Source organism: Capricornis sumatraensis, chromosome 1 (genome assembly GCF_032405125.1).
Source record: "Capricornis sumatraensis isolate serow.1 chromosome 1, serow.2, whole genome shotgun sequence".
NCBI lineage: Eukaryota > Metazoa > Chordata > Mammalia > Artiodactyla > Bovidae > Capricornis > Capricornis sumatraensis.
The window spans coordinates 159,947,908-160,092,086 of NC_091069.1; the positions used below are offsets into that span (position 1 = coordinate 159,947,908).

At 37.6% G+C, this 144,179-nt stretch overlaps 1 protein-coding gene across 1 annotated transcript; it reads left to right on the forward strand.

Moving 5' to 3' along the window:
• The first annotated feature begins 8,111 nt into the window (after positions 1–8,111).
• DZIP3 (DAZ interacting zinc finger protein 3) lies at positions 8,112–108,921 on the forward strand. The gene is made up of 31 exons (XM_068975265.1): positions 8,112–8,143; positions 13,286–13,355; positions 17,280–17,435; positions 23,255–23,371; positions 25,874–25,954; positions 27,184–27,308; positions 30,087–30,201; positions 35,759–35,878; positions 37,212–37,313; positions 38,736–38,828; positions 39,504–39,556; positions 61,196–61,272; positions 62,919–63,536; positions 65,414–65,446; positions 66,480–66,646; positions 67,465–67,509; positions 77,939–77,964; positions 81,098–81,263; positions 83,289–83,381; positions 83,505–83,632; positions 86,236–86,304; positions 88,706–88,802; positions 91,017–91,120; positions 93,091–93,178; positions 95,397–95,498; positions 99,376–99,501; positions 101,842–101,981; positions 103,574–103,694; positions 104,454–104,597; positions 104,683–104,778; positions 108,373–108,921. The coding sequence occupies exons 1-31, from the start codon at positions 8,112–8,114 to the stop codon at positions 108,481–108,483; spliced, it is 3,615 nt and encodes a 1,204-aa protein (XP_068831366.1). The 3' UTR covers positions 108,484–108,921.
• Positions 108,922–144,179: the final 35,258 nt, after the last annotated feature.

Genomic DNA, 144,179 nt, shown 5'->3' on the forward strand with positions numbered 1-144,179 from the left:
AACTGATGGATTGTTTAATATTTGGATTTTTTTCAGGTGAATTCTAACCTGTGCATATTTATAATAGATACATTCCACATATTTATAACATATATATATATTCTGCAAATTTGCTTGTGTAAGTTCAGGAGTAAATGACTGAATAGGTCTGAAGAGAATTAAATACTGGCTTCAGACAAGATGCTAATTTTGGCAAGGTTGTTCCCTATATTGGCAGATTTGTAAGGATGGGGCATTGGGTGTGCATTGCTATTTTCTTGTGTCCTGGTGTGATCTGCCAGATAGTACCAATAATGATCTTTGCTAAATAGCTAGAGCTGAGTAGTACCCTGATCTTTTGGGACAGATAATATCTTTGGTTTCTGATAACTTTTGCAAAGATTTTCCAACCATCATCAATCAGTCTTGGAGTTTACTTAAGCAAACTATATATTTTTTCCTTGGGGGAAAATGATATTTTGGCTTCCCTTGTGTAGGTATGTTCATTTTGAGGCCTTGCCAAAGTGAAAGTCGCTGTTGTGTCTTTGTGACCCCATGGACTGTAGCCCCCCAGGCTCCTCTGTCATGGAATTCTCCAGGCCAGAATACTGGAGTGGGTAGCCATTCCCTTCTCTAGACGATCTTCCAAACCCAGGGATTGAACCCAGGTCTCCAACATTGCAATGGATTCTTTGTCTTGCAGATGTTCATTTTGAGTCTTTGCCAAGAATCTAAATAAATACAAAATGGAATAAATAAATGGGAAATTAGAAAATCAAATAATCAGTATATTTTGGCCATTCTTCAGACAGCTAATAACAAATTAATTGTACAATCTGTTATTCTTTGAGTTTAAACTGATGTCTTTAGCCCTTCTTGTTTACTATCTCACATGTGAGAGTGCTGAAGCCACAAAACTCCTGCTTTACTCTTTCCAAAGCCACCAAGAATAACTGTTTCTATTTGACTAGCAGACATAGATTAATAATAGTTAAAATTTTGGTTCAAAGAAACTCCCATAAAAATGTCTTGAGTTATTCCTAAAAAGTGTCCTCTTCATAGTTTTTTCAGCCTTGGAGTGGTTACTGTACTGTATGTGGCCAGAACATCTCACATCTCCACTTACAGGAGTGTTTTAGAATTCTTTTGGTAAAGTCTAGCAGAAGTGATAACTAGCATTGTCAGAATTTGTTTTAGTAACAGACCTGAAATACATTTACTTCAGTGCTGAAATAGAAACCCAGCTTTGTAAAGTAGCTTTCAAAATTTGACCAAGTTGCATGTTGAGGATTCTTTATTGCAGCATTGTTTATAATACAAAAAAAAACAAAAAACAAAAAACAAAACACCCACATACAAACACAAACTGGATACAATTGAAGTATTTATCAGTAGTGGTCTGGTAAATAGATTCATTTATACAATGGCATATCATGCAGTTTAAAGAATATGGCAGGTTCATATGTGTTGATATGAAAACTGCAAGGTGCCAAATATATGCAGATTAAACTGCCAGTTGTTATCATGTAGGATATATTTGAAAGATGTTTTTGACCCATTTTCTTAAGTCTCATTATTACTATTCCTTTTCATATAATAGCTTTTCTCCAAGGTAGAGAATTGGAAGGAAAGTGAACTGATTTTGCCATAAATTTAAATGAAATTAAATGAAGATGATGATAGTAACAAATACAGTCCTTACTATGTTCAGTTACATGCTTTAAAGCATTTACTCTTTGCAACCACCCTGTGAATCATGGATCAACTTTTCCCCTATTTTTCAGATAAGGAAACTAAAGTACAGAGATGTTCATTCCACTTAAGGTTTCATGGTTAATACATGTTGAAGCTGATTTGTATACTCCTGTAAACTGGCTGCAATGTCTCTTGTGCTCTTAGCTACGAATCCTGTGCAACCTCTCAACTTTTCACACTGCTGGAAACTAAATGAGATACTTTATAATTTCTCCTTCTTGTAGACAAATGATTTGTTGTGTTTATACATGATACCTGAGTCCAGAAGATCCCCTGGAGTAGAAAAGGGCAACCCTCTCCAGTATTCTTGCCTGGAGAATTCCATGGACAGAAGAGCCTGGCAGGCTACATTCCATGGGGTGATAAAGAGTCAGACGTGGCTGAGCACACACACACATACATGATACCTAATCACAGGATTTTTTTTTAATTGCTGAGAACAATCTGTGTTCATTTAGTTAGTCTTTTAATTAGATAGTTTCATTAATTCATTTAATTAGATAGTTTCTGAGCTGTGGGCAATTTTGTCCCCGAAAGACATCTGGCAGTGTTTGGTGACGTTTTTGATTGCTACAATGGGGCTGAGAGGTGAGAGAGAGTTGCTACTGTCATATACTGGCTAGCTAGGCATGTTTCTGAACATCCTAAAAATGCATAGGACAACTTCTCATAACCAAGATTTACCCAGCCCAATATTTTTTTTTTTCAAGCTAGTAGCATTAAGAAAAATGAACTTTATTTTTACTGCTTTTTTTACACTGTTCTTATGCACTTTTCCCACCTGGCAATGTGTTATCTGTAAGTGCCACAACTGACAAGGCTAGCAAATTCATGGGACCATAGGACATCCACCCATACATTGAGATGTAAACTTGTTGGCCAGGTGGAGCCTCTAACTTGGTCAAGTAACAGAGTTAAGTGGATTTAAGTGGATATAAAGACAGTGTAAGTATATACAGTTTAAGGAGTTGACAGTGCTTCAAGGTAAATGTTTAAATGAATGATTAAAAGATTATTAACAATAGTTGTACCTACTTTGATGTGAATAGCAAAGCTTTAAAAATAGGGAAAGGAAACTCTTAAATTTAAAAAAGCTTGTTATAATTCCATGAGAGAAAAAGTGGGAACTGGAAGTTCAGAAAGGGGGAACAGTAAAAAAGATATTTTGCTGCCTCAGGATATGGATGGCAATATCTTATTTTCAACCAGTATAGCAACATGCAGATAAAATCATTTTGGTTAGTGGATAAAGGTGTGCTTTAGATCAACACTGAACTTTAGCTTGCCCTGTGGTCAGCCACCCAGAACTGAATAGTTCCTGTTGGAAGGGCAGTTCCTCAATTCCATAAAGGCAGAGTAAATGTTTCATTTCCTGCTGACAAGGAAAGTCTATTGAAATGAATACACATGGGGAAGCTGGATTCACCCTATCCCCTATATTAACCCTGATTTTATAAGTTTCCTTTAGCCCCTTCTAGAATAGTGAGAAGTTTTGATTATTTCAGAAGTACAGTGGTAACTTTACAGGCTGGCTGCTTCCTTTCTGTTGCTAGGCATTTATACCTTCCTTCCCAGGAAAGGCTGTAAAGTGCTGCTGCTACTGGTGTTGCCTATGGGGCTTGCCCACATGGCAGCTCAGCTCCTGGGAAATGATGGGATTAATGATCAATTATCCTGGAAAACCTTTCACCATAGAAATTAAGAAGAGGTGGCAAGAATACACAGAACTATACAAAAAAGGTCTTCATGACCCAGATAACCACAATGGTGTGATCACTTATCAAGAGCCAGACATCCTGGAATGTGAAGTCAAGTGGGCCTTAGGAAGCGTCACTATGAACAAAGCTAGTGGAGGTGATGGCATTCCAGTTGAGCTATTTCAAATCCTGAAAGATGATGCTGTGAAGTGCTTGACTCAATATGCCAGCAAATCTGGAAAACCACAGTGGCCACAGGACTGGAAAAGGTCAGTTTTCATTCCAATCCCAAAGAAAGACAATGCCAAAGAACGTTCAAACTACCGCACAGTTGCACTCATCTCACACATTAGCAAAGTAATGCTAAAAATTCTCCAAGCCAGGCTTCAACAGTACATGAACCGTAAACTTCTAAATGTTCAAACTGGATTTAGAAAAGGCAGAGGAACCAGAGATCAAATTGCCAGCATCCACTGGATCATGGAAAAAGCAAGAGAGTTCCAGAAAAATATCTACTTCTGCTTTATTGACTATGCCAAAGCCTTTGATTGTGTGGATCATAACTAACTGTGGAAAATTCTGAAAGAGATGGGAATACCAGACCACCTGACCTGCCTCCTGAGAAATCTGTATGCAGGTCAAGAAGCCACAGTTAGAACTGGACATGGAACAACGACTGGGTCTTAATCAGAAAAGGAGTACATCAAACATCAAGGCTGTATATTGTCACCCTACTTATTATATGCAGAGTGCATCATGTGAAATGCCAGGCTGGATGAAGCACAAGCTGAAATCAAGATTGCTAGGAGAAATATCAATAACCTCAGATATGCAGATGACACCACCCTTATAGCAGAAAGCAAAGAAGAACTAAAGAGCCTCTTGATGAAAGTGAAAGAGGAGAGTGAAAAAGTTGGCTTAAAACTCGGCATTCAGAAAACTAAGATCATGGCATCTGGTTCCATCACTTCATGGCAAATTGATGGGGAAACAATGGAAACGGTGAGAGACTATCTTTGGGGCTCCAAAATCACTGCAGATGGTGACTGCAGCCATGAAATTAAAAGATGTTTGCTCCTTAGAAGAAAAGCTATGGCCAACCTAGACAGCATATTACAAAGCAGAAACATTACTTTGCTAACAAATGTCCATCTAGTCAAAGCTATGGTTTTTCCAGTGGTCATGTATGGATGTGAGAGTTGGACTATAAAGAAAGCTGAGTGCTGAAGAATTGATACTTTTGAACTGTGGTGTTAGAAATGACTCTTGAGAATCCTTGGACTCCAAGGAGACCCAACCAGTCCATCCTAAAGGAAATCAGTCATGAGTATTCATTGGAAGGATTGATGCTGAAGCTGAAACTCCAACACTTTGGCCACCTGAGATGAAGAACCAACTCATTTGAAAAGATCCTGATGCTGGGAAAGATTGAAGGCGGGAGGAGAATGGGATGACACAGGATGAGATGGTTGGATGGCATCACCGACGTGGTGGACATGAGTTTGAGTAGTTTCCGGGAGTTGGTGAAGGGACAGGGATGCCTGGCGTGCTGCAGTCCATGGGGTCGCGAAGAGTTGGACATGACTGAGCAACTGAACTGAACTGAAAGATCCTGTCTCCTGGAAAACCTTTCACCACAGAGATTGATATCAGGTTGTATTTTAAAGCAGGCTGAAACAGAAAGCCATTAGCCTTTTAAAACTCTTAATTTAGGATCCAAATACATTTTAATTTATTGATTAATTTTATAATGTTTTCTTTTTCAAACTGAACACTGAATAGCTTAGTAGAGGCCGTCTATTCTCTCTGCCTTATTGCCAGAGGATTTTTCTCCTTTTCAGCCTCACTGTGATCTATGCAAACGGCTACTAACTGAAGGAGAGCTTACCAGAAAGGGGAATATCCAGGCCTGAGCTTTTAAATTCAGGAAATGAGAGGATTATTTTTTCTGGGAAAGGTATACTTTGTATGCTCTGGCTATGAAATAATGTCAGTTTTTCCTTTTTTTTTTTTTTGTAATTAAAATAACAGGGAAGTTAAAGAAACCACTGGAGAAGGCAATGGCAACCCACTCCAGTACTCTTCCCTGGAAAATCCCATGGGAGGAGCCAGGTAGGCTGTAGTCCATGGAGTCGCTAAGAGTTGAACACGACTGAGTGGCTTCACTTTCACTTTTCACTTTCATGCATTGGAGAAGGAAATGGCAACCCACTCCAGTGTTCTTGCCTGGAGAATCCCAGAAACGGGAGAGTCTGGTGGGCTGCCATCTATGGCGTCGCACAGAGTTGAACACGACTGAAGCGACTTAGCAGCAGCAGCAGTAAAGAAACCATAAAATCAGTTTGATCACAGTCCTACAATTTTCAAAGCCATGTCCTTTTCTGTACAGCTTTATTAAGAGATAAAGCAGATCTGAGTTTGTGTGAAAGAATAGCAAGTTTTATCTAACCTTTCTCTGCTTCATTATTGGCTTTAGTTTATATCTTTGTATTTGAATAGAGAATGCAAATTTTAATAGGCATATGACTTTGTATACAGAGTTTTTGAAATAAGACTAAAAGTACAAAATAATATATCCAGGAGAACTATGTTGTATAGGCAAGTTATGTAAATACTGACAGCAAGAAGTGTTTTATTAGGTATGTTCAGGAAATGGGTGTTAGAAAGCTCCATTTTAAATGAGGAAGTTTAGTGGAAGTCTGTGTAAATCTTTGCATTTGTAGTTGATTAAGAAATATCAGCATTGAATTGTTAGAGAATTATCCTTGTTTCTCAAGCCTTTTTGTGTAACTGAGAGTTGGTATGTGTTACTCGCTCATTCGTGTCTGACTCTTAGGAGCCCCATGGACTGTATGTAGCCTGCCAGGCTCCTCTGTCCATGGGATTCTCTAGGCAAGAATACTGGAGTGGGTTGCCATTCCCTTCTCTAGACGATCTTCCACATGCAGGGATCGAACCTGGGTTTCCCGCATTGCAGGCAAATTCTTTATCATGTGAGCCAATAGGAGGTAAAGTTGCTCGGTTGTGTCCAACTTTTTACGACCCTGTGGACTGTAGCCTACCAGGCTCCTCCCATGGGATTTTCCAGGCAAGAGTACCTGAGTGGGTTGCCATTTCCTTCTCCAGAGGACCTTCCCTACTCAGGGATCGAACCCAGGTCTCCCACATTGTAGGCAGACGCTTTACCGTCTGAGCCACCAGAGAACAGGGAAGCTAAGTCAAATACAGAATATAGATAGAATCATTTCTTTCTTTGTCCCAGAGCACCATGCTCTGATGCGAAGAACTGACTCATTTGAAAAGACCCTGATGCTGGGAAAAATTGAAGGTGAGAGGAGAAGGGGACGACAGAGGATGAGGTGGTTGGATGGCATCACTGACTCAATGGACATGAGTTTGAGTAATCTCCAGGAGTTGGTGATGGACAGGGAGGCCTGGCGTGCTGCGATTCATGGGGTCGCAAAGAGTCGGACTCGACTGAGGGACTGAACTGAACTGAACTGAACCATGCAATAGTTTTATATACTTTTATTGTAATACTTTTACTCAGCTTGTGTGTAGTGGGACCAGAAAGGGAAGCCAGCATAACAGATGGCAGTATATTTTGGAGAACTGAACCCTCAGTAAAATAGATCAAATGGGACTGATTTTGGAAGAATTGGCTTTGGGATAGTTAAATTAGAGAGCAATAATAAAGGATGTAGATATGCTAATGATACTTTATTCCCCTTTAGTTTTCATTTATTTTGCTGCAGTATTTTTTTATCTTCAGGAAACATCCACAACATCCAATGATATTTGAATCAGAGAATATGCAAGAGTTCTTCACATCTCTCGTCTCCTGTTAATGGAGATTCATGCAGTTGTGAAGAAAAGAAAATCCATCCATGGGATTTTTCAGGCAAGAATACTGGAGTGGGTTGCCATTTCCTTCTCCAAAATGTTATTTTTAGACTAAGAGAAATGTTGAGGGTTGGCAGAAACCAACACGATTCTGTAAAGCAGTTATCCTTCAATTAAAGAAAAAGAAAAGATTGTGTTAAAGAGGTACTTCTTATAACTGGGAAATAAATTATTACAAATCATTTGGGAAGCCATTTAGCAATATGCACCTAGTAGCTTAAAATATTTGTGTCTTTGACCTAGGAAATCTATTTCTGAGGATTTATCATAAGGAACTAATCCCATTACAGGCAATGGAGTTTATCACAGTACTAATTACTTATATTGAAAAAAATGGGAAACACTAAATGTTCGACTATCAGGAAATGACTAAGGAAACCACAGTCAATCAACTGTTATGTAGCCATTGAGAAAGTTTACTAGGAGTATAAAATAACATGAAAGGTGCTTTTGATATAATTCAGTGAAGAAGCTACTATGGTGTATTCCATATTCAATATGATTACGAATTGGTAAAATATGCTTGGAACAAAGTATATTAACACATAGGCAATGATTTATATTATTTATGTTTAGATGATGAAACTATGTGATTTCACTTTATAGCAGTTTTAAAATTTTCTTTAATGATTATATACTATTTAAATAGTGGGGAAAAAGAATGAAATCCTCCTACCCTTCTACTAAAAACATTACTTTCCTTACAGCTTTAAACAGCAGTCATAAAAGTCAGTCTTCAAGCCTTGGAATAAGACTTGCATAAGAATATTATGCAATATGGATTCTCTACCAGAAGAATTTTTTATGAGGTAAGGGATGGGCTGACAAAAACTGACTGTAGGTGTTACATTCTGAAGACACATTTGCCTTTCTCACAAAATTTTGAGAAGCTAGTGTGAATGAGATACCCTTATATTTCAAGACAACTTAACAGTTTTTTAGTAGAGGATGTAAACTGGGTAAAATCTAATTTTAGAAAATTTCTCTGAAGACTTAGACCCTGACTCAATAGCTAAGAGTTGATGTGCTATAGCTTGCCGTACTGGGGACATTCACAACAAAGTAATGTTTTATTTATCACTTAACAAGCTCTTGAATAGATTTGGGGCTTCCTTGGTGGCTCAGATGGTAAAGAATCTGCCTGCAATGTGGGAGACCTGGGTTTGATCCCTGGGTCAGAAAGATCCCCTGGAGAAGAGAATGCATACCCACTCCAGTATTCTCACTTGGAGAATTCCATGAATAGAGGAGTCTTGCTGGGTATAGTCCATGGGGTCACAAAGAGTCGGACACGACTGAGCAAGAAACACTGAAAAGACTGACTTTCTGCCACGCATTGTTTTGAATGCTTTTACAAACCTTAACCCATATAAACCTCATAACAACTCTAAAAGGGACTGCTATTATTTTTTCCATTTTATATAAAGTAGCCTTAGTATAAAACAGAAGACTACTGAGTGGTTCAACTGGGCCTAGGCTAAATGTCAATCTCTCCCCTCCTGTTAGGGAAAGTTCATCCTGCTTAGACCTTTCCCATAAAATAGTAAAGAGCTGGTTAGTATCGGAGATCTCCTTCCCACCTTGCCCTATCTTATATAATAAGCAGTGTGGTGGTTTTCCAACTATTTAATTACCTCCTTGACACTTAGGGAATAAGACTAAAATAAAATATGTGTACTTAGCATCGCTGACTCAGTGGACATGAATTTGGGCAATCTCCTGGAGATAGTGGAGGACAGAGGAGCCTGGTGTACTACAATCCATGGGGTTGCAAAGAGTTGGACATGACTTAGCGATTGAACAACAACTTAGAATTATAATATAGTCAGAAGATATATAAAAAATTGTCTTATCTTTAGGCAAAATGCATGCATAAGTATTATAGTAGAAATGCTGTGGCTGTATATAGAATGAAACACTAATTATTGACTGAGGGGTTCAGTGGGTTTTTACAAAGTGACATTTAGACTGAGCTTTAAAGGATAAAGATGGCTTTTGATGAATGTAGAAGCAGGGCACGTGGGAGGTTGTTTAGCTGAGGAAACAGCAAGAAAAAAATATTTAAGATAAATTCTTGGGGAGGAGTTTGACACCTGATAAGGAGTTAGCTTTATTTTGTGCAGAGTTATGAGAAAAGGGGCAGAGGAGAAGTAGAGATAGGTTGAAGGTTTCTAATGATCACAAGGAAATATGTACTGTTAAGTAACATGGAGATCACAAAAGAACAGTTTTAATGTGTGTTGAGAAAGTAAGAGAGGACAGATAATGAATTCAACTTTAGATATGAGCAGATTGAGGTGTCGCTAAGATGGTCGTACAGAGACTGTTAAATAGGTGGATGGAAATATGTAGCTGTAACATCAAAGAACAATTAAGGTTGCAGATACAGATTTGTGAATCATTGGAATGGGTTACTATTTGAATTCATGGAAGTTTGCTTACTTATTTATTTGTTTGTATATTCATACATTCAGTAAATATTTGAGTGCCTACTTTATATCAGATGTTGAGCTGGAGACTTGAAGGTAAAAATAGTGAATAAGAAGAACCTAATTCCTATTTGAGGGTGTTTATTCATGGGCTTCCCTGATGGCTCCCACGGCAAAGCGTCTGCCTTCGATGCGGGAGACCCGGATTCGATTCCTGGGTGGGGAAGATCCCCTGGAGAAGGAAATGGCAATCCACTCCAGCACTCTTGCCTGGAAAATCCCATGGACAGAGGAGCCTGATAGGCTACAGTGCATGAGGTCGCAAAGAGTCAGACACGACTGAGCGACTTCACTTTCACTTTTCATCCTGGGCATAAATGAGATTGATTTAAACAGAAAATATAGTAAGAAGAAAGAGGGATAAATAATGAATATTACTATATGCTATATATGTATATTTCAGGTTTATTATTATAGCAAAATTTCAGCTTTTCCCAGCAGCAGAATAAAGTACACAGATGGTAGAAGTAGCAGAATAGCAAAAAAAAAAAAAAAGAAAAAAGAAAAAACTAGTCTTACACTTTGTTTTAGTTTGCTGCTTTCTAGTGTATGACTTCTCTGGGCATTAATTTACCCATCAATAAAGTAAAGTAGATGCCATATATGACCACTGGGTACCATCCTGATCTAATACATGGGGAACTTGGTTTGATAGTGTTAACATATGCAGTTCTATGTAAATCTTATTAAAATAATAATAAGGTAAATGGAAGGAAGAGGGATAGCCAGTGGTGCCAACTGATAAGTGGACAGCTGAGGGGCTAGGAGAAGACATAATAGCAGCAAAGGGTGTAGAGGTTTTCAAGGAGGGTTGGAGTCTATGATGTATGATGTTAAATAATGCAGAAAGGGTCACTATTGAGGACCCAAGACAAAGCTACTGGACTAGCAAATAGAATCTCATTAGAAACTTTTATTAGAGCACTTTTAATGTTGTGGAGAAAGTGCAGATTAGTCAAGTTTTTACATCAACATTTGTTGTGGAACCTACGGAACATATAGAAGCTAACGTTCCACACTTTTGTTTAAGAAGTTCTGAAGTAGGGTTTGGACATCTGGATGTTTCCAAAGCTTCACAGATAATTTTAATATGCATGAAATCTGGGACTGAGAACTACTGGGTTAAGAGGTAGATGATCCTAAAGTGGAATCAACAGGTAGAATATACCTTTTGAGAACATTTTGTACTGTCTCAAACCTTAACATGCTTCAGAAGACTGCTTGAGTGAAGTTGCTCAGTCATGTCTGACTCTTTGCGACCCCGTGGACTGTAGCCCACCAGGCTCCTCCATCCATGGGGTTTCCCAGGCAAGAATACTGGAGTGGGTTGCCATTTCCTTTCTTGATAACACAGATGCCTTGTGTTCCTTTTATGAATGGGGCTTAGAAGTGCAGGAAAAAACAGTTAACAGGTTTCTTTTTACCATGACATTTTTAAAGGGCACTGACTCCTGTTGTGAAATATTGTTTGTGTGTATAAATCAGCTTTTGTTGTAACATTCACTGTGTAGACAGTTCTGTACTGTTTATCTGTTCGTTTCCCCTGACAAAATCAGTTAGCACATCAATTCAGTTCAGTCGCTCAGTTGTGTCCGACTCTTTGCGACCCCATGAATTGCAGCACGCCAGGCCTCCCTGTCCATCACCAGCTCCCGGAGTTCACTCAGACTCATGTCCATTGAGACGGTGATGCCATCCAGCCATCTCATCCTCGGTCGTCCCCTTCTCCTCCTGCCCCCAATCCCTCCCAGCATCAGAGTCTTTTCCAATGAGTCAACTCTTCACATGAGGTGGCCAAAGTACTGGAGTTTCAGCTTTAGCATCATTCCTTCCAAAGAAATCCCAGGGCTGATCTCCTTCAGAATGGACTGGTTGGATCTGCTTGCAGTCCAAGGGACTCTCAAGAGTCTTCTCCAACATCACAGTTCAAAAGCATCAATTCTTTGGTGCTCAGCCTTCTTCACAGTCCAACTCTCATATCCATACATGACCACAGGAAAAACCATAGCCTTGACTAGACAGACTTTAGTCAGCAAAGTAATGTCTCTGCTTTTGAATATACTGTCTAGGTTGATCATAACTTTTCTTCCAAGGAGTAAGCGTCTTTTAATTTCATGACTGCAGTCACCATCTACAGTGATTTTGGAGCCCAGAAGAATAAAGTCTGACACTGTTTCCCCATCTATTTCCCATGAAGTGATGGGACCAGATGCCATGATCTTCATTTTCTGAATGTTGTGCTTTACGCCAACTTTTTCACTCTCCTCTTTCACTTTCATCAAGAGTCTTTTTAGTTCCTCTTCACTTTCTGCCATAAGGGTGGTGTCATCTGCATATCTGAGGTTATTGATATTTCTTCCGGCAATCTTGATTCCAGCTTGTGCTTCTTCCAGTCCAGCGTTTCTCATGATGTACTCTGCATAGAAGTTAAATAAGCAGGGTGACAATATACAGCCTTGACATATTCCTTTTCCTATTTGGAACCAGTCTATTGTTCCATGTCCAGTTCTAACTGTTGCTTCTTGACCTGCATACAGATTTCTGAAGGGGCAGGTCAGGTGGTCTGGTATTCCCATCTCTTTCAGAATCTTCCACAGTTTATTGTGATCCACACAGTTAGCATATAGTAGATGATAAATGATTGTCAGTCAAATGAGTATATAAATGTGAAGTGAAATAGGATATTTACAAAGTACAATTCTGAATAAATCAATTGATAGGTTTATCACCTCAGTTTTCTCTCTGCTAGCATATAGAATTAAGGAAATTATATAAATCATATGTGACCCTGTGTTATGGTTCTCAAATCTTGTGTCATGGTTCTGTCTGTAGGCAAAAGCAAAATTATAAATAAATTTTTGGTTCAATAAACAATACTGCATATGTTCACATTTCAAGCATATGACAAAAGCAAAATTTGTTATTCCTTTCTACAGAAATAGTTAAATAATTGCTAAATATGATACTGTTCTACTTCAGTTACAAAAGCCACTTTGGAAAACCAGATAATTTTGATGCTAAGAAGCTGGAAAAAAAGAACTGTGTAAGATAGACACTTCCCAAAGCTTAATTATTTTCTTAAACACATACAGGCATGCACACACAAAATATCAATCTTTTCAGCCTTTTTTTCCTTTACACTGAAACAGTGCTATAATGTTAATTTTTCTCATTATTTTGATCTATTGTGTGTTTGTTTTACATCAGTTTTCTGTTCTCTCTGCCACCATCCAGTAAGGACTTGGAATAATTTCTTTTCTTTATCATGAGTCCCTAAAGAGAGATAGCACCTACCACTGTTGCCAGGCTTTGGTATGTATTGTTTACACTTTTGAAAGTTTCAGGCAAAAATTCATACGTTAGCATCTTTACTAATACAGGCACAAATTCATCAAAGATTTTTAATTGTGTTCTTTGTAAGGGGACGGCTCTGAATATACCTTTCTTTTTCATTTAAAATAGGGATCTTCCTCTGGAAGAGCAGGCTACAGAGGAAACCAAGGAAAAGGTAGAAAAATCAACTGATCAACTGGTAAGAGAAAATTTAGTTAACCAATGTTGTATGAGAATACTAAATCTAATCAGCTTAATTATCTGCTAAAAGTTTTCTTACCTATGTGGTCATCACTAAATCTTTTTTTCATAATTGATGTTTGTGTCTCAAAGTTATCATTATAAGCATCCATCCTCACTGTAAGTTAATTAGTAGATAAGTGAATTAACTTGCCCAGAAACATCACAATAATCAGTTTTAAGATATCTCTTATTTATCCTTTTAAGCAAAAAACAAACAAGATGAACACTATACACATGGTAAGAAAACATACACAAAGAATTTTATTTAGTAAGAAATTTCATTGATTTGTTTTGGAAGTTAATTCTTTTTCCTGTTTTTATTTTTACTGTCAGAACCTCCAGTTCTAAATGAATAACTTAATGATACACTAATATAAAGTGCTTGTTACCAGCAACAATAGACTTTATAGTAGATTAAAGATACAGACACATTTGTGAATGCCATATGTATTTATAATTAGTGAAACCTTGATGAGAGAGATTTGTTTGATAGATTCTTTTTAATGCAATTTTTACCTTCTACATAGCTTTATACAATGAATGATGTCCAGTTGTTAATAAAGTTTATAAAAGTTGTCTGGTAACTTAGAAAAATATATTAACTATAGTATTCACTTGCACAAAAAAGATCTTCACAACTCATATAATCACGATGGTGTGATCACTCACCTAGAGCCAGACATCCTGGAATGTGAAGTCAAGTGGGCCTAGAAAGCATCACTACAAACAAAGCTAGTAGAGGTGATGGAATTCCAGTTGAGCTATTTCAAATCCTGAAAGATGATGCTGTGAAAGTGCTGCACTCAATATGCCAGCAAATTTAGAAAACTCAGCAGTGGCTACAGGACTAGAAAAGGTCAGTTTTCATTCCAATCCCAAAGAAAGGCAATGCCAAAGAATGCTCAAACTACTGCACAATTGCACTCATCTCACATGCTAGTAAAGTAATGCTCAAAATTCTCCAAGCCAGGCTTCAGCAGTATGTGAACTGTGAACTTCCAGATGTTCAAGCTGGTTTTAGAAAAGGCAGAGGAACCAGAGATCAAATTGCCAACAGCCACTGGATCATGGAAAAAGCAAGAGAGTTCCAGAAAAACATTTACTTCTGCTTTATTGACTATGCCAAAGCCTTTGACTGTGTGCATCACAGCAAACTGTGGAAAATTCTTAAAGAGATGGCAATACCAGAGCACCTGACCTGCCTCTTGAGAAACTTATATGCAGGTCAGGAAGCAACAGTTAGAACTGGACATGGAACAATAGACTGGTTCCAAATAGGAAAAGGAGTACGTCAAGGCTGTATATTGTTACCCTGCTTATTTGACTTATATGCAGAATACATCATGAGAAACGCTAGGCTGGAAGAAGCACAAGCTGGAATCAAGATTGCCAGAAGAAATATCAATAACCTCAGATATGCAGATGATACCACCCTTAAGGCAGAAAGTGAAGAGGAACTAAAAAGACTCTTGATGAAAGTGAGAGAGGAGAGTGAAAAAGTTGACTTAAAGCTCAACATTCAGAAAATGAAGATCATGGCATCTGGTCCCATCACTTCACGGGAAATAGATGGGGAAACAGTGGAAACAGTGTCAGAGTTTATTTTTCTGGGCTCCAAAATCTCTGCAGATGGTGACTGCAGCCATGAAATTAAAAGACGCTTACTCCTTGGAAGAAAAGCTATGACAAACCTAGACAGCATATTCAAAAGCAGAGACATTACTTTGCCAACAAAGGTCCGTCTAGTCAAGGCTATGGTTTTTCCAGTAGTCATGTATGGATGTGAGAGTTGTACTGTGAAGAAAGCTGAGCACCAAAGAATTGATGCTTTTGAACTGTGGTGTTGGAGAAGACTCTTGAGAGTCCCTTGGACTGCAAGAAGATCCAACCAGTCCATTCTGAAGGAGATCAGCCCTGGGATTTCTTTGGAAGGAATGGTGCTAAAGCTGAAACTCCAATACTTTGGCCACCTCTTGCGAAGAGTTGACTCATTGGAAAAGACTCTGATGCTGGGAGGGATTGGGGGCAGGAGGAGAAGGGGACGACAGAGGATGAGATGGCTGGATGCGTCACTGACTTGATGGATGTGAGTCTGAGTGAACTCCGGGAGCTGGTGATGGACAGGGAGGCCTGGCGTGCTGCGATTCATCGGGTCGCAAAGAGTCAGACACGAGTGAGCAGCTGAACTGTACTGAAGGTTATTAAAAGAACGTTGCAGAGAAAATACAACATATACAAATATACCAAGAGATGTACACTTGGACTAGGGGGACTTGATCTAGAAAAGCCATTTCTAGATACAGATTTCTGAATACACAGGCAAAGGAGGTAGAAAGTTTAAGTTGAATTTGGCTTAGATGCTAAATCTATTTTGCAAAAATAGATTGAGTCCAACTATTTTGACAACTTAAAAATTATAATTGTGTTAATAATAAGATTGTTAAACATGAAGCTTATAGTATTTCCTGTTGAAAAAATTTTATTCATGCCATGATCTTACTTGTGTACCAATTTGGTAATTAGTCTTAGATGATTCTGCAATGACTTTTGACTGCAGAATTGATCTTTACTTTGAAATACATGTACTGTTGACAATGATCATTCTTTGTAAAGGTTTGTTTGGTTATTTTATAGAAGCTTTTTTAAATTTACTTTTTGAAATATTTCATACCTACCAAGAAATTGTAAGAATACAGTGAAGACATATACTCTTTACTGAGATTTAACAAACTGTTGACAGTTGCTACATTTTTGGATGTAAATATAATGAAATGTACCATAAAATGCAAGATGTATTTGTTTGGTATTGTAGGTGGTGAAGAAATCTCAATTTAAGACTCAAACCCAGAAGGGGAGAGGAGGAGGAGGAGTAGTCCTGCATTGGACCTTATTTTTTTTCTGGGTAGTTCCAGGTGTTAGAAACCTGGCAGTCAGAGTCACCCCATACCAGTGACTGTTTTGCCTTCTCAGTGACTCTACATGGCCTCTGCAGTAAAAATGTTTTTATATACATAGGTCAGTGGCTGCATATTCATAATCCCAAAGTTTCAGCAGGGTGTAAGAACTGTGGTATCTTGTTAAGGTTTGAAGGAAGGCCATCATCCATCCGTTCCAGGACATTTATTCATTTCTGTTGCCCACTCGTTTCTCACAATTAATGTTAATAGAAAATTCAGCAAGACTTGACTGTATAGCTATCAGTTAACCGTTAATTACAGCTTTATTAAGTCTATAAGTATCAGTTCCTGAAATCCCAAGATTATTACTATTTATTTAGCTCTGACTGAATTGATGTTAGGTATAGATTATATTAGTCTAATTATTTATGAAGTATTAAAACTGCATTCATTTTCAAATTGCTGTATGTAGTAGCTGAATCATTAGTCATATAATGTAAAAAGCACTATCATCGGAGATAGTTTTCATATTATTTTGTAGAATAATATATTTGATATTTTAAACAGCATTTTTTATGCCTTTACATGGACAAATTCACTACATGCTGTGTATTTCTCAAGGGCAATCATTTTTTGAGGCTTAACTCACATTTAAGCCTAAAATCATTCATGTTTCCCATCCTGCCACAATAAAAAAAGATATAATTATTCCCATCTTTGAATCTATTCTTTGTTTATAACTTATAAATGTGTTTATAATGGCCTTCCCTAGATTAAAGCTTCTTGAGTTTTGATCTTAAACTTCTGGCTATGTTTTACATTCCTTGAGAACAGAGAGAATGTCTTATGGGGATTTTCTGTAGTCTTTCAAAGTGATCACATATAGCATGGAAAGTTACTTTTAAAAAAATACATCAACTGGTTTTAATACTGAAGTAAATAAGATCATGAATAATTGTGTAAATTTAAAAAATGTTGTCTAGGACAAACAGGAAAAGGACACACCTACTGATCTTGTCCCTGTTAACCTACTATTAGAAGTGAAGAAATTATTGAATGCAATTAACACTCTACCAAAAGGTGTGGTTCCTCACGTCAAGAAGTTCTTACAAGAAGATTTTTCCTTCCAAACTATGCAGGTAAGATAATAATTTGGTATTTGGGGCAGAAGTATAGCTCTCTATATGTGACACACTGTGTTCCTTGACTGTCACACTATGGTCATACTCACACCACTGCTGACACTAAATGTGTGGGTTTAGTCCCACACCCGTCAATTCTCCAGCATCCTCTGGGTGTCTTACAAGTCACTTCAGTTCTGACACTATCGACCTAGAGTTAGCATCCAATCCCACAATTTAAGAGCCCAGTCTAAGACTCCTCCCCTTCAGATGCCAATCACCTGTCTTCGATTTTCCCAGTACTTCTGACTGGCTGGCTATCCATTGGCCAGTCAGTGAACACTTGTATTCTCAGCCATGATCCCTCTTGAGTGCAGTAATTTGCTAGAACAGCTCACAAAACTCAGGGAAACACATTTACCAGTTAATTACATGATAAAGGATGTGATTTATAGAGGATACAGCTGAACAATCACATGAAGAGGTACATAGGGCAAGAAAGGGTCTCAAGTTCAGGAACTTCTCTCCTTTTGGAGTTGGGGTTCACCATTCTCCTGGCATGTACAAACTGGAAGTTCTTCAAACCCCATAGTCTTAGAATTTTTCTAGGGACTTCATCATGTAGGTATGTTGATGTATTAATTATTAATTTACCTTCCAGCCTCCCTCCCCTCTTTAGGGGTATGGTGCTAAAAGTTCCAAATTTCTAATCATGGCTTGATCTATCTGGTGCCCAAGTGTCCGTCCAGAAGCCCACCAAGAGTTACCACTTTAGAACAAAAGGCACTGTCTTCCCTGTCATCCAGGAAACTCCGAGGATTTTAGGAGCTGTGTGCCTAGAACCAGAGTCAAAGACCAAGTATTGGCAGGAACTGGGGACAGATCAATATTTGTATCTCTTATTACTTTACAATGACCCTTCTTCCCTCCCTCCCGTCCTTTCTCATTCTCTCTCTCCCTTTCCTCTTTCCGTCCTCTTCCTTCCCTTTCTTTCCTTCTTTCTTTACCGTAACAGTGACACTAAGTTCTTGAAACTATCTTACACCTTATGAAGGGCTTTGGTTTCAGCTTAGACTTTTATTAATTAAATAAAGTTGATGCTAGCCTTTCGAGAATAATAGTAAGGATGTGGGTTAGTAGCTTATAAGCTGTTACTAGCTTATAAGGTCTAGGGTTGAATTCTAATAATGGGCAACATACTATTCTGGAAGAGGGAACTGCTTTCAGTTTTCCAAATTTGTAAAATGTTGATGGCTTTTTAAAAATATAAAATATAAAGAAAATAATAAGACTTCTGGATTTTTAATGAGATAAATATTCTAGAGAATAGATTGTTGATTTGCATCTTACAGTTTTTCTAGATAATTTGTGAAGCTTTTGACATAAGATAGCCATCAGTTTGTAAATTAATGAAATTTCCCGAAGTTAAAGAAAATGATTATCTACTCTTCTTTGTGACAGTTAATTGGGGGAAGGAGACAGAACACCATAGGTGTCCTAAAAAGGCCACATTTACTTTTTCTGTGAAAGAATATATTATTCATTATTTCCATGAAACAAATTAATACTATTATGATTAAAAATTCAAAAAAGCTCTAAAAATATCCAAAGACTTTATGTATAATTATAACCTTAACTGAGGTAATATACCACAAATATGAATTCTGGTTTGAAATTGATGGACTAATGCCACTTTTTCCCTCTCACCTTTTGAAAATCACCTAGAAACCACAATATGAAATATAAATCAGTAGCAATGGCACCCCACTCCAGTACTTTTGCCTGGAAAATTCCATGGATGGAGGAGTCTGGTGGGCTGCCGTCTCTGGGGTCGCGAAGAGTTGGACACGACTGAGTGACTTCACTTTCACGTTTCACTTTCATGCACTGGAGAAGGAAATGGCAACCCACTCCAGTGTTCTTGCCTGGAGAATCCCAGGGACGGGGGAGCCTGGTGGGCTGCCGTCTCTGGAGTCACACAGAGTTAGACACGACTGAAGCGACTTAGCAGCAGCAGCAGCCTTTATTATATAAACAATAGCGAATTAGAAGGTAAGAAGGAAAGAAAAGTACTTCTGATAGCAACAAAAAAGATAAAATACCCAGGAAAACACTTAAGAAGTACACAAGAAATAAACTGGTGTTTCTCAAAGTTTTTTCTAAGCCACTTACATGAACCTGTTCTGACCCGCATACTAGTCTCAAAGAATGAAAATCTCTGGGGGTAGCTCTGGGAATCTACATTGTAGCAGGTACCCCGAAACACCTATTTTTTCACATTGAAGTTTAGAAATCAATACTATATTAAAACAATAAGTAAAAATTTCTAAGACTCTATTAAAAAGTAAGATATGAAGACCTGAATGGGAAGCAGTAGATATAGGAAGACACAGTGTGATAGAGATGCCAATTTTCCTGAAATTAAAATTTACAAATATCACAAAATTCCAAGAAAAATAACAAGAGGGTTTTCTATTTACTAAAAGCTAATTCTAAAGTTCAAATCAGAAATTAAAGGAAGAATAGCCAAGAAAATTATTAAAGCATTGTAGAAACAAAGGGCTGGGAGTTTGCCAGTTTTAACTTACTATGAAGCTCTAATAACTAAAAGATTGTGTTACTTGCTCTTGACTCTACAGACAAGTCTGGAAAATAGAAGAGAAATTCCAGAAGTAGACCCAAATATATTCAGGAATTTTTTGTATAAGATAACAAGAATTGATAATACTAAAGGGGAAATGAACCGATCAGCAGTCCCAGAGGGAGATTTTAACACAGCTGTCTTAATAAGTGATAGAACATGAACACAAAGCTAGTAGAACTGTAGCAAACTTAGTCTAATTTATTTGGTCTAATTCATTTATATATATGTAACATTGAACCCAACAGTGACAAGAAATATATTCTTTTTAAATACACATAGAATATTTATAAAAATTGACCATGTGCTAGTTCATAAAGCAAGTCTCTTCAAATTTCAAAGAATCAAAACATGCAGAGCATGTTCTCTAACATTTGTGCAATTGATTTAGAAATTAGTTACAGATATACAAACTAGAAAATCATTGTTCTTAAATTAAGATGTATACCTCTAATCTAGTTAGTCTAGGGGTCAAGGAAGCCAGCATATTGGACATTAGATACATTTTGGAACTAAAATATATGAAAAATGTGTATCATAATTTGTGTTATTAGATAAAAGCTGTGCTGCAAGGATTATTTGTAGCTTGAAATGCATATAGTAGTAAAAGAAGTAAGGTTGAATACCAGTCATCTAAACAAAATTCAAGAGTTTGAAGAAAGAATAGCAAATTAAAAGCAGAGTTTAAAAAAAGAATAAAGATAGCCAAATCTAATGAAATAGAATAAAACAAATGCCTAGTAAGAATGTTAAGAAAAAAGGCAAAAATAACCAAACTCATAAATAAATGAACATGAAAGCTTCAATACAAATTCCATAATCATCTATTTTGTCTGAAGGGGATTAAGAGATACAGACTTACAGCTGTAAGATAAATAAGTCAAGGGGATATAATATACACCTAAGGAATATAATCAATAATATTATAACTGGTATAATGGTGAATGGTATAATGATGAATGGTAACTGGTGTTATTGCAGTCATCATTTTATGAGGATGTCATAAGAAAAATGTCAAATCACTATGTTGTTCACCTGAAATATGTTTATTATAAGTCAGTACAGAATTCTGCTACTTACAATGGCTGCCTGGGTTGGTTTCAGGCAGCCTTCTTTTGAGAAGAACTAGAAAAACAAGGCAGAATCTTTCTTAGTAATGATTATTTGTGCTTTTCTTACAGATCACTTAATTCAGCTAGGGATTGAGATGATTTGAAGTTTCACTTCTGTTCTATGAAGTATCTGTTTGTGGCTTACCCTTTGTAGCAGATACTGTCGATGCCCTGCCCATACTCCTTGGCCCCTTGATTCATTTCAGTATACTCTGGACAGTTTCTGATTTTCAATATCTACATCTCTATGTTTCAGGCTTTTATTTTTTTTTTCCTGAAACTGTATGCATGCGTGCTTAGTCACTCAGTCATGTTCAACTATTTGCAACCCCATGGACTGTAGCCCAGCAGTCTTATCTGTCTATGGGATTTTCCAGGAAGAATACCGTGAGCAGGTTGCCATTTCTTAGGATCTACCCACCCAGGGATTGAACCCACGTCTCCTGAGTCTGCTTCATTGGCAAAAATATTCTTTACCACTGTGCCGCCTGGAACTGCAGAAAGCTATAATTCTCACAGAATTTTAGAGATCTCAAGGAATTAGGTCTCTCCCTGACCTCAGAAAGCACACCATCAATAAGCCTTGGGAATTACTATATAAAAAATCCCAGTTCTCTCTCTCCTTAAGTTGAATAACACTGAGGTTGAATTTTTCAATGGTTTCTGTCGTATTAACCCTAGTCAGCCACTGTGGTAACTAGCTTAAAAACACACCTGTTAATTTAAAGCCTGCTTTCTCTTCCCTGATTCCCTTCTTCACTCCACTACCATTGTTCTCTGCACCTCTCAAATAAAGTACTTGCATATCTTTGTGTTAGGGTCTGCTTCCAATTGGAACCAAAACAGACACTTTTACTCTAAGGGTAAATTTCTTCAGGATTCTAACCAAAAGAATAAGGTGTTTACCAGGGACCCTGTTCCTTGGTAGGTCATATACTCCCAATTTCCCTCCCAGCTCTGCAACTTTGCTGAAAGCTTTGCCTAGCATTTCAACCTCTCAGCCACAACTGAATACAGCAGTTGCATTAAGAAAAAAAAGTGGCTGCAAAATCAGTCTTTGGTCTCTTGGCCTTCCTCCTCTCTCGCACGTTGGCCCCATAGATTTTAGTGCCTTGGTAGTCCATTGCTTTCAAAATTTTAAAAAAAAAATGTACTTTATCCAGCTTTTTAAAGTTCTGATTGAGAGTATTGCTGTGAAACTACATAAACTGTTTGGCAAAGGTAGAGCTTCAGTGTTATATTTTATATACCTTTTTAGATTCAAGAGATATTCTTGAGTATATGGTTGGATAGATGAGTCTGAAATTCAGATGATAGTTCTGAGCTCAAAATATGAATTTGAAAACTGTCAATGTGTAGACACTATTTAAAAAGATGATGCTGTATTACTTTATCTAGGGATGTGTTTTGATAGAGAAAATTGAATGTTATGGAGACTGAAGTATCTCGTTAACCTAGGAGAAGAACAGGAGAATATTGGAAACTGGAAACTGAGTTAAAGTATAGATTAAATTTCCCCCATAGATAGTAGTAAATCATTAAACAAAGAATGTAATTTAAGCCAAGCACTTTGGGGTACAAAGCATTGGGGAATGGACACAAAGATAAGACATAGGTCTTCCTTTATTTCATCCACGTAAGTAACAAACTATTGTACATAATTTATATATTAACTTGGTTTCAATTAGATGACAGCATAAGATGATTTGCCCTGGTGTTGGTATTTTTAAAGCAACCTTCCTGCGTACTAGAGTTTTAGGGCTGGAAAGAAGTTTTTAGCTATGTTAGAGAATAGAAGGTATCAGAAGGAAGTGGGATTATGACTTTCCCCTGAAGTAGGAGTGGACATTACTGATTCTTTTGCAAAATTGGTATTTAGTATTTTTAGGAAGTAGTTATAAAGATTTGTCAAATCCTTAAAAACAAACAAATATAAGAACAGTTTTATCTAGGTTGTGTGGATCTTTTAAGGCCTCTTTATTCTTTAGATTTTCTATGATGAGTGTATATTATTTGTTTAATAAAAATAAATGTTGATATTTGTTGTAACTTAAGGAAATTTTTGACCAAATTATTTTTCACAGAGAGAAGTTGTAGCCAATAGCCAGAATGGGGAGGAAATTGTTCCTGCTTTGACCTTACGTTTCTTAATAACACGACTGGAAGCAGCACTTAGGAACATTCAAGCTACTAATTATACTGTAAGTATTTTCTTTTGGAAGTTTGAAATGGTGGATTTGACAACATTTTTCAATGAGAGAGCATCCAGTATATGCTTATTTTAAGGTGTAGGCCAATTTGTATTTTCCTTACTTACCTCTAGAAATACATATAAATTGATTTCTTGCATTTGTCTTGTACTTTCTCATGACCTCATGTACTTTTTAACGAGCCTATTCTAGTTTCTTTTCCTACCATAAAATTGTTCATCTTAAATAGAGAACCTTGAACTAGTGTAAATGGGCTTTCCCAGTTAGACATGAGATATGAACTTCAAAAACTGCTTCTTCCTTTCCTCCTGATTAATAGACATCTCTTCTTTTTACTGATATTTCTTTCTTTAATTGAAGTATAGTTATTTTACAGTGTGTTAATTTCTGTTGTACAGCAAAATGATTTGGTTATATATGCTTTTTTTATATTCTTTTCCATTATGATTTATCTCAGGATATTGAGTACAGTTCCTTGTACTATACAATAGGACCTTTTGTTTATCCTTTCTATACGTAATTCTACTGATATTTCTGTATTTGTAAAAATTAGAACGCCTTTTATCTGTATAATCATGTGAGATACAATTGACAAGACATACATTCGAGGTCAAATGATACTTCAGAAATAGAGAAAAATCTGAGGAAATGTAAACATTGCTTCAAAAATAAGAACCAACAGAATAGGACATAAAAGGAAAAGGCAGTTCTTTGAATAATTGGGTCAGTAAAGTAAACTAAGTTTTGCATACATGTAGAAGATGGATTAGAGTTATCTTCAAGCAAGGACTACCCAGACATCAAACAAAGCAGCCTAAGCCACCACTCCCATATTATAATAGTGTACACAGAGATGGAAAAATGATCTTTTTTTTAGGACTTTCAGGACATGTTCTAAGAAGTGATATATATACTGCTGCTGCTGCTAAGTTGCTTCAGTCGTATCTGACTCTGTGCGACCCCATAGACGCCGGCCTACCAGGCTCCCCTGTCCCTGGGATTCTCCAGGCAAGAATACTGGAGTGGGTTGCCATTTCCTTCTCCAGTGCATGAAAGTGAAAAGTGAAAGTGAAGTCGCTCAGTTGTGTCCGACTCTTTGGGACCCCATGGACTGCAGCCTACCAGGCTCCTCCATCCATGGTATTTTCCAGGCAAGAGTACTGGAGTGGGGTACTATTGCCTTCTCTGATACTCTGTCTAAACTGTAACAAAATTCCAGACTCACAGAAGAAACTTCCTGATGTCCAGCATAAGTTGCATCTCTGGCACAGTCTAAGCACAGTGAGCCACCCCTGTTGGAGGACAATGGGAACACTCTTGAAATCCAGATTTCCAGACACCAGCCAAGGGTCAGACTTGCAAGCAGGCCTTTCAAAGGATAACATTCTCAAACCAGATATGATAAGGTTTTTTATGTACAGGTGTGTATTGGTGTCTGCCATTTTGTCACAAGTGTATATGTTTGTAACCACTGCTGCAATCATGATAAAAGAGCTATATCATCACCATGAAAATCTTTTGCTGCCCCTTTATAGTCACATATACCTTTTACCATCCTCACTCTTCCTAATCCCCAATCTATTCTCCATCTCTAATTTGGCCTAGGCTGTTTTTAAATAAGGGCTTTCCAGATGGCACTAGTGGTAAAGAACCTGCCTGCCAATGCAGGAGACAAAAGCCGTGGGTTTGAGCTCTGGGTCAGGAAGGTCCTCTTAAGGAGAACATGAAGGAAATATTTGTGTTTCAATTTTTCATTAAATAAGTGATAAACTTTGTTTATAACAGTTTTGTTTTATAACGGAGAAGGCAATGACACCCCACTCCAGTATTATAACAAAACCACCCATGAACAGTAAAAAACTTTGATAAGAGATCCTTGTGCTTTTTTAAGCTGTATGGTAGATACTTGGGTATTTGTTATTATCTAAAGTGTTTCTAGGGGCTTCCCTGGTGGTTCATATGGTAGAAAACCTGCCTGTAATGCAGGAGGCATGGGTTCAATCCCTGGGTCAGGAAGATCCCCTGTAGAAGGAAATGGCAACTCATTCCAGTGTTCTTGCCTGGAGAATCCATGGACAGGGGACCCTGGTGGGCTACAGTCCAGGGGTTGCAAAAAGTTGGACACAACTGAGTGACTAACATAACAACAACAACAACAACAGAGTGTTCTTCACCTAAAATACAATGAGAAAAATGGAGGATTATAATTTTTTGGGAAGTTTTAGTATAATAAATATTGATGGCATTTGCTTTTATTTTTTTTGCTCAAACTCTAATGTTTTATTTTGATATTATTAACTGTCTTTCTTCTGGGTCTAATTATTAAATACATCCAAAATGAATTCTGTAGTGATTATTAGATGATTGATAATAAAATGATAATTTAGCTCCTTTTAATAGTTATTAAATAGGCCTAGGGTACTTAATTAAGCTTTCTATACTGAGAAGTATCATAGTCTAAATAATCAACTAAGGTATATTTTTTATTTTTAGGCACATCAGATTAATATTGGTTATTACCTGACATTACTGTTTTTGTATGGAGTAGCACTCACTGAAAGAGGAAAGAAAGAGGTATGTAGCACGTGTTATTTGTCCATTACAAATAAATCTTTTCACATACTTTGACTTCATTTTAGTAAGTTTAAATGTTGATATTTAAAAAAAATTCTCTAAAAACTGAAACCATTCCATGACTTTTCTGTCATGTATTTAGCTTTCTGCCAGAGACTATTTTGTGAAACTAAAAATATCAATAAGATAACCTTAATGTAAGCTTATAGCCTTGAAATACTTACCATTTGTATAAAATAGAAAATTTTGTTTCACTTGTTTCATTTATACATTTTAATCCATTTTCTAGTATAGTATGTAGTTTAATCTCTCTGGTTTTTATCTTAACCCTCTTACATAAAATATGAATTTGACCTCAGTTCTTCATCAAAGAAAGTGAAGTGCAAAAGTAAAAATCTAGGAGTTAACTAGCTGATCTCTAAGGGTCCTTACAAATTTAACATTTTCTTTTGCTTATTTTTAATGATTTCTCAATTTCAGCCTTGATATCTCTTTTTATTTTTTGTATTCTTAAATTTATACTCTCTTCTTGGTTTCATAAAGAAGTCTAACTTGTTAATTAGGTGAAGTAGAATTTAATAAGCACCAAACTGAAAACATTTCCAGTTTAAATAATTTCACATAATGCTAATTATTGTTAAGTGTGTTGTGCTAGAGGATGTTTTACAATGAGGCCATGCAGCACTTTTTTTCCCTCAGGGAGATTGAGGCTATTGTGCCTATTCTAATAATAGTAACTGAAACATTTCTTAGAACTGATTCAGACTTTTACTTCTATACATATATTGCCTATAATCAAGATGATCCTTCCCCAAAAGAGACTATATGTGTGGTCAAAAAGTCACCTATTTCCTATTTTAAAAATTAGGAAGATTTGTGCTCCAATTAGGAAAAAAAAATAGGAAGAATTATGTTCCCATAGTCATTAGAAGAGCCCTTATTTTTGCTAGCAATATTTGTCAATTTTAGACATAAAGATTATTATTTTGATGTTTCACTTTGAAACACTGAAAGACCTTAAGTTATTTTGTAACTGTTTTATTAAGCACTGAGTACATTTTTAATGGGGTGATATACAGAGATTCTACAAATAGACATGTGAATAAATGACCAAATGACTGAATCAGTATTCAAGCGGCTCTGTCTTTTCTAGTCTGGCAAATAATTGTTCATTGTAAAAGGAAAACATAGTTTTTACATCAGCCAAACCTAGTTTTATGTTACTACAGGATTATATAGAAGCTGAGAATAAATTTCTGGTGATGAAGATGGTGATCCAAGAAAATGAAATTTGTGAAAACTTTATGTCATTAGTTTATTTTGGTCGTGGTTTGCTTCGATGTGCTCAGAAGAGGTAAGAATTTTAATTGATGGGTAGTTCTTGCCTGTTAACTTTCAGCATTATGTAATGGGAATAAAGTTTGCACAATATACCAGGGATCATGACATTTGTGCTCTATTGATTTTTTCTCTGTCACTGATTCTGTAGATCATTTCATTAATGTACTTGAGAATATTAAATATCAAATTTAACAGGCCATGGCAATAAAAGGTGGTATAGCATAGGCATTAGGAACATAGGCTTTGGTGTCTTGATAGGCCAGTTCAAATACATTTTATATCACTTACCTGATATACGACCCTAGGAAATTTAATGTTGCTAAGCCTAATCTTTGGAACTAATAACAGTGCCCACCTATTAAGGTAATTAATTCAGTGCTCAGGACACAAAAATACTATTCTTAATAAATAATAATTATAGTTATTAATATTATTACCACTTGGAATGGCTGTTTAAGTTATAAATGAGCTTATAACACATTGAAAGGGTCCCAGTTCTGAGTCCAGGAGTATTGGGTATTACACAGTTAGGTACAGAGGAATGTACATGGGCTATCTGTTCACTTCCCATATGTATGCTGTTTAGTCACTAAGTCATATCCAACTCTTTTGGAACCCCATGGACTGTAGCCTGCCAGGCTCCTCTGTCCATGGGATTTCCCAGGCAAAAATACTACAGTGGGTTGCCATTTCCTTCTCCAGGGGATCTTCCCAACTGAGAGATTGAACTTGAATCTCCTTCTTGACAGGCAGATTCTTTACCACTGAGCCAACAAGGAAGCCCTCCAATATGTATATCCTTAGCCATTTGTAGAATCAATCATTTTATTTCTAAGCATTTGTTAGAGACTGCTCTAGGTGTTAGGGGTAAAATGGTTTACAAAACAGTTTCTTTCCTCATGTTTAACTGACAGTAGAGTGAAGGTTTATAGACCTTAATAAAATAATCAGTTATTTAAATAATTATGAAATGTGATAAAGAGCTATGAAGAAAAATATAATAAAGAATCAAAGTCCTTATTGGAACTTCAGTGTGTTTCTTGGGAATCAGAAGTCTCCTTGAAGAATTAATGTTTGGCTGAGGTCTGAAAGATGAATTAGGAAAAATTTACTTATGCAAATCCTTATGAAGGATTACTGCTGGACCCAACTGTTGAATCCCTGAAAGCATCACTTAATATGGTAGTTCCTTGATTCTTTGAAAGGCTGATCTTCCATCCTCTGGCGTGCTTGGTTTTTATTATCCAGAAGATGTCCTGCTTCCTGTTTATTAGCATGATGTTCTCAATTTAGTTTGCCGCTGTGATATTTCACAGAAATTCAGGATAATCAAAATCCCTTTAATACTGTGGAGAGAATTAACATAGCTCTGAGTCAAAGAATCTGCACTGCTGTCCTTCCTTCAGATATGTGCACTACTGTTTATTTTCTTTATTGATGGGCATTAAGAATCCATTTTCCAAATCATTGACACTAGAAAACCCAGTCGTCTGGCTGCAGCATTTCCTTTTGTCCCTGGCCTGTAGAGAACAGCCACCGCTGAGCTGCTCAAAATGTCCTTCTTACTCTGTATTTCTTACTGCATTAATGAAATGGAATGTCCTCTGGACCTTTCTAGGGTACCCTGTCTGGTAGTGGATTCAATGGTGTTATGTCCATTCTACCATCTTTTCCTCCCTGAGCTTTCTTAAATACTCTGCCAAGAAATTTTCAACGTTTCATCTCACTTACTATTATAGAGGCCATTGGTTGTGTCCCGGCTTCAAGTAGCCTCAGCAACATGTTAGGATTGGCTTCTCATGTCCTTACATTCAGGAAATGCTGAATTATGGGAGAGTAACCCCATATCAGTATACATTTCCCTATCCAGCTATATATTTGACCATTGGTTTAGCTTTCTTAAGATCCACTCCCAGACACATTCCTGCCACTGCATAGTAGTGAAAGTAGTGAAGTCTGCAATGCTTATGGTGAACAAGCCTTTTCTTCCTCTTTTTTCACTTGGGCTTTGCTTGTACCTGATCCTAGATTTTTCAGTATTTAGGCAATGAGCAGAGATCGGGGAGGATTTTGAGAAGGAAGAAGAGCATCATCTTTTGGGACATGTACCTCAGATGATGTACAGATATTTGCATGGTCTACTTGTTCCATATCAGAGTCCTGATAGTATAATAGTCTTGTTGAGACTGTGCTTTTGGTTTTTGCTGTTGTTCTATCCTTGTGATTAAATACTGGGTCTTATTTTCAGCATGGTCTGCCTTTATGTTTAGAGTTGGTCAGATTTCTTTAAATGTTACCATAGAGGCCTTTTAACTTTCACAGAGTACCCTTAGTTGATAGTAGTAGCCAGTTTCTTCCATTGTGTGGTTAAATCTGGGCCTAATTTTCAGCACAGATTATCTTTATGGCTGTCAGAGCTGAGGGTCTCTTTAAATGCTGCCCTCAGAGGCCTCTGTCTTTCATTGGGTCCTGAGTCAATCTGGCTGACCTGTGCTGGTCATTCTCTTTTTTCAGGGCTTCCAAGACAGTAAGCCAGCCAACTCTACAACCCCTGTAATTACCATGGCCCCCATACTGTTCAGGCTTGAGCTACTACATAATCTATTACCTCCCCTTCTACCTGTATTTCATCCCAATCTATTATAGGTGAGAGTCCTAGTATTTGTATTTTTGTAGCATGCTAGACATTATCCTACTTACACACACACACACACAAATGGGTTGCCTGTTGTCTAATTGGTAAGCTAGTTACAGAGTCTTGTTCAAATTAACTTTTTAAAATGCTTTGCAGATATAATGGAGGACTGCTAGAGTTTCATAAAAGCTTACAAGAAATAGGAGATACAGATGATCATTGGTTTGATATAGATCCTACAGAAGATAAAGATTTACCTACAACTTTTAAAGTAAGAAATTATTTAATCTATGGCTAATCAGAATTATCTTTGATAAAGTACAGTTTATGCTATGTCATTCTATAGCAAACATATTCTTTTATTGGACATTAGCTTTTTGTATGAGAAAACTTTGATTCCATTATCTGGTACAGAATGTGAGTATGATTCAACAAGTAGAGAGAAGTGAAGTGGATGTGTTAGCATTTCCAGATAACAAGAAGATTAAAAGTTGCACTAGTTCAATACTTCACATGGTTGAGATAAATGTAAGTTAATTTTCTGACTATATTTGTCATTGTTTTGTTGTTGATTTAAATTTTAAAAGTATTAAATGGTCACTTCAGAAAACTTGAAAAATGTGAAAATGCCAAAGATAAAAGTAAAATTTATCCATATATTCCTTCAAATGGCAAAACTATTGTTAGAATTTTCATTTATGTATTTCCATACACACATGTATAAACACTTCTTATTTTTAGTAAATTGGTGTGATGTTATATACATTGATTTATAGTATAAAAATATATATTATTGTGAATTTGTCAGCAAGTAGATTATTGTATATTGAAAGTATAATTTTTCATAGTCTATCATTAACGGTGCTTTAATTTGGTTAACCAGTTCCCTGGTATTGAACATTTAGTTTATCCTAAACATTCTAGTTTTTTAGTGTTACAGAATGTGATCTTTTTTTATTTCTCACATCATTGCCTTAGTGTAAATTTCTAGAGGTGTAATTGTGAAGTGTTTACACACTTGTATAAGTTATTCATGTATATTTCCACATTTCCTCCCAGAAAGTTTGTCCTGATTTATATTCTCAAGACAGAGTGTAAGAATTGCTCTTTGCCCTCATGTGCTTAGCCGCTCAGTTGTGTCTGACTCTTTGTGACCCCATGGACTGTAGCTTCCCAGGCTTCTCTGTCCATGGGGATTCTCCAGGCAAAAGTACTGGAGTGGTTGCTGTGCCCTCCTCCAGGGGCTCTTCCCAACCCAGGGATCGAACCCAGGTCTCCCACATTGCGGGTGGATTCTTTACCATCTGAGACACCAGGGAAGCCCACACTCTCTGGATATTCTTTACCTTTTGGGTAATTTTTACCCATCTAATAAGCCATATTGGTCACTTTTTAGTTGTTTAGTGTGAAAATAGCTACATTAGGCTTCCCTTGGTTAACATTTGAGTGAGGTATCTTATTCCAAGCTTTTACTTTAAACCTTTCTGGATCCTTACATTTTAGCTGACTTTAAAGCCAAATACATTCCTCAGATTAAAGAAGGATGTTTCATAAAAATAAGAAATTAAATTTTTCTAGGAATCTTTAACAACTCAAAGTTTCTATATACCTAATAATATAGCCTCAAAATACTTGTGACAAAAACTGGTAGAACTAAAAGGAGAACTAGAAGACTTCCCAGTCACAGTGGAATATTTTAATATACCTCTCTCAGTAGTCAATAGAATAAGTAAGATAATGTTTGGTGTTTGGGGAGATGATCATATGTCTTTTAACTTTGACTTAATATATTAAGTAGTAATTTTATGCGTTTAAAAAAATATTGAATTTCTGTGTTTACCTGAAGCAGCCCCTACTTGGTCTTGCTTGTTTTTCTCCTATTCCTTCTCCTTTTAAAATATTTTTCTTTCTTATCCAAATTTTATTTTTGTTTTATGCAAGCTAGTACATGTATACACTTTTTTAAGTATATTAAAAGATTTTAACAGTCTGTGGTTCATCATTTCTAATTGTAGTTTCTGAATATAGATAACTTATTTCAACCCTCTAGGCATTTTCCTTTGATATTAACCTGTACTTTTAAAAAGCTGTACCACTATTTAAAAAAAAATTCTCCATCTTAGGTATCATCTTTTGATTTCCTACTGTGGAAGATGAGGGTTTAGTAATTTCCTTACACATCTCCTTCACACAGACACTTCCCATTCCCCATCCTATTAATAGGTACTTGTTTTTGTTAAATTGGCCTTAGAGTTTCCCTTTATTCCTGGGAATACCTGTACCCCTCTCCTGTGTAAATCCCCTCTTCTTGGATTAAATTTTCCTCTTTCTAGGTGTACTCCCTTGTTTTGGGGGAGTAGCTTTCATCCAGCAGCTTCCTAGAAAGGGAATTTACGTGAGAGTTAAATTTTTTGAGACCTTTCAAGTCTCAAAATAATTTATCCTTTGTACACTTTACTTGTATCTTGCCTGGGTATAAAATTATAGGTTGAAAATAATTTTCCTTTAATTTTAAAAATTATATTTCTATTATTGTTTAGCTTCCAATAATAGTACTTTTGAGATATTTTATGTCATTCTGATTCTCAATCTTTTGCTTGTAACCTGTTTTTTTCTTTCTGGGAATTTTTAGGATATTCTGTATATCCCTAGTGTTCTGAATTTATGTTTTTTTGGTGCTAGGACATTTAATTTTTTATTTATTTGATGATTTCTTCTTCATTTTCTCTTTTCTTTTTGAGATGTTTGTTATTCAGCTGCTTGACATCCTGGACTGAATTTCTGACTTTGTTATTTCTATGCTAATTTTTATTTTTTGTCTTTTCTACTTTCTAGGAGATTTTCTTAACTTCATCTTTTTGCATAGAGCTAGTATTCAGCCAGTATACACTAGTGCTATCATACTAGTTATTATAATGTTAAAATATTTCCATACTACTTGGAAAATAGTTTCTGCCTCAAAAATAATTTGGGTAGCCAGCTGCATTCCAGATGTCCTGTACTCTCCTCCAGCCCTCTCTCCCCGCACTTCTCTAAAATTCAATAACTAAAACTTTAATGTACAGTAGAGCAGAGTGTGTCCATGATCCTGCTCTCGCTCTAGGCCAGCATGTTCCTATCTGTTTTAATTGGTACCTATGCCTGTGAGCCCACCAAAAGTCCTACTTCCCAGACATTGTGATTAGTTTCTAAAGGAAACTTAGAGGGCTGGCCTGTACCCTTTATCTGACATTGACAAATTCCAGGTGAGTACCACCAGAGGCCTGCCCTGCCCCAGTTGCTCCTATCCTCATGTGTCTCCTGAGATGAACTTACCTTATTAAAAGAAGATCATACTTATAGAGATGCTGGCACCCTTGTAGAGTGGTGACCTTCATATTGTTATTATTTTCAACATGATTCTTGTTTCTATCCTTCTGTTGAATTTTTAATTTCCATGATTATTTCAGCTATCATCTACCAAGAGTTTCCTTGTTATGAATGTTCTTTTTAAAATAAAATAATATCCTGTCCTCTTTTCTTGCACTTGAGAGGTAAATGTTAAAGGTAAATGTTAGCCAGATCATTTAAGGATTTATAAACACTGGAGTGTTATAATTAAATTATAGTAAAGTATGGTTTATAGAATTTAGGACTTTGAGTAGTTTCTGTATTTATGATAAAGGAGGAGTTAATAAAATAGCTGCAAGTTGTAATCAGTGTTTTAAAGAAAAACAAGGGACTGGGATAGAGAAAATGAAGGAAATGTAGACACAGACTTATATACCTGCATGTATCCATATTTATATGTATATATGCATAAATGTGGAGAAGGCAATGGCAGCCCACTCCAGCTCTCTTGCCTGGAAAATCCCATGGATGGAGGAGCCTGGTAGGCTGCAGTCCATGGGGTCGCTAAGAGTCTGACACGACTGAGCGACTTCACTTTCACTTTTCACTTTCATGCATTGGAGAAGGAAATGGCAACCCACTCCAGTGTTCTTGCTTGGAGAATCCCAGGGACGGGGGAGCCTGGTGGGCTGCCGTCTAGGGGGTTGCAGAGAGTCTGACACGACTGAAGTGACTTAGCACCAGCAGCATGCATAAATGTGTATGTGTGTCTATGTGTAGTGGTTAGAAGAGGCCTTTCCAGGAGGTGATATTTAAGTTGGAAGCCCAAGACTGCTAATGAAACTAACTCTGTAAAGAGTAGGGGAACAACTTTCTAGGTAAATGGAATTGAGTAGGAAAAGGCCCTCAGGACTTGAAGAGAAAGTTTGAGAAACTGGAAGTATAAAACCATGTGAATTTTATAGGGAGTGAGGCTAGAGATGAATTTGAAGAGATGGGCTAGCGATGGATACATATACTGGGTTCAGATGCTGTAAGTTCTGCAGAACCTTGAAGTCAGTCTTAATGAGGTAGTGGGAAAGTAGTAGGAAGGTAGATAGTGGGAAGCCACTGAAGAGTTTTAAGCAAGAAACTGACACGATCTTTTGCTTCTTTATAGAGTGCTTTGGAGCATAGTAGGCAGGGATGAGGGAAACTAGTTAGGCAGTTGTTAGTAATCTAGGTAAGATGTAGAACAGATACTAATGGAGAGAGAATTAGAAAAATTTGCAGTGTAATTTGGGAGAAGTCTCAACAGTATTTGCTAATATATTGCATGTAAAGGGTGATGGAATAACTATGTGATGGATGACTTCAAGCCTGCTGGTTGAAAATTAAATAGATCTTGGTAGATGTGCTTGATGTAAGTTCCATGAGGACTAAGTATATATTGACCTTCTAAGTTCACTGCAGTATCCTTATCATCTAACATTTCCTAGCATTCACAACAACCTAGCCTGTAACAGGCACTCAGTAAATGTTTGTTGAATGAGTGAGTATCGATGATTGGGGCAGAAAATAAGAAGTAAGGAACGAGGAACAGATTTGGTGGGCAACTCAGTAGATTAGTATTGAACTATTAAGCATTAGACATGTGAAACAACAGTAGCTATATACATACTATGAGTCCTATTTCAGCATCTGCACTTACTATTGGCTATCCTCATAGGATATACTGCTTTCATATGGATAGGTCCTTGGATGATGGTTCTTTATTTCTTGACATTTAAAAATTTCTAGTTGATTTGGTTAAAACATTTTTATTCTTCATAAAATTCTGAATGTCATTAAACAAATGTTATGAATGCTGACTTGATGCATAAAATGGTCTATAGAGGTTTACTTTATCATGTCATATACCCTCAGTATATATGGGTATGTCTCTCTGAGGGGCAGTATTAAGGACTTGTTTAACTTAGACTTGATAATATGTTTCACAACCTTTAGCCAGCATTTTTAAAATATGGAAATTGCATTTAAAATTGTAACTCTGAACACTGGAAACATATTGCTGGCCCTGCCTCTGCCCATTTGGCTGAACAGCCTGTTGCACCACTATAGTAGTCCCACTGCCAACATGGTGTCTTGGGGGCCAGTTCTAGCAAGAACTCTCCTGGGTTGCCAACAATTTGTTGTTTCTCTGTATCAGAGAAAGTAATTCTTGTTAGGAACCCACTGGCTGTTATGAGTTAGAATGGAAAATAGACGTATAGCTTCAAATACAGACTTTTTCCTCTTTCTCTGTGTTTGTATTCAGGAAGAAATTTAGTATTTCACGTATAGGGCCCTTCTGTGTATTGTTTACTTTGAATGAGGGAAATAGGTTCTATAACTATTAAAAAAAAAAACAACAACATAAAACACCTTCAAAAAAAGGACATGAAATGAACCTGTAACTTAATATAAATGTGTGGTCTTTTTATTGCTGATTCATAAGATTTTTTATTTTTAAAATTTAGGACCTTCTTAATAATTTCATCAAGACAACTGAGGGTAATATAATGAAGCAGACCATTTGCAGTTATTTAGATTGTGAGCGATCTTGTGAAGCTGACGTTTTAAAGAACACCAATTATAAGGTACTATAATTATCAATCAACTGAGTGTTTTAAAAATGTAATTGTAAAATTAAACTTAGGTGAAAATTGTTATATTATCATTCATCTAAATACTCTTTAAGAAGTACTTCATTTATTTGTAGACTTTTTGATAGCAGCCATTCTGACCTGTGTGAGATGGTACCTCACTGTGGTTTTGATTTGCATTTCTCTGATAATGAATGATGTTGAGCATATTTTCATGGCTGATTCATGTCAAAGTATGGCAAAACCACTACAATGTTGTAAAGTAATTAGCCTCCAATTAAAATAAATTAATTCTTTTAAAAAGCACTTTATTTAATTACAGCAAAATACAGCTGAGAAGTTGTTTGACTTGAAAATCTCAAAAGCTTAGATTCATTGTGATTAGGAATTATTTATATCCTGTGAGTCAATAAAAAAATGAATTAGCACAGAACCCCTGTTTGAGTTTCCTGAGCCATACAGCAAATTCCCGTTGGCTCTCTATGTTATGTATGGTAATGTAAGTTTCCATGTTACTTTTTCCATATATCTCACCCTCTCCTCCCCTCTCCCCATGTCCATAAGTCTGTTCTCTATGTCTATTTCTTCATCGCTGCCCTGTAAATAAATTCTTCAGTACCATTTTTCTAGATTCTGTATATATGCATTAGAATATGATATTTATCTTTCTCTTTCTGAATTACTTCACTCTGCTGTATGGCTCAGGGAACCCAAACGGGGACTCTGTATCAATCTAAAGGGGTGGGATGGGGCGGGAGATGGGAAGGAGGTTCAAAAGGGAGAGGATATATGTATACCTGTGGCTGATTCATGGTGAGGTTTGACAGAAAACAACAAAATTCTGTAAAGCAATTATCCTTCAATAATAAATTTAAAAAAATGAATTGGCTTTGCTAGTGCTTTTGTAATATTCACAAGCGCAGTAGCTTAGGAGCTGTTTATCACCAATATAGCAATCTAAGGTCTGGTGATTGATGACAAAGAAGTTTTAGGAAATAATGCTGTGGAATTGGGGCTGAAGGAAAAGAGAAATATAAAACTTCTGATGAACAGATAGCATGTTCATCTACAAAGGTCACTCACTGAGTTTCTGATATTTTATTGTATACAGCGTATGAAAAATATTAACTTATTCAAATTATTGCCTATTTTTTGTCTTTAATGATATAAAAATGATTTTTATAGTTCTTTGATTACCAGTGATCTGTTGATAAATTTTCAGTGCCAAGCTCATCTAGTTATAGAATAATAAAAAGTGACTTAAGGTGATATTTTCTTTATCTACATGGATTATTATCTCTTATCAACAGTTTTTACTCTCCTCCAGGGATTTTTTCAGTTAATGTGCAGTAAGAGCTGCTGTGTTTACTTCCATAAAATTTGTTGGAAAAAGTTCAAGAATTTAAAATATCCAGGTGAAAATGATCAGGTATTATATTTGTACTTCCTTTAAAACTTTACTAGAGCATATCTTCTTCTACTCTTTCCTGCTTTTTTATTCTTTCCCCTTCATTTCTTTCTATTTACATCCTTCCTCTTCCTTTCTCGCTCCATTTTTCTTTCCCTATTCTCTCTGATACTTTTCTGCTCACTATTTGGTCATCATTACCATTTATTAAACAGGTCTTTGTAGTAAATTCACATAAAGGACATAAAATCAAAGAATAGAATTGCTTAATAAAAAGAAAGGACAACTGTGTAGTTTTAAGGCTAGAGAACAGTGATACATTTTATAGCCTTCCAAAATAAATTTGTGTTACTGGGAATTCCCTGGCAGTCCGGTGTTTGGGGCTTGGTGCTTTCACTACCAGGCCTCGGCTTCAACCTCTGCTTAGGCAACTAAGATCCCACAAGCTGCATGGTGCGGCCAAAAAAAAAAAACCCAGCAAACCTTCAAAATATATTAGTATTATTTATATTTGCCTAAAATCATATAACTAAATTGAATTTTTTCCACTGAAATTAAAATAGAAATTGAATGCCTGAGTCTGTTACTTATTTACTCTTTAATGAGGTAACTGCCATAAATTGGGTTTATAATGTTTAATTCTAAAGTGTTTACATTGTGCAAACCACAGAAAACACTTATAAAGCAATTGTATATGGAGTTGAGTGTTCTGAGTTCAAGTCCAGATTGAACCACTTACTAGGTTTTTTTTACACTAGGCTGAAACTCATTTTTCTAAGCCATAAAGTAAGGATAGTAATACCTACTTTATAAGGTTGTGAAGATTAACAGATAAACTTGTATTGTGCATTGTAAAAATCATTATATAAGGCACAGTTATTCATTTTTTAAGCAGTATGTAAATACTTTTCACTTTCTTTGATTGTTAGGGCAATCGGTATTGCTCAACTTTAGAAAGACAAGTAAAAGAAAACTAAATAAATTAACCAGAGGAAATAGCAAGATCAGGATCAGAGGACTCAAATTTTTATTCTTTCTTTTCTGCTGAAATCTTCACTTATCTAATAGAAATTCAGTATTTCTTTTTGTACTTTTTTAGTTTGTATATTTTGCTTGAAGTTGCTTTCACTGGGAGCAGCAAATTCATTTTAGTTTATAATGTAACTATATAAAGATTTTGAAATATTAATAGAAATGATGAGAGGGAAAAGTGTGATTATATATTTTAAGTAAGAAATCCACTGGTACAAGTAATGGACTGTCTTTGAACAGCTAACTCTCAAGTGTTTGTTCACATCTTTTGTTTTACTATCTAGCAATATTTGCTTCTAACTTTATATAAATATAATCAGTTTTGCACATCAATGGATTTTTTCTATTTTTATTGTTCATATTATTTTATCTATTGATGTTATTATTGTTTTCTATTGATAAAATTTATAGAGTTTTAGTGGAAAAAAATGTTTAAAGGAAGGATGTACTGGTGACATGGTAAGGATGCTGCAATGTGAAGTACCTGGAATTGTCAAAATTTTGGTGAGTATCTTTCTCTTGTTTTTCTTACTGGAATGATGTTTTTGACTTGGAACAGATTTGGGAATCGTAATAATAGTAGCCTAGTCATATTCTCTTTGATGGTGACTAAGCTCTCTAACATTGTGTTGATTTCTCTAAAGTAGTATTTAGGTGGTACTTAAGAGTAAAAATATTAAAAAAATAAAACACACACACACACAGAAACTGACAAAACAGGCCATGACTATACCAGTGAGGATAGTCTATCATGCACAGAGGATGATAATCTAATGCTGTTCCACATATGGTTAAAAATAATTTCAGTGTTTCCGAACCCTTTTTAGTCTTGGTTTTGCTATTTCATTTTAATAAAATATCTTATTGATATTTACTTATCAGTAAGTAAACCAAAATTTAAAAAATGTATATATATATATTATGTTTAGGTATGATCTTCTCTTTTAGATTTGGCATTTAAATCCTATGGCGATATAAAGTAGAACTGGTTTTTGAGATCAGCTCTACTATTTGACTAAGATTGTTTGTAACTTATTTCTTCTGTTTTATTTTTGTATATTCACTATAGTTTCATTCTCACTGTCTTCTTTCAAACATTAAGGCTAAGAAGTAACACTAAAGAATTTTGAAAATTGAACTACTTTAGGGCTTTTTTTTTTTTTTTTCCATCACTTGCAGTTTGAAGTTGTGAGAAAGGATGAATATATAACCATTGAAAATTTAGGAGCAAGGTAAGTTTGAAATTAAATATTCTACTTTTTTTTTTTTAGCATGTATGTAGTTTTCAGTTGCTTCTTTCTGTGTTTTCTGTTACTTTTTGGTGCTTCATTAAATTGAAAGACAATATCAGTTGTGTGAAAAACTGTATTTAATTGACATTTGTTTACCCTTCCCCACATTTTTGTAGACACTTAAATTCTAAAGAAGAAAGGAAAATTATGTGGATGCTTTTACCTTAAATATGAAAAGAATCCCTTCATGAAAACCAAACATATTTTTCTTAAAGTTATTTAAATTAGGTTGTTATAAAAAACTTTCTCCTAGCTTTCAAAACTCATCCAGGCCTCCAGGCTCATCTGAGAATTAGAATCATTCTATTTCTTAGATGAGAAAGCTGTATTGTAACTGTATATACTGGTTATATATCATATATAAGCAGAAATTCATTGAGCTATAAATTGTTTCTGTTGAAATTAGGAATTTCAATATAACACTTATCCTAATCCATTGATTCTCTTTTCTTCTATTTAAAATGTCTACCATTTTTTAATCTACCAGGCTTAAACATTAATACCTAAGGCATCAGTTTTCTCTATGAGCTAATGAAACACAAATCTTTATCTCTGCTTCAGATCTCATTTTCAAAACTCTAGGTCTATCTACCTGAATGCTAAATATTTCCATTTTTATTTTTCAAAAAGATCTATAGTTCAGTATGCTCACAGTTAGATTCACAATATTTCTTCCCAACACTGCTGTGTAACGTTTTTTAGGTCCAATTAATTCAGCTTCTTAAATATATTGTACATGCCTCCTTACTTCTCCCCTTGTGCTTCTATTAAGCTAAATAAATTTATTTTTCATTTGGAATTCTGAAATAGCTTCTAAACTTGTCTTTCTGGCTCCAGTCTTACCTTTCTTCAGTCTGACTGTTCAACAGTCTATAGAACTGTCTGTTCAGTCATTAAAATAGCTTTTTTAAAAGAAAATTGGAAATACTTCATTTCTGTGCTTGAAAATATTTAACAGACTTCTAGTTGTTCCTGGTTAAGTTCAGACTTCTTAGCTTGGTTCTTTAAGATACTTTGGACCCTGCTATACTTACTGGTGTCGTCTCTTGTCATTCTTTTCTTACTATATATGCAGCAACTATACTCAACTTCTTTTAGTTATTAAGTGTGCCATCTGCTTTACCTCTAGAATTTGCCCAGAATACTCCACTCCTTTGGATTTGGCTGGTTAAAACTTCTAGAAAATCCTATTTACTTTGCATTAGGTGTTTCAATCACATATTCCCTTTTTTTCTCCTATTAAAACCTTTACTAAGTTCTGTTATACTTTCTTGGCTTTCTTTTCCATTTGACTATAGTGTCCACTAGGGCAAGAACTTTAACTTGCTTACTGGTATATTCCCAGTATGTAGCATAATGCCTGGCATATAGCTAGTACCCAATAGTTACACGACAGATGTGGAGATTCTGCGGTGAGTGTGTTACTTTTGTTTTGATAGGCAATTAACTTATTTGAAACTGAACTGCAAGGCTGTTTTTCTTGGCTAGTGGTTCCAGTTTCAATTCAGATCTTCTGTCTTTAGCTGAGCTGCTATGAGTGTTCCACATGTATGGTTCAGCTGTTAGTTCGAGACGTGGCCAAAAAAATTGGGGGAGCTCTTCTCTGTTTCCTTTCTGGAATTCCCCCACACTCAACAGCCATGGCTCCATGGCTTCAATTTACTAGTTCCTTTAACCAGGGAGACCTTTGTTTTCTGCTCTGTTATACTTGCACCAAAGAATTGATGCTTTTGAATTGTGGTGTTGGAGAAGACTCTTGAGAGTCCCTTGGACTGTAAGGAGATCCAACCAGTCCATCCTAAAGGAAATCAGTCCTGAATATTCATTTGAAAAGACCCTGATGCTGGAAAAGATTGAAGGCAGGAGGAGAAGGGGATGACAGAGGGTGAGATGGTTGGATGGCATCACCGACTCAATGGACATGAGTTTGAGTAAACTCTGGGAGTTGGTGATGGACAGGGAGGCCTCACGTGCTGCAGTCCATGGGGTTGCAAAGAGTCAGACATGACTGAGCAACTGAACTGAGCTGAATGTTATTCTTAGCCTCAGACTAAAAGCTCTAAAAGTGGTAAACTTAATTTCATGTAGTTCTCTTCTCTTCTCTCTGAGCATATATGTATACCCTCTACATTCAGTTTGTTTGGTTGGTTTGTTTCTTCCACTCTTTGGTGCCTTCAAGGAGTTGCTTTTTGTAATTTGTGTAAGTTTTATAGTTATTTTCTGTGGGAAAACCCTGGAATAATTGAACCTTATTATTAAAAGTGGAAGAGCTACCTCATAAGGTTTTATGAATGAATGACAGAAATATTTGGTTGTTTTTTAACTTTAAAATGCTTTATTGTTATTAAAACATGCTCAAAGAAAAGCCCACAAAATATAAATACAGAGTTTAAAAAAGAATTATGAAGCATACAGCCTTGTGGCTTTACCCAAAGCACCAAATAGTTTTGTCAGCACTCCAGAAGCACTCAGTTCTCCTCTTGCTAGGTAACTGTTGACCTGACTTTCACAGTAATTATCTCTTCACTTCAGTTATTAATATAAATGCATTTCTAAACACTGAATTTTTTTTAATAGGTTAGGCTTTTTTAAGCTATGGTTCATATACAGTAAAATTCACTTTAAAAAAATATACGTTTAAATGAGTTTCTTTATATACAACCAGGTAATCACTACTGTGATCAATAGCTCTTTGTCTTCCCTAGTCTCTCTAAAATCTCTTACTAGTCATTTCTCTTCAACCTCCAAATTCTGGTAACTACTGATATGATTTCCATTCTGATTAATACTGCTTTTTTCTGATTATCCTCTAGTAGGAAGATTTGTAGCATCTGAATTTATTTTACTTAATGTAATGATTTTGAGATTCTTCCTTGTTATTGCATGTATCAGTAGTTCAGTTTTCTTTGTTGCTGAGTAGTCTTCCTTTGTATGGATGTACCACAACTTATTTATCCATTTAACAATTGGTGACATTTGAATTGTTTCTGGTTTTTGGCTTTATAAATAAGGCTGCTATAAATATTCATGTATAAACCTTGGTAGAAAGAGATGCTTTCATTTCTCTTGGGTAAATTCCTAGAAGCAGTATTGCTGAGTCATATGGTATGTGTTTAATGTTACAATAAACTGCCAGTCTGTTTTCAGAGTAGCTATACATTTTGTTATTCTCACCAGCATTGTAAGAGAATTATAGTTTCTCTGTATTCTGTTCAGCACTTGGTATTATTAAATTTAAAAACTTCAGCCATGTTAAAAGAAATGTAATGGTATATTATTGTGGTTTTAATTTGCATTTACCTAAATTTTCAAAACTAGTTTTCTATTTTAGATCCTTTGCTCTTACATGATAAATCTCAGAAACACCTTATAAATTTCTGTAGACTTCTTGCTAAGGTTTTGATTGCATTGAATTTGTAGGTCAATTTGGGGATGATTTATATCTTAGCAATATTGAGAATGCCCATCCATGAAGATGGTGTATAATTAATTTCATTTAATTGATTCTTCTTTGATGTCGCTCAGAAATATTTTGTAGTCTTCTATGTACAGGCTTATAAATGTTTTGTTAGACTATCCATGTATATTTGACTTTCTATGCTATCGTAAATAATAATTATAAAACTTCAATTTCTAGTTATTTCTATTATATAGAATTTGTTTGTGTCTATTGAACTTGTATTCTGTGACTTGCTACTTACTAATTCTAATATTATTTGTAGATTCTTTGAGGTTTTCTATAAATGATTATACCATCTGTGCATAACGACAATTTTATTTCTTTTTTGCAATCTGTTTGCTCTTTGTTTATTTTTCTTTGCATGTTGCATGAGCTAAGTTCTCTAGTACAGTGTTGAATACACCTGTGAGACCAGACAGACATCTTTGCCTTTTCCAGATCTTAGGAAGAAGGCTTCAGTGTTTCACCATTTAGTATGCTGTTAGCTGTAAAATTTTTATAGATGCTCCTGTTTAGGTTGAAGAGATTCATTTCTCGTGCTACTTCTCTGAAAATTTTTATAATGAATGAATAATGAACTAATGCTTTTGAGCATGCATTGAGATAATTATATGGTTTTTTGTCTTCTTTATTGTTAATATGTTGAATTACATCAGTTTATTTTCAAATGTTGAATCATATGTGCTTTCCAGGAGCAAATAGTTAATTGGTCATGATCTTATTTTATGTTGCTGCTTGTCTTTTAATTTCTAGCTTTATTGAGATATAACTGGTATGTAATATTGTGTAGGTTTAAGTTATACAGTATGATGCTTTTATATATGTATAATATGTGAATACTACATATGTGAATACAGCATACCAGTTATAGCTCAATAAAGCTAGAAATTAAAAGACAAGCAGCAACATGAAATAAAATATGGGGCTTCCCTGGTGGTGCAGAGGTTAAAGCATCTGCCTGCAATGTTGGAAACCTGGGTTCGATCCCTGGGTTGGGAAGATCCCCTGGAGAAGGAAATGGCAACCCACTCCAGTATTCTTGCCTGGAGAATCCCATGGACGGAGGAGCTTGGTGGGCTACAGTCCATGGGGTTGCAAAGAGTCAGACACGACTGAGCGACTTCACTTCACCATATATGTATATATATATATATATATATATATATATGAAACAGTTACCACCATAAGGTTAGTTAATATATCCATCACCTCATATAGATTTTCTGTATAATGGGAATTTTTAAGATCTTTTGTTTTTTTGGCTGCACCTTGTAGCATGTAGAATATTAGTTCCTCAACTCAGGATCAAACCTGTACCTCCTGCATTGGAAACATGAAGTCTTAATCACTGGACTGCCTGGAAAGTCCCTAAGATCTACTGTCTTAACAACTTTCAAGTATACTTTGTAGCATTGTTAATTATATTCACGTGATGTATTTTGGATCCTTGGTTTGTACCTTTTGACCCCTTTACCCATTCTGTTCTAGAAACCAGTACTTGAGAAACCAAGCACCACACTCTGAGAGTTGGAGAACTCAGGTTTATTATGCTGGGGGCCCCAGAGGAGTTAACACTCCAAACTCTGAGCCCCAAACAAAGGGGTTACAGAGTTTTTTATACATGGACAGGCATGATTAAATGGGTTTGTGGGTTTGCAGGGGCTAGGGCGATTGCAAAGAGCAGAACAAGGGTGAGTGAGATAAGCTCCAGTTCCTAGTATTGTGAGTCCCTACATTCTGAGACCTACATGATTTAGACTTTGCAAGACAGATGCAGAAGGAGCAGGAAGTTATGTAAAATTTTAATTTTTCCTCTTCATTACGCCCTCTTGATGCTTCTATCACTCGTTGTAGAAAGCATCATCTCATGTTTTGGTAGGACATTCAGAGCTCCCCATCGTTTAGGGGCTATATTGAGCTATTACCATTTGTAACTTTATGGATTTAATTCAAAAGGTTATGAACTGACAATTACACTGAGAATACAAGGACCACACAAGAGCACTGCAAAGAACATGAAGAGAGGACCTGTTAAAACGAGAAGCCATGATGCCCAGCTCCAGATATTGTTCTAATTACCCCAGAAATTAGCTAGTTTCTCTTTTTATGATTTATTCCCTTAGTGGTTGGGCCTTGTCCTTGACTATTTCTGATTGGTTTACAGCATTCTTCAATTAAGAAGAGACAGAGTCCTCTCTTTTCAGCTGTCAGTAGGTCTCAGTTCAGTTCAGTTCAGTCGCTCAGTCGTGTCCAACACTTTGCGACCCCATGAATCGCAGCACGCCAGGCCTCCTTGTCCATCACCAACTCCCGGAGTTCACCCAAATTCACGTCCATCGAGTTGGTGGTGCCATCCAGCCATCTAATCCTCTGTCGTCCCCTTCTCCTCCTGCCTCCAATCCCTCCCAGCATCAGAGTCTTTTCCAGTGAGTCAGCTCTTCACATGAGGTGGCCAAAGTATTGGAGTTTCAGCTTCAGCATCAGTCCTTCCAAAGAAATCCCAGGGCTGATCTCCTTCAGAATGGACTGGTTGGATCTCCTTGCAGTCCAAGGGACTCTCAAGAGTCTTCTCCAACACCACAGTTCAAAAGCATCAGTTCTTCGGTGCTCAGCCTTCTTCACAGTCCAACTCTCACATCCATACATGACCACAGGAAAAACTGTAGCCTTGACTAGATGGACCTTTGTTGGCAAAGTAATGTCTCTGCTTTTCAATCTGCTCTCTAGGTTGGTCATAACTTTCCTTCCAAGGAGTAAGCGTCTTTTAATTTCATGCCTGGAATCACCATCTGCATTGATTTTGGAGCTCAGAAAAACAAAGTCTGACACTGTTTCCACTGTTTCCCCATCTATTTCCCATGAAGTGATGGGACCAGATACCATGATCTTCGTTTTCTGAACGTTGAGCTTTAAGCCAACTTTTTCACTTTCCTCTTTCACTTTCATCAAGAGGCTTTTTAGTTCCTCTTCACTTTCTGCCATAAGGGTGGTGTCATAGGTCTAGCCCTTTCCTATTCTGTAAAACCACCTCAGCCAGGAAGTCTAGTTGGTCCTGTAATGAAAAGCAGAGCAATAATACCAAATAGGGATAGAGGCCAGAGTTGATAATGAAAATCCATTGATATTTCGAAGGCAGGATCCTCAAACTTCTGCCACGTGTTGACCACCCAGCTACCAGAGTGTGGCTGGAGCAAGGCTGAAGAGTCCTCAAGCTTCTGCTGTGCATTGACTAGTCAGCTTCCGGAGTGACTAGAGCAGGGCTCAGCGTCCTTCATGGGTGAGGGCCGTTGCCTTTGGAACCAGACCTTGAGGAGGTTTTTTGGGGTCCCAAACTGCTTTCCAGGTGTCCTCATCAAGGAAGCCGCAGATTTCTTAACTCTGGTGTAGTGACTCTAAAGGATGACATCTGTAACTTTAACAGCAGGAAAGGTTGCCAGGATGACCATGTGAGGGCCTGTTCAAACTGGCTGAAGTGGTTCTTTCTTTTAATCTTTAACCCATATCTCATCTCCTGACTGATAGGGATAAACCCAGTTGCCCAAAGGAATGGGTGTCCTTTTTAAGGTTTCTTGGGCAATATGGCTGAAGAATTTTCCAGGGCCTGGAGGTGTCAGGACATCCTTAGGTCAGCTAGTTGTTCATGGTCTCCCTTGAGCTTTTCTATTACTGGGGGTGGTCTCCTGTATAAGATCTCAAAGGGAGAATAGCCCGAGGACCTCAGGGTGCATTTATGGAGGAAGAGGAGAGCCCACAGAATGATAAGGCAGCTTGTTCTAGCATTGCCTGGGTGTTGGCTGTGCGGATGGATATTCTTGTTGTATTACTCTTTGGAGAAACAAACTTAACAAGAAAGTTATATAGCCCAAAGATTAATATACGTAGGAAAGCTGTTGTGGGGCTAGCCAGGAGAACCAGGTCCAGACATTGGTTTGTGACATTAGTGCTTCTCTAGGCATGAGAAGGCAATGGCACCCCACTCCAGTACTCTTGCCTGGAAAATCCTATGGATAGAGGAGCCTGGAAGGCTGCAGTCCATGGGGTCACTGAGGGTCGGACACAACTGAGCAACTTCACTTTCACTTTTCACTTTCATGCATTGGAGAGGGAAATGGCAACCCACTCCAGTGTTCTTGCCTGGAGAATCCCAGGGACGGGGGAGCCTTTTGGGCTGCTGTCTATGGGGTTGCACAGAGTCGGACACAACTGAAGTGACTTAGCAGCAGCAGCAGTCATGAGAAGATGTAAGAATTTGGACTCATAAAAATCTTTACCTAAAAACATCTGACTTATCTGAAGACCTGTTTTCTGGTTTTTCCCAGAGCATAGAGTGCCTTATTTTTTGTCTCCATCCTAAACTCCTTTCAAGGGTGTGTTGAAGGTCAGCATTTTGTAGTGGTCGTGATTTAATCTTTGTAGAGGCAGCTGGCAAGGGCCACCTTCCAGTCAGCAGGGCCCCTTCATAGCCACATATTTGGCCGTATTTTTTGGGCATTTCATGGTCATTCTGTCCCACTGTGCTGGGAAGGCTCATTCCCACATCTAACAAAGATTCCATTGACAGGCCACTCAGTGTGTTGTCACTAGACAAGGCCTTGTAAGTAACAAAAGTCTCTGGACCATACCTGTCTTACTAGCCTCTTGGTCCAGGAAAATATTTCCTCTTGTTGCTTCTACCCATATCTAGAGTTACATTATTACAATTATTGATCTCATATGAAGCTGCACATCAGCATTTTATCACAGGCTTAGTCACACATTTGGTAACGTAAGAGATAATCTTCTCAAGCAAGCTACATAGAAGAATATAGTTAGCAGTTATTAGTAAGGTCACAAGCAAGAATTTAAGTCAAGAATTTTCATTGGGTATAGCCTGTTGTACCCCAAGTCATTTGACTCAGTTAAATGATTATAGCCAAGTTTTCATCTCCTGGTTGTATATTATGGAACATCTGACCTTTATGTAAAGACTGGTTACTGAGATAAGCTTTAGAAACAATCTTGAAGTGTCCTTTTTAATAACTTACTTAAAACTTTTGGCAGTATAACATAACAAGGAACTATCTCAGAAGTGAGTCTTGGAAGCACAGACCTTAATTAACAAAACTAGACTTAATATTCAGTGAAACATTTTTCTTCTTCTTTTTTTTTTTTTGGAGAACCCACTGTGAGGGCATTAACACTGTAGCCAGGTAAGGCTTTAACCCATCAAATAAAAATGAAGTCTGTCAGGGAGCTGGGAAAAGCCAAGCAGTCATCTTGGATTTCCCCTAGCCCTGGCTCTTTGATTTTCAGCTGTTGTTTATCTATTTTTAATTTCCTGATTTAGGAGCAGACTATTGCCATGTTTTAAAGACATCAGGATAGCAGCAGTCCAACTGTGAGGGGTTGTTTTGTTGTTGAAGCAGAGTGAACTTTGTCTACATGTACCATAATCTTAAATGATGTTTATTTACTTTATCAAAGTAACAAAAAGATTTTAAAAACAAATGTAACTCACTTAAATTTTTAGGCAAAGAAATTCATAATCTGTTATTGAAAGCTGCATTTCAAGAACTTTGTTCTCTAAAGAGAGAGAAGACCAAATTCCAGTCTGGTACCAGCTTACTGTTAATAACAAAATTTGTTTATCTGCTTAATCTTAGAAACTTTTCTATAAATCTTGAAGAACTAGCAGTATTTTTTTAAATGCATGAGGATAAAACCATAGAAGCATGTTTAAAATCTGATTCTATAGCAATTGACAAACCTGGTCACAACATTTTAATATGATAACTAGAATTATAATTGACCATATTTTATCAGGACATATCAGATCTATATGAATTTTACACAATTTTAGGATACCTATGTTAGTAATATCAACCATACAGTATAGTCTGAAATGATTTATCACCCCTTCAACAGTACTTCCTTTGTGGCTCAGCTGGTAAAGAATCTGGCTGCAATGCGGGAGATCTGGGTTTGATCCCTGGTTTGGGAAGATCCCCTGGAGAAGGGAAAGGCTATCCAGTCCAGTATTCTGGCCTGGAGAATTCCATGGGCTGTATAGTCCATGGGATCCCAAAGAGTCAGATACAACTGAGCAACTTTCATGTCACTTCAACAGTACTTCCCATGTAATTTAACATGTCCTCTGAACCCAGGTAGCTTAATATCTCTTTGGGATGTCTCAGGGGCCCTCTGAAGCATCCCAAAGTTAGCTAGAAGTCAAGTTATTTAGGAAGTTTTATCAATAAATATCAAAAGGGTTTAGGATCATATAAGTCACTGTGAAATAATATTCATTAGCCAAAGTTAACAAAAGATTTTAAAGGTAAATTTAGAACAGATCAATTAAGAGGTAAAGAAACAAATCTATTATTGAAAGTAGTTCAACATCTGAAGAAAGTATGTCCTGTTAACAGAGAGAAAGGCCAAGTTCAAGTTTTGTACCAGCTGACTTTAAACTCATTTAGGTGCACAAAACTTTTTAGGGTCCATTTTCCACAAACCTTTTAATCACTTTCTGTAATAGCCACCTGTAAGTCAGACCTACTTTGTTTTCCCTTTATAAAATAAAGTTTTATTTTTTATATCTTCTTTACTAAAAACATACATCTTATGCAAACAAACATTAATACTAGATATTTAATATTGAATATTTCCCGGTTTATGTGAATCTGAAATATATTTAGGTTAATTTTTCTTGTACTTAGAATTGTTTGATTTATAAGCACTTACTTTTCTTTAGGTCAATTAAATTAGAATGCATTTACAACTTCAACAATATTATCAGAAAAAAAAAAAAAAGGACATACACTGAGACATACATAAATCCAGACAGATGGACAGAGATCTTATAGTTTTTTGTTTGAGATTTAAAATATCTCTTTGACTCCTTTTTTTTTCTTTGTGTGAAGTTCTAATTTGCCCAAGACTGAGGTCTCAGGCAAAGTGGGCTGTGTATTTCAAGGACATGGAAAGGGTTAACTTCAAGCTTTTTCCTTGGCAGGCCTTTTAACAAGCTAGTTATTTTTAACTATATATGCAAAAAGAATTGGCTTTGCAGTTTCCAAAAAAAGTTTCTCACACTACCTTCAGTCAGCAATCACGCACTCACAATCATTCAGAGGCTATCACAGTGCCTCCCTTCTCCTGAGTCCCCAGGTTTCCTTACCTGTTGCTCCCTTCCTGGGAGCCCCAAGGAGGTTATCAGTTACAATGCCTCCTTCCTCCCAAGTCCCCAGTTCTCCCTATCTAGTGCTCCCTTCCTGGGAGCCCAAGGAGGTGGTTAGTCTCTTCTACCCGGCCTGGGGACTGACCCCATAGCCTTACCTTATCCTGTGGCCTTTCCTGGTGAGTTGGTCTGTCCCTTCAATGAGTCCAGTCAGGGCTCGGCTGTCCAGAGATTCGGAACACCTGTCTGAAAGAGAACCTGGAATACAGTCAGGTAGCATACCTCCTCATTCATCTCCGGGTTCCTTGGCTCCAGCCCAGCCGAGCCACCAGTCCAGTGGCCCAAGGAGCCACTGTGGTTGGAATCTGACTGGGGCCTCCAGAAATGTTGCAGTAACAAGTACTCAAGAAACCAAGTACCACACTCGGAGAGTTGGAGAACTCAAGTTTATTATACTAGGGGGCCCAGAGAAGTTAACACTCCAAGCTCTGAGCCCTGAACAAAGAGGTTGCAGAGTTTTTTTATACCCAGACAGGCATGATTAAGTGGGTTTGCAGGTTTGCAGGGGCTAGGACGATTGCAAAGAGCAGGACAAAGGTGAGTCAGATAAGCTCCAGTTCCTAGTATTGTGAGTCCCTACTTTCTGGAACCTACATGATCTAGACTTTGCAAGGAGCAAGCTGGGTTACAGAAGCAGAAGGAGCAGGAGGTTATGTAAAATTTTAACTTTTCCTCTTCACTCCCACCCCTGGCAATCACCAGGGGTGATTTTTGAGTTCAGGATTTTTCAGTTCCCACATGTAAGTGAAATTGTGCAGTATTTGTCTTTCACTGTTGGACTTATTTCACTTAGCATAATGCCCTCTAAGTTTACCCATTTATCACAAATGGCAGTATTCCCTTCTTCTTATGGCTGAGTAGTATTCCATAGTATATATATATGCCAAATTTTCTTTATCCATTCATCCATTAACAGACACTTAGGTTGTTTTCCATGTTTTGGCTGCTGTAAATAATGCTTCAGTGAACTTGGGGATGTAGATGTCTCTGAGACAGAAATTGTATTTCCTTTGGACACATAAAATGAAGAAGTGTTAATCACTCACTCGTGTCTGACTCTTTGCACCCCCATGGACTGTAGCCTGCCAGGCTCCTCTGTCCATGGGATTCTCTAGGCAAGAATACTAGAGTGGGTTGCCATTTCTTTCTCCAGGGGGTCTTTCCAACCCAGGGATTGAACTTTGGTCTTCTGCATTGTGGGCAGACTCTTTACAGTCTGTAGGTTGCCTTTTCATTTTGTTGACTATTTCATTCAGTGTGCAGAAGCTTTTTAGTGTGATGTAGTCCCACTTAGTTATTTTTGCTTTTTTATATGTGCTTTTGATGTCATATTAGAAAATCATTGCCAAGACTGATGTCAAGGCAATGTTGCTTTCCTCTCTACTTTCAAAAGTCTCTCTTTGTCTTTTACTTTTGTTAAATAAGCTATAATGCATCTCAGTGCAGTCTTTTTAAGGTTCAACCCATTTGTGGTTCTTTGAGCCCTGTGTATCTGGATGTCCATTTTGCACCTTAAGTTTAGGAAAGGGACATTATTTTTTTCAAATACTCTTTTGTCCCTTTTTCTTTCTCATCTCCTTCTTGGATTACTATATGAGTATATTGTTTCTCTTATCATTGTCCTATAAATCCCTTGAGCTTTATTTATTTGTTACATTCTTTGTTTTCGCCTTTTTCAGGAGACACTGCAAGAAGGAATGTAGTCTGCCAAGATACAAGCACTGCTTGCTGTAATTTCTACCCCTCTTCTCTGATTATCAGATACCCAATGGTTGAGCTCAATAGATTTGCTTCAGTGATCCCTATGAGGCAAGACCCAAATGTAAGCCTCCTAGTAAGCCTCCCACAATGCTAGATTGCCAGATGCCTATCTTGAGTTTTCCTTTTCTCATTGGAGAAACTGTAGGTCCAGAGGGACTCTCTTGGTTCAGTGCTGTGCCAGCCTGGGAGACGGGTATGTGGTCAAAGAAGGACTGCTTTTCTAATCCTTTTAAGATGGCTCTGCTTTGTCTCTGTTGTCCAGGGAGATGCATCACCCTCACAGTTGGGTTCTTGGATTTTCATTAAGTTGTCTTGTCTCTGGAGAGTTACTCGTTAGTCTTTTTGTGAGGGAAACTGAAGTCTGGAATGTTCATGTTGCTGTCTTGATGATGTCATTTCATTGGTGTTGTTAAAAATATTATTCATGATGAGTTTTAGTATGATAAGGCAGGCTTTATTCAGAACTTTCATGAGAAGCATAGAGACTACTGCTAAGGGTTTTGTAGTAGGGAGTGAGACTGGACAAGTAGGAATTTATAGTCAGAAGAGTGGGAGTCAGTGGATGAAAAATTACTAAGAATCATCAAGGATAATTCTTTGTTAAACTTACCTAATAGGACTCTTGCTGAAGTCAGGCCAAGATAATCAATATTCAGTTCAGTTCAGTCGCTCAGTCGTGTCCAACTCTGCGACCCCATGAATTGCAGCACGCCAGGCGTCCCTGTCCATTACCAACTCCCAGAGTTCACTCAAACTCATATCCATCGAGTTGGTGATGCTATCCAGCCATCTCATCCTCTGTTGTCCCCTTCTCCTCCTGCCCTTTGCAACTAAGGGAAATTGATCCAAAGTTTGTTTGTTTGTTTTTGTAATGTCTTTGTCTAGATTTGGTATCAGTGTAATGCTAGCCTCCTAAAATGAATTTGAAAATTTTCCTACTTTTATTTTGTCAGAATGCTGCCTTGATACTATTATATAAATGCTTTGAACTGTATAAAAGGCCAAAAAGATATGACACCAAAAAATGAGTCCCCCAGGTCTGAAGGTGTCCTGTATGGTACTGGGGAAGAATGGAAGAGAATCACCAATAGCCCCAGAATGAATTAAGTGGCTGGGCCAAAGTGGATATGACGCTCAATTGTTGATGTGTCTGCTGTCGAAAGTAAAATCCAGTGCTGCAAGGAAAAGTATTGTACAGGAACCTGGAATGTTAGGTCCATGAATCAAGGAAAATTGGATGTGGTCAAGCAGGAGATGGTAAGAATAAACAACATCTTAGGAATCAGCAAACTAAAATGGATGGGAATGGGCAAATTTAATTCAGATGACCATTATACCTACTACTGTGGGCAAGAATCCCATAGAAGAAATGGAGTAGACCTCATAATCAAAAAAAGAGTGCGAAATACAGTATTTGGGTGCAGCCTCAAAAATGACAGAATGATCTTAGTTCGTTTCCAAGGCAAAACATTCAACATCACAGTAATCCAAGTCTATCCCTCTTCCACCAATGCCAAAGAAGCTGAAGTTGATCAGCTCTATGAAGACCTAGAAGACCTCCTGGGACTAACACCTAAAAAAGATGTTCTGTTCATCATCAGGGATTGGAATGTGACAGTAGGAAGTCAGGATATACCTGGAGTAACAGGCAAGTTTGGCCTTGGAGAAGAAAATGAATCAGGGCAAAGGCTAACTGAATTCTGCCAAGGGAATGCACTAGTCATAGCAAATACTTTTTTTTTAACAACGTAAGAGACATGGACATCACCAAATGGTTAATACCAAAGTAAAATTGATTAAATTCTTTGTAGCCGAAGATGGAGAAGCTGTATACAATCTGCAAAAACAAGACCTGGAGCTGACTGTGGCTCAGATCAGCAGCTCCTCATTGCAAAATTCAGGCTTAAACTAAAGAAAACCAGGAAAAACACAACTCCAGCCAGGTATGACTTAAATCCTGTATGAATTCACAGTAGAGGTAACGAATAGATAAGGGACTATTTCAAGGGACTAGATCTAGATAACAATGTGCCTGAAGAACTATGGCCAGAGGCCCATAATATTGCACAGGAGGTGGTGAACAAAACCATCCCAAAGAAAAAAAACAAGGCAAAGTGGTTATTTGAGGAGGCTTTACAAATAGTGGAAGAATGAAGACAAGCAAAAAGCAAGGGAAAGAGGGAAAGGTACATCCAATTAAATGCAGAGTTTTAAAGAATAGCTAGAAGAGAAAAGAAGGCCTTCTTCAATGAACAATGTTTAATAATAGAAGAAAACAACAAAAGGGGAAAGACTAGAGATATCTTCAGGAAAATTGGAAATATCAAGGTAGCATTCCACCGAAAGATGGGCTGCTGCTAAGTCACTTCAGTCTTGTCCGACTCTGTGCGACCCCATAGACAGCAGCCTACCAGGCTCCCCCGTCCCTGGGATTCTCCAGGCAAGAACACTGGAGTGGGTTGCCATTTCCTTCTCCAATGCATGAAAGTGAAAAGTGAAAGTGAAGTCGCTCAGTCATGCCCGACTCTTAGCGACCACATGGACTGCAGCCTACCAGGCTCCTCCATCCATGGTATTTTCCAGGCAAGAGTACTGGAGTGGGGTGCCATTGCCTTCTCTGTAAGATGGGCACAATAAAGGATAAAAATGGTAGAGACCGAGCAGATACTGAAGAGATCAAGAAGAAATGGAAAGAATACATGGAAGAACTGTATAAAAAAAGATCTTAATGAACTGGATTACTACAATGATGTGGTTAGTCACCCAGAGTCAGACATTCTAGAGTGTGAACTCAAGTGGGCCTTAAGAAGCACTGTTTATAAAGCTAGTGGATATGGTGAAATTCCACCAGAACTATTCAAATCCCTAAAGGACAATTTTGTCAAGGTGTTGCATTCATTACGTTAGCAAATCTGGAAGAGCCAGCAGTGGCCAACAGGACTGGGAAAGGTCAATCCTTATCCCAATTCCTAAGAAGGATAGTACCAAAGACTGTGCTAACCATTGGACAATTCCACTCATCTCCCATGATAGTAAGATCATGCTTAAAATCTTGCATGGTCGGCTTCAGCATTATGCAAACGAAGAACTTCCAGATGTCCAAGCTGGGTTTAGAAAAGGAAGAGGAACTAGAGATCAAATTGCCAACATTCACTGGATTATAGAGAAAGCAAGGGAATTTCAGAAAAACATCTATCTCTGTTTCCTCAACTACAGTAAAGCCTTTGACTGTGTGGATCATGACGAACTGTGGAAAGCTCTTAGAGAGATGGGAATACCAGACCATCTTACCTGTCTCCTGAGAAACCTGTATGTGGGTCAAGAAGCAACAGTTAGAACCCTGTATGGAACAACTGATTGGTTCAAGGTCGAGAAGGAGTACAACTGGGCTGTCTGCTGTCACCCTGTTTGTTTAACCTATGTGCTGAGCACATCATGAGAAATGCCAGGCTAGATGAATTAAAGGCCAGAATCAAGATAGGTGGGGAGAAACACCAACAATCTCAGAGATGTGGATGATACCACTCTAATGGCAGGAAGCAAAGAGGAACTAAAGAGCCTCTAGATGACGATGAAGGAGGAGAGCCAGCTTAAAACTAAATATTAAGAAAACTAACATCATGGCATCCGACCCCATTACTGCATGGCAAATAGAAGGGGAAAAAGGTGGAAGTAGTGACAGATTTCCTTTTCTTGGGATCCAAAATCACTGTGGACAGTGACTGCAGCCATGAAATCAGAAGATAGTTGCTTCTTGGCAGGAAAGTAATGACAAACCTAGACAGTGTGTTGAAAAGCAGAGACATTACTCTGCTGACAACGGTCCGTATAGTCAAGGGTGTGGTCTTCCCAGTGGTCACATATGGTTCTGAGAACAAGACTGTAAAGAAGGCAGAACACTGATTGATGCCTTTTAACTGTGGTGCTTTAGAAGACTTCCAAAAGTCCCTTGGATGGCAAGGAAATCAAACCAGTCAATCTTAAGGGAGATTAACCCTGAATATTCACTGGAAGGACTGATGCTGATGCTGAAGCTCCAGTATTTTGGTCGTCTGAGGTGAACAGATGACTCGTTGGAAAAGTCCCTGATGCTGGGAAAGATTGAAGGCAGAAGAAGAAAGTGGCAGAGGATGAGATGGCTGGACGGCATCACCGATGCAGTGAGTATGAACTTGGGCAAACTCTGGGAGATGGTGAGAGACAGGGAGGCCTGGCGTGCTGCAGTCCATGGGGTCGCAAAGAGTCAGGCACAACTGGGCGACTGGACAACAATTTTATAAATGTTTTGAATGGTTATAAATGGTTATAAATGTTTTGAGAAGCCATCCAGACTGGAATTTTCTTTGTGGAATTTTCTTTTACATATTAATTAAATTTTTTTAAGAGATCAGTTTAGTTCAGTCACTCAGTCGTGTCTGACTCTTTGAGACGCCATGGACTGCAGCACGCCAGGCCTCCCTGTCCATTACCAACTCCCGGAGTTTACTCAAAATCATGTCCATTGAGTCAGTAACCATCTCATCCTCTGTTGTCTCCTTCTCCTCCCGCCTTCAATCTTTACCAGCATCAGGGTCTTTACAAATGAGTCAGTTCTTTGCATCAGGTGGCTAAAGTATTGGAGTTTCAGCTTCAGCATCAGTCCTTCCAATGAATATTCAGGACTGATTTCCCTTAGGATGGACTGGTTGGATCTCCTTGCAGTCCAAAGGACTCTCAAGAGTCTTTTCCAACACCACAATTCAAAAGCATCAATTCTTCAGCACTCAGCTTTCTTTATACTCCAGCTCTCACATCCATACATGACTACTGGAAAAACCATAGCTTTGACTAGATGGATCTTGGTTGGCAAAGTAATGTCTCTGCTTTTTAGTATGCTGTCTAGGTGGGTCATAACTTTTCTTCCAAGGAGCAAGCGTCTTTTAATTTCATGGCTAGAGTCACCATCTGCAGTAACTTTAGAGCCCAAGAAGTGGAAATCTGTCACTGTTTCCACCTATTTGCCATGAAGTGATGGGACCAGATGCCGTGATCTTAGTTTTCTGAATGTTGAGTTTTAAGCCAACTTTTTCATTCTCCTCTTTCACTTTCATCAAGAGGCTCTTTAGTTCTTCACTTTCTGCCATAAAGGTGGTGTCATCTGCATATCTGAGGTTATTGATATTTCTCTCGGCAATGTTGATTCCAGCTTGTGCTTCCTCCAGCCCAGCGTTTCTCATGATGTACTCTGCATATAAGTTAAATAAGCAGGATGACAATATACAGCCTTGAAGTACTCCTTTCCCTATTTGGAACCAGTCTGTTGTTCCATGTCCAGTTCTAACTGTGGCTTCAGGACCTGCATATAGGTTTTTCAAGAGTCAGGTCAGGTGGTCTGGTATTCCCATCTGTTTTAGAATTTTCCACAGTTTATTGTGATCCATACAGTCAAAGGCTTTGGTATAGTCAATGAAGCAGAAGTAGATGTTTTTCTGGAACTCAATGATTCGGCAGTGTTGGTAATTTGATCTCTGGTTCCTCTGCGTTTTCTAAATCCAGCTGGAACATCTGGAAGTTCACAGTTCACGTACTGTTGAAGCCTGGCTTGAAGAATTTTGAGCATTACTTTACTTGCATGTGAGATGAATGCAATTGTGTGGTAGTTTAAGCATTCTTTGTCACTGCTTTTCTTTGGGATTGGAATGAAAACTGACGTTTTCCAGTCCTGTGGCCACTGCTGAGTTTTCCAAATCTGCTGGCATATTGCATGCAACAGTTTCACAGCATCATCTTTCAGGATTTGAAGTAGCTCAACTGAAATTCCATCACCTCCTCTAGCTTTGTTAGTAGTGACGCTTCTTAAGTCTTACTTGACTTTACATTCCAGGATGTCTGGTTCTAGGTGAGTGATCACACCATTGTGGTTATCTGGGTCATGAAAATCTTTTTTGTATAGTTGTTCTATGTAAGAGATACATAGCTATTAAGATTATTTTTTCTTGAATGAGCTGTGACAGTTTGTCTTTTTCAAGGAATTTGTCAGTTTCATTCAAGTTATGTATCTTTGCATAAAGTTATTTATAATATTCCCACATGATCCCTTTTTAATGTCTGTAGAGTCTACAATGATGTCACCCTTTTCATTTCTGATGTTGGAAATTTGTGTCTTTTTTTGCTTGATCATTATGACTAGAAGTTTATCAATTTTGTTGATCCTTTCAAAGAATCAGTTCATTTCATTGATTTTCTCTAATATTTTTCTGTTTTCAATTCATTGTTTTCTGTTTTTACCTTTGTTATACATCCTTGCTTCTGCTTGCTTTGGGTTCAGCTTTCTCACATTTTTCTAATTTTTTAATAGGAAAGCTTTCATGATTCATTTGTGACTTTTTTTTTTCTTTATAAACCAGCTTTCCTTTAGCATCACCGCTTTTGCTGTGTCCCATCCATTTTAATCTGTAAGTTGTTTTTAGGTTTTTCAACTCAGATTATCTTCTAATTGTGTATGTGTATAACTATGGAAGTGTGTTGTGTAATTGCCAAATATTTGGGGATATTTCAACTATGTTTCTAGATATGAATCCCAATCTCATTCCCTGTGGTCACAGAATGTATTTGCAAGCATTATAGCCTTAAAAATTGTGGAGATTTCTTTTATGACACTTAAATATTGTATATTTTGATAAGTGTCTCATGTTCATTTGAACTATATCTGCCTTTGTTTAGTACCATGTTCTATTAATGTACCAAGTTGATTTATTAGTTTTGTTTCAGTGTTTCTATATCACTACTGATTATCTGTTTACTTTTTCTATCAGTTACTAAGAGGGAAATGTTGAAGTTTGATGTCTATATATTATCTTTTTCTATTGCCTATTTGTATATTTTTAAACTCTTTTCATTAAATACTACACACATATATAGGGTTACTTTCTTTTTTTCTTGATGATTTGAGTCCTTTATCCTTATGTAAAAGGATATCCCTGATAATATTTTTGCTTTAAGTTTATTATCTGATATTTGCATAACTATTCCAGCTTTTAGTTAGTGTTTGTGTGGCATAGCTTTTTGCAACTATTTACTTCAATTTATATAATCCCATGGATAGAGGAGCCTGGCAGGCTACAGTCCATAGGGTAGCAAAGATTTGAACATGACTGAAGTGACTTAACACACAGTACATATATATTTTTACCTTTAAAGAGGGTTTCTTACAGATAACATAGGTCTTGGTTTTTTTTTTTTTTTATATCCAGCTTGACAATGTCTGTCTTTAAATTAGATTATCATTTCCACATACATTTGCTGTAATTCTTGATTGTGTTGGATTTAAATCTATCATATTCTTGGTTGTTTTCAATTTTTCCCACCTGCTCTTGTTTTTTGTTTCCTGATAGCAGTTTTTTTGTTATATTTATTATATTTATTTTTGTTATATTATATTAAGTGACTGCTCTGAAACCTATGATACACATTTTAAATTATTTTATTGCAATATAATTGATTTACAATGTTATGATGATACACATTTTTAACCTTTAAAAATCTATTTTTAAATAATGTATCATATATAGTATATGAGCATTACAATAATATAGTCTGATTTCTTCCCATTTTTGTGGATCATATATTTTACTTCTACATAATTCCTAAATTCCATAATATACTCTTGCTTATAAGTATAGTTTATTTTTTCTGTTTTGACCTTTATATACATTTGAACACTCATTTTTATGCTTTTAAATAGACATTGAAATTTTTTTCCTATTACAGTTTTTCATTTCATTGGTCTATTTCATTTATAGCTATGGGGCTTCCTTCATAGCTCAGTTGGTAAAGAATCTGCCTGCAGTACTGGAGACCTGGGTTCGATTGCTGGGTTGGGAAGATCCTGTGGAGAAGGAAATAGCAAGCTGTTCCAGTATTCTTGCCTGGAGAATCCCGTGGAGACATTTATAGCTATACTACTTTAGTTGTTCTACCATTGATAGATACATGGGTTATTTCCAGTTTTAGACTGTAACAACAGTTCTATGATGACCATTCTTATATATGTCTCCAGGTATATGTGTGCAAAAAATTCTCCAGAGTGTATTCCTAGGAGTATAATTGCTAGGCCATCTGTTCATATCTTCAGCTTTACTAGATTTTGCTGAACTGTTTCCCACAGTGGTTTTACCAGTTTACACTCTCGCTGGCAATGTAGAATTCCTTTTACTCAGTGTCTTTGCTGTTACTATATATTGTTAGAGTTTAAAATGTTTTCAGTGCAGCAGATGATTGGCAGTGTTATGCTGGTGCTGGAGATAAAATCAGTAACGACCACCACCAACATCTCTGTCCTTTAAGCTAAGTGTACATTCTAGTCTTGCCTTTTTTTTTTTTTTTTTGGTATTGTTTTCTGTGGAAGCGTTCTTTTCAATATTAAGTGCCAAGTTTTTTCATCTGTTTCATGGCAGCATTTACTTAGTCTATTTAATAAATCTTGCTACTTTTCTTTCATTGTTTTTCTAGTTATTTGTATTGTCACTATGCCAGTTTCTTTCTCTGTGTCTCTTTTAATCACTAGTCATTAAAAGGGGGACTTCCCCAGTGGCTCAGTGGTAGAGAATCTGCCAGTGATGCAGGAGATACAAGTTCGATCCCTAGTTGGGGAAGATCCCATCGAAGAGGAAATGGCAACCCATTCCAATATTCCTGCCTGAAAAATCTCATGGACACAGCAGCCTGGTGGGCTACAGTCCAAAGGGTTGCAAAGAGTCAGACACGACTGAGCGACTGAGCATGCATGCAGTAATTAAATGAGTTTTTTTAGAATAGTTATTGGTAAGAAGATTCTGTGGTGGAAGAGGATGTGGGAGGACTTCCAGGTTTGCTGACTTTTTACAATGCAAAGACTTCTATTTTTTTGCTACCATACAGTCTTCTGGCAAACAAGCTAGTCATGTGATTCTTTTTGTATGAAATCTAACAATTCTACTTGCCTCTGAATTCCAATGCAAATGGCCTTGTAGGGTTGTTATTGTTGGTGTTTTTATTTGTTCATTCAGTTTTCTCCTTTGCTTTTGAATTATTTCCAGGAGTAGAAGAAAGTGTGCACTGACTTAGCCATGCTGATATCAAAAATCTTCACTGACTTTTTTAACTTATTTTTTTCCAATTGCAGCTATAAAAAGTTGATGTCTCTGAAAATAACTGATACTGATATAAGACCGAAGATCAGTTTAAAATTTGGTACAAAAGGTATATTTTACTTTCATATGTCTGCTATTAAAAATTGTGTTAAAAATTTTGACTTTCTGTGTAAAGTATCATGCCATTAACAACCATATGTTTATTTGTGTTTGTCATTCATGGGCTTGGGTTTATACTAACAAGCATCACTTGGTCTAGGCTAGAATTCACTGACAGAAATATCAGGTGTATGGATATCACATTACCTTGCCTCTACAGAGAGGTAGTGCATAACTGTGGCTATACAGATTGAGCTTCATCTGATCTTCCTTACCAACCTCTCCTTCTTTGCTGCATTCCCTGTTAAAAGGGTGAAATGGAAAGAATGAACATTTTGGGCTCAAAGTCCAAATGGTGCCACCTCTTTAGGAGTGTGCTAGCAAATGACAGCTGCTCAGTGTTTGGAGACCTTAAGGTCTCCTGGCTCCAGGGAAGTGTAGTCTGGTGGCATTCCTTCTTGTTTGGGGATGTCCCTGATTCTAGCTAGCTTCTTATTTGGCAGCCCAGGGAGAGTTCCTTGAGTCATTTGCTTTGTAACCTTGCTTGCCTCCACAGTTTATGTCAAGTATATCAAGCAAGAATATATTACGTTGAAAATCTTTTGAAACACACACTCATTAAGGATAAAACCATAAAGCTACATTTTATGATAAATACTTTATTAGTTTAACAATATACTGTCATATACCAAATTCTTATTACTTTCTAATTCATCTCAGTCTGCTTTCATCATTTGGAGGTGCTACTAAACCAGAGAAAAATACCAAATATTTCAGTCTCATGCCTTATTTCATTTCATTGATGAAACACCTACTTAATGATTAGTTTATTTTTGGGGTAAGATAAGAGTAAGAGGTTCATTAGATTGGTGTGTCTCAAACTTTAATATATGTTTGAATTATCTGTGATTTTGTTAAATTATAGGTGCTGTAGGTGCCATTTCAGTAACTCTGGGGTAAGACCTGAGATTCTATATTTCTAGCCAGCTCCCATGTGGAAGTTGCTGTTGCTGGTCAATGGACTATACTTTGAGGAGCAAGGCATTAAATCACTTTATATTTCTTAATATAGTTCTTCATTTTCTAATAAGGTAGCCACTAGCCATATGTGGCTATTTAAATTTAAACTTGTTAAAATTAGATAAAGTTTCAAATTCAATTCCTATGTCAGACAAGCAGCATTTCCACTCTCAGTGGATAGTGGACAGCAGAAATTTAAAATATTTTCACCACAGAAAGTCTTATTGGACAATGCTGATTAAGGTAAAACATAATTGTCTAAATAAAGTATAATTAAACACTGGCAGTTACCATTCTTGACAGTCTTCAAAATATTCAAAGGCCTAATACTTTTATGCCATTTGGTGGCCACAGATCATTTATTTGAACAAAACACTGAATGGTTGAAAGGCTTCTATGGTGATGAGTTTTTGTGATTTCTTTTGCTTGGAACATACTGTTTTTGTTTTGACTTTTTGACAGCTAGACAGATAGCAGCATGCTTATCGAGCACTGGCTGTGGCAAAGCTCTGTACTATATACTTAATTCTTTTGGAATAGTGCCTGTCCTACATGAACTTAGGATGTAATACCTGAAACCACATAGAAAAAGAACGTTAATGTGGAATCTTTTGACTTCTCAAAATTCATTTTCAGATGAAATGCCTATCTTCAAACTTGATTATAATTATTTCTATCATCTGCTTCATATAATTATTGTTTCTGGTACTGACATTGTTCGGCAAATATTTGATGAGGCTCTGCCACCCCCTCTTTTGAGAAAAGAGCTTCTTATACACAAGAATGTACTGGAGCCCTACTACAACCATCTTTGGACCAATCACCCTTTGGGTGGAGCATGGCATCTGCTTTATCCCCCAAACAAGGAGCTACCACAGTCCAAACAGTTTGACTTATATCTCCTATTAGCTCTCATAAAACATTTGAATGTGTTCCCTGCACCCAAAAAAGGCTGGAATATGGAACCACCACCTTCTGATCTCTCTAAGTCTGCAGACATCTTGAGGCTGTGCAAATACAGGGATATCCTCCTTAGTGAGATTTTGATGAATGGTCTCACTGAGTCACAATTCAATTCAATTTGGAAAAAAGTTTCAGATATTCTTCTGCGCCTTGGGATGAAGAAAGAAGATATTGACAAAGTGAAGGAGAACCCCATTGAGAATATCTCCCTTGATTACCATCAGCTGTCCATCTACCTAGGCATACCCGTACCAGAAATCATCCAGAGGATGCTATCCTGCTATCAACAAGGTACAAACTAGTTATTTACCTAAGCTAGTAAACCTGCACTGAGTGTCTGCTATGTGTCAGACACACTGCTAAGGCCAGGAGATGCAGTGAGCTCACATTCTTGAGAGAATAGACTCATCAAGACATTAACAGTAATTACAGTGCTAGAGATGTTTTCAAAACACCATGGGAAATTATAGTCTCAGAGAATCCAAAAAGGCTTTCTGGAGAATATAATATCTTAGGAATTCTTAAATGTAAAAGTTAGCCAAATGAAGAAGATGGATAAGGATGTTTCAGAAGGAAACAAGAACAAAGGTATAGAAACATAGAAATATAATTCAAGGAACAAAAAGGTTGGCAATATTGAGTTTAACGTAGGGGAGAGTTCATAGAATAAATTCAAGAGGATTTCTCTTGCCATGCTGAGGAGTTTGTGTTTTCATAAAGGAATTGTTCAAGATTTTTAAGTAGAGGAGTTTTATTGCTTCTACAAAATTAAGGATGCCTAAAACTGTGAAATACAGGTACTGCGTGTTTCAAGAATGCTCTTTTAAATACCATGAGTGCATGTTTCACCTTTCCATCAGAACTATGACTTTTAGTTTAGAGGTTTAGCTCTCCATTGGTCATAGGTAATTTTAAAAATCAGATAACATTTATGCAAGGTGTCTAAAGTCAACAGTGGCCATGCTCAGACATTATCCATTATGGGAGACTTCAGACCACCTTTCCACATTCCAGGATAGCTTCTCAGCTGTCATGGAAGGTAAAGGTGAAGGTATTTCAGCATCACTGAAACCCTCACTGTGCTATTCTGGCTGCATTTTCCTGGTCCCAAGTTATTAGTCATACTACCTGGTGAGCAACTGATGATTACACTGATGCTATTTAAACATACAACTTTCCAAGTCTAGTAATTGTTGACCTGGTCCAGATTTTCTTCAGAGATAATTGCTAGACCCCATTCCAGTCCTTTAGCTAAGGCTCTGGAATATCATTGTGTTTTTCTGCTTAACCTTTAAGAGTTGTCCTTGAACGTGAAAGAAGAGAATGCTGAGTTTGATTATACAAGAAAGTCAGGCAAGAACCCTTGACTTGTAAATTAACTTATAAATTAAAGGCTTTTCTTTTTTGCATTTACTCTGTTAAGATTTTAAATAACAAAATTTCATGAGAATGAAGGTAATATTTGGGAAAGAGCTTTGAGCAATAAATTCAAGGTATTTCAGTTCTCACTGTGGAAGTCTAAAGAGCTTACTGGTCAAGTCTCCTTAATAGAGGCTTTCCTAGAATCTTATAATTCTTCCCTAGTAGTTACTACACTTGTAGTTTTCATTTGTGTTTCTGATTAATATCTATTGCCTCCACTAACTCTCTATGAAGGTTATCTTTTTTCTTCACCTTTCAAACTCTAGAGCCTAATACAGCCTCATATATCATAGGTGCTTAATAAATACTAATGGGTAAGGAGAGGGACTGCTTATCAGGATTTTGCTTAAAAAAAGGCTCAAACTTACAATGGTGATTTGCTTCATAATTACCTATTATTACTTCATGACCTTAGACTGTCAATTGTAAGAATTTGCTTCTTGGTTTAAAGTACTGGTGTTCTAGACATTATTATGAACTATTTTTTTTTAACTTTTCTTTCTCTAATCATGGATTAGATAAGCTTTATGTTCTAACATAAAGTTTATGTTTTAATATAAAAATTATACTTTGTTTAAATTGGATTCATGAGTGAAGTTGGTTATTTTTAGTTTTATTTAAAACTAAAATAAAACTAAAATATTTATTGGTGCAATATAAAACTTTATTTTCTGGTTTTTCTTAGTCTGATATTTGTTGGTTGCATTTTCAATTATACATCTAAAATTTTTCTTTATGTATCGTAGGAATTGCTCTACAGTCAATAACCGGCAGTCAATGTAAGTATGTTTAAAAACCAAATACCTAAGTGACCTTTCAACCCTGTGTAGCTAAGGGGCACCTGTAGATTTTTACTTTGTCAAATAAACTATATGATAAACTGTGTTTACTATAAGTTTGGAAAATTATATGATCAAATCACTACTGATCAACTGAATCTAGTATGAGCCTTTTAACTCTGCCTTTCTCTTAGTACATGTGCCCTGGGGTTTACCCTAACAGAGTATTTTACCTTTTGACGCAAAGGACACTTCAACAGGCAAAAATGCTTACTTGCTTGCTCTACCTGATCATATATGCTACTCGTTAGCTTATGTAGCTTTTATTTGGTTAACTACCCATTGTTAAGCTATATACTTTTTGCCAGGTAATGAGTTGCTAATTATTTGATTTTCATTTATGTACTGTTGGTTTTTTTAAATGTAATTCAAATTCTGCAACTGAAATTATACTTAAGAAAGGAACACCATGGATTTGTTTGAACCAATTGTGATGAGTCAAATGAAGTCTGCGTGTTTAGAGATTGATCTCTGGAGCACAATCAAGGAGCATGGTGTCAAAGAAGAAGTTACATAATAGGGGGCTGATACCCTTTAACAACCTTTGGTTATGAAAAAGAAGGAAAAAGGAAAAAAATAAATAGAACTTTTCCTTCTTTTCTTTATGTTTCAAGTTTATGCCCTAAAATAATACTAGTTGCAGTGTTAACAGGGTCAGTGTCAGGATACTCAAAAGCTTATATTTAGGGTTGACTTAAGTTCTAGATTATCTAATATCTATAGTCTTCTTAAGATAAAAGTAAAATATCTTAGGATTGTGTTCATACTGATTGGTTTCAGGCTACTATATGTACCTATTATTATTTGGTCATTGATAAATAGACATTTTATTTTCATTTAGTACTTGAATAGAGTAAGATGTCTTCTTTTTTTTTCTGGGATGGTGTTATGGGAGGAGTAAATATATTTAAAATACTGATAAAGCTAAAATTATGTGCATACAGATTTTGAGTGTTTTGGTTTTAATATTTAGGTATTGAAGTAGAAGAGTTACAAAATGAAGAAGAACTAAGTCCACCTCTTATGGAGTACAATATAAATGTGAAATCAATCCCTGAAATACAGTTAGCAGAAATGAATAAAGATGGGGCATCGATACTGAGTGAATCTTCAACAGAATCTATTAAAGATCTCCAGGAAGTATAAGCTCTCATTAATATTTGAATTAGAAGAACCTAATCAAGGCTTTTAGTTTGTTACATGTTCTGTCTTTAAAGCATCCCAGATAGTCTTGCTTTATATTATCATCCTGTTTATACAGAGCTTGAATTGGAATTTTCCCAGTACTTTCTTCTACAGTCTTCCCTGCCTTAATCATGTATTTTTGACAGCATTTATTGAACACTTATTATGTGCCAGGCACTGTGCTAGATTTCTGAGCATGTTTCTTCATCCTAAGTGGTAGAGTGAATGTGGAAGGTTAGCAGAAAGTAGAAGAAAGCATAGTAGGGAATAGAAGGAGAGAGAAAGGAAGAGAAAACAGGGATATTTCAATACTATTTACACAGAGGTAGAATTAAAATCATCTAGGATGTATTTCTTTATAGATAGGTGGTAGCAGTTAGTATGTGGTCACTAAATTCTTTTTAGGCTTGGTTTTTCACCTTATGGGCCTGAATATGTTGATTTTTTCAAGGTGCCTTCTTCTTTGTTAGTCATATATGCACACACACACACCTTTGTTAGTCATACATGCACATGTGCAAGTGAAGACCTCTGAGCTCTCTTCAGTAGCCTACTCATCGATGTTATATATTGTTCCTTTATACATCAGTGATTTCTCAAGCAGAAAACTGAGATTGAAATTAAAATGAAACTAATGTTCCATAGAATCTAGAGGAAACTATGATCTATTTTAGAAGATAAAATTCCAAGTGGTTAGAGGAAATATATTTTGCAAAATAATCCATTGTGCAGTTTGAATTGCATATTAAATAGATGTATTTCTTACCTATCAGGTTAAGAGTAAACCAAAGAAAAAGAAAAAGACCAAGAATAAAAAGGTAAGAGGCATTATAATGGAGGAATGTCTGATTATGAATAGTTAGGTTTAATACATGGTTTTACTGTTGTTTAGTTGCTAAGTTGTGCCCGACTATTTTGCTGACCTCATGAACTGTAGGCTCCTCTGTCCATGGGATTTCCCAGGCAATAATGCTTGACTGGGTTGCCATTTCCTTCTCTAGGGGATCTTCCCAACCCATGAATCAAACTCGCATCTCCTATATTGGCAGGCAGATTCTTTACCACTGAGTCACCAGGAAAGCCTTGTTTTAACTGTTAATAGAACTTAAAATTAGTCCAAGTAGACAAGTAGCACAAATGACTTATAAATGTTCATAGCTTATTGAATATATGATTATAGAGAAGTCTATATATGTTAGATTCTGAAAATGATTTAAATTTATAATATGCCCTACTTTACTTCTCTAAATCATAATATATACATTTAAATATGTAAAGAAATAGAATTAATCACTTTGAAATTTCATTAATTTCTGCATACCATTCTCATTTTAAAAATACCTACTCTGTTTTAAAAACAGCTTCTTTTCATATTTCTATAGATGAGTTCAGAAGAATTTTTAAAATCCTAAGAAATCTTGATTTTCTCCTTTGTATCTAAAACTCTGCCAACTATGCAATAATGTACTAAAATGGTACAAACCCAAGAAGCTTTTTTTATGCTTCTTCCTGTTGTTTGAGAGTTGTAAAATGAGCAAGTTACAGTCTGTAGCAGTATTAACAAAAAGTGTCTTAATAGCTTGAAAAATTACCAGAGAAAGTCAAGAATATTTTTATATTGGCTTAATTTTTTAAATCAAGACTGTATTAATAATTTTAGAGCAATTTTTTGGTTCAGAGCAAAATTGAGAGAAAGTACAGAATCTCCCATATACTTTCTGACTCCAAACATGCATGTAGCCTCTTCACAACCAGCATCCCCTTGCAGGTGTTACATTTGTTACAGCTGATGGGCCTGCATCCGTAATATAATTACCCAGAGTCCACACTTTACAGTTTGGTTCAGTCTTGTACATTTCAGTAGCTTTGGACTCAAGATGATTTTATTATTTCTGGCTTGAAACATATATTTAAAGTCTAGATTAAATTATAAACTGAGTGAAAGTATTTGCCCGACTGCAAATTCATCTTATTATATATGAATTTACATTATGTATATACAAACTTTAGTCATAAATGAAGTTTTACACAATGAAGGTAAATTTACAAAATTCTTATTAAAGTCAAAAACAAGATAAAGATTTTTATTCTAATCTGATCAGTAAAATATCAGTATCATTTTCATATTTATTGAAAGTTACCTTAAAATTAAATTTTTAAAATTAAACTATGTTTTTAAAACAGTTCATTAGAAGTTCGTGTGATGCAGAGTGACTATAGAATCCTTATGCATGAAATTATGTCCTCTGTTAATTATCTGATTTTCAGCATGTCTACCTACCAATATTTGAGGTCCTCAAAACACCTATCAGGGATTCTCTGGATGAAGATGACAAAAAGTATAATTTATAAAGCACATAGAGGGGATAATAAAATAACTTCTAACTAGTATGTATAGCAGTAAATTGTAAATAACTCTTGAGAGTTAATTAGTTCTTTCTTTCTTTCTTCCCAATTTTATTCCCTACTCAGAGGAACTGACATTAGAAGTAGAAAAGGAAGGTAAAGCAGATGGCAAAAGAATAGAAGCATTGAGGGAAAAAAATATGGCAGGAAATAAGCTCTTCAAGTGGATGTCCTCTCTAAAGGGAAGTTGCTGAGATGCATGTAAGACAGGCTGATACATAAAGTTAGTATGAAGTTATCCTGGAAAGAGCTTAAATGGAATTTTAGAAATACAGGTATCTCCTGCTTTCTGAAGTTCACTTTATACCACTTTGTTTTTATGAAAGACCTGCATTAATATCTGTTTATGCTAACCAAAAGAAATCTGAAGAGGATTTTTGCTTATACAAAAAAACTTACAGGCTTACTTCATTTTATTGCACTTTGCTTTATTGTACTTGGCAGATACTGAATTTTTCACAAATTGGTTGTGGCAGCTCTGCATCAAAAAAATCTAGTGGCACCATTTTCCCATTGGCATTTACTCACTTTGTTTCTATGTTGCATTTTGGTAATTCTCACAATATTTCAAATTTTTAAATTATTATTATTTTGTTTTTTTATCATTTATTAGAGTTTATTATTATAAATTTATCTATTTTAAGTGGAGGCTAATTACTTTACAATATTGTATTGGTTTTGCCATACATCAACATGAATCCACCACAGGTGGATTTCCATCCTGAATCCCTCTCCCACCTCCCTCCCCGTACCATCCCTCTGGGTCATCCCAGTGCACCAGCTCCAAGCATCCTGTATCATGCATCGAACCTGGACTGGCGATTCATTTCATATATGATATTAGACATGTTTCAATCCCCTTCTCCCAAATCGTCCCACCCTCTCCCTCTCCCACAGAGTCCAAAAGACTGTTCTATACATCTGTGTCTCCTTTGCTGTCTCTCATACAGGGTTATCATTACCTTCTTTCTAAATTCCATATATATGCGTTAGTATACTGTATTGGTGTTTTACTTTCTGGCTTACTTCACTCTGTATAATAGGCTCCAGTTTCATCCACCTCATTAGAACTGATTCAGATGTATTATTTTGTTATTATGATCTCTGATCAGTTATCTTTTTTTAGGTATAGTTGATTTACAGTATTATATTATTTTGGGGTACATAACATAGTGATTCAAAATTTTTATTGGTTATACTCCATTCAAAGTTATTATAAAATATTGGCTATATTCTCTGTGCTATATAATATATCCTTGTAGTTTATTTTATACACAGTAGTTTGTATATCTTAACCCTCTCTTTCTATGGTGTCCCTCCCCACTTCCCTATCCCTATTGGTAACAACTAGTTTGTCCACTATATATTTGCATCTGTTTCTATTTTGTTATATTTATTCATTTGTTTTACTTTTTAGATTCCATATATAAGTGATAACATACAGTATTTGTCTTTCTCTGACTTTTTTCACTAATCCTAATACTCTCTAGATACATCGGTGTTCTCGCGAATGTAAAATTTCATTCTTTTTTCTGGCTGAGTAGTATTCCATTGTGTATATAAGCCATGGCTTCTTTATCCATTCATCTGTTGATGGACATTTAGGATGCTTCCCTATCTTGGCTATCATAAATAATGTTTCTGTGAACATTGCAGTGCATGTATAGTTTCAAATTAGCGTTTTCATTTTCTTTTCCTGCATGGTCAGGAGTGGAGTTGCTATATCATGTGGTCATTGTACTTACTGTTGGTTTCCTGAGGAACCTCTGTACTGTTTTTCTCAGTGGCTACACCAACTTCCATTCCCACCAATGGTGTACAGTGTTCTTTTTCTCCACATCCTTGCTGACATATATTTGTGGTCTTCTTGATCATAGCCGTTTTGCTACATGTGGGGTGATCTCATTATGGTTTTGATTTGCATTTCTGTGATGATTATCAGTGTTGAGCATCTTTTCATGTGCCTTTTGGCTACCTGTATATCTTCTTTGGAAAAATGTTTATTCAGGTCTTCTGCCCATTATTTAGTCAGGTTTGTTTTTTTTTTAATATTGTATGAACTGTTTGTTTTGGATATTAGCCCCTTTTTAGTCATATTGTTTGCAAATATTTTCTCCCATTCAGTAAGTTATCTTCTCATTTTGGTTAGTGGTTTCCTTTGCTCTGTAAAAGTTTTTAAATTTAATTAGGTCCCATTTGTTTACTTTTGCTTTTCTTTCCTGTGCTTTAGGAGACAGATCCAAAAAATTAATGTTGCAATTTATGTCAAAAAATGTTCTGCCTAAATGTTTCTCCAGGGGTTTTATAGTTTCTGGTCCTACATTTAGGTCTTTAACCCATTTTTAGTTTATTTTTACATATAATATGAGATGCTATTCTAATTTGTTTTACATGTAGTTGTTCAGTTTTTTCCTGCATCACTTATTGAAGAGATTGTCTTTTCCCCATTGCATATTCTTGTCTGTCTCGTTTGTCATAGATTAATTGACCATAAGTGTGTGAGTTTATTCCTGAGTGGCTCTTGGCTCTGTTCCTTTGATCCATGTGTCTGTTTTTGTGCCAGTACCATATTCTTTTGATTACTGTAGCTTTGTAGTACAGGTTGGAATCAGAGAGCATGATACCTCAACCTCTCTTTTTTTTCTTTAAGGATTGCTTTGACTATTTAAGGTCTTTGAAGTTCCATACAAATTTTATAATTATTTGTTTTAGTTCTGTGAAAAATACTTTTGATATTTTGATATGGATTGCATTAAATATGTAGAGTGTTTTGGGTAGTGTGGCCGTTTTAACAATATTAATTCTTCCAATCAGCGAACATGGTATATCTGCCCCTCACTTTAAGTTAGCCAGTTTCTTTTATTAGGGTTATAGTGTTTCAACTACAGGGCTTTTCAATTCAGTTCAGTTCAGTCACTCAGTTGTGTCTGATTATTTACGACCCCATGAATTGCAGCACGCCAGGCCTCCCTGTCCATCACCAACTCCTGGAGTTCACTCAGACTCACGTCCATCGAGTCAGTGATGCCATCCAGCCATCTCATCCTCTGTTGTCCCCTTCTCCTCCTGCCCTCAATCCCTCCCAGCATCAGAGTCTTTTCCAATGAGTCAGCTCTTCGCATGAGGTGGCCAAAGTACTGGAGTTTCAGCTTCATCGTCATTCCCTTACCTCCCTGTATTTATTCCTAGGTATTTTATTCTTTTTGATGCAGTGGTAAATGAGATTGTTATCTTAATTTCTCTCTGATATTTCCTTGTTAGTATAAAGAAATGTAACAGATTTCTGTATATTAATTTTGTATCCTGTGACTTTACTGAATTCATTGATGAGCTTTAGCCACAGAGTCGGACATGACTGAAGCAACTTAGCAGCGCAGTAGCAGCAGCAGTTTTTTAGTGGCATTTTAGGGTTTTCTATGTATAGTGTCTTGTTACCTGCAAACAGTAACAGTTTTACTTCTTCCCTTCCAGTTTGGATTCTTTCTCATTCTTTTTCTTGTCTATGGCTAGGACTTCCAGTATTGTGTTGAATAAAGTGGGTATCCTTGTCTTGTTCCTGATCTTAGAAGAAATGCTTTCAGCTTTTCACCATTGAGTATGATGATGGCTGTAGACTCTTTGTATATGGCCTTTATTATGTGAGGTATGTTCCCTGTGTACCCACTTTCAGTTCAGTTCAGTTCAGTCACTCCAACTCTTTGTGACCCCATGAACTGTAGCACGCCAGGCCTCTCTGTCCATCACCAACTTCCAGAGTCTATCCAAACCCATGTCCATTGTGTCGGTGATGCCATCCAATCATCTCATCCTCTGTCGTCCCCTCTCCTCCTGCCCTCAATCTTTCCCAGCATCAGGGTTTTTTTTAAATGAGTCAGCTCTTCGCATCAGGTAGCCAAAGAATGGGAAAGACTAAAGATCTCTTCAAGAAAATTAGAGATACCAAGGGAACATTTCATGCAGTGATGGGCTCAGTAAAGCACAGAAATGGTACCCACTTTGTGGAGAAATTTTATCATTAACAGATATTGAATTTTGTCAAAAGCTTTCTCTGTATCTATTGAGATGACCATATGATTTTTGTTCTTCAGTCATTGTGGTATATTACATTGAGTAATTTGTAAATATTGAACCATCTCTCATCCCTGGGATAAATACCACTTGAGGTGATCAGTGGGCTTTGATGTTACTATTGTAATTGTTTTGGGATGGTACAAATCATGCCCATATAAGATGGTGACCTTAAAATATAAATGTGTGTATTCTGACTTCTCTACTGGCCCCCTGGTGGCTCAGCTGGGAAAGAATCCACATGCAATGTGGGAAACCTGGGATCGATCCCTGGGTTGGGAAGATCCCCTGGAGAAGGGAAGAGCTACCCACTGCAGTATTCTGGCCTGGAGAATTGCATGGACTGTACAGTCCATGGGGTCACAAAGAGTTGTACATGACTGAGCGACTTTCACTCACCAACCAGCTATTCCCTCATCTCTGTCCCTCTCCTTTGGTTTTCCTGTTCCCTGAGATGCAACAGTTGTTGAAATAGAGCAATTAATAACCTTGCAATAGCCGCTAAGTGTTCTAATGAAAGGAAGAATTGCAGGTCTCTCACTGCAAATCAAAAGCTAGAAATTATTAAGCTTAGTGAGGAAGTTATATTGAAAACTGTGATAGGCCAAAAGCTAGGCCTCTTGAGCCAAACCCTTGGCCAACTTGTGAATGTAAAGGAAAAGTACTTGAAGTAAATTAGAAGTGCTACTCCAGTGAACACAGGAATGATGAGAAAGTGAAACAGCCTTTTTGCTGATATAGAGAAAATTTTAGTGTTCTGGATAGACTATTAAATCAACCACAACATTTCCTTAAACTGAAGCCTAATCTAGAGGAAGGCAGTTCAGTTCTGTAAAAGCTGAGAGAGGTGAGGAAACTGCAAGAGAAAAGTTTGGAGCCAGCAGAGGTTGGTTCAAGGAAAGAAGCCATCTCTATAACTTCAGATTATAAGGTGAAGCAGCAAGTGCTGATGTGGAAGCTGCAGAAAGTTATCCAGAAGGCCTCGCTAATATAAGTAATGTAGGTGACTATGCTAAACAACAGATTTTCAGTGTAGTCAAAACAGCCTTCTATTGGAAGAAGATGCCATGTAGGGCTTTCATAGCTAGAGAAGAAAAGTAATACCTGTCTTCAAAACTCCAAGACACAGGCTGACTCTTGTTGTAGGCTAATGTAGCTACTAATTTTAAGTAGAACCCAGTGCTCTACCATTCTGAAAATCCTAACAAAAAGAATTATGCTAAATCAGCTCTGTCCTCTAGAAATGGAAAAACATATCCTGGATGACAACACATCTCTTTCCAACATGGTTACTAAATATTTTAAGCCTACTCTAGAGACCTACTGCTTAGAAGGAAAGATTTCTTTCAAAATATTACTACTCATTGACAGTACATCTGGTCACCCAGGAGTTCTGATAGAAATCTGCAATGATAGTAATATTGTTTTCATGCTTGCTAACGCAATATCCATTCTGCAGCCTGTGAATGAAGGAGTCATTTCAACTTTCAATTCTAATTATTTAAGGCTTGAAATTTTGAGAGGCTTCGGGTGACATAAATAGTGATTCCTTTGATGAATTTGTGAAAAGTCAATTGAAAACCTCTGGAAGGATTCACCTTTCTAGATGCCATTAAAAATATTAATAATTCATGGAAAGAGGTAAAAATATCAACATTAACAGGAGTTTGGAAGAAGCTGATTCCAGCCCTCATATGACACTGATTTAAGACTTCACTAGAGGAAGTAATTGCAGATGTGGTGAAAATAGCAAGAGAACTAGAAATAGAAGGGGAGCTTGAAGATGTGACTGAATTGCTACAATCTCATGATAAAACTTTAATGGGTGAAGAGTTGCTTCTTATAAATGAGCAAAAAAGTAGTTTCCTAAGATGAAATCTACTCCTGGTGATAGTTCCATAAATACTGTTGAAATGACAACAAAGGATTAGAAGATGACATAAACTTAACTGCAGGGTTTGAGAGGACTGTCTCCAATTTTGAAACAAGATCTACCCTGGGTGAAATGCTATCAAAACAGCATTGTATGTTACAGAGAAATCATTTGTGAAAGAAAGAGTTGATCAATGTGACAAACTTTGTTGTTGTCTTATTTCAAGAAATTAGCGTAGCCATTGCTGCTTTTAGCAACCTTCACCCTGATTAGTCAGCAGCCATCAACATCAAGGCAAGACCATCTACCAAAGAAAAGATTGCAGTTTGCTGAAAACTTAGATGATGGTTAGCATTTTTAACAATAAAGTATTTTAAAATTTAATTATACACATTCTTTTTTTAAGACATAATGTTATTATCACATACTTACTTGCCTGCAATATAGTATAAACATAATTTTTATATGTACCAGGAAATCAAAAACTTTGTGTGACTTGCTTTATTGCAATATTCACCTTATTGAGGTTGTCTGGAACCCAACTTTCGTTTCATCTAAGGTATGCCTGTAATTATTTCTTCAGTTTGTGTAGTTCCTTATGGAGAAGGAAATGGCAACCCACTCCAGTGTTCTTGCCTGGAGAATCCCATGGACAGAGGGGCCTGGTGGGCTGCGGTCTATGGAGTTGCAAAGATTTGGACATGGCTAAGCAACTAACACATGCCATTTCAGCTTTGGAAAAGTTTCATGAGAATGATGTACTTTTGGGTAGCTGGGGAATTTATTATATTAGATGTATTCATTCAGTTCAGTTCAGTTCAGTCCCTAGTGGTGTCCGACTCTTTGCAACCCCATGAATCACAGCATGCTAGGCCTCCCTGTCCATCACCAACTCTCAGAGTTCACTCAAACTCATGTCCATCGAGTCGGTGATGCCATCCAGCCATCTCATCCTCTGTCGTCCCCTTCTCCTCCTGCCCCCAATCCCTCCTAGCATCAAGGTCCTTCCCAAGAAGTCAACTCTTCACATCAGGTGGCCAAAGTATTGGAGTTTCAGCTTCAACATCAGTTCTTCCAATGAACACCCAGGACTGATCTCCTTTAGGATGGACTGGTTGGATCTCCTTGCAGTCCAAGGGATTCTCAAGAGTCTTCTCCAACACCACAGTTCAAAAGCATCAATTCTTTGGTGCTCAGCTTTCTACACAGTCCACCTCTCACATCCATACATGACCACTGGAAAAACCATAGCCTTGACTAGACGGACCTTTGTTGGCAAAATAATATCTCTGCTTTTCAATATGTTATCTAGGTTGGTCATAACTTTCCTTCCAAGATGTATTCATTATGAACAACCAAAGCTCTTTTCAACTTAGTTATTCAGGTACACTCAAGGCAGGAGTTGAAAATTCTAAATTGTAGAATCAAATTGGCACTGGACATTGATCAGACAATGAAATGCAAAAATCCTCTTAGTATGCAGATGATAAAGCAAAACAAATTAGTAAGTTTATCATAGAATCTGTGGGGAAAGAGACCAGAATTTTTTTGTAAACAAGAGATGATAGTAGAAAATAATACTATAATTTACATGACAATAATTGATACTCTTAATAGAAGGGTTATATATAAGAGTAATTAATATGTTGTGCCATTGATATTACCTTTATTTAATAGGTTGCCTTTATAGTTTTGTTTTAATGAAAATAAAATTTAGAGCTATTTAACTTTTCCTCCCAATTGTGGTCTCCCTAGCATTTTTTTCCCTGTAAGATTCTTAGTATATCAGTCTGCTTTCTCTTTACATGTAGATTTTTCAAGAACACTTGTAATTAGTGTCAGATTTCATAAATAAGAATTACATATACCCTGTCCTAAGATATAGCAATAGGTACAAACTCAACCTTAACATTCATTTCCATTATCTGAATCAGTGATTTGTGTGTGAGTGTGTTTCATGACTCAGTGGTTAGATAACAAAATCGATTTGGTAGGCCATGGCTATAATTTTAGAAAAGGAAAAGAATTAGTATGAATAAAAAAATTCTAGAGTTCCTCATGCATTGTCTTAGTTTAGGCTGCTATAGCAAACTACCATAGATTGGATGGCTTAAACAAGATTTTTGTTTTTCACAGTTCTGGAGGCTGAGAAATTTAAGATCAAGGTGCTAGCCAATTCAGTGTCTGGTGAAGGCCCTCTTCTTAATATGCAGACAGCTACCTTTTTGCTATATTATCACATGTTGAAGAAAGAGAGTGAGTGAGCATGCACAAGCAAGCAAGCTAGCTCTCTGATCTCTTCTTATAATGGCACTGATCCTGTCATCAAGGTTCCACATCATCTAAACCTAATTACCTCTCAATGGTCATACCTCCAATTACCATCACATTGAGGGTTAGGGTTTCAGTGTAAGAATTTTGGAGACACACAAGCATGTAGTCCATAACACACATAATATGAGTAACGTTTGTTTCATGGAACTTATATTTCAGTTTTATGCTTGTGGATAAAAATAGCTATGTAAGTGCATTTAAGTCATAATGTAAAATATATTTATTTTGGTTGTGGTCAGAAAGCGTGGTGGTGGTGGTAGTGGTGGTGGTGTAGTAGTCACTAAATTGTGTCCAGCCTTTGTGACCCCATGGACTGTAGCCTGCTGGGCTCCTCTATCCATGAGATTTCCCAGCCAAAAATACTAGAGTGGGAGTGCCATGCCCTTCTTCAGGGGATCTTCCCAACCCATGAATCAAACCCACGTCTCCTGCATTGCAGGCACATTCTTTACCTTTGAGCCATCAAAGATCCCTCTAAAACTTGAGAAATGTCTAAATTCAGTTAGATCACTGTACTGTACCAACATAGTTAATATATAATACTAATTCTTGATGTTATTTTTCAGAATAAGGAATCAAAAGAAGAGCAAGTGTAAGTATTTATTTCATTAAAAAATTTTTCTTAGTACTTTCCAAGTGTGCTTTACCAGTATGACACAACCTTGCTTTGGTACATATTCTCAGAATATGGTAATATTCTTAAGAGAAGAAAAGACAGTTTTTTTATCTTAATAAGTTTTGGGGTTTTTTATTGAAAGTGACAGAAAGTTAGATTATCACTTGTTTTGGGAGAATAGAATCTCTTACCATTTTTCTGTGTGGCTACTCAAGAGTCATCCAGTGCTAATAAGGACTAAATTTGTTTCCAGCATAAAATCTTTTAAAATACAGTCTATATTATAGTTAGCCAATGTAGATGAAATAAAACTTAACCTTAAAGACAGATTATCTTTTGTCCCAGTAACCCCTTTTATAAAAAGAGTTTCATGCGGTTTGGTTTGTTTAATTAATCTAAGATGTCTTATTTTTTTATGATTCCAGTTGTTAACAGTGAATTTTGAACCTTTACTGAGCACCTGTTAATGCCTGAAGATAATTGTGAGCTATATTCTCCAGCAACATGATTAATGACCGTGTAGTAGAGGAAGGAAGTAGGGGCGACATCCCATGAAGAGATCAGTTAAAAGTTTTGTTAACTGAAAAGTAGTAGCTATAGAGAACTCTCTGTAAGGACATACTTATCTTTAAAATGGTAACAAGAACATACTTTGTTAGCTTTAAAGCATCTTGTAGTTGATATTTTCTCACTGATAATGGACATGATCCACTTCGTACATTAATAGTTCATCATCCAAGATGGGTTTTCACTTTCTCTGTCAACAAGTTGAGCCACTAAACTGATAGTGTGTGTCTGTGTCTTTTCAAGGTTATGTCTGTTGTTGTTCAGTCACGAAGTCTTGTCTGACTCTTTGTCACTCCGTGGACTGCAGGACACCAGGCTTCCCTGTCCTTCACTATCTCCCAGAGTTTGCTGAAATTCATGTCCATTGAGTCAGTGAGGGTATCTAACCATCTCATCCTCTGCTGCCCTTTTCTCCTTTTGCCTTTTATCTTTCCCAGCATCTGGGCCTTTGCCAATGAGTTGGCTCTTCACATCAGGTGGCCGAAGTATTGGAGCTTCCACTTCAATGTCAGTCCTTCCAAAGAACATTCAGGGTTGATTTTCTTTAGGATTGACTGATCTGATGTTCTTTAAGTCCAAGGGACCATCAAGAGTCTTCCCCAACACCGCAGTTTGAAAACATCAATTCTTCGGCACTCAGCCTTCTTTACAGTCCAAGTCTCACATCCTTATATGACTACTGGGAAATCCACAGCTTTAACTATACAGACCTTTGCTGGCAAATTCATGTCTCTGCTTTCTAATATGCTGTCTAGGTTTGTCATAGCTTTCCTTCCAACGAGTGAACATCTTTTAATTTAATGCCTGCAGTCACTGGACCATCTGCAGTGATTTTGGAGCCCAAGAAAATAAAGTCTGTCACTGCTTTCACTTTCCCCTCTTCTATTTGCCATGAAGTGATGTAACCAGATGCAATGATCTTAGTTTTTTGAATGTTGGGTTTTAAGCCAACTTTTTCACTCTTCTCTTTCACCCTCATCAAGAGGCTCTTTAGTTCCTCTCACTTTCTGCCATTAGAGTGGTATCATCTGCATATATGAGGTCATTGGTATTTCTCCTGGCAATCTTGATTTCAGGTAATCATCCAGCCTGGCATTTCACATGATATACTCTGCACATAAGTTGAATAAGCAAGGTGACAATATGCAGCCTTGATGTACTCCTTTCCCAATTTTGAATCAGTCAGTTGTTCCATGTCCAGTTCTAACTGTTAATTCTTGGCATACAGGTTTCTCAGGAGACAGGAAAGGTGGTCTGATATTCCCACCTCTTTAAGAATTTTCCATAGTTGTTGTGATTTTACAGTTTTCATTGTTTTCCCACATTTGCTTCATTCTTCCCTTCACATTTATTTTTTGAATGTTTTCAGTCTCAAAACTGTATAATTTTATCTATACATGCTTCAGTTTACATCTCTTTGATAGAAGAATATTTTCCTATATTATCACAATGCTATTATCATACTTTAAAAATTTAGAAGTAACCTTTTCTAGCTTTTCAAAAGTATAAATTCATATTTTTACATCTGTTGTGGTTTCAGGAAGAATATAAATTTTTAAAAACTGTTGAAGTAATATGGAAAACTGAGTTTTGGAATGGTGGTCTAAACAAGTAATTTATTTCATTGAACTTTCCAAAATGTTTGAGTTAGTCTAGAATACTTCAGTGATATGTAATGACTGTTCTGTAGTGTTTTACAAGTTATTCTACAAGCATAATATGTCCTTTTTTCTAGATCTCATTGACCTAAAATAAGTACTATTGCATCTATTTTCTATTTGCTAATAAAGTCAAGTAATTTATATCATGCTATATGTAAAAGTACTATTTTTTGTTATTATTCAGCGAGATTAGGAAGAAAATTCATAGCTACTAAATAGTAGGCCAACTGAAATGATACTAGCACGCATGTAAATTTTAGACATAGGTATAAAAATGAGGTAATTGCCATTGTACTTATAGCATTTCCTTTCTTTTCCCAGTGGTTTCTAGTTACTGAAATTCATTATCACTACAATTTTTTTTTTAAATAAAATCTTGTTACCAAAAAAAAAAAAAAAAAACCTGTTACAAAACAAACATCCATCTTAAATCTGCTTTATGTATGTTACTATTCAGAACCCTCTATTTAAATGTAGATGAGACCTAAGTACTGAAGTTGATCAAACCAACCTGCCTGTCAGGAATGCTGTAATGAGTAAATAATATAGCAGATGTGGAAATGCTTGTCCATATTTCCCAAAGTATTGTTTCTCAAAGTAACCGATGTTAATAATTATATTTTGAAAAATGAACTCCATGGTCTCATAATTCTTAGAAGCACTACTATGAACAGAATAGCTACCTCAATTGAGTGCTATCTCAAATATGCTAAAATTCATTGTGAGTCTCCAAAAGAAATACGTGGTATCGGCACTGTCCAAACTTGGAACCTTTCTGATCTAAGCATCAGACCAGTACAATATTAATTTGGGAAATAATGGCTTAGATGAAAAACACTATACAGTTATAAAAGGTCACATTGGTTATATCACCACTATAGCCCAAATATGATAGGAAAGGAAGAGCAGTTGAAGAAAGAACAAGCAAATCTGTATGCAATCAGTAGATTTATGAAAGATGATGCAAGCAATATTCAAGAAGATTCTACAACTGAAGACAAGTTCTATAGTCTGGATGAATTGCATATTCTGGACATGATACAGCAGGTAAGCCTGATTGGAGAGGGTACAGTCCTGCCTTCCTTTTTCTAGAATAATTATTAACGATTTTCTCCCCATGACTCTTTGAACATCATATTAACCTAGTGATTTATGTTGTGTTTGTGAGGAAAAAGAAAAAGTAGGAAAGGAGGGACAGAGGGATGGCTGACATACAAAAGAATTCTGCTACTGCTACTGCTAAGTCACTTCAGTTGTGTCCGACTCTGTATGACCCCATAGACGGCAGCCCACCAGGGCCCCCCATCCCTGGGATTCTCCAGGCAAAAACACCGGAGTGGGTTGCCATTTCCTTCTCCAATGCATGAAAGTGAAAAGTGAAAGAGAAGTCGTTCAGTCGTGTCCAACTCTTAGCGACCCCATGGACTGCAGCCCACCAGGCTCCTCCGTCCATGGGATTTTCCAAGAGTACTGGAGTGGGGTGCCATTGCCTTCTCTATGGAAAAAAAAAGAACTCTAGGAACTAGACACTCTTCACTTTAGTCCTCAAACCATTTCCTGATTTTAAGCATTGGTCAGAGTTGATTACAAATGCATACCTTATAAAGAGTTTTCAAATAACACAAGGAAGAAAAAATACCCTAGGATAATCCCATTGGATTAAATTTCATTAGGAAAATAGCTTTATAAAACAAAGCTACTTTCATTTTTTAGATAATTAAACTTGGCTGTTACAAAGAAATATCTACAAAAATATTAATAACACCACTTTTGGGGGGTTCCTTTCCTGTTAGTAGTCAGTGCTGGGGAAGACATACATATATGAAGGTGCACATGAGCATGATCTATGTGCTCAGGAGAGCACTTAATGAGACAAAACTATGAAAGCTTGTTTTTAGTGAAAAACCCCAGGATTTACTTACCCATGAGAATTTTATACTGAGATAATTTTATGATAACCTGTTCCAGGGTTTAAGTATAATATATAGTATATATTATCAATAATATTGATTGTCTAAGGAAACAGTGCAAATGATTCTCTGACTGATAGTACATTAGTATGACTGTCATATCTTTCTGTCTCCTTTCCAATTAAAATACATAAAGTTTAACTGAAATGACATATTCTAGGCTTTAGATGTCACACTAAGGTTTAAATGTGGGGTCTTTAGTTTTCATTCAACAGCTATGAGAACTCAAAAATAGAATCAAAATGTCACACACATTTTGAAAAATGTTTATTCATTCATTTATTCAAAAAGCACTTAGCACCTACTTTGTGTCAAGAGGTATGCCAAGATATGGTCCCTGTGATGATAGTGTTTATAATCCAGTGGAGAAATTGAACATTAACCTAAGGTGATAATTCCTAAGGTAATAATTAGGTGCTTGAGCATTCAGGTTGCCTGAGTTAGAATTCTGACTCTTTCACTTACTGTGTGACCTTGGGCAAGTTACCTAGTTTTATCATCTCTAAAACAGGAATATCGAGTACCTGCTTCATATGATCTTGTGACAACAAAAGCATTACGAAAAAAACTTTAAAAATGGTGAGCTTGCAGTTAACATTATCCAGTAGTAGCAGCAGCAGACAAGTAACTCTGGTATTGTTCAGTGAATGCTGTAATTGGAGAGAGGTAGATTTATTTAAACTAATCAGAGAATGATGTTTGCATTGAAAGCTGTAATGCATGAGTTAGCAACTTAAATACCCACCCACTAAAATAGTAGTGCTTTTCCTTTAAATAACTGTCATATTAAGTGCTTTTTTTTTAAAGTTACTATTTATTTCTGTCTGTGCTGGGTCTTTGTTGCTGTGTGGGTTTTTCTGTAGCTGTGGCAAGTGGGGGCTACTCTCTAGTTGCGGTATGCATGCATCTCATTGCGGTGGCTTCTCTGGTTGTGGAGCACAGGCTTAGCTGCTCCACAGAATATAGGTTCTTCCAGGAGAGGGATTGAACCCGTGACACTTACATTGGTAGGTGGATTCTTTACCACTGACCCACGGGGGAAGCCCCCTAAGTGCTGTTTTAAAGAGAAAAATAAAGCATTCATATTCCGTTTGCTCAATAGGGCTCAACCAAGATAACTACAGAATATGGAGAAACTGAGAAGGAAAAGCTCGCTCGACAACGGCAGCTTTGTAAATTGCACTATCAGTGTGAAGTAAGTACTTCTGCCCTTAGATCTCAGGCAAGTGAGAGATAGTTTTTGAAGAGTCCAATTTTTTTCTTTAAATTTCTGAAGACTTGAACAAAATTAGTTGAAATAATATTTTTCATCAATCAGGATTTCAAAAGACAGTTGAAAACAGTGACTTTGTGGTGGCAAGAAAACCAAATGCAGATTAAAAAGAAAGATAAAATCATCGCATCTCTTAACCAACAAGTGGCTTTTGGAATCAGTAAGATGTCCAAGTAAGTACAAATCTGCTGATAGAAGAAAATCCTGTGTTAAAAGATAATCCCTATGTAGCCACTAGGTGGCATTGTGACTGCACATTAGGAACTGCCAACCACAAGGACTGCACTTGCTAAAAAACCCACTGTATTTTTTGCCTTGCCAGCTGGATTGAGAAATAAGCAACTGCTCACTCTATATATCAAGCTTTTCATATATTGGCTGAATAAGTGTGAAGATAATAGAATTGCATGAGAATGATAATTAAATTTCAGGTCATGGCTCTAATTTGTAAAAATGTGACTAATGATTGGCTAGTTTATAGCATATGAGAATTACACTCCTCAAATACATCACTGACTCACTTTAATACTTTTTAATGTTGGTTTCTGAGAGTATTTGTATTTTAAGTACAAGATATTGAAAACAAATCAAATTCCTGGAGAATCTTCTCTCCCCTATCAATCTCATATCTCTTACAACCTTAAGTATTAAATGCCTAAGACTAAAAATTCTGATTTAATATGGGAAATTAGTATCCTTGCTCCATTCTTTTTAATATAGCCACTGCCTCAAACCGCTATTGGGTGAAATAACAGTATAATTTGTAACATATTATTTTGATAAACAGTGATACCACAAAATACCAGTCATTCATGATGTCTGATTTGAAATCCACTGCAGTTCCTAGCGGAGAAGGCAGTGGCAACCCACTCCAGTTCTCCTGCCTGGAAAATCTCATGGGCGGAGGAGCCTGGTAGGCTGCAGTCCACGGGCTCACGAAGAGTCGGACACGACTGAGCGACTTAGCAGCAGCAGCAGTTCCTAGACTGCTAATAATGAAAATAGATTCTAGGGAGTACCTCAGTGTAAGGAACTCATGATGCCAATTGGAAAATTGGAAAAATGCTTGACAGAGATTTTGGCCTTAAATTTTCTCCCACATAACATATCATTCAACCTGAAGGGGTTTTAAGGAAGAACAGGATGCCATACCTCTGGCAACATGATATCACTTGCAAACACTTTCAGGTTTGTGGACCTAAGATAGCTGGGGCAGACTAAACTGGCTGACATCACTTAAGAAACCACACTTCAGGATTCAAAACTTTGTCTTTTAGCCTGGAAGATAATGACCAATCCGTGAATATGTTACATAGCATCAGAGATCAGAAAAGCAATGCCACCCATGCAGCTGCCTTTCTCCTTCACTATCTGAGATGTTCCTCTTCAATCCTGATACCTTACCCAGTGTAAGCAACCAGTTATAAAAAGCTGAGTCCATCAAATTCTCTAATCAAGTGTTCTCATAAAAAAATTCTAGCTTCTGTGTTCATTGTGTGAGGACATCAAACATTTATCAAGTTCCCACGGTGTGCAAACAATTATGCAAGGACATGTAAAAGATGCCAAGGCGTATCAGATATTAACTGTGAGCTTGTGGAAAATACAGATTAATATGCTGCTGCTGCTGCTGCTAAGTCGCTTCAGTCATGTCCTACTCTGTGTGACGCCATAGACGCCAGCCCACCAGGCTCCCCCGTCCCTGGGATTCTCCAGGCAAGAACACTGGAGTGGGTTGCCATTTCCTTCTCCAATGCATGAGAGTGAAAAGGGAAAGTGAAGTCACTCAGTCGTGTCCGACTGTTAGCGACCCCATGGACTGCAGCCTACCAGGCTCCTCTGCCCATGGGATTTTCCAGGCAAGAGGACTGGAGTGGGTGTCATTGCCTTCTCCGAATGACGTAACTATGTGACATCAAACACAAATAAAGTTTGCAGGCTTCTTCACTGCATCCTGTTATCAGTGGATGGCTGTATGCTTCCTATTTCACAATGCTAACGTGGGTTTCTTTTCTGAGATCATTGAATGAAACTAAGCTTTAAACTCTTCCTCCACAAAGATCTAGAAGACCGTGGGCACAAACCTGCAACCATCCCATCAGTTCTATCCCAGGGTCACTGTGGGGATGGAGTAAGACTGAATAGGATTATTTCAAGAAGCACAATACAAGACATCTATGCAACAAAGCTGGACGATATGAAGGCTCCCAAATTTGCAGTAGAACACTAGGCCTCATATGAGAGGATTAAAATTACATACAATAGAGGGACCACCACTTCACCAACAGGTAGTAGCTTCTTGAGTTGCAAGTCCTCCTTAAAACTAAAACACACTGGATAGAACACAACGAACATAGGAAGACTCTGAAAGGTAGAAGAAGAAAGGTGACTGTCTAGAAACCTTGGAACTTGAAGAATGATGTGACAGTGATTTTTCTTATTGTCTTCCATGTATACTAGACAGGGCACTGCAGAAACCTCCAACATGAAATTGCTAGTAAGCACAGGGGAGGGGGGCACTAAAGCACCAAGAAAAGTCTGTTCCCTTTAACCAAATGATGAGGGAAAGGAAGATAGAATAACATGAAACCTTTTTGGCACTACACATTTACTCTAGCCAAACAGCAGTAGCTCCACACCACCCGCCCCCCCCGACACAGGTGCTACACTCTGACAAAAGATGGGCGTACTTGGTTCCTCCTCAGCTACAAATAGAATTGTTCTGACTATTAATAACAAACGATTTCTAACATTTTATGGCATTCTTTCCTCTTAGATTACAGCGTCAGAGCCATGCTAAAGATAATGAAATTAAGAACCTTAAAGAGCAACTTTCTATGAAAAGGTAACAAACAGCTGGTCCTACAATAGACTACTGTCAGAGACTAGGGCTTATGAGTTCTTTTCTCTTTATTGCAGTCATTACTGCTATCTGTGACTGCTTTATGAAACTGGCTAAGTTTTGTTCTGATTCACACATTTTTTTATAATTGTTGTTTTGAGATCTAGTTCATATAGAATAAGATTCACCTTGTTAAAGTATACAATTACTTGTTTTTTAGTATATTCACAGAGGATTACAACCATCACCACTATCCAATTCTAGGACATTTTTATCACCCTAAAAAGAAACCCTGGAGCCATTAGAAATCACTGATTCTCTTTTCCCCCAACTTCTGGCAACCACTAGTCTTTTTTTTTTTTTTTTTGGTCTGGACATTTCATATAAATGGAGTCATATAATACATGCCTTTTCTGATTAACTTCTTTCACTTAACATGATGTTTTCAAGGTTCATCCATATTGCAGCAGGTATCAGTACTCATTCCTTTTTTATGGACAGATAATATTCCATTATATGGATATACCACATTTTTCATCAGTTGATGGACATTTTGTTTGTTTCCAGTTTTGACTATTATCAGTAATGCTGTTATGAATATTTGTATACAAATTTTTTTGTGTGTGGACATATGCTTTTAGTTCTCTTGGGTATATACCTAAGAGTAGATTTGGTAAGACATGCAGTAAGCTCTGTGTTTAACTTTTGGAGGAACTGCCAGACTGTCTTCTAAGTGACTGCACCATTTTACAATCCCATCAGCAATGTATGAGTATTTTGATTCTCTACATTCTCACCAATACTTATGTTATCTGTTTTTGTTTCACCCATCATAGTATTTGTGAAGTGGTATATATCTTTGTGGTTTTTATTTGCATTTTCCTAATAGTTATCTTTTCATGTGCTTACTGTCTATTTGTGCATCTACTTGGAGAAGTGTCCATTTACTTCCTTTGAATATTTTTAATATTAGATTGTTTCTCTTTCACTGGGCTTCCCTAGTGGCTAAGTTGGTAAAGAATCTGTCTGCAATGCAGGAGACCCAGGTTCAATCCCTGAGTCAGGAAGATCCCCTGGAGAAGAAACTGGCAACCCACTCTAGTACTGTTTCCTGGAGAATTCCGTGGACAGAGGAGCCAGGCAGGCTACAGTCCATGGGATCACAGTCGGTCTTGACCGTGTGACTGACTTTCACTTTCACTTTTTTCTCTTATAACTATTGACTTTTAAGAGTTCTTTGTATATTCTGGACACAAGTTCCTTGTCAGATACATGATTTATAAATATTTTCTTCCATTCTGTGGATTGTGTTTTTACTTCCTTAATGATGTCCTTTGAAGCACAGTTAATTTTGATGAAATCCAATTTATTTTTTTCTCTCACAGGCAAAATTTTCACAGCATTCAATGGCATTATAATTCCTTTTTGTTGACTCTTTCCATATTTTATAAATTTTCCCCTCAAAATACTCTGGCCTTAATGGATATTAACAACATATTATTTTATCAAGCTTCTCATAAATGTTTGTCAGATATTGTCAGGTATTCAAGCATCCAGATGTTTCTAATAATAAAACAGTGAGGAAAGCCTTGTGAAAAAGTTCTTATTACAATGCTATATGTCCAATTAAATGCTTTCATTGGGAATATAATTTGGTATGTATGGTCTAGTGTTCTGGGGCTCAAGTGTAGGAAGTTGAAATGGGTTAGGAAAAAGAGAAACCTCATAGGTAACCATTTTCCACAAAGTCCTTCATAAATAATATCCTTATCAGCATCTCCTCCTCTCTTTCTCAACCTACAGGAATTGTTTTCATTCTGAGGTACTGAATATGAGCATTGAGATAACCAGTAAAATATGTTAATACAGTGATGTAGCTTTATTACAGGGATGGTTGCTATTGTTATAAAAAGGCTGGTAGAACCTTTATTTGATGTAAAATTTGTTAATAATAATAGCTTATTACTTAGTACTTAATATGTGCCAGATGCAAGTACTTAATATATATTATCTGAATGAATGTTTCACAACAACTCTTTGAGGTAAGGAATATAATTTTCTCCATTTTTCTATATGAGGAAATTGAGGTATAGAGAAGTAACTTGTTCATGGTTTCACATTTAATAAGTTGTGAAGGTCAGATTCATCTTCAGACAGCTTAATTTCAGAGCCAAGTTTTAAATCATAACCTCTGTACTGACAACTTTAAACCTTCCACACTCATGATAGTAAAGGATAACACTAAGGGTTAAGCAGTGTCTCGTCTTGCTTCTATGTGCCGTATAGTTTTCAGAAAATCATTTCCTATTCATTGAATAGCTTGTATCTGTGTGCCTCCTGAATAAAGTGGAAGAGTCTGACCTTGCTGCAATGTTACTGACTCTTTAATTATCATATATTTCAGATCTCAGTGGGAAATGGAGAAGCATAATCTGGAAAGCACGATTAAAACATACTTAAACAAACTGAATGCAGAAACTAGCAGGGCTTTAACAGCTGAGGTAAAAAAAAAAAAAAAAGAGATGGAGTTGGGGAGGGAAGTTTTACTTGTGTACTAGTAAATACTAAAATACTTAAGAATTTTGAAAAGATTGTTTTTTGAATAAACAGAATTAAGACATCATAGGACCAGCCAGAAAAACAGTTCAAACTCTTGTGCTTTTCTTTTGACTCATTGGTGTTTTGTATATTTACTTGAAGATTGATGATCTTACGTTGTTTTCCCCAAAATGACTCCAAGAAATTGGTTTGCTTAAGTATATATATCATACTTATTTTGGAAAATTCTCATTAAACCAGGTGACTAAGCCAAATGTCTAAGAATAATATTTCACTGTTGCTATAATAAATCCTCTCTTTGCTGTTTAACTGTATAGATATTTCAAAACCACACACACACCATACATTCCAGTCAAAAACTAACTTACCTCTTCCCCTAGAAAGTCATCCAGTCTCTCCTAAGTTATTTTTGAACACCACAGCTAGGATTTCTCAAAAGAAATGTGATTTTATGTATGTGTGTAATTTTTATTTGTAGATAACCAATCTTGATGTACAATAAAATTCAAAGTTTTGGAGAGCTCATTGACATTAAAATCATCACAAACCTTCTCACCTTTGTCATGGGTAAGGTCTGTTTTTAACAGAGTACTCTGAAATCCAGAGCTCAACAATCAAGGGTTGATCTTTGCACCAAAAATCCCTGGAGAGTGATGTATTAGAGTATTAAATTTAACTGGGGAAAGAAAACAACCTCAGATTACCTTAAGAACTCAAGTTTGTAGACTTTTTCACTGCTTTCAATTGGAAAGTTTCTACTTAAGTTTCTTAATTTTAGAAACATTTAATGCTGTCCAAGAGTATAGTAAGCTATCTTCAGTGAATATTGAGTGATCCATAGAAAAAAACAAAGGCCAAATGACCATGCTTCAATAATACTTGGAGAGACATCAGACTAGATGACCTCCAAGCCCCATTTGGGTGGCTTAGTCCTATATGGTCTCATTGTTTTCTTACTCCTTCATCAATTAAAACAAAAGTCAAATAGCAGGACTTCTTTTGAGCGTTCTTAAACTTTGCAGATGACACCACCCTTATGGCAGAATGTGAAGAGGAACTAAAAAGCCTCTTGATGAAAGTGAAAGAGGAGAGTGAAAAAGTTGGCTTAAAGCTCAACATTCAGAAAACGAAGATCATGGCATCTGGTCCCATTACTTCATGGGAAATAGATGGGGAAACAGTGTCAGACTTTATATTTTTGGGCTCCAAAATCACTGCAGATGGTGACTGCAGCCATGAAATTAAAAGATGCTTACTCCTTGGCAGGAAAGTTATGACCAACCTAGATAGCATATTGAAAAGCAGAGACATTACTTTGCCAACAAAGGTCCATCTAGTCAAGGCTATGGTTTTTCCAGTGGTCATGTATGGATGTGAGAGTTGGACCGTGACGAAAGCTGAGCACCAAAGGAATTTAATGCTTTTGAACTGTGGTGTTGGAGAAGACTCTTGAGAGTCCCTTGGACTGCAAGAAGATCCAACCAGTCCATTCTGAAGGAGATCAATCCTGGGTGTTCTTTGGAAGGACTGATGCTAAAGCTGAAACTCCAGTACTTTGGCCACCTCATGCGAAGAGTTGACTCGTTGGAAAAGACTCTGATGCTGGGAGGGATTGAGGGCAGGAGGAGGAGGAGACGACAGAGGATGAGATGGCTGGATGGCATCACTGACTCGATGGACATGAGTTTGAGTGAACTCCGGGAGCTGGTGATGGACAGGGAGGCCTGGCATGCTGTGGTTCAAGGGGTCACAAAGAGTCAAACATGACTGAGTAACTGAACTGAACTGAAACTTTGCTGCATAATTTGAGAGGTTTTAAAGACCCCATTTACCAGGTTGCACCTAGAATCAATTACATTAAAATCTCTGGAACCAAAGCAGCATTTTTTAAAGTTTCTGAGATGATTCCATTGCATATGCAAGTTTGAAAACTAATGTTCTAAAATGTTTACCAACCATGTAACTTTTGAATAAAAATAGTAGAACTTCAGGATTGATCAAAGAGCTTTAATGTGTTATGGTCAGGAAAGAAGCTCAGGTGCTATTAGAAGAGATCTTTTAAAATAGCTTTAAATTTGCTTGAAATGTTTGAAGAAAAATGTGTTCTTCTATAAGGGCACCTTTCACTTCTTTCTCTTTCTCTCAAAAATCTGTAGGTATATTTCTTACAGTGTCGTAGAGATTTTGGTTTGCTTCATCTAGAGCAGACTGAAAAGGAATGCCTCAGTCAGCTTGCCAGGGCGACTCGTATGGCAGCAAGGTAACCTCTGCCTCTTCCTTAATGTGTCTTGAGCTCTGAGATCTCACAGGTGGCTCCAAGGTTGAACATAATCTGTATTGTGTTTTACATATATGACACCAGAATCTTTGGAATGAAGAAGCCATTTTTTTTTTAACCCTCAGATGTCATTTAATCACTTTGAGCTTTTACTTTGTTGCTCCTGCTGTAGCACGGAGAAGTCTATTAAGTGCAGTAATAGCTGCTAGCAGATTTTTCCCTTCCTCTACAATGAAGCAGATTGAAAGTCTCAGTCAGAGACATGCGTGAAAGTGAGGTTGCTCAGTCGTGTCCGACTCTTTGCGACCCCGTGAACTAAAGCCCACCAGGCTCCTCCGTCCTTGGGATTTTCCAGGCAAGAATACTGGAGTAGGTTGCCATTTCCTTCTCTAGGGGAAATTCCCAACCCAGGGATCAAACCCAGGTCTCCTGCATTGCAGGTAGACGCTTTAACCTCTGAGCCACCAGATATTTACAAAACAAGGTGGATTCCAACTGAAAACTTTTTATAATTCTTTTCTCTTAATGATTGATTTTAAATGCCTTTAGAAAAAATACACTGAGGGAAAATCGGCATTAATACCTAAAACTGTGTTAAAGGCAGTTTGCTACTGTGCTACAAATGAATGGTTTTCAAATTTTGGGCAGGTTGCATAGGATTCTTCTTCAATTTGTAATTTTACAAGGTACACCTTTAAACTTAAGGAATTAATTGAGTTGAAAATCTCTGGGACCAGTGCATCACTATTTTTAACGATTATTATTTCAATATAATCGTCATTATTCTTCAGTTCTGAAGAATCAGAATCTCTGATGCTTAACAAGATTCCTAGTATCTACTGATGTACGTTCAGGTCAGGGAAGCACTGTTATAAGTGATCAGTCTGTCTTTGCTTCCTCAAAGGGGAAGTGATGCTCTATAAATTAGAATATTATCAAGCTTCTTTGTATGAGATGATCTCAGTGATAACTTGTTAGGCTCTTTTAAAGTTATTGTGCTGGGTGATTCTGGGGTGGGGATGTTACAACAGATAGAACCGTCTGAAAGGCCACATGAAATCTCTCTTCTAGAGATACCAGACACTAAACACCTTAAAACTGTTTTACTTAAATCATTTGGTGGGCTGCTTGGCAGAGCTGCTGTGTCTGTGCAATTTATACATTTTATAGAAACAGCAATCTCTAATTCATCCTTGCAAAGGAGGTACTTCTTTGTGATTTGCCTTTTTGTAGGAAATATCTTTTTCTAATTTACAAGAGAGCCTTATAGGCCAACCATGGCCCTGTGATGTCAAGGTTAATGTGAAAATGGTCCAAAACCTGCTTCCAAGATGAGTCAACATCTTTGAGATTGCTCGTGCACTGATGCACTTGTGAGTTCCTAGTCACTTCAGTCATGTCCCATGACTCTGCCCTGTAGCCCGCCAGGCTCCTCTGTCCGTGGGATTCTCCAGGCAAGAATACTGGTGTGGGTTGCCATCCCCTCCTCCAGGGGATCTTCCCAACCCAGGTATCGAACCTGCGTCTCATATCTTCTGCATTGGCAGGCGGGTTCTTTACCCACCTGGGAAACCAAACTAGATGGCTAGGGCAATTTCCCTACTTGGTCTTCTTTGCCTGCCTTCTTCAGTGGAGGGATTCATGTACAGAGGTTTTATAGTAAGTATGTCCTAAAAAATATTGCCAAGATAGAAAAATCTTAGTGTTCTGGAAGCAGAGGTTATATCCACTGTTTAGAAAAGAAATCTTGTGTTTGTTTCCTAGTCTTTTCTTAAAACTTTTAATAACAAGTCCTTTCATACAACTTTCTTCCCATTTGAGGCAACTGGTGATAGAGGTAATTTTGTTGTTTTGTTTTATTTACGTAAATACTAGGGAACATAATAGAAACTTTTGGAAATTTAAGTGGCATATACAAAGAACTTTCTTTTGTGTTTCCATGTTTGTGCCAGCAACCTAAAATCACTTCAATTAAAGGCTGCAGTAGACAGTTGGAATGCCATTGTGACAGATGTTAGAAACAAGATTACATTCCTCAGGGTAAGTCATGAAGTATTTAGAGTAAATTGACTCAATGGTATAGATGGTATATACTTACAAAACAAAATCTAATATTAAAAACAATTGGAAGAAAAGCTATGACAAACCTGGTGGTGGTTTAGTTAGTAAGTCATGTGTGACTCTTGGGACCTCATGGACAAAAGCTTGCCAAGCTCCTCTGTCCATGGCATCCTCTAGCCAAGAATACTGGAGTGGATTGCCATTTCCTTCTCCAGGGGATCTTTCAGACCCAGGAATTGAACCTGGGTCTCCTGCATTGCAGGCAGATTCTTTACTGACTGAGCTGTGAGGGAGGCCCTAGATAGTGTATTAAAAAGCAGAGATATCACTTTGCCAACAAAGGTCCATATAGTCAAGTTATGACTTTTCCAGTAGCCTTGTACAGATATGAGAGCTGGGCTGTAAAGAAGGCCAAGCACTGAAGAATTGATGCTTTCAATGGTGCTAGAGAAGACTCTTGAGAGTCACTTGGACAGCAAGGAGAGCAAATCAGTCAATTCTAAAGGAAATCAACCCTGAATGTTCATTGGAAGGACTGATGCTGAAGCTGAAGCTCCAATATCTTGGCCACCTGTTTCAAAGAGCCAACTTATTGGAAAAGACCTGATGCTGGGAAAGATTGAGGGCAGGAAGTGAAGGGGGCAGCAGAGGATGAGATAGTTGGATGTCATCATTGACTCAATGGACATGAGTTTGAGCAAACTCTGGGAGATAATGAAGGACAGTGGAGCCTGGCATGCTGCAGTCCGTGGGGTCACAAAGAGTTGGACATGACTGAATGACAACAGAAATTTAAGGAAAACATGTTTTTCATTGCAGTTATTAAAGTATGCCTTTTTGAGGTTTGATTACTTCCATGTGGTTGATTGTAGATAGCATCCTAACTCTCACTTGTCTTCTTTTAGGTTCTTGGTTTAGTAAATGATACGTTCAAAAATTGTGCCTCATACTTAATTTTCCTAGAATTCCAAAGCTACCTGTGTTCCAATCATAAGTGAATGTTTTAACTTTATCTGAGTAATTATATGTTTATAGAGTTAAAAGGAAGGCCAGGAATACCTGTATTAGTTTTCAATGTTAAACTTTTTATGTATGAATAATTACTCCCTAATGCAAAATAATAAATTCTTAATTATTCATGTAATAGAATTAGGACTGTGCGAAAGGTAATCTGTGAAGAGGTAAACCACTGAATATTTATTAGCTTATTCATTTTTTTTTAGAATAATTTCATATTTATATATTAAAGTTGATATATAATGTTGATTGTTTTGTGATTCCATAATACTGCCAGGGAAACAGTGACATTCAGTTATAAAGAGCTGCCTTAAAGCACTGTCTGCTTGTCTAGCTTTGTCCTTGTTGGTCTTCCCTGTTTCTCTCCTGGATTCTTTCATCCTCAGCTTTTAGTGATGCTTAGCATTTTATTGGGTTTATTAAAAGTTCTGGCCTCAAAAGATCTGCCCTTTGTTCTCTATCTATCATTGTTTTCTTCTAGGAACATGTCTTGTATATGAAAGTTTCTAAATGTTTTAAGACTTTTTCTTTCCACTCTTGTGGGTTGTTTACAAAGTAATATGGAAAGCAAAATGGGGACAGTGCCAATAATCTAGAAAGTATGTTTTTAAACTTCAAGGTTGGGAGTCTTAACTTTTGGCAAAATCCAAGAGGAGAAAAACAAAGCTATATGGGGAACTGGAGAAAGCTAAAGGTATAACTTTTAAGATAAAAAAATGTGGACACTTAATAAGTTTTTCCTAAACCTTCCCCTCCATTTCTAAAATGAACATTTACAAGTAGTTAAGCTGATACAAATACTTTTTTCCCATATTGATCAGCTAGTATATTATTTACATCTTCTTGATCTTTAGACATTGTTTACTTTAATCAGTGGTTACCATTTGGGGGCTAAAAATTATGGAAACACTGAGGAATTTTCACAGAGATCTGTGAATTATGTGTCATTATACCTTGTCACTCAATAGACACTATTAAAGACACAACTGTTAATATTTACATTTATGGAGAGTGGTGTATAGAGTTGTTTTATGTAAAAAAATTATTTCTATATTATTTTTGGCATAATTTGAGAATCACTAACCTGTATTGTACTATTCAAAACTACATCCAGTATTTCCATATGCTATTCCTTTGAAGTTGATTTTGCTGTAAAATATTGTTTCTCTTCTTCTATTAGACACGATACAATGAACAGATTAGCAAGGTGAAGCAAGGGTTTGCCTTGAGTACACTGCCTCCAATCCATCTTCCTCCACCACCTCCCAGTCCTGAGATACTGGTAAGAAATACAGTTGACTCTTGAACAACACAAGGGTTGAAGGGGTGCGTACCCCCCATGCAGTCAGGAATTTGAATACTGCTGTACTCGAAAACAATGAATTTGATAAATGACTACCCAAGAGCAGAAAGCTGAAACAGTTTGGATAGAATCAAGACTCAAACCCTAGTTTTTTGATTCCATGTATCAAATGCAAACTCTCTCTGCATTTAAAGATCTATAAAATGAAAATACAGGGACTGTATTTGTTAAAAAAAAAAAAAAGGGATATAAGTGGACCCACACAACTCAGACCTGTGTTGTTCAAGAATCAGTTGCATAAGATTTTGAACAATCACCATCCTCATCTTGATAAGTGAGAACTGTAAAACACTGAATAAGTAGTACATTCATGTGTCTTCAAAGTGAATAGGGCACATGTTGTGCATATCATTTGTAATTATGTCCATTCCTGTTGTATCATCTACAAATGGTATGACTAGTTTGTTAGCTCAGAGGAGGCTAAGAGATAGGTTGTATGATTGGATTTTAGTAATGCGTTTGATATCTAAAGAGGTAATGTATGCTCATTCATCCTGTCAATCACATTTACATGGTTGGAGAAAACTGATGAATGCTCAGAATTCCCAAATGCCCTCAGATTACCACTAGACTACTGAAACCTCTCAGCATAATACCCTATCAGGCTGGACTTCACTTTTCCACTTCTACTTCAGACCTTGTTTCCTTAACTTTTATCTTCTATTCTTACCTTTTAACATCAAAGACAGCTTTCATTTAGGTCCCTTCCCTGATTGTGGCTAGGGATAAATGGGTCTTCTTCAGACAAACTAATCTCTATGCCATACTATTTATGTTAGCCTTCGGGGAAACATAGTGGGAGGAAAAGTGAAAAAAGTGAAACGTAGTACCTTAGCCCAATAGACTCAGTTTTCCAAAAGACCTTTCAGAACAGAACCACTAGATAATAGCTTTTATTATGATAACAGATCTGAGGATAAGGGGAAAAAAAGCTGTGATATATTTAGGAGTAGATCACTTTTGACATTAGCATTTCTGCTTGTAATAGAACTTTGAAAATATTATTTCTACAAACACTAGTTCAGTATATCAAAGAACTTAAAAATTATTAATATGTGAATTGTGTGGAGTTACACTGTGTTTCAAAAGCAGAATTTAGAGCTGAGAAAGTATTCTATGATACACATGGACTTTAGTTTAGAATGAGGATTGCCTTTTATATTTTTGATTAGTTCAAGTTTTATAGGAGCTTTGTATTATGGATATTTTTATTCGAGGCTTTGAACAACATCCTTGCCAATTCTTCTGATAAGGAATGTGTTGCATAGATGACAAATCCCAGATTCCCTTTAGTTCTATGGGAAGTAACATAGTAGGATTTCTAGAAACCCTGTTGGCTCTGCCTGTATTCAAACTTCCGCCTGTAGGCTGTAAACTCTCCCATGACTCTAAACGTAAAATGGCTCCAGAGACTTGGAAGCTAGATACAGAGTTGTTCTTTGGAGTCTTCTGGAATCAGACTGGCATCAGCTGTCTGTGACAGCTATATGTGACACTGTAACTGACAAGCACTATCTAACCTTGACCTCTACATCCTCATCCTTTCAGAGACTTGCTTATGTCTGATGTGGCTTTCCAGGTTTAGTCAAGGGCAAAAACCCACTGGCAGTTAGGCTCAGTAACATTAATACGCATCCTTTGCAGACATATAAGAGGTGCATGTGTATCTTTTGTGGTTCCTAAGGAGAGTCACTGCTGTGCTTGATCAGAGAGTCACTTTAAGACTGTTGTGTTAAAGTACAGGCATTAGTGACCACTGACCATTAGTGGAACAGTTTGAAAGCACAGATGCTAAAAATGTGACCATTCTTTCAGTATAAATTGAGGCGGTATTGTACAATGGGAATACACTTGAGGTCTGGGTTCAGGTCCTAACTGTGCAGAACTGTGTTGGTTTGGGGAAACTCAGCTGTCTCAGACTTTGGTTTTCCTATTGACAAATCAAGAAATTGTCCTGGATGATCTGATCACTAACGTCTGTCTCTCTGAAATTCTAGTGTTATAAAGAATGGTCACCAGGCTTTAAATAAATATAGTGGTCTAGCCTGGAAAGTCTGGAATAATGGGTACTCTTCCCAGTTTAATCCAGTATTTTTATGTGTTTCATTATATTTTGATTTTTATACCCTGGCTGTCTAATTCTCAAAGTAATATTAGGTAATTGTTGTCCTCAAAAAGAACAAGATCACTGATTCAGAATCACCATTTGTTATTTAAGAACTTTATATTATGAATATATTGAAACATACATAAAAATAGAATGACGAACCTCTGTGAACCCAAGAGCCATCTTCAACATCATAATCAACATTTTATCAATCTTGTTTCATGTTATTCCTTCCTTCCTCACCACTGGGACATTTTAAAGTAAACCCTATATATCATATAATCTTCATCCATTTATACTTTTGTATACATACCTAAAAGATGAAGACTCTTACTCTTATTGGCTATAATCACACCACCATTCTCCTAAGAAAATTATAATTTTTATATCTGATATTAGAATTCATATTTCCCAGATTGTTTCAAAAATGTCTTTTTCTTAACTAGATTAAAAATATTTCCAATTTGGTTATAATTACCATTACTTTAAAAGCCCTTATTTTTAAAAAAGCAATCCAAACAAGGTTTATAGTTTCATTTGGCTGATTATTTTTCTTTAAAGTTGTAACAGCTACCCAATACCCTCTCTCTTGCTCATGTCATTTATTTGTTGAAAAACTAATTTCCTGTATTATTGATGTAACTGATTACATCCTTATACATGTACATGTCATTATACATGTTCTGCTATTTCCTATAAACTGATCATAGGTCTAGAGGGTTAAATTAGAATCAGGGTCAGTATTTATAGCAAGAGTACCTTATAGGTGGTGAAGTATATGCACATTAGAAGACACAGTGTCTCTCATTTAGTGATGTTAGGAGTCAAATGTCATTCTTGTCTCCATTATAAAGTTCCCTAGTAATTGTCAACTTTCTGGTTTCAGTATCATTACTTAAGCGCTATACTGATGTTAATTTTTTAAATTCAACAAATAGGTGAACTTCTACTTTATGCCAGTGCTAGACCTGGCACATAGTAGATGTCCCATAAACTTGTCCTCTTTTGTAGTCCAGCCAATAAGGTATCCATCCCATTGGTAGGTGCTAAGAAGGGCTAGCTTTCTATGAATCCCTGGGAAGTTCAGTAACATCCACAGACATGTCTAAAAGTCACTGTAGGAGGGTTTATCCCCCTGGCCCACCCCATTTTAACTTTCTACTATCCTTGAAACTAAACGTAGTTCAGAACTCCACCAGGTGGTAAAAGGTCCTTTCAATACATAATAGCAAAAGTAGTATTTTCTATAGACAACTTTGATTGTTTAGTGAATTTCTGAGTGTCAGTATTGTTTATCAGTATGGAGAGTACTCATTGAGGAACTCCTTTGTACAGTCCTTTGCATTATTCCATTTGGCAGAGAACTTTGCAGATCATCTAACCTCAACTCTTATTTTATAGATTAATAACTTGGTATCCAAGGCTACCCAGCAAGATGGAAAGAAAGTAGGACTAGAATCAAGTTCTCTTCTCTCTCTGTGCTCTCTAGTGTATTTTACTGCTCCCTGCTTTTTTCAAATATTCATATATTTAACTAGTGTTATAACAGCACTGTTTCTAATATGCTTTGTATCTAGATTTCAGATCAGTTTTCCTCCCCCCAAAAAATTCATTGTTCTATGAGTTTATATTATTGACTACATAATTATGTGGGGGGTTTGTTTTTATTTTCTGTCTTTTCCATTTTAGATGCAGCAGTTCTTGGGAAGACCCATCGTGAAAGAATCTTTCTTTAGACCCATACTCACTGTTCCTCAAATGCCTGCCGTTTGTTCTGGAATTGTCTCTGCAACTGGTCCATCTAGATCTCCCTTGGTAAAAAAAACCCCTTGGTAGAATAGACATTAACTAGTCCATTGTCACAGTAGACTCTCAGAATGAATGTGTTCTCTTTGTTCATTTATTTAATAAAGTAAATAGTGATGATAATTGAATGACTATGTCCATGAGGTACTGTGTTAAGTGCATTACATATATTAACTATTGCATTAAGTGATAATAGTTTAGTTTTTAGATACAAAGATAAACCTGATATTATAGTAGAGAATTCTTAGTTTTGCTTCTAAAACAGGGTGAGATTGATATTTTTAAGAGACAGTTTATATTTAGCATGGTTGTTGGGTAGGTTGGAAAGCAAAGAAGCTAAGTCACATTATGCCACAAAGCAAAAGAAAAATTTTTTATACATAGATACATATGTGTATATTGTAGGACATTGGTTATCTATAAATAGGTAATATAAATAGTATCGCCCTGAAACATGTTATACTGCAAAGTTACAAATTTTCTGAGTTACAAAGAGCTAGATAAGCTTTATCAGAACCTGAATAAGAAGTAGAAAAGTTTATTTTTATTTTTACTTTATTTTACTTTACAATACTATATTGGTTTTGCCATACATTGACATGAATCCACCACAAATGATTAGGATTATTAGTTGTAATCTTGATCAAGGTATACTTTTTATTAAAAAACCTCACAGAAGATTGATGTTTAATATAATTAATGAAAAAGTCTCTAATCTTAAGTTTGTCATAACTGAATTCTAATGAATTGAGGTTTATTCTGTACCTGTATATTGCTGACAGACTCTCTTTGAAATGTATAGTCAAATAGATTTACTTACTTGTATAGAGGCAATGGCACCCCACTGCAGTACTCTTGCCTGGAAAATCCCGTGGACGGAGGAGCCTGGTAGGCTGCAGTCCACGGGGTCGCTAAGAGTCAGACACGACTGAGCGACTTCACTTTCACTCTTCACTTTCATGCATTGGAGAAGGAAATGGCAACCCACTCCAGTGTTCTTGCCTGGAGAATCCCAGGGACGGGGGGAGCCTAATGGGCTGCCATCTATGGGGTCGCACAGAGTCGGACACGACACTGAAGCGACTTAGCAGCAGCAGCATAGAGGCGTCTCTACAAGCAAATATGTATCTAAGCTTTAACCTGTTAACTAAGCACCACATTTTTTTTATCACCTTGATATTACATTGTTGCTGATGTGTTTTGCTCCTGCAACATTCTATGAGGATCTATAAAATTTTAAAGTACCTCGGCCTTCTAATAGGATTACTTTTTGATTCCTCTGAAAAAGCTTGGACACTGAGGCAAACCCAGATTTCTGGGGATATTCTGCCCTTTCTCTAACTTACCAGGCTTTGTATGAGTAATTTCAGTGGCTGTTAGTAGTTGCTAATTTTTCATAAGTAGTAACCTTCTATTTTAAAATAATCTATAATCTTAGATAGAAGATACTTTGTTTATAATTATCCTAATAATCAGATAAGCACTTAAAAATATTCACATATTGATATTAATTACAAACTTAATGGTTCTAAGCAAGAACTATCATAAAATATAGGGCAATTTTTGTTTGATGATTTCATGGCTCTGAGTTGTCACTACAACTTCCATATACCGCCTGTGTGACGTTTTGAGACATTGAGCAGATATTTTAGTAGTATTCTCATCTTTGTTTAGTTGTTTGAAAATTAAACTTTATTATTTGCTTGATTAATTTTATCTTATATTTATTATTAGTAATTAGTGATCTTATTAATTACTTTTATAATTAGAAAAATACAATACACATAGTATATACAAAATATATACTATATACAGTAGAAAGCAAAACTACCCTGCTGTTGAATCCTAGAAAATAATCACAGTTTAAGGGTTATTTTATATCTTACAGTCCTTTTTCTATGCATACACATTTGAAAAATATTTTAATATAACATGAGTTCTACCATAAATGCTGTGCCATAGACTTTTTAAAAATTACATATATTATGGATATCTCTTATGCTCGGACATATAGATCTATTTTTAAGGACTTGATTAGATATGCTACAGTTTATTTACTTATTCCTCTATTAACAAACTAGGTTGCTGTCAGGAATGCACATTCTGTATTTCTATTTATGTTTGCAATTACTGGGACTAGTATGTGCCATTTTAAAAATAAAGGTAAACATATATAAATAATTAGAAATACTGTTGTGCTGGTTAAGGAAAAAAAACTTCTGAAAAGGGAACATGCATGTCAATATTCCTCTTTATTGTACCCATTTTCTGAGGTATGGAGATGTCATGTTGACATGGAACTTTGCTTCCCCATAATTGAAGCTGATGACATAACTGTGTTTCTTACAGATGACTAGCATAGCCTGGACACTACCAGCTCCTGTGGGAGAAGCTATGCCTCCCAGTGCAAGTCTAGGAAGTGATCCCCTTATGATGAATTGGGAGAAGATTACAGAGAGGCTGAAAACTGCCTTTCCACAGCAGACCAGGTAGCTTAGTCTCTTTTAGTGTTGTGAACAGATCATACTACAGTTTCCATAGCCATAATTATGCCAATAAAACATTTCAGAGAAACAACACTCACCCTCCCTCCTCCCAACACACAGAAGGTTACAGGTATTTCCTAACCATCACCTTGGTAAGAAAAATTAAATTCATTAAGAAGGGATAGGTTTCAATATAAATGCTAAACCTCTCCACGAAAATTATTAAAGTCACGAGGGAATGAACTTTCGAATTTAGGTTTGCTTGTTGAATGAAAGTACAGCTAGTTATAAACCTATCCAGTTTTAATGCCACTAGCTACAATAATTATCATAATAACCTATTTCCAAAGTGAATTTTAAGTGAATTGTATGCTATGTAAGCACAAACATAATCAGATTTCCTTAATTTATTGAAGGTTCTTATGGTTTCTTTGTTAAGGAACACAGTTAAACGCAAGAAATATTATTTTACTGTGCTTTTCACAGTTCTGACTTTCACAGAAAGCTATTTAATTCTACTCCTCCAGAAATGAACTGTCTTTTATCTTTAATCTTGTGTCAAATGAATAATTCTAGTTTTCACCAGCATTTTCATTTGAAGGCCAATGCTTTTATTTAACACTATATACTCTTATGTTTCATGGTTATATTATGGTTTTGTAAACATAATGGTGAATAGAAAATGAAAATAGAATTTTAATATAGTTGTGGTAAAAAATGTTTATAGAAAATAAATGGTAAATCAAAGATAGTTTTATAAGGCTGGTGACATGACATTTCATTTGAGAAAAAATATTTTATGATCCTACCCTGTCCTACCAAAATGTGTATGCAGACTTTGGGTCAGTGGGCCATGGGAACTGAAAAATAGCATGTTGATTAAAATACTCCTAGGTTTCTTTATCACATAATGTGTCTTTTAGTCTTTGCTTTCCTTTTCTGTTCAATCGTTATTTTCTTTTTTTTTTGTAAAATTCACATCATATAAAATTAATCATTTTAACCATTCTAAAGTGTATAAGTTGTGCAACTGTCACCACTGTTTAATTCCAGAGCCTTTTTATCACCTCTAAAAGAAACCTTGTATTCATTAGCAATCATTCTCCATTATTCTCCCAGAGAGTAATCTTTATTTTCTGTTTATGAATTTTATAAAAGTAGAATTGATAGCACAGTGATAGAGACTGATAGTAACATAATTGAAAAGAAATATTTTAGTTTCTCTCGAGTAAGAGAACATTGAGAAGTACAATATAAAGAGGCTCAGTACATAAATAAGTATTTAGATAGCAAATTTCATTTTCACAAGTGAGCTTTTATAAACAGTTAAAATCTCATTGGGGGAAGAAAATAAATACTAAACTTTATCAATCATGAACACATTAAGTATCCTTAATGAGCACATTAGCAGGAATTTTCATTCTGGTTTAAGATAAATGTAGATGGACCCATGATGGTGTTTTTAGATCAGAGGTCCAAAGGGTCACGTCTGTACGTTGGATATTATCCTATGATAGGGTTTTATATCTCCTTTGGAGGGCACATCTTCAGGGCAGTAGGAGAATGACCACTACTCTTTCCTTGATCTTTTCCAGAAAGGAGCTTACAGATTTCTTACGGAAATTGAAGGATACTCATGGGAAGTCCTTATCTGGACTGACATTTGATGAAATTGTTCACAAGATTTCCCAATTTATTGACCCCAAGAGATCTCAGGTAAAAAATAAAAAAAGCAACTAAACAACAGAAAACAAAAAATAAAACTATCTCCTGACCCTTATCTTTAGTTAGCTACACTAATTATCTCCATAACATGATCGGGAAATCAATTATAATCATATTAAATCATATATTAACATTAAACAATTAAACCTGACAATAGCGTTGGAAATACCACCTGACATTCTAAAATAAAACTAAGCCTTTTGAAATTTAGGCTATTTTGAATATTTCATAAAGGAAACTTTTTTTTTTTCTAATTTTCTGCAAAGACTTATTTTAATTAAAAGAGCACCTAGAGTTACTTTTGTTTTTACCTGGTTCTTATATTGCCATAATTGCTTCAAGATTTCTCATGAACCTGATTATTAACCTTTTTGTTGTTCAGTCGCTCAATTGTGTCCAACTCTTTGTGACCCCATAGACTGTAGCACACTAGGCTTCCCTGTCTTTCACTATCTCCCAGAGTTTGCTCAAACTCTTGTCCATTGATCCATCCAACCATCTCATCCTCTGTGCACCCCCTTCTCCTGCCCTCAATCTTTCCCAGCATCAGGATTTTTTCTAGTGAGTCAGCTCTTTCCATCAGGTGGCCAAAGTATTACATCCTCAGCTTCAGCATCAGTCCTTCCAATGAAAATTCAGGGTTGATTTCCCCTTTTGCTAAATTCCACTGTAGCCTATTCTATGGTAGTTTGTCAGTCCTTCCTGTGTTATGGAATTCTAAAAAAATAAGTATGATATTCTTATTTTCAGAGTCAAGGAAAATTAGTGCCAAATGGTAACTGTGTTTCACCTAGCCATACTCCATCACAGGTTAATGCTACCCAGCCCTCAAAACCAGTCCAGAGGCCCCTTGGTTCACAAGGCTCTGTCACACAGGAAGGAGCCAATCATTTGGTAAGACTGAGACTGTTGATTCTAAATACATTTAAATTTAGGAGAGAGAATGAGCTGAATTTAACCATATGTATGTTTTCCCTAGGATGATGAGGAAGAAGAGCCTTGTGTGATCTGTCATGAGAATCTCTCTCCAGACAAGCTCTCAGTTTTGCCTTGTGCACATAAGTTCCATTCTCAGGTAAGCTTATCTGTTTAATGTTTTACCATTAATCAATTAAGTGAAATTCATGCTGCATTTCTTGAAATCATATACACGTATGATCATCCACTGTGTCATGAATTTCACTGGATATTCACGTATGGATAACGTTTATGTGTTTCTCCATACCTAGCCATGGATTGCCTTGTGTTTTCTCAGGTCTTGATATACCTAGCAGGAGAAGGGGATAGTGATGAGATTTAATGGGCAGAGTGGCATTTCCTTCGAACAGATGAACAGAACTGGAAGGAATGTTGATTGACATGACAGTTGACCATTCAGCAAAGTGACACTTCACCTTGACTTGTTATGAATAGTGTTCTTTGTTTACACCTAATGATGGCCAACTGCTTTTACAACACAGAAGAATTATCTTAACAGTCTGTCCAGGCTTCTGTATTTGCTTTTGAAGATGCTAAGGCTTGAGTTTTTTGTTTTGTTTCTAATTTTTACTGAAGTATAGTTGCTTTACAATGTTGTTTTAATTTCTGTTGTACATCTTTGAATCAGCTACACATATATGCCCTCTTTTTTGGATTTCCTTCCCATTTAGGTCACCACAGAGCACTGAGTAGAGTTCCCTGTGCTATTCAGTAGGTTCTCATTAGTTATCTATTTCATACATAGTAATGTATATATTTCAATCCCACTCTCCCAATTCAGCCCACCCTCCCTTCCCCCCTTGGTGTCCATACGTTTGTTCTGTACGTCTGTGTCTCTGTTTCTGCTTTGCAAATAGATTCATATGTACCATCTTTCTAGATTCCATATATATGCATTAATATACGATATTTGTCTCTCTCTGACTTAATTGACTTGAATAACAGTCTCTGGGTCCATCCATGTCTCTGCAAATAGCACAGTTTCATTCCTTTCTATGGCTAAGAAATATTCCATTGTATGTATGTACCACATCTTCTGTATCCATTCCTCTGTTGATGGACACCAAGGTTGCTTCCATATCCTGGCTATTGTAAACAGAGCTGCAGTAAGCATTCGGATGCATGTATCTTTTGAAATTATGGTTTTCTCCAGGTATATACCAGGAATGGAACTGCTGGGTTATCTAGTAGTTTTTTTTCTTAGTACTTTTAAGAAATCACCATACTATTCTCCATAGTGGCTCTATCAGTTTTTATTCCCACCAATAGTGCAAGAGGGTTCCCTTTTCTCCACACCCTCTCCAGCATTTATTGTTTGTAGTTGTTTTGATGATGACTGTTCTGACTGGTGTGAGGTGATAAGATACACCATTGTAGTTTTGATTTGCATTTCTCTGATACTTAATGACATTGAGCATCTTTTCATGTGCCTCTTGGCCATCTGTATATCTTCTTTGGAAAAATGTCTATTTAAATCTTCTACCCATTTTTTGATTGGGCTGTTTTATTTTTATATTGAGCTACATGAGCTGTTTGTACATTGTGCAGATTAATCCCTTGTCAGTTGCTTCATTTGCAAATATTTTCTCCTATTCTGAGTGTTGTCTTTTCATCTCATTTATAGTTTTCTTTTGATGTTAGAAAAATGTGAGGCTGGCATATCTTTTGTTAATTCTTGGCATTTATAGATTAGCAACACAGATTAACTTGTTGGCAACATAGATTAACTTCTGACGTTGTTGCTGTGCAAGTGCTATTGGTATACTATTTATGATCCAAGTCTTCTGTTGTGGAAGTGTAACATGACACAAGAAAAGATAATCTTACACAAGAAAGGCTTCTCAGGGAAATAAACAATAGCCGCCTTGTTCAAGCCATATCTGTAAAACATCATTTCAAAGATAATGTGATACCTCGTAAGAATTATATTTTTCATCTGCCCTTTTAAGAGATATGCATTGACTAATCCTAAATGATCTCCAGATAGATAGTTCAATTCAGTCGTTCAGTCATGTCCCAACTTTTTGCGACCCCATGGACTGCAGCACACCAGGCCTCCCTGTCCATCACCAACTCCCCGAGTTTACCCAAACTCATGTCCATTGAGTCGGTGATGCCATCCAGCCATCTCATCCTCTTTTGTCCCCTTCTCCTCCCACCTTCAATCTTTCCCAGCATCAGGGTCTTTTCAAATGAGTCAGCTCTTCACATCAGGTGGCCAAAGTATTGGAGTTTCAGCTTCAACATCAGTCCTTTCCGTGAACACCCAGGACTAATCTCCTTTAGGATGGACTGGTTGGATCTCCTTGCAGTCCAAGGGACTCTCAAGAGTCTTTTCCAACACCACAGTTCAACAGCATCAATTCTCTGGCACTCAGCTTTCTTTACACTGCAACTCTCACATCCATATATGACCACTGGAAGAACCATAGCCTTGACTAGATGGACCTTTGTTGGCAAAGTAATGTCTCTGCTTTTCAATATGCTGTCTAGGTTGGCCATAACTTTCCTTCCAAGGAGTAAGCGTCTTTTAATTTCATGGCTGCAGTCACTATCTACAGTGATTTTGGAGCCAAAAAAAATAAAGTCTCTCACTGTTTCCACTGTTTCCCCATCTATTTGCCATGAAGTGATGGGACCAGATGCCATGATCTTCATTTTCTGAATGTTGAGCTTTAAGCCAACTTTTTCACTCTCCTCTTTCACTTTCATCAAGAGGCTCTTTAGTTCTTCTTTGTTTTCTGCCATAAGGGTGGTGTCATCTGCATATCTGAGGTTATTGATATTTCTCCCAGCAATCTTGATTCCATCTTGTGCTTCATCCAGCCCAGCATTTCTCATGATGTACTCTGCATACAAGTTAAATAAGCAGGGTGCCAATATACAGCCTTGATGTACTCCTTTTCCTATTTGCAATCAGTCTGTTGTGCCATGTCCAGTCTGATTTTCCTAAAGACTTTCCTTTAGAAAATAAATGTTGCACAAACTTATTTTATTCTTTGCCATTGCTCATTGAATAGAAAGCAAGTAATTCATTTTGGTTACTGTCTAGGGATAGAGTTAATGGGCCTCATGTCTGCTGCCTATTCTTCATACTCTTAATACTCTCTCATCTGGCTAGGCTCTCCATTATTCATTCAGGTAAAATGATTTGTTTTTGGAGAGTCAGTATTCAAGCAAATAACTTAATAGATAGTTCATAGCCAAAGAGTACTACCATTATCACCAAAGAAAGGCGATCTTAAAAGTATACCCATTATCTAAAGATTTTAACTTCAAACACAAGTACTTCAAAAAGGTACTTGATACAACATATTTGTGACATTTGTATATTTAGATATGACTTTTCCTAGATTATCAGTTAGAATAATAGATAATAAATAGAAAAAAATATAGCAGGTTTCTTCAACGTCCTTTTTAGGAAGAAGTGCTAATCTACCTGAAGATTGGAGTTGAAGAAAGGAACTTATTAAAATAAACTGGCTGAAAAGTGTTGTCCTGTTACCAACTATATTGCTCAGCAAACCATGGACAAAGTGCCTTGATGGCAGCAGTTTTCATGGCAATCCACCAAATAAGGCTCTTAAGATCCATCTGGAGACATATTGGTTGGCAGCCCTGATGTATAGAGTTACACCTGCCTCTGCTAGGCTAAATCTGAGTGACTGACATGAATCTTTTTGCTCCTTAGTGCATTAGACCTTGGTTGATGCAACAGGGAACCTGCCCAACCTGCAGACTCCACGTTTTGCTACCAGAAGAATTTCCAGGTCACCCCAGCCGGCACTTGCCCAAGATCTGATTCAGCAGGGTGACTATGCAAAGGAAGTTCAATTTTCAGACTCCAGAATTTAGTTTTCCACTTATTTGAGCTGATAGTATGAGTGATGTGAAGTGGTATGTTCTTCAGTATTATTCAAAATAAGCTAGCTAATCTCATCAAAGCTGCAGCCAAAGAGGAGAGGACAAATCTTCAGGACTGTGAACTGAACTGAAAGGGTTTAAAGAAGATAAAATTTTGAAAGTTACATTAGATTTGCCCTTATTTTAGTAGATATTTTCTTCCAACTTAAACGTGATTACTGTTAACATGTATCTTAGGATGTCTTCTCTTTTCCTTATTCCACTCATCCTTTACTTTCTCCTGAATATGCTACACTTTAATTCCTGTACTAAATGTAAACAAGAGTAAGAAAATTCCTCAGATTTTAGTGTTCCTTTTAACTTTTAAAATTACTTATAAAATATGTTATTTATTTATGTTTTATCTCTATCTTCCCCATTCTTTCCTATTCTCTAAAATATGTATCTGTGAATAGATTATGAGCTACTTGAGGTTGAGGACCAACCACTGATGTCTTGGAGCTGGCTTATATACTGTACTGGTTTGTGAGAGATAATTCTTAGTTTTAGGAATTTTGTGAAACAGTTTTTCAAACTATTATTAGCTTGAAATCTGGTATTTTACACCACAGAAATTGGTGAATGCTATAGGTAAGGGCTTTTCTTCCCTTCCCCCCAAGAGCTTGTTATTAAAGATTTACCAGCACACCACTGGGACCATGCCTGATGATTCTTACTGTTCTCAATGTCTTGCACAGTAGATACACCATAAATAGCCCCCCAAATCAGAAATCAGAAAGCAGTAAGAAAATTAGTGTGCAAATTAAGCCACTTGCTTATTTAAATAAGTTTACTTGTAAACATGCTCTTTGGACCTTAATCATTTATGCTTTGGAGGAATTTTTTTTCAGCCTTAAAAGTTTCTGATTTCACTTTCTCATGCATGGGTGGTGTCCTGTTTGTGTGTAGTTGTCTTTTATGACACAGTTGACACCCACTGAGCTAAGTGGCGCATTTAAAGCTTGTCATTGAGAACTTTCATTCTTAGAGGTCAAAAATATTATTTTGAAATTAGTACTGTGTAAATGTTGTGTTATACATATCTCTAGCTTCAAATTATTAGTAAAAGAATTCAGTTACTTTGTAAGAGAAAAGTTACTTGGTTCGTATTATTTTCCATAAATTAATGAAATTCATTCTGTGAATAAGTGTTTCCTGACTCAGCAACTATTTTACCTTTATATTTCACTATAAATGTATCTTGAAATTATTTTAAATCTCTGCTTAAAATTACTATTTCTGAAATTGTATGATGTTTTCTTCTCTAATGAGAATAGACTGGACAAGGTGAAAATACCCCAAAGTGAAGGCAGTCATCTAGATTTGTTAAGTGCCAAAAAAGTCTTAGAATTATACAATTCAGAACAGGGCCTTTAATAATCATCTCATCTAACACCTCAAGATCATGGTCATATAGCAGATTACCTTGTAAAACATTTTTTAGTGTATGTTTACAATTGTATTTACACTTTCATGTGGGAAAGAATAAATGTTTCATAATTGAATGCCTATTATTTGTGTTTATTGCTGTAACTATATCCTAAAACTACTTGAAATCTCTTTCAAACATCTTTTTCTGTTTAATTATGCTTAAACTTTATCTTCTCTTGTGAGAAAGGGGAGGAAAACATCCAAGAAGTCAGTCATGTATACTTGTAAAATATCAAGAATATCTTAGAATCATAGAATGTCAGAGTTTATAGGGTCTTTAATGATCCTCTGGTCTATTGCCTCATTTTATAGGAACAGTTTGCCCTAGATCATGTGATTAAATAGTGGCTAAGCCAGTCCTAATTCTTGAGAGAGTCCTGATACTCAGTAAGTCACATGTTTCCTCCATAAACTCAAGTTGCAAGGCTGTATTGGTGCTGACCTGTTGTTCTTAGCTCCAAAGATGGGGCCAGAGAACTTAACAGGGTAGCTGATACATAGTGAGAATGTAGTAGGAACATGCTCTTGAATGTCATGTCCAACTCTGCAGATGCTAAAGGTAATGGGATTTGTTTTTCTTTTTGAGGTTTAACAATAAAGACAACTATAGCGGTCATTCAGAGAAGGCAATGGCAACCCACTCCAGTACTCTTGCCTGGAAACTCCCATGGATGGAGGAGCCTAGTAGGCTGCCGTCCATGGGGTCGCTAAGGGTCAGACACAACTGAGCGACTTCACTTTCATGCATTGGAGAAGGAAATGGCAACCCACTCCAGTGTTCTTGCCTAGAGAATCCCAGGGATGGCGGAGCCTGGTGGGCTGCCATCTATGGGGTCACACAGAGTCGGACGCTACTGAAGTGACTTAGCAGCAGCAGCAGCAGCATAGCGGTCATTCTATTATAAACAATGATTGCTGTCATGCCTGTGGCTGCTGAAGGACGCAGAACACCATACTGCACAGAAATTCAGTGAGAGAAGTAATATTTACTTTACAAACAATCTGTACACCTCCTGTAATGTAACATCACTGCAGCTGCTGTCAGATATGTCTTGTAGTGTTTTCCTTTATATTCATTGTCCATGTGTATAATAACATTTTCCAGCTTTTATGGGACACCTTCCTTGATCAAATGTTACTTTGTTTGATCCACTAATAACTTTAAAGTGGATACTATCCTTTTTATTTTGCAGACAGTGAAACTGAGGCTCAACTAAGAGGGTATACTTTGTCTGAGGTCACAGCTGTGAAGTGGCATTCTGGGATTTGAATGCAAATCTCTGTGCCTTAGCTGGTGTTCTCTCTGTCAGTGCTTCATAGTGGTCTCCCCATTCTGGACTGAGTGTATACACAAATATTATTTTAAATAATATGCTTCAAAATAAAATGAAACAAATGGTAAATCTGATTATTTGGGGCTATGAACATGGTATTGAATACATAAAAATATATATAATAGTGATACAGTATGGTAAGAAAAGTTTGACCTTTCCCTCAGATGTCTTGGTTTGCTTGGGATGGTTTCAATTAATGCCTGTTGTCCTGACATATTAATAGTGCTCCCTTTTACTCTAAACAGTGTCCTAGTACAGATGATTAATTTTATTTTTATGGTTAATTTGTTTTTACCAGATTCAAAATTTAGCAAAACTCCTCTACATTTATAAAATGCTCCTGGCATACCTTAATCTCTTATCACAGAACCTCTCAGGTAGAAATCATCCACACACACAGCCTCTCAGGTGGGGAACCATCCACACGTAAATATGGTATAAAAAGCAGCAATCATGAGAAGAGAGTGCAAATGCAGGGTATTGGAAATGCATTTGAAATTAAAAGACCATCAACTTAAAACAGTCTTATATGTATGTGTGTGTGTGTGTGTGTGTGTGTGTGTGTGTGTGTGTATAGCCTGCTAAATTAAAACATTATGGTAACTTCAAAGCAAAAATATACAACAGATGAAAAACAAAAAAGCAATCCAAACACAACACTACAGATAATCCTCAAATCACAAGAGAACAGAACAGAAGAGGGAGGGAAGAGAAAATACCTATAAAAACAAATCCAAAACAATAAGATGGCATTACCTTAAACAAAAATGGATCAAATATTTCAACCAAAAGACACAGATTGGCTGAATGAATACATAAACAAGACCTATATATATGCTGTCTACAAGAGACCCACTTCAGATCCAAGGACACATACAGATTGAAAGTGAGGGGAGAGTAAAAGATATTCCATGCAAATGGAAATCAGAAGAAAGCTGGAGTAGCAGTACTCACATCAGACAAAATAGACTTTAAAATAAAGACTAACGGACAAAGAAGGACACTACATAATGATCATGGGATCAATAATCCAAGAAGAAGATATAACAGCTGTAAATATGTATGTATCTACCATAGGAGCATGGCAATTTAAAAGGCAAATGCTAAAAGCCATCAAGGAGAAATCAATACTAACACAATAATAGTAGGTGACTGTAACACCCCATTTTCATCAATGGACAGATCAGACAGAAAATGAGTAAGGAAACGTAGACCTTAAAAGATGCATTAGACCAGATGACCTTAACTGATATTTATAGAGCATTCTATCCAAAAGCAGCAGAATATACATGATTCTCAAGTGCACATGGAACACTCTCCAGAAACTAACTGCATACTGGGCCACAACGTGAGCCTTGGTAAATTTAGGAAAATTGAAATTATATCAAGCATCTTTTCTGATCACAAGACTATGAGGTTAGAAGTCAACTGCAAGAAAAAACTGTAAAAAACACAAACATATGTGGGCTGAACCATGTGTTATTAAACCACCAGTGGGCCAGTGAAGAAATCAAAGAGGGAATTAAAAAGACCTAGAAACAAATGACAACAAAAAACCCAGTTATCTAAAACCTATGGGATGCAGCAAAAGCAGTTAGTTGTGAGTTTATATCAAACACAGTCTTACCTCAGGAAATAAGAATAATCTTAAATAAAGAACCTAACCTTAGGGCTTCCCTGGTGGCTCAGACGGTAAAGAATCTGCCTGCAAAGTGGGAGACCTGGGTTCAATCCCTCGGTTGGGAAGATACCCTGGAGGAGGGCCTGGCAACCCACTGCAGTATTCTTGCCTGGAGAATCCCCATGAACAGAGGAGCCTGGGGGGTACAGTCCATGGGGTCGCATAGAGTCAGACATGACTGAGCAACTAAAGCACCACATGACCTTATTTTAAAACCCCTGGTGAAATACTAAATACTTTCCCACTGTGTTCTGGAATGAGGCAAGAATGTCTGCTATCACAGCTTCAATTTAATATTGTATTAACTGTTCTAGCCAGTGAAATTAAAAATAGAAGTGAAAGGCATTCAGCTTGGAAAGGTAGAAGTGAAACCTTTTTAGTACACAGACATAAATAGATGAAAAAAACTACCATCTTCAGGGATTGAAACACTTGATACAAGGTCTCAATTCTCCCCAAGTTGATTTATAAATTCCACACAATCCCAGTTAAAATCCCAACAGACTTTTTCATAGAAATCTACAAGCTGATTATAAATTTGATTTGGAAATTCTAAGGACTGGAATCAAGATTGCCGGGAGAAATATCAATAACCTCAGATATGCAGATGACACCACCCTTATGGCAGAAAATGAAGAGGAACTAAAAAGCCTCTTGATGAAAGTGAAAGAGAAGAGTGAAAAAGTTGGCTTAAAGCTCAACATTCACAAAATGAAGATCATGGCATCAGCTTCCATCTTCATGGGAAATAGATGGGAAAACAGTGGAGACAGTGTCAGATTTTATTTTTTGGGGCTCCAAAATCACTGCAGATGGTGATTGCAGCCATGAAATTAAAAGACGCTTACTCCCTGGAAGGAAAGTTATGACCAACCTAGATAGCATAATAAAAAGCAGAGACATTACTTTGCCAACAAAGATCCATCTAGTCAAGGCTATGGTTTTTTCCAGTAGTCATGTATGGATGTGAGAGTTGGACTGTGAAGAAAGCTGAGCACTGAAGGATTGATGCTTTTGTACTGTGGTGTTGGAGAAGACTCTTGGGAGTCCCTTGGACTGCAAGGAGATACCACCAGTCCATTCTAAAGGAGATCAGTCCTGGGTGTTCTTTAAAAGGAATGATGCTAAGCTGAAACTCCAGTACTTTGGCCACCTCACACGAAGAGTTGACTCATTTTGGAAAAGACTCTGATGCTGGGAGGGATTGGGAGCAGGAGGAGAAGGGGACTGCAGAGGATGAGATGGCTGGATGGCATCACCGACTCGATGGATGTGAGTTTGAGTGAACTCCGGGAGTTGGTGATCGACAGGGAGGCCTGGTGTTCTGCGATTCATGGGGTCGCAAAGAATTGGACATGAAAAAGCGACTGAACTGAACTGAACATATAGGCAAAACAAAGAGCAAAGCTGAAGAAATTTCACTACCTGAATTCTACACTAATTTCGCAGTTATAGTAATCAAGATAGTGAGGTAATAAAGTATGTCAAAATAGAAAAATCCATTAATGGGAACAGAGACCAGAAATAAATCTTTATATATATGAACAACTTGTTTTGACCAAAATTTAAAGGCAATTCAGTGGAAACACTAGTGCTTTCAACAAATGGTAGTGGAACAATTAAATATCCAAATAAAAAATAAGCTTTGATCCATACCTTGCACTTTGCATTGGATCATAGATCTCTATGAAATATTTTAAACTGTACAAGTTCTAGAAGAAAATATAGAACAGATTTTTTCTGTGTCCTTGGGTTAAATACCAAAGGATCCTTAAATATAACACCAAAACAGCAATCCACAGAAGGAGAAACTGATAAATCAGACTTCATCTGAAAGAACTACACTTCAAAAGATCCTGTTAATAGAATAAAAAGACAAGCCATAGACTGAGAAATATTTTTAAATCACATAAATTACATTTATCCAGTATATATAGAGCACTTTCAAAATGCAATCGAAAAATAATTCCATAAAAAAATGGGCCCCAAATTAGAACAGATACTCGTTACAAAATGAATATACAAAAAAGATGTTCAACATCATTAGTCATTAGGAAAATGCAAAATAGAATCACAATGAGATGCCACTATACATTTATGAGAGTGTCTAAAAAAGTTGAAATTACCACATATTGGTAAACATGTGGAGCATATGGAATTCTCATATGCTGCTTTCAGGAATATAAAACATCACTTTGGAAAACAGTTTGAAATTTTTGTATAGTTTAACATACACCATCTATAGACCCAGCTGTTCCACTCCTAGGTATTTATCCAAGAGATATGAAAGCGTAAGTCCATACAAAGACTTGTACAGAACTGTTCATAGAAGCTCTATTTGTGTTACCTCTAAACTGAAAGTAACCCAAACCTTCCACTGAGCTATTTTGCTCACAACACTTCTGACACCAAATATATGGATGTTTTGCCCCACCACAGTTTTCTAATGCTCTGGTCACCAACTGGGTGTCCTACCGTTCAGTTCAATTCTGACACTACCTGGGGTTAGCACAGACCTCACAGATTAAGGGCTCAGACCCACAACTTCACTGACTATACCAACTTCAGATGCCAGTCACAAGTCCCTGGACTCCCATATTTCTGACTGACTGGCTATAATTTGGGGGTTTGCATGACCCAATTCCTCAGGGTCCATAATTGCCAGAATGGCTCACAGAACTCAGGAAAGCTCTTTCCTTAACTATTATTACCCATTTAGTATACGCAGTACAACTCAGGAACAGCTAGATGGAAGAGATGAATAGCACAAGGTATGGGGGAGGAGAACAGAGCTTCTATGCCTTCTCTGGGTGTGGTACCCTCCTAGCACCTTGTGTTCACTAACTCAGCTCTCTGAACCTAGTTTTTAAGGGGTTTTATATGGGCATGATTAATTAAATCACTGGTTATTGATGAATACTTCAGTCTCCAGTCCCTTTCCCATCCTTGAAGAAATGAGATCAGGATACAGAATTCCAACATGTCTTTCTGGTGACCAGCCCCTATCTTGAAGCTATCTAGGGGCCCCTCAGCCAAGTCATCTCATTAGCATGCTGAGAAACTTATCATTCAGACAATTCTCAGGGTAGACCTGGAGACAAAGACCAAACATATATATCTCATTATATCACAACCCCTCACTATGTAAATAGATAAATAATAAAATAATAAAAAGGACAAATTTTTGATACATACAACAGTTTGGATAATTTCAAAATAATTCTGCTAATTGAAAGAAGCCAGACAAAAATGTAATACATATTATATGATTCCATTCTTGTAAAATTCTAGAAAACGAAAACATCTACTTTTTGTTTTGGCCATACCATGTGGAATGCAGGATCTTAGTTTCCTCACCAGGGATCAAACTCGTGCCCCCTGCATTGAAAGCATGGAGTCTTACCCACTGTACAGCCAGGGAAGTCCCACCCCCCCGCCCACCAAACCTTATCTATATTGACAGAAGACACATCAGTGGTTACCTGGGAGCAGGGAGGAACAGGAAGGAGCACAAGGAAAAATTTGGGAGGTGGAAAATATGATCATTATTGTGATGATAGTTTCCTGAGAGCATAATTATACCAATACTTATCAAGTTGTGTGCTTTAAATACGTATAGTTTATTGTATGTCAATTATATCTCAATTAAGCTTTGTGGGGTTTCTTTTTTTTTGTCCTGGATTTCACACAGTACTATGGTTGTTACATACTAAGGAGATTGCTTTAGCCAACTGGAGTAAGACAGTAAGACCAGGACCCACTGAGGACCACCACCCAGCTGGGCAGATCTGAGCTCCACTAATATTCTATTGATGTTCTCCCCCAGAAAGCTTCAGTTCAGTTTAGTCGCTCAGTTGTGTCTGACTCTGCGACCCCATGGACTTCGGCATACCAGGCTTCCCTGTCCACCACCTACTCCGGAGCCTATTCAAATTCATGTCCATTGCATCGCTGATGCCATCCAACCATCTCTTCCTCTGTTGTCCCCTTCTTCTCCCGCCTTCAACCTTTCCCAGCATCAGGGTCTTTTCAATGAGTCAGTTCTTTACATCAGGTGGCCACAGTATTGGAGTTTCAGCTTCAGCATCAATCCTTCTAATAAATCTTCAGGACTGCTTTCCTTTAGGATTGACAGGTTGGATCTCCTTGCAGTCCAAGGAGCTCTCAAGAGTCTTCTCCAGCACCCTAGTTCAAAAGCATCAATTCTCCATCACTCAGCTTTCTTTATAGTCCAACTCTAACATCCATACATGACTATTGGAAAAACCATGGCTTTGACTAGATGGACTTTGTTGGCAAACTAATGTCTCTGCTTTTTAATATGCTGTCTAGGTTGGTCATAGCTTTTCTTCCAAGGAGCAAGCGTCTTTTAATTTTGTGGCTGGAGTCACCATCTGCAGTGATTTTGCAGCCCCCAAAAATAAAGTCTCTCACTGTTTCTGTTGTTTCCCCTTACATTTGCCATGAAGTGGTGGGACCAGAAGCCATGATCTTAGTTTTCTGAATGTTGAGTTTGAAGCCAACTTTTTCACTCTCCTCTTTCACTTTCATCAAGAGACTCTTTAGTTCTGCTTCACTTTCTGCCAGAAGGGTGGTGTCATCTGCATATCTGAGGTTATTGATATTTCTCCCGGCAATCTTGATCCCAGCTTGTGGATCATCCAATCCAGCATTTCTCATGATGTACTCTGCATATAAGTTAAATAAGCAGGGTGACAATATACAGCCTTGACATACTCCTTTCCCAATCTGGAACCAGTCTGTTGTTCCATGTCCAGGTCTAACTGTTGCTTCTTGACCTGCATAAAGATTTCTCAGGAGGCAGGTCAGGTGATCTGGTATTCCCATCTCTGTAAGAATTTTCCACAGTTTGTTCTGATCCACACAGACTTAGGCATAGTCAAAAAAGCAGAAGTATATGTTTTTCTGGAACTCTCTTGCTTTTTCAATGATTTACTGGATATTGGTTTGATCTCTGGTTCCTCTGCCTTTTCGAAATCCAGCTGGAACATCTGGAAGTTCACGGTTCATGTACTGTTGAAGTCTGGCTTGGAGAATTTTGAGCATTACTTCGCTAGTGTGTGAGATGAATGCAATTGTGCAGTAGTTTGAACATTCTTTGTCATTGCCTTTCCTTGGGATTGGAATGACAACTGATCTTTTCCAGTCTTGTGGCCACTGCTGAGTTTTCCATTTGCTGGCATATTGAGTGCAGCACTTTCACAGCATCATCTTTTAGGATTTGAAATAGCCCAACTGGAATTCCATCACCCACAATAGTTTTGTTCATAGTGATGCTTCCTAAGGCCCACTTGACTTTGCATTCCAGGATGTCTGGCTCTAGGTGAGTGATCACACCATCGTGGTTATCTGGGTCATGAAGATCTTTTTCATACAGTTCTTCTGTGCATTCTTGCCACCTCTTCTGAATATCTTCTGCTTCTGTTAGGTCCATACCATTTCTGTCCTTTATTGTGCTCATCTTTGCATGAAATGTTCCCTTGGTATCTCTAATTTTCTTGAAGAGATCTCTAGTCTTTCCCATTCTGTTGTTTTCCTCTATTTCTTTGCACTGATCACTGAGGAAGGCTTTCTTATTGCTCCTTGATATTCTTTGGAACTCTGCATTCAAATGGGTGTATCTTTCCTTTTCTCCTTTGCCTTTAGCTTCGCTTCCTTTCTCAGCTATTTGTAAGGCCTCATCAGACAATCATTTTGCCTTTTTGCATTTATTTTTCTTGGGGATGGTCTCAATCCCTGCCTTCTGTACAATGTCACAAACCTCTGTCCATAGTTCTTCAGACACTATCAGATCTAATCCCTTGAATCTATTTGTCACTTGCACTGTATATTTGTAAGGGATTTAAGTCAAACCTGAATGGTCTAGTGATTTTCCCTACTTTCTTCAATTTAAGTCTGAATTTGGCCATAAGGAGTTCATGATCTGAGCCACAGTTAGCTCTGGGTCTTGTTTTTGCTGACTGTATAGAACTTCTCCATCTTTGGTTGCAAAGTATATAATCAATCTGATTTCAATTTGACCATCTGGTGATGTGCATGTGTAGAGCCTTCTTTTGTATTGTTAGAAGAGCATGTTTGCTATGACCAGTGCGTTCTCTTAGCAAAACTCTATTAGCCTTTGCTCTGCTTCGTTCTGTACTCCAAGGCCAAATTTGCCTGTTACTCCAGGTATTTCTTGACTTCCTACTTTTGCATTCCAGTCCCCTATAATGAAGAGGACATCTTTTCTGGGTGTTAGTTCTAGAAGGTCTTGTAGGTCTTCATAGAACCGTTTAGTTTCAGCTTCTTCAGCATTACTGGTCAGGGCATAGACTTAGATTACTGTGATATTAAATGGTATGCCTTGGAAATGAACAGAGATCATTCTGTCGTTTTGGGGATTGCATCCAAGTACTTCATTTTGGACTCTTATTCACTATGATGGCTACTCTATTTGTTCTAAGGGATTCTTGCCTGCAGTAGTAGATATAATGGTCATCTGAATTAAATTCACCCACTCCAGTCCATTTTAGTTTGCTGATTCCTAAAATGTCAATGGTCACTCTTGCCATCTGTTTGACCACTTCCAATTTGCCTTAATTCATGGACCTAACATTCCAGGTTCCTATGCAGTATTGCTCTTTACAGCATCGAACTTTACTTCCATCACCAGTCATCTCCACAACTGGGTGTTGTTTTTGCTTTGGCTCCATTTCTTCATTCTTTCTGGAGTTGTTTCTTCACTCCTCTCCAGCAGTGTATTGGGCACCTACCAACCTGGGGAGTTCATCTTTCAGTGTCATACGTTTTTGCCTTTTCACACGGTTCTTGAGGTTCTCAAGGCAAGAACACTGAAGTGGTTTTCCATTCCCTTCTCCAGTGGACCACGTTTTGTCAGCACTCTTGGCCATGATTCCTCCGTCGTGGGTGGCCCTACATGGCATGGGTCATAGTTTCATAGAGCTAGACATGGCTGTTTCTCATGATGTACTCTGCATATAAGTTAAATAAGCAGGGTGACAATATACAGCCTTGACGTACTCCTTTTCCTATTTGGAACCAGTCTGTTGTTCCATGTCCAGTTCTAACTGTTGCTTCCTGACCTGCATACAGATTTCTCAAGAGGCCAGTTAGGTGGTCTGGTATTCCCATCTCTTTCAGAATTTTCCACAGTTTATTGTGATCCACACAGTCAAAGGCTTTGGCATAGTCAATAAAACAGAAATAGATGTTTTTATGGAACTCTCTTGCTCTTTCCATGATCCAGCGGATGTTGGCAATTTGATCTCTGGTTCCTCTGCCTTTTCTAAAACCAGCTTGAACATCTGAAAGTTCACGGTTCACGTATTGCTGAAGCCTGGCTTGGAGAATTTTGAGCATTACTTTACTAGCATGTGAGATGAGTGCAATTGTGCGGTAGTTTGAGCATTCTTTGGCATTGCATTTCTTTGGAATTAGAATGAAAACTGACCTTTTCCAGTCCTGTGGCCACTGCTGAGTTTTCCATTTGCTGGCATATTGAGTGCAGCACTTTCACAGCATCATCTTTCAGGATTTGAAACAGCTCAACTGGCATTCCATCACCTCCACTAGCTTTGTTCATAGTGATGCTTTCTAAGGCCCACTTGACTTCACATTCCAAGATGTCTGGCTCTAGATTAGTGATCACATCTTCATGATTATCTGGGTCGTGAAGATCTTTTTTGTACAGTTCTTCCGTGTATTCTTGCCACCTCTTCTTACTATCTTCTGCTTCTGTTAGGTCCATACCATTTCTGTCCTTTCTCGAGCCCATCTTTGCATGAAATGTTCCCTTGGTATCTCTAATTTTCTTAAAGAGATCTCTAGTCTTTCCCATTCTGTTGTTTTCTTCTATTTCTTTGCATTGATCACTGAAGAAGGCTTTCTTATCTCTTCTTGCTATTCTCTGGAAGAAACACAAGCTGGAATCAAGATTGCTGGGAGAAATATCAATAACCTCAGATATGCAGATGACACCACCCTTATGGCAGAAAGTGAAGAGGAGCTAAAAAGCCTCTTGATGAAAGTGAAAGAGGAGAGTGAAAAAGTTGGCTTAAAGCTCAACATTCAGAAAATGAAGATCATGGCATCTGGTCCCATCACTTCATGGCAAATAGATGGGGAAACAGTGGAAACAGTGTCAGACTTTATCTTTTTGGGCTCTAAAATCACTGCAGATGGTGACTGCAGCCATGAAATTAAAAGATGCTTACTCCTTGGAAGAAAAGTTATGACCAACCTAGATAGTATATTCAAAAGCAGAGACATTACTTTGCTGACTAAGGTCCTTCTAGTCAAAGCTATGGTTTTTCCTGTGGTCATGTATGGATGTGAGAGTTGGACTGTGAAGCAGGCTGAGCACTGAAGAATTGATGCTTTTGAACTGTGATGTTGGAGAAGACTCTTGAGAGTCCCTTGGACTGCAAGAAGATCCAACCAGTCCATTCTGAAGGAGATCAACCCTGGGATTTCTTTGGAAGGAATGATGCTAAAGCTGAAACTCCAGTACTTTGGCCACCTCATGCGAAGAGTTGACTCATTGGAAAAGACTCTGATGCTGGGAGGGATTGGGGGCAGGAGGAGAAGGGGACGACAGAGGATGAGATGGCTGGATGGCAATCACGGACTCGATGGACGTGAGTCTGAATGAACTCCGGGAGATGGTGATGGACAGGGAGGCCTGGCGTGTTGCAATTCATGGGGTCGCAAAGAGTTGGACACGACTGAGAGACTGAACTGAACTGAACTGAGACATGGCTGTGGTCCATTTGATCAGTTTGGTTAGTTTTCTGTAATTGTGGTTTCATTCTGTCTGCCCTCTGATGGATAAGGATAAGAGGTTATGGGAGTCTTATCAGTCATCCTGGTGGAGAAACTGACTGGGAGAAACTGGGTCTTGTTCTGATGGGCAAGGCCATGTTCAGTAAATCTTTAATTCAGTTTTCTGTTGATGGGCAGGGCTGTGTTCCTCCCTGTTGCTTGACCTGAGGCCAAACTATGGTGGAGGTGGCTCAGACACAGGTAAAGCATCTGTCTAAAATCGGGGAGACCCAGGTTCCATCCCTGGGTTGGGAAGATCCCTTGGAGAAGGAAATGACAATCCACTCCAGTACTATTTCCTGGAATATCCCATGGAAAGAAGAATTGATAGGCTGTAGTCCATTGTAGGCTACAGTCCATGGGGTTTGAAAGAGTTGGACATGACTGAGCAACTTCACGTTCACGTTCAAGGAAGATAATGGAGACCTCCTTCAAATGGTCCCATGCATGCACTGCTACACTCAGTGCCTCTGACCCTGAAGCAAGCCATCACCAGCCCACGCCTCCACCGGAGACTCCTGGACACTCATGGGCACGTCTGGGTCAGTTTCTTGTGGGGTCACTGCATCTATCTCCTGGGTCCTGGTGTGCATAAAGTTGTTTGTTCCCTCCAAGAGTCTGTTTCCCCAGTCCTGTGTAAGTTCTGGTGGTTCTATGGTGGGGTTAATGGCAATCTCCTCCAAGAGGGCTTATGCCATACCCAGGTCTGTTGCACCCAGAGCCCCTGCAGCAGACCACTGCAGACCCATACCTCAACAGGAGACACTCAGGCACAGTTCTGGCACAGTCTCTGTGGGTTGAGCATTTGTTTTGTGCCCTTTCCAGGTCTGAGCAGGCTCAGGTGGCCAGGTGCTTGGCAAGCGCACTGTCCCAGATGGACCGTGCATCTTAATCACCTTCCCAATCCTGGCTGCTTGGTTTCCTCGGTGTGCCATGAGAGCACTGTCTCAGGTGTGTAGTATATCTCCTCTGGAGAGCTGATCTCAGGCTACAACCCTCTGGTGGATGTCAACCATCCAGGATCTCAGGAAGACGTGGTTAGCAGCTGTGAGCCTGCTCCCAGTTTGGTGGAAGATGCGCTCTCTGGGGCTGAGATAGTAGCAGTCCCTTGCCTTCTGGCTCTGGCTGTTGAAAGCCTGCCTCTCTGTGACTGGGTGGGGAGGAGCCCGTAGGCAGCTGGCTAGTTCTCCTTTGGTATTTGCTCAGTCCTTTGTTCTGTGCTGTGAGATGGCCAGGCTATGCATTAGGTTGTTAAGTTAGAGCCTTTCATCGGAAAGTTCTCCTTTCTGCAGTTGTAGTTAGGTGTGTCTTCTGTGGGTTTTTTATTTCTCCCGGTTATGTTGCCTTCCTGGATCTTTTCCTCACATTTCTTTCTGAATATACTCTTGGAATGACCCTGGATTGGCAACCACTCTGTTTCTACCTATCACTCCTGACACTGCTCTCACTTAAAAAAATCTGATCTACCCTAGGAGGCACAGCAGGGTGGGCGGGGGCTGGCGGCAATGGCACCTGAGATGCGGGCAGCACTATAACAGAGCATGAATTTCAGAGTGGGATAACACATACTACGTGTGTGTGTGTGCTGAGTTGTATCCAACTCTTTGCAACCACATGGGCTGTAGCCCGCCAGGCTCCTGCAATGGGATTCTCTAAGCTTCTCTAGGCAAGAATACTGGAGTGGGTTGCCATTTTCTTCTCCAGGGGATCTTCCCAGCCCACAGATCAAACCCACGTCCCTTGCATTGGCAGGCAAATTCTTTACCATTGAGCCACCAGGGAAGCCCCATAACTAGCTACATGCATGACTGCTTAGTTGCTCAGTCATATCCGACTCTTTGTGACCCCATGGACTGCAGCCCACCAGACTCCTCTGGCCATGGGGATTCTCCAAGCAAGAATATTGGAGTGGGTCACCATGCCCTCCTCCAGAACTAGCTACATCACCTCATGCAAATCAATTTATCTCTCTGAACTGCAGTTTTCTCATTTCAAAAATATGTAACAGTTCTTACCTATCAGGGTTATCCTGAAGGCACATATGAAAAGATGAGACAGTGCCTGGCCAGAAGGGGAGTGAATACAGAATGCCTTGCCTTCCTGCTGTTATTTGAAGCCCCCTCCTTAAGCCAGTGATTCTGCACTCGCATCATCACGTGCTTTGGGGACGCCAGCTGAAGCCTCAGGTGTAAACTGTAAATGAGGTTTTAATTTAGTCAGTCTCAAATGTTGCTTATTAGAATCTTCGGGGGAGATTTTAAAAGTAGCAAAATATGTGATGCCTGGGTTCTACCCCTAAAATCTCTGATTTGACTCTATGGTGCAGGTGGGCACTGGGATATTTAAAAGCTTCCCAAGAGATGTTAAGAAGGGGCCAAGTTTGTGAAACACTGTTCTAATACTGCTCAAATGTTAACGTTCATTGAATCACTGGGGATCTTGTTAAAATTCAGATTCTTATTCTGAAGGTTTAAGATTCTGCATTTCTAATAAGCTTTCAGCGATGCTGAAGCTGTTAATCCTCAGATGACACTTTGAATAAAGAGGCTGAACTCTGGCTGAGCATCAGAATCACCTAAGGATCTTTTAAAGCTGGGATGGGGCCCCGGCCCCTGCACTTGCATAGGTCAGCCAGATAAGTCTATGTGCTTCTCTTACTAAGAACAATGGATCCAGCTGACCTTTTACACTTGAGGACACTGTGCCTCCAGGAAGCTGTGTGACCTCTATCCTGATGTAACTTTCTGCTGGGAAAGTTCATTACTGAATGAAACCTGTATTCAACAGGCACATTTTCTGGTGTGTAGGTTTCCAGTGCTGATTGGGAACTGCAATCTGCAGCATAAGTCGAGCATGACGGTTTCATTAACACACAGCTCAGAACCTAGCCGAGGAGCAGCCTGTGTGATGAATGGGGTCCCAGGTTCTACTTGAAGCATTATCACATAATATATCAGCTTTATGTCAAATGAACTGATGGTTTTATGGCCTTTCCATTCAATTTGATAGGCTCCTTGTCATGGGCTCTTTTTAATATGGCTAGAGGGCATTTTTTTGTGATGATGACATAGTGATTTATAAAACCCACTTCATGCATCAGCCACACATATGTAAATCAGAAACATTTCTTTGTGGAAAAAATTGTCATTGCCATCGTGTGATAAATAGGTGCATATTCAATGAGCAGGCATTCATCAAGACACAGATTTGAATTCATTTTTCTATATACCATAAGGCCAAGCAATTAGTACCATACCTAGGAAATGGTCATATAATTCAGGGTCCTTCCCTGAGAAAGGATGTGCTGCAACTGAGCTTGGTGCCAGCTTGCCCCATCACTGCTGCAGCAAGGTGACCTGGAACTCATCTGGAGACACCAGAGCATCCGCTGAAGAAGAATCTTTTTTTTTTTTTTAATTTCTCAAGTTCCAGGATTGTTATAGAATTTAACATCCTTCACCTTATTTAGTCCTCAAACAGGCTGCAAGGTAGGAATTACCATCTACGTATTAAAGATAAGAAAACTAAAGTTAAAAGACTCATCGAATCCTTAAAGTCAGGTCACTGTGACTCAAAAGCTCATGCTCCTCCTGCTCCACTACAATGCTTTCACAAAGCAGGTGCAGCACCTGCAGGTCAATGGAAGTGAACTGTCACCATAACTCCAGCTTTGCTGACACCAGACTTCAGCTCTTAGCAGTTGTACCCACCATCTGCTTTCTGTGCCCAGCCTTGACTCTGCAGAGAAACATCAGAAGTACTCATGCTAAAACGTGAAAGGTTAAAAAAAAAAAAAAAAACCCACAGAAACTCTCTTTCATTGATGAGTGAAATCAAGTCTCTGCAATATTCTTAGCTAATTGTGTGAAATCAACTTGTAACTACTATATACTTCTTAGAAATAATTGGCAACAGGAATACATGAAATGAATTCAAAAAGAATATATTTTATTTCCTAAATATTTGTTACTTTTGTTGGAGGGAGCCTTACTTAGAGAAACAAAGTTGCTGTCCCAAAATGTCTCTCTAGCATGAAGATTATTTTAGACTGATTAGTTTTTAAGGAACAGTAGATGCAGGTCTTTCTTATTACCTCTGCCTTAACTACCTAAAAGAATTTAGACAAAGAGCCTGGTCCAGGAGGAGTACTATGCCCAGAGATACCTACAAAGAATATGGGCTACGTGTGGTGTGAGGAGCTCAGCAGCGCCTAGAGCCCAAAATCCTGTCTGTGTCCCAGCACATATTTGTTACCAAACTTGCTTTTCCATCTGCATGTGAATTTCCTTCCTCACCTCTGAAGTCCCAGTACCTTACTCCCTTCTTCTCTCAGATGGCATATAAGCCTCAATTTTCTAACTTGTCCCAGTGTGTCATATTTTTTCTTTCAGACCCCTGTACATACATAACTAAATTTGACATTTTCCTGTCCATCTGTCTAACAGCAATTTAATTCTTAGACCAGCTACAAGAACATAGAAGGGGTGGAGGAAAATGTTTTCCTTCCCCAATACTTACAGTATTTCCTCCACTGACTTAAGACGCTGCTCATTTAAAAAATAATAATCAGGGAGGCAGTCCTAAGATGGTCGAGGAATAGGATGGGGAGACCACTTTCTCCCCCACAAATTCATCAAAAGAACATTTAAATGCTGAGTAAATTCCACAAAACGACTTCTGAATGCCGGCAGAGGACATCAGGCACCCAGAAAAGCAGTCCATTGTCTTCAAAAAGAGGTAGGAAAACATATAAAAGACAGAAAAAGAGACAAAAGAGGTAGGGACGGAGCTCCATCCTGGGAAGGGAGTCTTAAAAAGAGAGAAGTTTCCAAACACCAGGAAACACTCTCACTGCCAAGTCTGTGGCGAGCCTTGGAAGCACAGAGGGCAATATAACAGGGAGGAAAAATAAATAATTAAAACCCACAGATTATGAGCCCAACGGTAACTCCCCCAGTGGAGAAGCAGCGCAGATGCCTGCACCCACCACTAGTAAGCGGGGTCTGGGCAGGGAGGCGCGGGCTGCATTGCTTAGAGTAAGGACCGGGCCTGAATGCCCCGAGGGTAATCAGAATGAACTAACTTGGGCTAGCAAACCAGACTGTGAGATAGCTACCAGAGAAAAGCTCTAACCTAAGACACCGCCAGGACCGCACACAGAACAAAGTACTGAACAGAATCAGCCGGCTGCAAACCAGGCCCCTCTGGTGACAGGCAGTCAGAGCCGGAAGGGGGCAATCGCAGCCCCAGAGAGACATTATCTACCAAACTGCAAGCAGGTTTCTTTGCTAACTAAGACTTCATGGGGTTCTGGACAGTCATCATCCACCTGAGAAGGTGCACCGGTTGAACACCCAGAAAACCGAGCAGCAGGGACAGGAGAGGAGACAAGTCGCAGTGACTGCACTTGCCAAACACATTACCTGAGCTGCTCGGACCTGGGAAGGGCACAAAACGCAGGCCCAATGGAGTCTGCGCCTCTGAAGACTACCCGAGTGCCTGAACCTGAGCGGCTTAGACCTGGGAGGTGCATGCAGCCCAGGGTTGGCCTCGGACAGTTCCCCGCGGAGCAACCTAGAGCCTGAGCTGTGTGCGCCGTGAGCGGGGGCAGGCCCAGTGTGCCTAAGACACTGCGAGCACATGCCAGTGTTATTTGTTTGCAGCGTCCCTCCCTCCCCACAGTACGACTGAACAAGTGAGCCTAAAAAAAGTGTCCACCACCGCCCCCTTGTGTCAGGGCGGAAGTCATACGCTGAAGAGAGCAGCAAACAGAAGAAGCTAAAACAGAGGGAACCGCCTTGGAAGTGACAGGTGCAATAGATTAAAACCCTGTAGTTAGTACCGACTACATAGGAAGGGGCCTATAGATCTTGAGCAATATAAGCCGGACCAAGGAACTAAATGGACTGACCCCACACTGCCCACAACAACACCAGAGAAAGTCCTAGATATATTTTTACTATTTTTACGATCATTCTTTTTTCTTTTCTTTTTTTTAACTTAAAAAAAATTTAAGTCCTCTATTACTCCTTTAATTTTCATTTTTATAACCTACTATTACTTTTCAAAAAAAGACCCTATTTTTTATAAGCAAACTTCATATATATATATATATTTAAAATAATTTTTGTGACTTTTTGTTTTGTTTTCTTCTTCTTCCTTTCTTTGACATTGTATTTTTGAAAATCCAACCTCTACTCTAGATTTTTAATCTTTGCTTTTTGGTATTTGTTATCAATTTTGTACCTTTAAGAACCCAATCTTCAGTACCCATTTTTACTTGGGAGCAAGATTACTGGCTTGACTGCTCTCTCCTCCTTTGGACTCTCCTTTTTCTCCACCAGGTCACCTCTGTCTCCTCCCTCCCCCTTCTCTTCTCTACCCAACTCTGTGAATCTCTGTGTGTTCCAGACGGTGGAGAACACTTCGGGAACTGATTACTGGCTGGATCTGTCTCTCTCCTTTTCATTCCCCCCTTTTATCCTCCTGGCCATCTCTGTCTCCTTCCTCCCTCTTCTCTTCTCTGCATAACTCCATGAACATCTCTGAGTGGTCCAGACTGCTGAGCGCACATAAGGAAGTGATTACTGGCTAGCTTTCTCTCTCGTCTTTTGATTCCATCTCATCTCATTCGGATCACCTCTAACTCTCTCCTCCCTCTTCTCTTCTCCATGTAACTCTGTGAACCTCTCTGGGTGTCCCTCACTGTGGAGAAACATTTCATCTTTAACCTAGATGTTTTATCAACGGTGCTGTATAGAAGGAGAAGTCTTGAGACTACTGTAAAAATAAGACTGTAAACCAGAAGCAGGAGGCTTAAGTCCAAATCCTGAGAATATCAGAGAATTCCTGACTCCAGGGAACATTAATCGATAGGAGCTCATCAAATGCCTCCATACCTACACTGAAACCAAGCACCACCCAAGGGCCAACAAGTTCCAAAGCAAGACATACCACACAAATTCTCCAGCAACACAGGAACACAGCCCTGAGCTTCAATATACAGGCTGCCCAAAATTACTCCAAAACCATTGACATCTCATAACTCATTACTGGATACTTCATTGCACTCCAGAGAGAAAAATCCAGCTCCACCCACCAGAACACCGACACAAGCTTCCCTAACCAAGAAACCTTGACAAGCCACCGATACAACCCCACCCACAGTGAGAGAACTCCACAATAAAGAGAACTCCACAAAGTGCCAGAATACAGAAAGGCCACCCCAAACGCAGCAATATAAACAAGATGAAGAGACAGAGGAATACCCAACAGGTAAAGGAACAGGATAAAGGCCCACCAAACCAAACAAAAGAGGAAGAGACAGGGAATCTACCTGATAAAGAATTCCAAATAATGATAGTGAAAATGATCCAAAATCTTGAAATCAAAATGGACTCACAGATAAACAGCCTGGAGACAAGGATTGAGAAGATGCAAGAAAGGTTTAACAAGGACCTAGAAGAAATAAAAAAAGAGTCAATATATAATGAATAATGTAATAAATGAGATCAAAAACACTCTGGAGGCAACAAATAGTAGAATAACGGAGGCAGAAGATAGGATTAGTGAAGTAGAAGATAGAATGGTAGAAATAAATGAATCAGAGAGGAAAAAAGAAAAATGAATTAAAAGAAATGAGGACAATCTCAGAGACCTCTGGGGCAATATTAAACGCTCTAACATTCGAATCATAGGAGTCCCAAAAGAAGACAGAAAGAAAGACCATGAGAAAATACTTGAGGAGACAATAGTTGAAAACTTCCCTAAAATGGGGAAGGAAATAATCACCCAAGTCCAAGAAACCCAGAGAGTCCCAAACAGGATAAACCCAAGGCAAAACACCCCAAGACACATATTAATCAAATTAACAAAGATCAAACACAAAGAACAAATATTAAAAGCAGCAAGGGAAAAACAACAAATAACACACAAGGGGATTCCCATAAGGATAACAGCTGATCTTTCAATAGAAACTCTTCAGGCCAGGAGGGAATGGCAAGACATACTTAAAGTGATGAAAGAAAATAGCCTACAGCCCAGATTACTGTACCCAGCAAGGATCTCATTCAGATATGTAGGAGAAATCAAAAGCTTCACAGATAAGCAAAAGCTGAGAGAATTCAGCACCACCAAACCAGCTCTCCAACAAATGCTAAAGGATATTCTCTAGACAGGAAACACAGAAAGGGTGAATAAACTTGAACCCAAAACAATAAAGTTAATGGCAACAGGATCATACTTATCAATAATTACCTTAAATGTAAATGGGTTGAATGCCCCAACCAAAAGACAAAGACTGGCTGAATGGATACAAATACAAAACTCTTATATATATAGTCTACAAGAGACCCACCTCAAAACAAGGGACACATACAGACTGAAAGTAAAGGGATGGAAAAAGATATTCCATGCAAATAGAGACCAAAAGAAAACAGGAGTAGCAATACTCATATCAGATAAACTAGACTTTAAAACAATGGCTGTGAAAAGAGACAAAGAAGGACACTACATAATGATCAAAGGATCAATCAAAGAAGAAGATATAACAATTATAAATATATATGCACCCAACATAGGAGTACTGCAATATGTAAGACAAATGCTAACAAGTATGAAAGGGGAAATTAACAATAACACAATAATAGTGAGAGACTTTAATACCCCACCTACACCTATGGACAGATCAACTAAACAGAAAATTAACAAAGAAACACAAACGTTAAATGATACAGTAGACCAGTTAGACCTAATTGATATCTATAGGACATTTCACCCCAAAACAATGAATTTCACCTTTTTCTCAAAAGCATATGGAACCTTCTCCAGGATAGATCACATCCCGGGCCATAAATCTAGGCTTGGTAAATTCAAAAAAATTGAAATCATTCCAAGCATCTTTTCTGACCATAATGCAGTAAGATTAGATCTCAATTTCAGGAGAAAAACTATTAAAAATTCCAACACATGGAGGCTGAACAACATGCTTTTTGATAACCAACAAATCACAGAAGAAATCAAAAAAGAAATCAAAATATGCATAGAAAACGAATGAAAATGAAAACACAACAACCCAAAACCTGTTCAGTTCAGTTCAGTTGCTCAGTCTTGTCCAACTCTTTGTGACCCCATGAATCGCAGCACGCCAGGCCTCCCTGTCCATCACCAACTCCCAGAGTTCACTCAGACTCACGCCCATCGAGTCAGTGATGCCATCCAGCCATCTCATCCTGGGTCATCCCCTTCTCCTCCTGCCCAATAAGTCAACTCTTCGCATGAGGTGGCCAAAGCACTGGAGTTTCAGCTTTAGCATCATTCCTTCCAAAGAAATCCCAGGGCTGATCTCCTTCAGAATGGACTGGTTGGATCTTCTTGCAGTCCAAGGGACTCTCAAGAGTCTTCTCCAACACCACAGTTCAAAAGCATCAATTCTTCGGCGCTCAGCTTTCTTCACAGTCCAACTCTCACATCCATACATGACCACTGGAAAAACCATAGCCTTGACTAGACGGACTTTAGTCAGCAAAGTAATATCTCTGCTTTTGAATATACTATCTAGGTTGGTCATAACTTTTCTTCCAAGGAGTAAGCGTCTTTTAATTTCATGGCTGCAGTCACCGTCTGCAGTGATTTTGGAGCACAGAAAAATAAAGTCTGACACTGTTTCCACTGTTTCCCCATTTATTTCCCATGAAGTGATGGGACCAGATGCCATGATCTTCGTTTTCTGAATGTTGAGCTTTAAGCCAACTTTTTCACTCTCCTCTTTCAGTTTCATCAAGAGGCTTTTTAGTTCCTCTTCACTTTCTGCCATAAGGGTGGTGTCATCTGCATATCTGAGGTTATTGATATTTCTCCTGGCAATCTTGATTCGTGGGACACTGTAAAAGCAGTGCTAAGGGGAAAGTTCATAGCAATACAGGCATATACCTCAAGAAACAAGAAAAAAATCAAATAAATAACCTAACTCTACACCTAAAGCAACTAGAAAAGGAAGAATGAAGAACCCCAGGGTTAGTAGAAGGAAAGCAATCTTAAAAATTAGGGCAGAAATAAATGCAAAAGAAACAAAAGAGACCATAGCAAAAATCAACAAAGCCAAAAGCTGGTTCTTTGAAAGGATAAATAAAATTGACAAACCATTAGCCAGACTCATCAAGAAACAAAGGGAGAAAAATCAAATCAATAAAATCAGAAATGAAAATGGAGCAATCACAACAGACAACACAGAAATACAAAGGATCATAAGAGCCTACTATCAGCAATTATATGCCAATAAAATGGAAAATGTGGAAGAAATGGACAAATTCTTAGAAAAGTACAACTTCCCAAAACTGAACCAGGAAGAAATATAAAATCTTAATAGACCCATCACAAGCATGGAAATTGAAACTGTAATCAGAAATCTTCCAGCAAACAAAAGCCCAGGTCCAGATGGCTTCACAGCTGAATTTTACCAAAAATTTAGAGAAGAGCTAACACCTATCCTAATCAAACTCTTCCAGAAAATTGCAGAGGAAGGTAAACTTCCAAACTCATTCTATGAGGCCACCATCACCCTAATACCAAAACCTGACAAAGATGTCACAAAAAAAGAAAACTACAGGCCAATATCACTGATGAACATAGATGCAAAAATCCTTAGCAAAATTCTAGCAATCAGAATCCAACAGCACATTAAAAAGATCATATACCATGACCAAGTGGGCTTTATCCCAGGAATGCAAGGATTCTTCAATACGTGCAAATCAATCAATGTAATACACCACATTAACAAATTAAAAAATAAAAGCCATATGATTACCTCAATAGATGCAGAGAAAGCCTTTGATAAAATTCTACATCCATTTATGATAAAAACTCTCCAGAAAGCAGGAATAGAAGGAACATACCTCAACATAATAAAAGCTATATATGGCAAACCCACAGCAAACATTATCCTCAATGGTGAAAAATTGAAAGCATTTCCCCTAAAGTCAGGAACAACACAAGGGTGCCCACATTCACCACTACTATTCAACATAGTTCTGGAAGTTTTGGCCACAGCAATCAGAGCAGAAAAAGAAATAAAAGGAATGCAAATTGGATAAGAAGAAGTAAAACTCTCACTGTTTGCAGATGACATGATCCTCTACATAGAAAACCCTAAAGACTCCACCAGAAAATTACTAGAGCTAATAAATGAATATAGTAAAGTTGCAGGATATAAAATCAACACACAGAAACCCCTTGCATTCCTATACACTAATAATGAGAAAATAGAAAGAGAAATTAAGGAAACAATTCCATTCACCATTGCAATGAAAAGAATACAATACTTAGGAATATATCTACCTAAAGAAACTAAAGACCTATATATAGAAAACTATGAAACACTGGTGAAAGAAATCAAAGAGGACACTAATAGATGGAGAAATATACCATGTTCATGGATCAGAAGAATCAATATAGTGAAAATGAGTATACTACCCAAAGCAATCTACAGATTCAATGCAATCCCTATCAAGCTACCAACGGTATTTTTCACAGAACTAGAACAAATAATTTCACAATTTGTATGGAAATACAAAAAGCCTCGAATAGCCAAAGCAATCTTGAGAAAGAAGAATGGAATGGGGGGAATAAACCTGCCTGACTTCAGGCTGTACTACAAAGCCACCGTCATCAAGACAGTATGGGTACTGGCACAAAGACAGAAATATAAATCAATGGAACAAAACAGAAAGCCCAGAGATAAATCCACGCACCTACGGACACCTTATCTTTGACAAAGGAGGCAAGAATATACAATGGATTAAAGACAATCTCTTTAACAAGTGGTGCCGGGAAGACTGGTCAACCACTTGTAAAGGAATGAAACTAGAACACTTTCTAACACCATATACAAAAATAAACTCAAAATGGATTAAAGATCTAAATGTAAGACCAGAAACTATAAAACTCTTAGAGGAGAACATAGGCAAAACACTCTCCGACATAAATCACAGCAGGACCCTCTATGACCCACCTCCCAGAATACTGGAAATAAAAGCAAAAATAAACAAATGGGACCTAATTAAAATTAAAAGCTTCTGCACAACAAAAGAAACTATAATCAAGGTGAAAAGACAGCCTTCAGAATGGGAGAAAATAATAGCAAATGAAACAACTGACAAAGAATTAATCTCAAAAATATACAAGCAACTCCTGCAGCTCAATTCCAGAAAAATAAACCACCCAATCAAAAAATGGGCCAAAGAACTAAATAGACATTTCTCCAAAGAAGACATACGGATGGCTAACAAACACGTGAAAAGATGCTCAACCTCACTCATTATCAGAGAAATGCAAATCAAGACCACAATGAGGTACCATTTCACACCAGTCAGAATGGCTGCGATCCAAAAGTCTACAAGCAATAAATGCTGGAGAGGGTGTGGAGAAAAGGGAACCCTCTTACACTGTTGGTGGGAATGCAAACTAGTACAGCCACTATGGAGAACAGTGTGGAGATGCCTTAAAAAACTGGAAATAGAACTTCCATATGACCCAGCAATCCCACTGCTGGGCATACACACCAAGGAAACCAGAATCGAAAGAGACACGTATACCCCAATGTTCATCGCAGCACTGTTTATAATAGCCAGGACATGAAAGCAACCTAGATGTCCATCAGCAGATGAATGGATAAGAAAGCTGTGGTACATATACACAATGGAGTATTATTCAGCCATTAAAAAGAATGGATTTGAATCAGTTCTAATGAGGTGGATGAAACTGGAGCCGATTATACAGAGTGAAGTAAGTCAGAAAGAAAAACACCAATACAGTATACTAAAGCATATATATGGAATTTAGAAAGATGGTAACGATAACCCTGTATGTGAGACAGCAAAAGAGATGGAGATGTAAAGAACAGTCTTTTGGACTCTGTGGGAGAGGGAGAGGGTGGGATGATTTGGGAGAATGGCATTGAAACATGTATAATATCATATAAGAAATGAATCGCCAGTCTAGTTTCGATGCAGGATACAGGATGCTTGGGGCTGGTGCACTGGGATGACACTGAGGGATGGTATGGGGAGGGAGGTGGAGGGGGGGGTTCAGGATTGGGAACACGTGTACACCTGTGGCAGATTCATGTTGACGTATGGCAAAACCAATACAATATTGTAAAGTAATTAGCCTCCAATTAAATAAATTTAAATTAAATAATAATAATAATCTGTTCAGTTCAGTCCCTCAGTTGTGTCCAACTCTTTGCGACCCCATGGACTACAGCATGCCAGGCTTCCATGTCCATCACCAACTTCTGGAGCTTGCTCAAACTCATGTCCATTGAATCGGTGATGCCATCCAACCATCTCATCCTCTATCGTCCCCTTCTCCTCCTGCCTTCAGTCTTTTCCAGCATCAGGGTCTTTTCCAATGAGTCTATTGTTCACATCTGGTGGCTGAAGTATTGAAGTTTCAGCTTCAGCATCAGGCCTTCCAATGAATACTTAGGACTGATTTCCTTTAGGATGGACTGGTTGGATCTCCTTGCAGTCCCATGGACTCTCAAGAGTCTTCTCCAACACCTCAGTTCAAAAGCATCAATTCTTTGGCACTCAGCTTTCTTTATAGTCCAACTCTCACATCCACTGGAGAAGGCAACGGCAACCCACTTCAGTGTTCTTGCCTGGAGAATCCCAGGGATGGGGGAGCCTCGTGGGCTGCCATCTATGGGGTTGCACAGAGTCAGACACAACTGAAGCGACTCAGCAGCAGCAGCAGCAGTACATGCATACATGATGACTGAAAAAACCATAGCTTTGACTAGACAGACCTTTGGTTGGCAAAGTAATGTCTCTGGTTTTTAATATGTTCTACATAAACTTTTGCAGAACTTTCAACACTAGTAAGTTACTTTCACAAATATATGGGCTTCCCTGGTGGCTCAGAAGGTAAAGTGTCTGCCTGCAATGCAGGAGACCTGGGTTCAATCCCTGGGTCAGGAAGATCCCCTGGAGAAGGAAATGGCAACCCACTCCAGTACTCTTGCCTGGAAAATTCCATGGACAGAGGAGCCTTGTAAACTACAGTCCACGGGGTCGCAAAGAGTCGGGCACGACTGAGCGACGTCACTTCACTTCACAAATATTATGTGAGTCTCATGACATTTCTGTAATGTTGGGAGGTATTATTTGGTGCATTTTTAGATCATTTGTGATGATCAAGTCTCCAAGACCCAGAAATCGAGATCTTAGCCTCAAAAAAAGCCACAAAGCTGGTTATCAAGAGACAGTTCACCACACTATAAGTTGCATATGCTGTTTGCTGCTCAAGAAAATACTTCCTTTAAAACCTCTCTTCTGCTTTCCCAAATCTCCATATCAAAGGAGGAAAACATTTACTCTAATGATCACAGTTACAAATATATTCTTTCCCTTTTAAAGAGGTAAGAGGATTTGTTGGCTCACATATTTCATTGGTAAGGTAAAGTCGCTCAGTCGTGTCCGACTCTTTGCGACCCCATGGGCTGTAGCCTACCAGGCTCCTCTGTCCATGGGATTTTCCAGGCAATAGTACTGGAGTGGATTGCCATTTCCTTATCCAGGGGATCTTCCTGACCCAGGGATCGAACCTGGGTCTCCCACATTGTAGACAGATGCTTAACAGTCTGAGCCACCAGGGAAGTCCTATATTTCACTGGGGACTTTCTATATATTTTGGTATCCAGAATGTTATCCTGAATTGAATATTTCAAATCACTCTTTTCCCCATTCTACCCTTTCTCTCTAAATATGAAACCAAAGATGGATATTTAGTAAACAGAGAAAAGCAAGGGTATCTCTGACAAATTTTGTCCCAGAAAATATATAATGTAAACAGGATGCCCCAACCTCTAACAGCAGAAATGGAGAAAAGAGATCATGGGCCTGGATTCTTTTGGAAGAAGAGGGAGGGAACACACAGGATATATAGTGAAAGAACTGGTTTGGGGAAGGGATTCCAGGGCTTCCTTAAAGTCAAGAATACTTGGTGCTTTTATCCTGAGTGTTCTTTGTCAGAAGGAAAACCTTCAGGTGGCAGAAATGGTATGGAATCTGACAGGAGAGTGACCCTATGCCTCTGAGGTGGTTGTGTTGGTGGTACCACCATCAAGAGATGCTAGGAAACCAACTGGAAACCACTTTGGTGACTGGAAAGCACCAGTCACTTAGGAACTTGGAGAATTTATAAGACACCAGGCTTCCACTGATGCTTTTGAACTGTGGTGTTGGAGAAGACTCTTGAAAGTCCTTTGGACAGCAAGAAGATCAAATCAGTCAATTCTAAAGGAAATCAGTCCTGAATATTCATTGGAAGGACTGATGCTGAAGCTGAAACTCCAATACTTTGGCCACCTGATGCAAAGAATGGACTCATTGGAAAAAACCCTGATGCTGGGAAAGACTGAAGGCAGGAGGAGAAGGGGACAACAGAGGATGAGATGGTTGGATGGCATCACCGATTCGATGGGCATGAGTTTGAGCCAGCTCTGGAAGTTGGTGTTGGACAGGGAAGCCTGGCATGCTGCAGTCCATGGAGTCACAAAGAGTCGGACACAACACTGAGCGACTGAACTGAAGTGACGCCTTTTTAATCACAGGCTAGAAGACACCCTTGGAGAATTTATGAGACACCAGGCTTCCACTGGTGCATATACCCTCTTGATTGACAGAAGCAAAGAAGCAAAACTGTCCACACCCAGATGGCTAATAGGATTTATGAAGCATAATTTTTTAATCATTGTAAACATCTGGTAGACCTAGCCAGGTGAGAAGACCTCAGATATGAGCAGATAAGTCTATTGGTACATCTATATGCTGGAATACCTGCATTCTGATTATGAGGCAAATGTGCTTCTTTGGGAGTGCTTCCCAGCCTCTGGTTAAAGTTTAATTTCCTGGTACTTACTTCTATAACACCCTGTCCATCCCTTCCCTACACTCACCTGATCGGTGCTTGTTTTGTGCTTGCAAGCAAAGTCGTCTTTGTCTGGTCACCTCTGGTCTTCATCAGGTAATGTAAGCTTGTTTATCATTCTAAGGAAATGTTTTTTAAATTGAAATGGAAAAAAAAAAGTCATAGGATTTTGATTAACATGGAAAGATTCATACAGTGGCTAATTGAAAAGGCAATCAGGTTAGAAAACTGTGTAAGGCTATGATCCAGTTTTACTAAAAAATTTCTTTTGAATGCATAGCAAAACACTGAAAAGATATATTCTGAACTGTAACTGTGGTTTTCTGAGTGGTAGATTACTGATGCTTTTCATTTTCACTATTTTTGCTTGACTGTAGTTTTTTAATGATCAATGTGTTTTACTTGGGTGGAAAGAAAATATCAATCATTGTTGTTTAGTTGCTAAGTTGTGTCCTTTGCAACCCCATGGACTGCAGCATGCTGGGCTTCCCTGTCCTTCACTACACCCGGAGTTTGCTCAAATTCATGTCCATTGAGTCGATAATGCTATCTAACCATTTTATCCTCTGCTTCTGCCTTCTCCTTTTGCTTTCAGTCTTTCCCAACATCAGGGTCTTTTCCAATGAGTTGACTCTTCACATCAGGTGGTCAAAATGTTGAAGCTTCAGCCTCAGTCCTTCCAATGAATATTCAGAGTTGATTTCCTTTAGCACTGACTGGTTTGTTCTCTTTGCCATCCAAGGGACTGACAAGAGTCGTCTCCAGCACCACAGTTGGAAAGAATCAGTTCTTTGGCACTCACCCTTCTTTATGGTCCAACTCTCACATCTGTACACGACTACTGGAAAAGCCATAGCTTTCCTTCCAAGGAGCAAATGTGTTTTAATTTCATGGCTGCAGTTTCTATCTGCAGTGATTTTGGAGGACTAGGACTGCTCAGATGTGAAGAATGACCTATGATGCAGTCCTTATCTGACAACTGTATATGTGAACTGCATAGAAAGAAGTAGGCTCAAGTGCAGGTCACGTTACTAGGAGACTAGAGGAGCTGGGAGAAAGGAAAAGAGGTAACAGAATCAAAGAAGGAAAGAGCAATGTAGGGTAGAATCCAATTCTTTGAAAACTTATGATACAGATTCAACCTCTCATAGTGATTCTTAATGACTATGAAGCTAATACTCCTGTCTATAATAATTTGCCTTCAGATTATTGAAGAAGCTCAGCTGAAGGCAGAAAGATGGTGGTCCTGTGACCTATTGGCTTTGTTAAATATCACTGGAATCCATTTTTATCAGAAGAGTACAGATTTCTAGAATGTGATTCATGTATCACACAAAAACTTGTGGTTTCTTAACTTTCTTAATAAAAATTCTAAGACAGAGGGAAGTAAGTTTCAAATACCATGCTTTTCCCTAACATTCAGGTGTGTGCTTTGTACTCCTCACATTGACTAGAGAGGACTTGTTGATAGTGATTCTGAGCAGATAAGAAAAAACACAAAGGAAAATGGTTATTTCTTGGTCACTGAGCCAAATGATGGTTTTCTCTCATTTTTCTGGCAATAACCCCATTGCAGAAAGAAGAAAAAAAAGTTCAAGAAGTGGCAGAAGCTCTCATTTCCTTTGAAACAATAATCACATTTAAGGCTATTTAAATTTCCATCAATAATCAGAATATCTTCTACAAATATTTTTAAATGCTTTAATAGAAGCACTGAAAGTGGAAGCTTAAATTTCATCTTCAATCATCCCTTGAGACCTTGGCCCATGTGCCTTCAAGTCCACCTAACTGATGAGATGCTCATAAGAGCTCCTGCCAATTGAGAGCCTACCACAAGGAAGGTTTTATACCACTCACCTTAAATTATTCCCCATCAAACAGCTCTTTGAGGGGTTAGATTATATTCGATCACAGTCAACCACTAGAAAATTTCAAAAATTGAGAAGGAAAAAAATCTATAATCACCCCCAAATTTCATAACCCAAAGACACCCAGGTTGACTTGTAAATAATTTAATGTTGATCTTTATTTTTAATGTCTGTGTGTGTGGTATTTGTATGGCCTTAGTTCAATTATTTGTTAACGGATATTTAGGTTTATATTTTCCACTATTTTATTTTTGTGTCTATATGCTATTTAACTTTTATATGGTTTTAATTCACTTAACTAATCTTTCAATGGATATTTAGGTTTATATTTTCCACTATCTTAGATAGTGTTACAGAACAATCTCATATTTTTGTAGGCTCTTGTCCAGTTTTTTCCTCTGGAGAAATTTCTAGAAGTGAGATTGCTGGTTTAAAGAATATAAAAATATAAGCTGGTTTAAAGCTCTTTTTAAAGAGCTTTTTTAAATTGCCAAACTGTTATTTTGGACAAAGCAAAATGAGTCCCACTCCTAATAGCAGTTATGTGAAGGTTCCTGTTTCCTTACACAACCACACTGATATCAGATCATCTTATTCTTTTAATCTTTGTCAGTCTGGTAAACCAAAATTTTACTTTAATTTGCTTTTAATTACTAGTGAGGCCGAAATCCTGTTGTCAAAGCAGGTATTTTTCCATTTTGTAGTCAGTCCTGCAGAATTCTTATTTGTACATCAATTGCAGCAGAAATGAACTCGCATGAATTGCAACATAACTTTCAATTCAACATTTGTTATGCATTTTCAGTGTGCTTCACTGTTAACCGTTTTTCTTCTCTACAAGACAGTGGACTCTTAGGTGAGACATTTTTACTTTGTTCATCATGTCCAAAATGTCCTGCTTTCTTTCAGGTTCTAAGACATGCATATCGTCACGTGTGGATGGCTTGCAATGCATCAAAAGGCAGGAGAGAGTTGCCTGGCACCCGGCAGGATGACCACATTTGCTTTCATTAGGTGTGCGCATGCTTCGGTCCCACCTTGTTCCCCTCTGCTACGGAGACCAGGAGCCCAGGGAGTTTAAGTAACTTGCTCAAAGCCAGAAAGCAGTTAGTTGGCAGAGTGGGAGGCTAGAACTTGGGTCTTCTCTCTTCCTGTCACTCTGTTGTTACTGTAAGAAATGCCACGGGAAGAAGGAGCCACCCCTATGGACCGTTGATCAGGGCCTTTTATTGGGTGGTCGCTCTGGGGCAGAACCCCCCGGGGGCGGGTAAGCAAGGAAGTGAAGGGGGTCTGCGAAGCAAAGGGAGTCTGCGAGGTATGAGGGGTGGGGAAGGGTTTTATAGCCCGGGCCGGGCTCCCATATAAGGAAGAAAACGCGGGCTCAGCGGTGATTGGTGTCCAAGGGCTCCGTGTCGGCTCCTGATTGGACGGCTTTGGTTGTCGGCCCGCCTCCGGGGCTTGTCTGCAGCACTCTGCGGGGACATGTCCCGACATGCCCGGGCATGCCCAGGCATGCCTCAACACGCCCGACCTTGCCCTGACCTTTCAGTTACCTCCTAAAATCTGTGTCACCTCAAATCTGAACCCAAGTGAAGGCTTTATTTCTGAACTTGCTCTTGATTTTTCACTGTAATTACTGCCGTTGGACTGATTTTTTGTGCATCCAGAAAAGGAATCATGCTGTCCTCTGCTGATCCTTCCTTCTCTTGTGCCTAATGAGCTATTCCAGGCTAGAACCTTTGATAAATACTTGCCTGGTAGTGGAGCGGGGGCGGGGCGGGGGAGGAACCTGGGTGGGGGACGCTGTGTCTGTGTCCTCTGCTCTGGCTGTAGAGGGAGACCCCTCACAAATCTCCTAGCTGGTTGCTTTTTAAAGTATAAAAAGTCAGGTACATTTCCAGTTATCTTGTTTCAGAGTTTGTGCCCTTGTCGATTGCATAGAACCTCTCTAATCAGAACATTAGGATATTATTTGTTACATGCCATAGCTTTATTTTAAAATTTAAAGGAAATCAGTTCTCTTTCCTTCTGCTGAGGCATTCGATAGTCACTAGGTGACTTGGAGTGCACTCAATTTGTTCTGAGCTTCATTTGGTGATTTTTTTAATTTTTACTTTTACCATCATTAAAGTCTATAGTATTTCTCCTTAGAGAGCCATGGCTTTAAAACAAAACAAAAACCTCATTCCTTTCCAGTCACTAACTGCTTAATCTATTAATAAAATGAAAAAAAAAATTTTTTGTAGCATAACCAACACTAGCAAGCAACTCCAATAATCTTCTAACACAGTAGAACCTACTTTTAACCCACCATGAAATGTTAAATTCTTGAAGAAGGAGGAAAGAGAAAGTTAAAAATCATCAATGAGGTTAAAAAAAATCCTGATAATCACACTTACTTTTCCTGAGGGGAGAATAAAAAAAATCACTCCCCTCTAAAACTGCCCCTCGTCCCCAGCGAACCACCCAAAGCCAACAAACAGACTGTGACCAGAGAATTTTCCATCGATGGCACCCTCGCTTCCTGTCTGAATGCTAAGACAGATTGTCACCAGATAAAACACTCAGAACTGATTTAGAGTGGTCAGGGCTTCTTCAGTGGTCTTGATTATCAATGTTAATTCTGGGATCTCTGCCAGCCAATGGGCCCTAGCAGATAAATAACACCATTATTCTTCAGCTCTCAAGCTCAGGTATAAGTCTCACTTAGCAGGAGCTTAGATTTATAGGTGATATAATTTAGAATTCTAGGCTCATAAGTTAATGCTTCAGAAATGTCTTCTTTATCTTTTCCAGAGTGATAAATGGGCAGATCCCTGGCTCAGCTCCCCATCTCTTTGCTTGATCTCCTTGCTTCTGATGAAACCCTTATTCTGCCAGATTCACTACTGTTTGTAGTAGAAAAAGCAATGATCTGGTGCAGACAAGAAAGAAAAGATTAATGTCAGTAGCAGAGGAGAAGTGACACCTTTGGCAAAATAAATAATACTCTAGAGCACTTAATCTATACAAGGCCCCGAACTGGTACTTTGGAAATTTTTATTTCAAATATGTTTAATTATATAAATAACTAAAGCTAATATTTACATAGTATTTTACATATATTTTAATTTTTTCAACTTATTTCTGAGCTGTGTATTATTATTATGCCTATTTTCTAGATGAGACAGCCATAGAGACATTATGCAACTATCTCATGTTTATGTTGTTTCTTAACATTTAGATGTTTGATTTTTAATCTTCACATTGGCTATAGAGTGGTTTTGAGTAGTACTGCTGAACAGAGGAACATAAGAAAAAGCATAGAGAAAAATGGTTAGTTCTCGGTCATTAAGGCAAATGGTGGTTTCTTCTCCTTTGCCTGCCTATAACTTCATCACAAAATCCTGCAAAATGTCCAAGAAAAGGCAAAAGCTCTCATTTCTTTTGAAACAAGTGTCACAGAGACTATTTACATTTTCATCAATAAACAGAAAATCTTTTACAAATATTTTGAAAAGCACTTTAAAAGAATAACAGAGGCACTGAAAGTGGAAGTAAAAATTCCATTTTCAAGTATCATCTGAAACCTGGGCCCATGTGCCCACAAGTCCACCCATTTGATAAGAAAATAAGTGTTCCTGACCACTGAGAACCTACCTACCATATGAGAGGCTTTATACCAGTCCCTAGACTTAAACTGCTTCTCATTCTCACAATGTCTTTCAGGTAGTGAACTCAATGCTGAGTTAGATGTTGCAATCCTGCTGCCCTTGTACTTGGGACACCCCTTCCACCCAGCATTTACTGCATTCTTTTGGAATTATATTGATGTCTCCCAGCTACTTGATGACTAAAAAAAGCAGAAGTAATTTCTTTATCATTGTTGTATACCTCAGTCAGTCAGTTCAGTTATTCTGTCATGTCCGACTCTTTGTGACCCCCTGGACTGCAGCATGACAGATTTCCCTTTCCATCACCAACTCCCGGAGCCTACTCAAACTCACGTCCATCGTGTTGATGATGCCATCCAACCATCTCATTGTCTGTCATCCCCTTTTCCTCCCGCCTTCAATCTTTCCCAGATTAGAGTCTTTTCCAATGAGACAGTTCTTCGCATCAGGTAGCCAAAGTATTGGAGCTTCAGCTTCAGCATCAGCATCAGTCCTTCCAATGAATATTCAGGACTAACTTCCTTTAGGATGGACTGGTTGGATCTCCTTGCAGTCCAAGGGGCTCTTAAGAACCTTCTCCAACACCACAGTTCAAAGGTATCAAGTCTTTGGTGCTCAGCTTTCTTTATAGTCCAACTCTCACATCCATACATCACTACTGGAGAAACCATATCTTTGACTAGATGGACCTTTATTGGTAAAGTAATGTCTCTGCTTTGTAATATGCTGTCTAGGATGGTCATAGCTTTTCTTACAAGAAGCATCTTTTAATTTCATGGCTGAAGTCACCATCTGTGGTGATTTTGGAGCCCCCCAAAATAAAGTCTCTCACCATTTCCATTGTTTCCCCATCTATT

Excerpts from the sequence above, each read along its gene's own strand:
- DZIP3 (XM_068975265.1), top strand. The coding sequence starts at position 8,112 with ATGGATTCTCTACCAGAAGAATTTTTTATGAG. Across the intron at positions 30,202-35,758 it reads ATTTACCTACAACTTTTAAA|GACCTTCTTAATAATTTCAT; the intron begins GTAAGAAATTAT and ends TTTAAAATTTAG. Across the intron at positions 95,499-99,375 it reads CTCCCAGTCCTGAGATACTG|ATGCAGCAGTTCTTGGGAAG; the intron begins GTAAGAAATACA and ends TTTCCATTTTAG.